This window comes from Sciurus carolinensis, chromosome 4, assembly GCF_902686445.1.
Source record: "Sciurus carolinensis chromosome 4, mSciCar1.2, whole genome shotgun sequence".
NCBI classification, from domain to species: Eukaryota; Metazoa; Chordata; class Mammalia; order Rodentia; family Sciuridae; genus Sciurus; species Sciurus carolinensis.
Window position 1 is genome coordinate 152,035,919 of NC_062216.1, and position 144,179 is coordinate 152,180,097.

Consider the following 144,179-nt stretch of genomic DNA (forward strand, 5'->3'; position numbering starts at 1 on the left):
CAAAACTCATGGACATCTTAAACTTCCTGTATAAACCAGGAGTTCCATAAATTCAGGATCCTATAAAATTTGGCTGCATCTAGAATAAATAGTATAAGAAAACTATAATGATGAAAAAAAGAAAAAACAAGGATATAGGCAAGAATGACCCCAAAATAACCATGACATATTTGCTGACCACTCACCAGATTCTAGGCACTATGCTACGTACTTGTGTGCATTATATCATTTAATACTCTCAACAAATTCTATCATTAACCATCCTCATTTTGCACATGACGAAATCAAGGCTTGACTTTCCCAAATATCCAAAAAATAGTGGTAGAGCTGGCATTCAAAGTCTTTTGGAGTCTTTCTCATTCCAAAAAATGTGGCTCCCCCACCATATCATATTGGCTATCATTAGTTAAAAATATAACCCAGACCAAGAAAAGCCAGTATTTGGGTCTTGCCCTCAGTCAACCTGAATCCAGGGAACAAGAGGACTTCTCTAAGGAGATTTGTGACTCTGGGTCACATGACCTCCTCCTGATCAGGGAGACTGTGAGGCCACTAGAGGATGAAAAGCCAATCAGTGCACCTGCTGCAGAGGAGGATCAAGAAAAAAGGGAGACATCCCTGGTGCTTTCAAGGGAAGCCACCTCATTGAGGAGACCCTGCCTAATGGACGACACTAAAGCTAAGGCTCTTAAGTTCTCTGCAAGTGACCCCTGTGGGAACTCAGCTGACTCCTTAACAGATAGGAACAGGTCACTTTGACCAGCTTGATCTTAAACACCTAGCAAAATAGTTAAAACCAAAATATAGCCATTCTTGGACATTTAAAAGAAATAATAGTTAAATGTAACTTAAGATGTACACTTGTGTTAGCCCACTAGAATAAAGACTAGAAGCTACAAAAGAGAGATTCTTAGGCAAATATGCCTGATAACTGTCAAGAGAAACTGCCAGAGTCAGAAGTTTAGTCAGTTTAAGGCCTACAGACACAGGTAGGCTTAATCTATGTTTGCTAGTATGATTATCTAGCCCTAAGTAACAGAAGTATAGAGATCTCTGCTAAACACAGGTTAACTATATTTTCTGGGGACATCAATGACATAAAGATTTAAATTTTGTATTTACATTCCTGATAATCCGGACAATGTTAAAGGTTCCCAAATAAAGGCCTTGTCCTCTCCAGCCTTGGCTAGGCCTTGTTATGGGAACAACTTCTCAGTTCTTCCACCCCCTGGTGAGGAATTATTGACTTCTGTCATCTTTATGATATTCATTGGTGTGTTCCAGATTCTGCAACATTTATATTGTATTAATCTCATTTCAGTACTCATGTCTTTTTGTTCTTCTCTCATAGAAGCACCCATCCCCAGATGCCTTTACAACCTGCTCTTCCCCAACCAGACGTCTACCATGGACCCCTCAATTGACCTGATTTCCTAAAAGGGAACTCCAAACTGCTTGCCCCACACTGCCCCCTTCCAGATCGAAGAAGCCAGAGTGGTCATCACCCCCCTTTCCCTATAGCAGTAAAGGAGTTCCTAAAATTAGAGGGGTGAATGAAATCAGAATTGGGGACAGGCAGTTGGTGTAGAAATCAGGGTTCAGTTGAATCGAGGAAATGGAAGTCCATGAAAACCATCTGCCTCTGGAAGTCTGCAAGTTGAAGACTGCCCCTGGGAGAATGGACTTTTTACATCTCACCTGCAAAACCAGCCCTAGTCACTTAGGCAGGAAGGAGAGATAAGGCAGGAAAGAACTGGAGAACAAAAGATTTTCTTATAAAAACAGAAACGGGGGATGTAATATAATGTATAAAGCTGCTCCCCCACCCTTTCCAGTGCAGCCATTTCCCCGCCTCCCAACTGCTGTCAGTCTGTGAACATCCTAGCTAACTATTGGTTCATCAGTCAGCTTGCAAGTATCCTTTTCTGTTATTGGTTCTCTTTTAGCTCAGTGGAATTCAACTGCTTAAGGGTAGCTATCCCGCCATCTCTTTTCTCATGCTTTTTCTCTCCTACTCACTCTCTTTTTCTCTCCTCCTCTCTTTTCACACTCTCTCTAGCACGTGCCCTTTCTCTTTTCCTCTCATTTTCTCTCTTACCCTGCAGGGAGATACTCTGTTTGCTTAATAAACTCCCTTATGTGAAAAAAAAAAAAAAAAAAAAAAAATATATATATATATATATATATATATATATAAAACCCAGAGAAAATACTCAGTCCTTTTCCACCCCCCTGGATGCTCAAAACTATCAAATTTACTGTTGCCATGATGAAATTGGCTGAAGAGGTGGTTCACATTTCTTGGTGACTGACAGGTCTTTGGGAATTCCCTGTGTGTTTGTCCAGGTCTTCTGAGAACCAGACACCAATATGGGACCAGACATATCAGGGGAAATGCCTGAGAAGGAAAGTGGGTTGAGAAGAGGAGGAAGCGGGGAGGACCTCCTCTCAGTCTGTGATGTACATCTGACCTGCAGGGATGGAGAGAGGGAAGGCAGGAAGACTGGGTAGCATCATCTTACATTGCAAGTCTTTCAGCCAAGCTCATGGAGAGGTTTCAAACCATAGCTTCCCAGGACTGTCCCAGGTCTTCCTGAGTCTGCCTGAGTCCTGCCGTGTTCACTTACAGAGAGCAAGTCATGTAAAACATGACTCTAGTGCAAAAGCCATAATGAATTTCTAAGTCCAGCAGTTGTGGATCATGAAACAATTGCATTTCTTATTGTCCAAGGTTTGAGAGGTACATTTTCATGGCCACTGTCCCCTGTGAGGCCATTCTAAACTGCCCTGAAGTTTCCCAACATGTTCCCATGGAAACATGCATGTTAAATGTGTGTGTTAAATGTACACTAATTTTAACACCAAATATGGATTTTCACCTACTATGATGCTCCCCATAAAACAAAAGAAAAAGAGAGGTGAGAGAGAATGGATGTCTAAGTGGAAACACTAGACAAGAACATTTAAAATCCAATCAACTAACCAAACAAAACATCTCTTGAAGTTCCTGTTTCCCAAGACTTTTCTTTTGCCTCTGAGCCTGTCTGTTCTCAGCCACTGATAGGACTTCAGAAGCTATGTCCTTACAAAACTTACCATCAGAAAAATAAGTATTGATCTCCAATCAATAAATGGCAAAGGAACTGAACAGACACTTCACAGGAGAAGAAATATGCATAGTCAACAAATATATGAAAAAATATTCAATATCTCTAGCAATTAAAGAAATGCAAATTGAAACTACACTGAGATTCCATCTCACTCCAGTTAGAAAAGCAATTAGAAAGAATATAAGTAAAACAACATGTATCCCATTTGTTTACAATAAAAAAATAAATAAAAAAAAAAAAGAATATAAGTAACAATAAATGTTGGTGAGGATGTGGGAGAGAAAGGTATCCTCGTACATTTTTAGTGGGACTGCAGATTGGTGCACAAACTATGGAAAGCAGTATGGAGATACCTCAAAAAACTTGGAATGGAACTACCATTTGACCCAGTCCTTGGTATTTACCCTAAGGACTTAAAATCAGCATACTGCAGTGACATAGCCACATTCATATTTATAGTAGCTCAACTCACAATAGCCAAGCTATGGAAACGACCTAGGTGTCCTTCAACAGATGAACAGATAAAGAAAATGTGCTATCTATACACAAGGGGATATTACTCAGCCTTAAAGAAGAATGAAATTATGGCATTTGTGGGTAAATGGATGGAACTGGAGAATATCATCCTAAGTGAAATAAGCCAATCCCCCAAAGTAAAGGCCAAATATCCCCAAAGTAAAGGCCAAATAGTTAGTTGTGACTGCTAACCCAAAACAAGGGAGGTTGGGAGTGGGGATAACAGAAATCCATTGGATTAGACAAAGGAAAACAAAGGGTAGGGAGTGGGGAGGGGATAGGAAAGACAATAGAATTAATCGGTCATAACTTTCCCAGCCTTGTATTTGTATGCACAACCAGGGTAACTCCACATCATGTACGACCGCAAGAGTGGGATCCTAAATAGAATAAGTTATACTCTATGTATGTTATAATACGTCAAAATACACTCTACTGTCATGTATAATGAAAAACAACAACAACAACAAAAAGAAGCATGCCCTGTGAGATCATAGGGACATATATAAAATCCTCTCCCACCTGCAAAACAGGGGCATTGAAGGGCAGAGCTGACCACAGGAAACGCAACCAGGACACGAGGCTATTCCTTCAGGAAGGCTGTGTTTCTTTCTCCCCTCCCTTTCCACCCTCTTAGAGCAGCCTAAGCTGTCGCCAGCGACTGAATTTACACACGGTGGATAAAGGGAAGCAAGAGGATCGGAATCTACGGAAGCCGAGGTTTGGAGTCTGAAAATGAGGTTCCATTTGAAACTCTGCAACAGTGCTAAGCTTGTTAACATGAGCAATGCCTACCGCCTTGCAGTGCACACCGGAACCACAAAACGCCTCCATCCTGGGGTTACAGTTGTTGTGAATTCCGTTTCTCAGTTAGCAGCTTTTAATGATAAATGCTGTCTGTTTGAATCCATGTTAAGCCCCCCATAGGCTTAATTGTTCCTTTATTCTGTCATACTTTTAAAAATTAGAAAATAATTTATAAACTATGAACTCATGTTTTAAAAGCATGCAGCTCAGTGGTTTCAAGTCCGTTCAGAAAGTTGTATAACCATCACTTCTACCTAATTCCAGAATAGTTTCATTAGCCCCCAGCCCCTCAAAAATCCCATATTTATTACCAGTAACTCTTCATCTCTATGTTGTCCCAGATCCTGGCAACCACTAACCATTTTCTGTCTCTATGGATTTGCCTTTTCTGGAAATTTTCATATAAATGGAATTATATAATTATATAATATGTGGACTTTTGTTACTGGCTTCTTTCTCTTAGTTTGTTTGCAAGATTCATCTACGGTATAGCGTGTATCACTATTTCCTTTTTTCCTTTTCATTTTTTATTTGTTTGCAGTGCTGAGAATTAAACCTAGGGCTTTACAATTCAGCTATATCCCCAGCCCTTTTTAATTTTAATTTTGAGATGGGGTCTCACTAAGTTGCTTAGGGCCTCACTAAATTGCTGAGGCTGGCCTCCAACTTGTGATCCTCCTGCCTCAGTCTCCCAGGTTGCTGAATATTTGGGGCCAGAATATTCAGATACATATATATGAAGCACTTGGCTTCATTTGTTCCTTTTTATGGCAGGATAATATTTGTTGTATGGATATACCACAATTTGTTTATCCATCCATAAGTTGCTTGATATTTGGGTTGTTTCTGCCTTTTGGCTACTAGGAATAATGCTGTTATGAAGATTTGAGTATGAGATTTCACACGGACATGTTTTCCATTTTCTTGGGTACATTCCAATTCCCATGGAATTGCTGGAACATATGGTAACTCTGTGTTTAACTTCTGAGGAACTGCCAAAAAGCTCTCTATAGTACTATTTTACATTCCCAATTGATAAAGGAGGTCTCCGATTTCTCCAACATTTGTTATTGTCTGTCTTTTCAATTTAGCCACCCTAGTGGGTGGGAGGCCTAATTTTTAAGCTTAGTTCATCTACTACTTATTTCAGATGGACTTATTTCTGTTTTTCAGATATGCCATCTCTTCCAACAGTGCTGCAACAGAAATTCTATTATAACTTTCCAGTAGTGATAAATTAGGCAATAGCTACAAAGCTCTCTGTGACCTATAATGCTATAAGTGAACATGATTTTAGTATTTAAAGAATCAGTTCTTGCCAGGTGCAGTGACACATTCCTGTAATCCCAGCTACTCAGGAGGCTGAGGCTGGAGGGTCACAAGTTAGAGGCCGGCCTCAGCAACTTAGTGAGACCCCCATCTCAAAATAATAAAGAAAATAAATATCACAAAATAAAATATCAGGATTTTTTTTCTTTCTTTCTTCCTTTTTTTTTTTTTTTTTTGTACAAGGGAGTTCAACCACTGAGCCACATCCCCAGCTCTTTTTTTTATTTTGAGAGGATCTCACTAGGTTGCTTACAACCTTGCTAACTTACTGAGGCTGGCTTTGAACTTGCAATCCTCCTGCCTCAGCCTCCTGAGCCACTGGGATTATATGTGTGCCACCATGCCTGGCTAAAATATTACCTCTTTTGCTATATCTAACTCTGTATATGTATATGTACACAACATGATTGAAACCATAAAACTATATGTATATGTGCATGTGTGTGTTTATCTATCTATCTATCTATCTATCCATCTATCTATCTATATATGTGTGTCATGTCGGGGGGCCTACTAGTAATACCTCACTGGGTAGTGAGATTGCTATGGTTGGAGTATGGTTTGTTCCCACTCGAGTCATGCTGAGGCTTAAATCCTCAATGCAACAGTGTCCGGAGGTGGGTCCTACTGGGTGGTGCACGGATCATGGAGGTAGAGTCCCATGAATAGATTAATGCTGTCTCACAGGACTGGATTAGTTACTGCAGAAGGGATTGTTGTAAAACGAGGTTACCCGTTGTCTTTTGTTTCTTCCACACTGCCGTCTGCCACAAGCCACCATCAAAAGCCCAGATAAGTATGGCGCCATGTTTTTTGGACTTCCAGAACAGCAAGCCAAAATAGACCTCTTTCCATTGTGAATTCCCCCTCTCAGTTATTCTGCTGTAGCAACATAGAATGGACTAAGAAAGAGGTTCCTCATCCTTCTTTAATTACGTGGCTGCTTCAGTCATCCCTAAGGAAAAGGGGAACCATAAAGCACCATGTCCCTTGACTGCCCCTTTTCTGTTCCTAAAAACCTAGCCAGGGCTCAGCACCATGGCGCACGCCTGTCATCCCAGCAGCTTGGGAGGCTGAGGCAGGAGGATCACAAGTTCAATGCCAGGCTCTGCAATTTAGCAAGACCCTAAAGCAACTTAGACCCTGTCTCTAAATAAAATATAAAGAAGGGCTGGGGATGTTGCCCAGTGGTTAAGCACCCCTGGGTTCAATCCCCGGTACCAATAACAAAACAAAACAAAACAACACCTCTCCAGGTTAAGGGAACAATGAGAGCAAGCCTAGGCCAGAATATTCAGATACATAGTATCTCCAAGGACACAGGCTTTCTCCTGTGCACCGGGAATTAGGGCAGTTAATGTTATCTGTGGAAAGTTGCTCTTGAACACACACCAGGACAGCTGCTCCCTGAGATGCTGATGATAAAAGCAGACCAGGCAAACTAAGCAAGCTGCTGCTGCTGAAGTCTCTGCCGCAGCAGCTAACATCTTCTCTTAGTGGCAACTGGCCTGGGACCAAGGGCACTGTGGAAAGGATATGTGTCATTTGTCCAGGCAGTCAGAAAATGTCATAAGGGAGAGAGAGCACTGCTTGGGGACATACCTGAGGGACAGAGGTGATATCTGTTTAGTCTGTCAGCTCTGGATCTTCTCTGTGTTTCCCTCTCTCCCTCTCCCTCCCTCCCTCCCTTCCTTCCTTCCTTCCTTCCTTCCTTCCTTCCTTCCTTCCTTCCTTCCTTCCTTCCTTCCTTCCTCCCTCCCTCCCTCCCTCCCTCCCTTCCTTCCTTCCTTCCTTTCTTCTCCTCCTCCTCCTCCTCCTCCTCCTCCTCCTCCTTTTTCTTCTTCCTGTCCTCCTCCTCCTCCAGTACTGGGGATTGAACCCAGGGTCACTCTACCACTTAGCTACATCCCCAGCCTTTTATATTTTTTATTTTGAGACAAGTTTTACTGAATTGCCCAAGATGGCCTTGAATTTGTAATTCTCCTGCCTCAGCCTTCGGAGTCCCTGGGATTTCAGTGACTAGATAGCATTTCTCAATAAAGACTCATGCCGCCTATATAGTCTCCAGGTATTTTATTTATCTTTATTATTGTGTTACTAGAGATCAAATCCAGGCCACTAAGCTCCATCCCCAGCCCTTTTCATTTCTGATTTTGAGACAGGGTCTCCTTAAGTTGCTGAACTTGTGATCTTCCTGCCTCAGCCTCCTGAGCCACTGAGATCATGGGTGTGTGCCACCCCCTACCCCCTGGGGGAAACGCCTGTTTCCAGTTTCGTTGGTTCTTTTGGACTCTCAGCGACCTATTCCACCACCCTGGCACTACTAGGCTATGGAGGTGACTCTGTTCCTGTCAGTACCATGTTTTTCTGAAAGTATGATCAACAAAAAATTGAGATTCCTATGCCTTTATATTCTTGGGTTTGCTTTTTGCAAATGTTTCAGCATCTAAGATATCTAAGATATCATGAGTTTCTTAAGAAAAGAATGGTACATTTCATCTTAACTTCAATAAATCTGGAGGCGAAGAGCAGGCCAAGGAACGGAGCAAGATTCTGAAAGAGAGAGAGATCCTTTCGAAGCCAGAGATGAAGGGGGCTGACTCCTCCTGCAGGCACGATGCACAGGGCCCACTTCGAGGGGCCCAGGAAAATGTCTTAATGTTATTTAATTGTAAAAGCAAAATTAAAAACTGAGCATAACAATAATGAACCTGTAATATAGTAAATGGATATGTAATATCACTATTACAGGTAATAACTGGTCCAGCTGCATTATATTCGTCTGTATAACAATGCAGTTGTAAAATTTAAATTTTTGTTATTTTCTTTTAATGGAGGAAAGGCTCTACAAAGTGAAAAGTGTCCAGGGCTATAAAAATCCTTATATGGTCTGGTAATTGAGGGGACAGAGGCAGCTATGGAAGCAGCAGTCAAGCGTCTACGATTGGCCAGTTTGTCCTGTTTCCCACACAGGTCATCCATCTTGGGTTCTGTTCTCGAAGCTCACAGACTCATGTCTACACTGCTCACCTGGAAATTAAATGTTCTCGTGATCTTTAGAACAGCTGTCCTTCTACCTAACTCCTTTCATTTAGAAAGGAATAAGAACAATTTCCTTTTCTGCAGAAGACCTCGTTTTCCCATTCTTAGTTGAAAATATACATAAGATTCACCATTTTAAACATGAAAATATTTTATCGCGGTTAAGTACGCACAACAAAGTCTACCATTTTTATCATTTTTAAGAGTGCAGCCTGCAGCAGTGAGTTCATTCACCCCATTGTTTGGCCATAACCACCTCTTCATGGAAACTGTGCATCTGCTTAATAATAGCTCCCTATTCCCTCCCCGTCGGCCCCTGCCAGTCTATAAGAGGAGTCACGCAAGTGGAATCTCAATGTAAGAGGAATCTCACAGTCTCTTTCCTTTGGTGTCTGGCTTATTTCACTTAGTATAATGTCTTCAAGATTCATCATATTGCAGTATGTGTCAGAACATCATTTTTAAGTTTAATTTATTTATTTTTATGTGGTGCTGAGGATCGAACCCAGTGCCTCACATGTGCTAGGCAAGTGTTCTACCACTGAGCTACAACATCAGCCCCCATTTTTTTTTGCGCTGCTGGGGATCGAACCCAGGGCTCTGTACTTGTAAGGCAAGCACTTTACCAGCTGAGCTATCTCCCCAGCCCGCAGCCCCCATTTTAAAAATGTGTTCTTTTTTAGATATATATGACAGTAGAGTGTATTTTGATATAGTATACATACATGGACTATAACTTGTTCTAATTAGGATCAAAGAAAATGTGGAACCTATACACAATGGAATATTACTCAGCCATAAAGAAGAATGAAATTATGGCATTTTCCAGTAAATGGATGAACTGAAGGCTCTCATGCTGAGTGAAATAAATCAATCCTAAAAAACCAAAGGCCAAATGTTCTCTCTGATATGTGGATGCAAACTCACAATGTGGAGAGGGAAGAATAGAAATTCACTAGATTAGACAAAGGGGAATGAAGGGAAGGGAGGGTGAATGGGAATGGGAAAGACAGTGGAATGAATGGGACAGAACATTATTCCTTTTTAGGGCCAACTAAGGGGTTAAGGGTGGAGCTCCTGATAGAGCCCTTTCCTAGTATGCACAAGGTCCTGGGTTTGATCCCTAGCACTGCAATAATAATAACAACAACAATAACAACAATAATTAATGAATTCAAGAAGTAAAAAACTAAAACCATATAATATTCCATTGTAGGGATACACTACATTTTGTTTATCTATTTAATTGCTGATGGGTATTTGGAATATTCCCACCTTTTACCTGTTGTAAAAAATAATGTTATAAACATTGGTGTACAAATATCCGAGTCCCTTCTTTCAAACTCTTGCAATTGAAATCAATTTCACCCTAAGCCTCTCCTAAAACTAAAACTTTAAGAAAAAAAAGACATAGGATAAAACTTTTAAAGTCTAAGCCTTCAAAGGGCAGTTAGACTTGACACTAAAAGCACTGTTCATTTAAAAAAAAAAAAAAAAAAAAGTCTGCTAGCCGGGCACAGTGGCACAGGCCTGTCATCCCAGCGGCTCCAGGGGCTGAGGCAGGAGGGTTGCAAGTTCAAAGCCAGCCTCAGCAACTTAGTGAGACCCTGTCTCAAAATAAAAATTAAAAAGGACTGGGGATGTGGCTCAGTGATTAAGTGACCCTGGGTTTAATCCCTGATACAAAAAAAAAAAAAAAAAAAAAAAAAAAGTTTTAATAAATTGAGCTTCACCAAAATTTAAAAACTTTTCTTGCAAAAGATCCTGTTTAAAGGATGGAGAGAGCTGGGCAGATGGCATAGTTTGAGACCCTGTCTCAAAATTAAGTAAATAAAGTAAATAAAGCAAAAAGAATTGGAATGGAGCTCAGTGGTAGCAAGCTTGCCTAATCTGCATAGGCTTGCAGCTCTAGGTTCAATCCCCAGACAAAAAAAGAAGGATGGAGAGATACTGGAAGAAAATATTCACAAAGCACCTATAAAACAAAGGACTAGTATTTAAAATATATGTAAAGAAGTCTCCACCATGTACGAACAGAGAAACAACATGTATCCCATTTGTGTACAATAAAAAAAAATTCAAAAAAAAGAAAAAACAAAAGTCTCAAAACTCAACAGAAAGAAAAGCTAATAACCTAATTAGAAAATGAGCAGATCTGAGGAGACATTTCAATGAAGAGAATATACACATGTCAGATAAGAGCATGACAAGATATTAACCTCATGAGCCACTAGAGAGTGCAGGTTAAAACCACTGTGAGACATCATTATACACATCAGAATGGCTAAAATTAAAAAATGGTGATATACCTACAATTTGTGAGGCTATGGAGAACTTAGATCATTGACATATTGCTGGCAGGAATACAGAACCGTACAACAATATGAACCCTCTGGAAAACAGGTTGGCAGTTTCTGGTAAAAATAAACATGTGGCGACCACACGATCCAGTAATTGCACTCCCAAGGACTTAACAAAGAGAAATCAAAACCTGTATTTACATAAAAACTTGTGCATGAATATTTTGGCAACTTCTCTAAAAGCAAACAAACCTGAAACAAAACAGACAAAATGAAAAAGCCCAGCTATCTTTCAAAGGGTGACTAGTTTCACTGTGGTGCTCTGCAATATGACTCAGAAATAAAAATGAAGAAATAACAGATGCATACAACAACCTAGATGAATCTCCAGAGAATTAGGATTGAAAAAAGGCAATCCGTAAAGGCTCCGTGTTGGACAACTCCATTTGTGTCACATTCCTGAAATGATAAAATGGTAGAAATGGAGAACCTGTTGGGAGTGACCCGAGTTATAGAAATGGGGGCCGGAAGGGAAGTGGGGGTACCCAGGGCTGCACAGCTTGAGGGATCCTCATGGTGATGGAGACGTTTTGGATTGTGAGTGTATCCACGTCAATATCGTGATTTTGATGTTGGATGTAGTTTTGTGAAATGTTGCCATACAGAGAAAATGGGTGAAGGGTACATGGGATCTCTGTACTATTTCTTACAACTGCATCTGGTCATATAATTATCTTAAAATAAAAATTTAATTTAAAAAATTATCTCTGGGGCAAACATTAGATTTCTGTTGAACTTTATATCTGTAAAAGAATTTCAAGGACACCCTGAGGCAGAAAATTTGTACCACATAGAAGCTAGAAAAATGCCTAATAGAACTAAACACACAACATAAGAGAAGAAATACAATCAGTCAACAAATAGATGAAAAAATGTTCAACATCCCTAGCAATTAGAGAAATCCAAATTAAAATTACACTGAGATTTCATCTCACTCCAGTCAGAATGGCCATTATCAAGAATACAAGTAACAATAAATGTGGCGAAAATATGGGGAAAAGGATTCACTCATACATTGCTGCTTTCCAGATCACCACTCTGGAAAGCAGTATGGAGATGCCTTGGAACACTTGGAATGGAACCACCATTTGATCCAGTTATCCCACTCCTCAGCATATACCCAAAGGACTTAAAATCAGCATACTACAGTGATGTGGCCACATCAATGTTTATAGCAGCTCAATTCATAGTAGCTAAACTATGAAACCAACCTAGATGCTTTCGACAGATGAATGGATAAAGAAAATGTGGTACATATACACAATGGAATATTACTCAGCCTTAAAGATGAATGACTTTATGACATTTTCCAGTGAATGGATGGAACTAGAGACTATCGTGCTAAGTGAAATAAGGACAAGTGAAGGTTCACCAGACTGGACAGGGGGGAATCGGGGGAAGGATGGAGGAAGGGAATGGGAAGGACAGTAGAATGAGCCAGACATAACTTTCCTAAGTTCATATATGAATACATGACCAGTGTAACTCCACATCATGTACAACCACAAAAATGGGAAGTTACATTCCATGTATTACAAAATGTCAAAATATAATCTACTGTCATGTAGAACTAAAAAAAAGAACAAATAAAAAATATTAAAAAAGAAAAATGCCTAGTAGATGCTTTAATTGAAAACACTATAAATTCTTATAGCTTTCTATTGTAACATTCATTAATTTCTTATTAGAATGATAAACACTTATAATACAAGACTTTCTCAATAACCAGTAACTTCTACTTACATATTCTTTCCATAGACTTAAGTGATGTAACGTGTTGACCATTTTTGGCTTTAACCAGGCAATTTTCCTTACTAAGCTCTTCTCTTGAATCACTGTCGATTTTCTGTTCCTTTGAGTCAACCATGGTCACGGGACTAGAATCTCCTTGCAAGGCCTTGTGTTGCCTCCAGGTTGAATATTTGGGTGCACACTTAAAAGGGCCCTCAGTGAGATCTTGCCAACTGTAATTCATGAGATTGACAATTCCCGCAGGGAATGTAATGTTGTCCTCAGCATATTTCTGCAATATCGTCTCAAGATCACTCAATATTCCAGGAGCAGTGAGCATGTATTCTTCCAGTAGGTTCTTTTGCAAGTGTGTTTTGGAGGATTTAAGGTTTAGTGGAAGCTTGGACTCACTTGGAGTTTCCGAGATGCCAATTGACTGGAACGTATTCTTTTCTTCAGGTGAAGTGACTGTACTCAATTCAGCTTTCTTTAGTTCTTTTGATTTTCTATTTTTATGACTGTAAAAACAACATATGTGAGCATTAAAGATAGTTCACACTTTTTAAAATTCATTTTTATTGTAAACAAATGGGATACATCTTGTTTCTCTGTACATGAAATAGAGGCATACCGTTTTTGTAATCATACATTTACCTAGGGTAATAGTTTTTGATTCATTCTGTTATTTTTTTCTCCCCCCACCCCCTCCCACCCCTCTTATCCCTCTATACAGTCCCTCCTTCCTCCATTCTTGCCCCCCTCCCACCCCCCATTATGTGTCATCATCCGCTTATCAGTGAGATCATTCATCCTTTAGTTTTTTGAGATTGACTTATCTCACTTAGCATGATATTCTCCAATTTCATCCATTTGCCTGAAAATGCCATAATTTTATTATTTTTTATGACTGAGTAATATTCCATTGTATATATATACCATGGTTTCTTTATCCATTTATTCATTGAAGGGCATCTAGGTTGGTTCCACAATCTGGCTATTGTAAATTGAGTAGCTATGAACATTGTTGTGACTGTATCTCTGTAGTATGCTGATTTTAAATCCTTTGGGTATAGGCCAAGGAGTGGGACAGCTGGTTCAAATGGTGGTTCCATTCCAAGTTTTCTAAGGAATCTCCCTACTGCTTTCCAGGGCAGCTGCACTAATTTGCAACCCCACCAGCAATGTATGAGTGTACCTTTTTCCCCACATCCTCTCCAACATCTATTATTGCTTGTATTCTTGATAATCGCCATTCTAATTGGGGTGAGATGGGATCTTAGGGTAGTTTTGATTTGCATTTCTCTTATTACTAGAAATGTTGAACATTTTTTCATATATCTGTTGATTACTTGTAGATCTTCTGTGAAGTGTTTGTTCATTAGTTCACACTCTTTAACCTTGTAATTGACTTCTAGAAATCTATTTTTAAATATGATCATAAAGATGCATAACATCAATGCACAAAATGGCTCACTGTAACATTTTTAAATGAGAAGAAATTTGAAAAGAGCCTAAGGGTTCTTAGGGATATAACTCAGTACACAATTTTATAACCACACAGCAGATAGCCATGAGGAATGTTTAGAAATTGTTTTTAATATTTTGGGGAAATGCTTATGTTATTATACTATGTGACAAGTGCATGACCTCAACATCCCCAGCCCTTTTTATTTTTATTTTGAGACAGGGTCTCACTAAGTTGCTGAGGACCTCACTAAATTGCTGAGGCTGACTTTGAACTTGCAATCCTCCTGCCTTAGTCTCCCAAACCACTGGAATTACAGGTGTGTACCACGGCACTGGGCACTTCTTTTATACTTTTCTAAATTTTCTATAATGAATGGTTATTACATTTATACACAGAAGGTTAAAAATTAATATGTTTTATTTATTCATTTGTTAATTATGAGACATGACAGAGATTGTTTCTTCCAGAAAACCTTTCCTAAGTTTCTTTCTTCATGTGTGTGGTCTTGGGGATCAAAATAGGGAGCATGCTGGGTAAATATTTACCACCGAGGCACACGACAGCCCTTAAATTTTTTTTTTTTTTTTTTGCATTGGAGATTGAACTCCAGGATGAGTTACATCACCAGACCCCTTTATTTTTTTTTTTTATTTATAGATAAAAAATAGAGGTCTTGCTAAATTGCTGAGGCTGGCCTTGAATTTGCATTCTTCCTGTGTCAACCTTCCAAGTAGCTGGGATTATAGCAGGCACCACTGCACCCAGCACGAATTTCTTAACATTAGTCTACGAACACATTCTAAGCTTCCTCAGCTATCCTACACACCCCTCTTAGATGTTATTAAAATTCTAAAACAGAAACAAACCCACAAAGGGACGAGGTGTTTCCAACATCATAATTTTCAGTCACAGTTTGTGAAACTACTATGTAAACCATGCTTAAAAATTACAAGTGGTAGTCCCTTGTTGGCACCTAGGTAATTCAAAACAACCCTTCTTTAGAGGACAACTAGAGAAGTCAGACAAAATGTAAAACTCATCTTTTAAAAAATATTTTTTATTGCTGGGCATGGTGGGTCACCCCTGTAATCCTGATGACTTGGGAGGCTGAAGCAGGAGGATCATCAGTTCCAGGCCAGCCTTAGCAATTCAGCAAGGCCCTGAACAATTAGTGAGAACCTATTTAAAAATAAAGAATTAAGAGGATTTGGGGATGTAACTCAGTGGTAAAGCAGCTCTGGGTTCAATCTTCAGTACCAGAAAAGAAAAAAAAAAAAAAAAAAAAATCAATCAATCTATCTATCTATCTATCAATCTACCTATCATCTATCTATTTTAGCCAGGCATGGTCATGCATACTTGTAATCCCACAGCTCAGGAAGTTGAGGCAGGAAGATTGCAGGTTCAAAGCCAGCCTTGGAAACTTGGTGAGGCCCTCAGTTACTTAGAGAAACCCTGCCTCAATGTTAAAAAATAAAAAGAGTTGAGGATATAGCTCAGTGGCAAAGTGTCCCTGTGTTCAATTCCTGAGGCCCTAAATAAATAAATAATAAAAAGGGCTGGTTCAGTGGTAGAGCACCCTAGGTTCAATCCCCAGCACTACATTAAAAAAAAAAAAAAGGATAAAATGGACTGTGTTATGATTTGAATGTAGTCGTAATTGTGTACTTCCCCAGGGTTTTATATGTTAAAATCTTGGTCCCCAGGGTGGGGCTACTAAAGGGGGTGGAAGTTGAAGAGGTGGGACCTAGTAGGAGGAAGTTAGTACTTGGAGTGTGAGTTAGTTCTTGTGGACCCCTTGCTAGTTCTGTGAAACGCTTTGAGTTCTTGCAAGAGGTGTTATACAGGGATTAAGCCTGACCCCTCCCATCCTCTCTCTGCTCCTGGTTTAAGATGATCTTAACTGCTTATTCCCACCACTGCTACCTACCACGATGTGACACAGCTGAGAACTGAGCTAAAGTCAGAACCATGCGCTCCGATCTCCAGGCGTATGAGTAAATACGCCTCTTCTCTTTCTAAGGTTAGCAGCTTTGGGTATTTCCTTAAAATAATTCAAAGCTAATATAGAAAGGGTGGAGGGCCTGGGGTGCAGCTCTGTGGTGGGGCACTTGCCCACTACGTGTGAGGCCTTGGGTTCAATGCCCAATTCTGGGGCGGGGGTAAGAACAGACTGGGTGGGGTATTTTTTATTTCCACTTTACAAGTTAAGAAACTGGGTAAGTAGAGTGAGAGAAAAATGGAATGACTAGTTTCATCATTTCATTCATTTTTGTGAACTTGACGCATTCCATGGTTGTTAATCACAAATCTTTACTAGGTCACATTCTATATACACCAAACACTGTTTCAGGACTGGAGATAGAGAGGTGAGCAAGCATTTAAAAACTCCTGGGCTGGAGTTGTGGCTCAGTGGTAGAGCGCTTGCCTAGCATGCGCTGGGTTTGATTCTCAGCACCACATATAAATAAATGAATAAAATAAAGGTCTTTCTACATCTAAAAAATTTTTTTAAAAATAAAACTCCTGTCCTTGCTAGGTGTGGTTGTGCACAACTACATACCCAGGTACTTGGGAGGCTGTGAGAGGAGAATTTAATACATTTTGAGCATCTGTAGGGTTGTTTTGATAGCTCCCTTTCCATTGATATTTTTTCTAGCTTTTTTGATTATACTTGTTAGATTTTTATCAACTTTTTGCTGTATTATTTCTTTTCTATTTCACATATTTCTGCTTCTACTCTTATTTTTTCCTCCCTACCACCTAATTTGAAAATAATTTGATTGTTAACCTGGCTTCTTCCTGAAACAAATACTTTTAAATTATAAGTGTGCATCTGAGTACTATTTTTGTTCCAGAGATACAGATATTTTAAGCCTTTATTATCACTCAGTTCAAAGCACTTTTTATTTACTTTTCTTGCGTTTTCTTTGAACTGTGAGATATTTATAAGTGTGCCATTTAATTTTGAAGTAATTGAAATGTGGGGTTGGGATTCAATATATCTTTTTTTTTAATTTTTTTTTTTTTTTTTTTTTGTGGTACCAGGAATCGAACTCAGGGCCTTGTTCTTGCGAGGCAAGCACTCTACCAGCTGAGCTATCTCCCCAGCCCTTCAATATATCTTAAGGTGATTGATTTCAAAAATAAATCATGCAGGAAACAGTCTGCATGATTTCAATATTTTTAAATTTCTCAAGGCTTATTTTATGACAGAATATAGTCTAACATTAATTTTCTACTTATCATTTTTGTGTATATTTCTCTATAAATAACAAGTAGGTCAAGGTGACTGATAATGTTAAGCATTCTATATCATTACTCCTTCCAGCAAAGTGAAGGGGCTTAAAATCTCCAAAGATGATTATGGGTTTGTCCTTCTAGTTTTATTAATTTTCACTTCATGTATTTGAGACTTTGTTATTAGGTACATACACATTCAGGATTGTTATAGTTTCTTAAAGAAATTACCCTATTATGGCTATAAAATGTTCCCCTTTATCTCTGTGAATACTTTTTCTTGAAATTCATTTTATATTAATAGCTCTACTTCAGATTTCTCATGCTTATTTTCCCCATTTTGCTTTTAACCTGTTGGTGTATTGATATTTAAAGTGTGACATATATAAACATATGATTTATTGTTTGCTCTGTACACAGGTTGAACATTTATACCTTTTAGTTACAATATCTACATCATTTATATTTAAATAAATTATTGATATTGTCAGGAAAAAAAGATTCCTGATGTGAAGATCAGTGGAAAATTTGGTAAATGATAGGTTTGATGACCTAGTATTTAGAAAAATGGGTTGAATAGTTCTGCTGTCAGGCTCAGAGAGAAGATTGTTGGAATGCTTTTGCTGCAATTGTTCATTCTTTCATTTATCATATGGTACACAGCAACAGATTTATCTTATTGTTTGTTAACACCTTTTATTTTGCGAATAAAAAATAATATATACATATATATGTTTATATGTATGTGTATATATATTGTGTATGTGTTTATATATAGTTTATATATATTTAGATTATATATAGCTTATATATGTATATAAACTATGTATATACATATATATGTTTATGTGTATATGTGTGTGTGTGAGTATATATATATATATATACACACACACACATATATAGTACCAGATAATCTTGTAGGTATTCCACTATGGTTTTAATGTGAAATTCTCTAACAACAAATAATACTGGGTATTTTTTCATATGCTTGTTTGCCATTTAATTATCCTCTTCAATGAAACACCTGTTTTTGTGTTTTTTAAATTTTCAATTGCATTATTTGCTAATTCTTGAGTTTTCCAGTCTTTGTATATTTTGTAAACAATATGTGTATTGCAAAAAGAAAAAAAGAGGAAAACATACACAGTCAACAGAGAAGTTTTCACATTAATATTGAAGGAAGGAATAAAATTGACCAAACTCGTCAAAAAAAAAAAGACAAGATTGAGTCATTAAAAGTTAATCACAAGGGGGAGAAAAAAATTTTCAAAAAAGAAAGAAAGAAAAGTCTTACCACAAGGTGCCATTTGAGTAGAGAATTAAAGGGAGCAGGGAGGAAGCTACAGAAGACAGAGACCGTACTTTGTGCACACTCCCTAAGATCCAGTGGACTGGGTTTGTTGCAAAACAGCAAGGAAATCAGGGTGACTGAACAATAGGACCAGTATGCTTAAGTGAGCCACTGACCTGACTAAACCACTGACCACAGTCGAGTTTGAAATGCCAATTTGTTGGTATAGTTTTTGGGGGGATGAGAATGGAAAGCATTGACCTTGAGCATTGTATAAGCCTGTGCAAATGTACAAAGATATCAAAAATTGAGGAGAAATTCCAAATGTCTTACCCATATTTTGCCATTAGGTGGGAGAACTGTTCTTCAAATGTTTCCTTTTCCCATTTTTTTCTTTTTGGCTTCAACTAAAATGAAAAAAAAAAAAAAGTGTGTGATTAAGATGAGAGGGAAATGTCAATCAAAAGTGAATTTTTTTTAAAAAAAAGTAAATTATTATTGGATGAAATGGAGCAATGTTACTACCTGATCAAAGAAATAGATGGGCCCAGTGTCCACAGGCTTATCTTTAATAAACTCCTCCATTCTTCCATGAGACCTAAAAAGAAGAAATTGGAAATCCGAAGGCAAGTTATCATGACTGTAGGTGAGATTTCAAAGCACTGAATGGTTTTAAACTTGAGATGTTTTTATTTTCAATGAAGTGTAAAAAATTTAGGCGGTGTGGACTGAACTATTTCTTTATCTCCATTTTTATTTCCTGGGCTATTGACCTGACATTGGTATAATCAGGGCTGAAGTCTATTTGTAAACGAAGTAACACATGCCAGTCTAGATCTTCTCCATCCCAGCACTGCTGACATTTGGGTCAGATCATTCTTGGTGGTAAAAAACTGCTTTGTGCTTTGTACTTCGTAGGATGTTTAGCAGCAGCAACCCTGTCCCCACTTATCAGATGCCAATAGCATACCCCTCATGCAGATTCGACAGAAGAAAGTGTCACCTGATATTGCCAATTGTCCCCTTGGGATCAAAATCCCCCCTGGTTCAAACTGAGCAATGGCAGTGGACCTCCAGCAGTTTCTTGTGAGGATGAGTAATACTGATGATGTCAGGGTTATTGAAGCAGTGACACTCAAAATGTGGTCCCTAGACCAACGGCATCAGCCTTATTTGTTAGAGATGCAAATCCTCAGGCATCAGAATGGCAGTGGAACCCAAGAATATCTTTTTTTGGTACTGGGGATGGAACCAAGAGGCACTTTACCACTGCATCACTCTTTATCTTTTTTATTTTAAGACAGGGTCTCACTGAGTTGCTAAGGCTGACCTTGAACTTGTGATTCTCCTGCTTCAGCCTCCCCACAGCTGGGTTTACAGGTATGTGCTACTGTGCCTTGTCCTGGGATCTATTTTGGACAAGCCCTCTCAGAGGGATTCTGGTGAATGTTGAAGTCTGTGACATTTTAACCAGGGGGGTACATTTTACTAAGCAAGTTGTGAAAACCACTCGATTTTAACTGAAAGGGAAGTCTGGGGCTGGATAAACCAAAATTAAATGGTTTCATGGATTTAATGAATGCAATGGACAACTGAGCAAGCAGGGGCAATAGTATTCAATGAGTAGGATGCACAGTGAACTGAAAAACATTAGGCTTAGACAAGAACTATCCAAGGCTTAGACAGAACTATCCCTTCCTTAAAGAGGAATAGGGAAATGTCTTTAAAATGAGATTTGAGGGACATCAAAAGCTTCTGCTTATCTGAACATCTCTATCTTATTGTCCTGCCACTAAAAATAAAGATTTTACTTTGAGCAAATCTGTATCTCCAAAATCCCTGGTGAAAATGTAAATGCAGACATTAATGCTAGAAAATGATATATGCATTCATGAAATATCTATATCTTTCAAAATTGTGCACTAAAAGTAATAGAACTTATGGATGGGGGGAAACACAGTTAGGAAAGACCATTTAAAGCTGTGCCACTCTTAATAAGAATACAAAAGAAAAACTGTCATTGGCACTTCAGGAGAAACAGACCAAGCAGGCAATTGTGGACAGAAGCATTAAAAAGGGACATTAAACAACAGAGTAGAAATGCAAACTTATTGGTGCTGAGATAACGGTGATGGAAGGGGAGCTGCCTGCCAGTGAGATCGATATCAGTGGGTATGGAAGGAAGTGAAACCTGCCAGAATTGGAGAGCTGTGAAAGTGAGTTTCAATGTTTGGGTTTTGTAAGAGTTGAAGAGTTCCTGCCTGTGCAGTAGCTGAGTGGAGTCCTCTTCCTTTTCTGCTAAAGGTTGTGTTTCTACCCTCTCTCCTGTGCCCTCCCTTTCATTAGCAAAGTGGAGTATGACAGCTTCCACATCACGCTGACATCATTCCCTTATTTAGTAATCATTAGCTCATTTGCATTATAGAGACACACCATGTGGCAGAACAGAAAGTATTTTTCTTTGGAGGGAGAGGGGAAATACTTAAATATAAGGTGTTTTAAATGATTATCATCAAAACATAGGAGCAGTCCCTGAGGAAATTAGGGAGGTAGTGTGGCAAGAAGAAAAAAGAAAAAGAGGGAAGAGGAGGAGAAATTTTTTACTGTCAAAACGAGCATTGAGAACGCCCTGGACTCTTTTAATTTTTATTTCTCTCTGTCTCTCTGTCTCTCTCTCTGTCTCTCTCCCTCCTAATAAATAAAAGCACATGCTTTCGAACCCAGGGCCCTGTGCATGCTATGCAGGCACTGTTACACTGAAGTATATGCTCAGTTCTCTAATTAATTGCTTAATTTAGTGGTACTGGGGATTGAACCCAGAGGTGCTCTATCACTGAGTTACATCCTTAGCCCCTTCTATTTTTTGAGACTTTTCATTCTCCAGAACTGTGAGCAATGAATTTCTGATGTTTATAAACCAGTCAGTGGAAGGTATAGTATTGTAACAGTCAAAAGGGACTAAGATACCCAGCAATGGTACTTCTAGATAGATAACCAAGAGAAAGGAAAACATGCCCACACTAAAAATCGCACAGAAATGTTCACAGGCGGCATATTTGTTTGTTTTGTGGCACTGGGGGTTGAACCCAAGGCCTTGCGCATGCTAGGCAAGTGCTCTACCACCAAGCTACACCCACATCCCCTTTTAAAAGTTTCTTTAAGTCAGAATCTCACTAAGTTACCCAGTCTTGGCCTTGAACTCATGATCCTCATGTCTTGGCTTCCCACCAGGCATAGTGGCATTATTTCTAATAGCCAAGAAGTAGCCAAATATCATTCTCTGACAACGGATAAGTAAAATATGGTATATGCATACAATAGGATAATATTCAGACTTAAAGTGGAAAGAATTATTGATATATGCTATAACATGGATGAACTTTGAAAACATTTTGCTAAGTGAAAGAAAGCAGACACGAAAAGTCATAAATTGCATGATTTTATTTATATGAAGCATTCAGGATAGGCAAGTCATAGAGACAGAAAGTAAATGGTGGTATCCAGAGGTTGGGGGAGAGAGAGATGAAGAGTGACTGCTCATCAGTATGGGGTTTCTTTTTGGGGTAATGAAAATGTTCTATAATAAGATAGGGATGATTATGTGACCTGTAACTACTAAAACCCATAGAATTGCACTTTGTGATGTGAATTTTATGGTAGGCGAATTATATGTGAATACATATAAAATTATATGTGTATATATATATAGTTTTTTATTTGTGAATTTTATTTTTAAAGGAGTCTTACCAGAGCCTCAACCAGTTCTAGCTTCTGTATCTCCCAACCTACAGTTATCAACTGCCAAAGACCAGGTTCTCAAAAATATCTGAGCACTTTAAAAAAGTACCTACCTTCTGTCTCCTCAGCTTCTGTAAGTTTTCAGATCCAAGGAACATTAGAAGTCTATTGGTTCTGACCTCAGAATCACTGTGTACCAGAATTCCATTCAGAATCTCAAGACCAGTTAGTTCCAGGAAAGGTTTTTATCTCAATCATCCTTTACTCACTGGAGATGCAAGTTCGGAATTTCTGAACCAAGAAAGTCAACCAAGCAAATGTGATTTTCTTGTTGTTCCCAGAACCTTATTAAAATGATAGTAGTAAAATAATAAAAAAACATTGTTTCTCAACAACACGTAGCATAGAAGCAGGATTTCAAGGGACATGAAATATGAAAGTTTTTCTGACTGAAGTTCAGTAATGGAAGGAGGATTTATGGCATAGGATAAAAGAGGCAAAGCTCAGAGTTCAATAGAAAAGGGTCCCTATTAGCCCTCCAAAACTTTAGGGAAGCCAGGTCAATGACAAATACCTGGAATCCCAGCAACTCCGGAGGCTGAGGCAGGAGGATAGCAAGTTTGAGATCAACCCAGGTAACTTAGTGAGACCCTGTCTCAAAATAAAAATGAAAGGCTTGTGGATGTAGCTCAATGGTAAAGCATCCTTTGGTTCAATCCCCAGTACAAAAGCAAAGCAAAACAAAAAACTTGAGGGAAATTCAGGACTTGTAAATATTAAGTATGCCAGAGAGGAGGACTTGGGGCTTAAAACAGAGGGATTAATTTAAAGTCTATATTGAGAATTATGTCAACAAGTCTACTCTTATAAGTGGTAATGCCCAGGATCCAGGTGCTTCATCATTTGCCAGGGAAAAAAAAAAAAAATTAAACAAAAACCAGCCAACCAAACAAACGAAAAACAAAAGAGGATTTTTTTCTAAAGAAACTGACCAAATGATCTGGAAGGACTATCAAAATCAGAAAACAAGTTGCTCTACATTCTAGAGTTTGTAGTTGTCAGGGTCATGGCCTATAATCTCCATTTCTAACAATACAGAGATGTGAGATTGTACATGCTTAGAGGTAGAGCAACTCTAGGATTTTCCAGTTTAGTGGCTGAATAACATCATCGAGGGCTCAGCATCATTCCATCTTTCTGTTTTCTGTTCTTATTTCATAAGGATCATTTTCACACTTGAAAATATCAAGAAAAAAGAAAAGGACTATATTTTCTTTTCTTTTCTTCTTGGTGTGTAGCAGGGCACTGGGGATTCAATCCAGGGGCACTTTGTCTCTGAACTATATCCTAAACCCTTTTTTATTTTGAGACAGGATCTTGTTAAGTTGCCCAGCTGATGGCTGGGGATATAGCTCAGTTGGTAGAGTGCTTGCCCCAGGGTTCAATCCCCAGCACTGAAAAAAAAAAATTAATTAATTAAAAAAGTTAAAAATAAAAAAAGTTGCCCAGCTGGCCTTGAATTTGCTGTCTTCCTTGTTAGCCTCCAGTGTCTCTGGGATTACAGGTGTGCGTCACCATATCGGACAGAACTATATTTTCTTTTGTCTTGTCTTTTCTTAAGGATTACGAAACCTTTTCCAGAAGTTCTCAATGGTTCTCCTTCATTCCTCATTGACCAAAATTGTAACACATGCCAGTGTCTAAACAAACCACCCACTAGGGAGATGGAGCTTTTCATGCATTAGTTTAGCCCAGTTAGAATTTACCCTTGAGTTAAGGATAAATTCACCTGGCTAAGTAAATAGGGCTGAACACCTGAACCAAAGGAAGTTTATGTTAGCAAGAGAAAAACTAAAAGTGAATTCTGTTTATGGTCTGGTTTTCATCTATTCATACTAATGCAAAACCTTCCAAGTGACAAAGTTCTGTCCACAGACATGGAGTTCAGTCAGTTTTTCTACTGTACCATCTTAATATATGAACTGGCAAGAAAAGACCTCCAGACATGGAGGGAAAGGCAATAACATGGACATGAAAGATCTGCAGGAGGACTTCCACTTTCAACCATGTACAATGATCAAACGGCAAAATAAAGGAAGGAACTGTTTTTAGACATTAGTCAATAGGATTTCACCTAGCTCTAATCTGTCTTTTGACATTGACTCCTACACAACTCTGTCCAATAAGCACATAATGTCTATGTGAGTGATGATTCTCCTGATAGATTGGTCCCAGGAGTATTGCTTTGAATCATATTTATACTTTTCCCAAAGTCCAGCCTCAATCCATGGAGGTTATCTATACACAGAGAGTATGGGGGAAAGGAAAGAAGTTCTACTAGTTAGCATCTCATTATATTCCAGCTGCAAAAGGGAGATAATGATATATCATAAGATAAAAGGTAGTTTGAGAAGTCAATGGACACAATTAAGATGGGGGGGAATTACAGAGCATGAGGGAGCTATGTTTAGTTTAAGAAGGGTCCTTTGCTGAACAGTAAAGAGGAGTTTTAAAAATTACTGATGAAACAAGTATTCTTGAGTAGGATAATGCATCCCAGTCTTTACTGGTATCTCTTGACAAAATTGCTCTTGCTAAGTCACCAATGACTTCCTAATGGTCAAAGTCAATAGTATCTTTTGAGAGTTTGTACTATTTAATTTTTCTATAGCAGTTGATATAGCTGACCAAACTTTATTTCATAAAACATTTTCTTTCCTTCTGCGATTATTTTCTTTCTTTCTCCTTCTTTCCTTCCTTCATTTTGTTTCTTTTCTTTTCTTTTTTCTTTTTTCCTTTTCTTTTGGTACTGGGAATAGGATCTAGGGGCACTCTATCATGGAACTAAATCCTCAGCACTTTTTATTTTTTATTTTTTGTTTTGAGACAGGCTCTCACCAAGTTGCTTAGGACCTTGCTAAGTTGCTGAGACTGGCCTTCAACTTGCGATTCTCCTCTCAGCCTCCTGAGTCACTGGGATTACAAGCATGTGCCACTGTACCTGGGTATGAAAGCATTTCTTCTTTTTGTGTTACTCTTCCTTTTCAGTCTCCCCACAAACAAAACCCTCTTCTGAGTTGTATTTTGTTTTTTGATTCTTTTCTCTTCTCCCTGAATTACCTTGCTCATGGTCTTCTGCCACAGCTAGGCCCCAATGACCTCCGTATCTCTGTCTCTAGATCCATATTTCTAACTGACTACTTGCTATCTTTGCCTGGATGCCCTGCAGGCATCTCAAACCCAGAATGATCGAGACTTATCTTTCATTCCACCTCCTGCAAAACGTCCTTCTCCTCCTTCATTCTCTATCTGAGGGAGTGGTACACTCTCCACCCAGGAACCAGAGCCAAAACCCTGGGTGACATCTTCAACCCCTCCCCTTCCAAGTTCAGTGGATCATTAAGTTTTCTTAATGCTACCTAAGAATTGTTTCTGCAATGCAAACTCTTCTCTCTAAGTTCCCAGCCATAGTCTTTGGGAAAGACTCATCAATATTGTTATCAGCATGTGGCAATTTTCCCATATACCAAGCTCTCCTATGTTCAATGTTTTCTTCAGAATGGAGACCATCAGCCTTTGGGGTATCACTATTGAGAAAAGTTTGAAAATGGTTTCAGAACTGACATAAAATTTTTGGCAAGGCACAAAAACCAACATCATCTACTCTTATTGTTATTTCATAATGATAATGTAAAAAGACTGTTTAACTTAAAAGCTAGAAAGTACCATACTCTCAGAATAGAATACAGGATCCAGTAGTATGGGAACCACAGGTCTAGAATCTAGATTGCCAGCAGAGCAATCTTTCATAGAGCACAATGACCTTATCATTGACCAGCTTGACAATTGTATTATATAAATATGTTAATTTATCCACACAGTCCTTAGGCATTTCATTTTACTGGTTTTTATTGGCTATATAGTATTCATCACGTGGACATGCTGGAGATGTCTTTTGTGGTCTTTGATTAGGCATTTGATGTTTTTTTTCCGATATCAAAATTTAAATGTTCTCTGTTATATATCACTCTAAAGTCTTATAATAAAAGTCATATTCTTAAGGACCCTTAACAATCTGGAACAGTTGGTTTATTCCTCAGCAAGTCCCTTGCCCTAACCATACACATTCTTTATGCCAGTAGTTCTCAACTGGGTTCAATTCCCTTCCCTCCAAAAGACACTTGACAATGTTCATGTTTTAGACTGAATTATGTCTCACTCCCCAAATTCATATGTTGAAGCCCTAACTCCCAATGTAGCTATATTTGAAGATAGGGACTTTAGAGAGGTAATTGAGATAAATGGAGTCTTAAGAATGGGGCCCTACAGGAACAGATGGATTCTCAGTGGAGTTCTACAAGAACTTTGAAGAAGAATTAACATCAATACTCCTCAAATTATACCATGAAATAGAAAAAGAGGGAACCCTTCAAAACTCATTCTATGAAGCTAGTATCACCCTGATGCCAAAACCAGACAAAGACACATCAAGGAAAGAAAACTTCAGACCAATATCCCTGATGAACATAGACACAAAAATTCTCAATAAAATTCTGGCAAATCACATACAAAAACATATTAAAAAGATAGTGCACCATGATCAAGTGGGGTTCATCCCAGGGATGCAAGGTTGGTTCAACATACAGAAATCAATAAACATAATTCACCACATCAATAGACTTAAAGACAAGAATCATATGATTATCCCAATAGATACAGAGGAAGCATTTGACAAAATACAGCACCCTTTCATGTTCAAAACACTAGAAAAACCAGGGATAGTAGGAACATACCTCAATGTTGTGAAAGCCAAACCCAAGGCCAATATTATTCTAAATGGAGAAAAATTGAAAGCATTCCCTCTAAGAAATGGAACAAGACAAGGATGTCCTCTTTCACCACTTTTATTCAACATCATCCTTGAAACTCTAACCAGAGCAATTAGAAGAAAGAAATTAAAAGGATATGAATAGGAAAAGGATTACTCTAACTATCATTATTCACTGATGACATGATTCTACATTTAGAAGATCAAAAAAATTTCACCAGAAACATTCTAGAACTAATAAATGAATTCAGCAAAGTAGCAGGATATAAAATTAACACCCATAAATCAAATGCATTCCTATACATCAGTGATGAATTCACTGAAAGAGAAATTAGGAAAACTACCCCATTCACAATAGTCTCAAAAAAATATTTGGGAATAAATCTAACAAAACAGTGAAAGACCTTTACAATGAAAACTTCAGAACACTATAGAAAGAAATTGAAGAAGACCTTAGAAGATGGAAAGATCTCCCATGCTCCTGGATAGGCAGAATTAACATTGTCAAAATAGCCATACTACCAAAATCATTATACAGATTAATGCAATTTCTATTAAAATCCCAATGACATTCTTTATAGAAATAGAAAAGGCATCATGAAATTCATTTGGAAAAATAAGAGACCCAGAATAGCCAAAGCAATCCTTAGCAAGAGTGAAACAGGAGGCATCACAATACCAGAACTTAAACTATATGACAGAGCCATAGTAACAAAAACAGCAAGACATTGGCACCAAAACAGACACAGAGACCAATGGTACAGAATAGAAGACACAGAGACAAACCCACATAAATACAGTTACCTCATACTAAACAAAGGCGCCAAAGGACTGGAGTCAAGGTTCAGTGGTAGAGCACTTTCCTGGCATGTGGGAGGCCCTGGGTTCGTTCCGCAGCACCACATATAAATAAATAAATAAAATGAAGGTCCATCAACAACTAAAAAATATTTTTTTAAAAAAAGATGCCAAAAACAAATGGTGCTGGGAAAACTGGAAATCCATGTGTAGCAAAATGTAATTAAACCCCTATTTCTCATCCTGAACAAAACTCAACTCAAAGTGGATCAAAGACTTAAGCACTAGAACAGAGACCCTGTGCCTAATAGAAGAAAAAGTAGGCCCAAATCGTCATCATACTGACCTAGGATCTGACTTCTTTAACAAGACTCCTAAAGCACAAGAGGTAAAATCAAGAATCAATAAATGGGATGGAATCAAACTAAAATGCTTCTTCTCAGCAAAAGAAACAATCAATAATGTGAAGAGAAAGCCTACAGAACTGGAAAAAATCTTTACCACATATACCTCAGATAGAGCATTCATCTCCAGGATGTATAAAGAACTCAAAAAACTTAACTCCAAAAAGCCAAATATCCCAATAAATGGGCAAAGGAACTGAACAGACACTTCACAAAAGAAGATATACAATCAATCAACAAATATATGAATAAAGTTTCAACATCTCCAGCAATTAGAGAAATTCAAATCAAAGCTACTTTAAGATTTCATCTCACTCAGGTCAGAATGGCAATTATCCAGAATACAAGCAACAATAAATGTTGGTGAGGATGTGGGGAAAAGGTACACTCATCCATTGCTGGTGGGACTACAAATTGGTAAAACCACTCTGGAAAGCAGTATGGAGATGCCTGTGAAAACTTGGAATGGAGCCACCATTTGACCCAGTCATTCCACTCCTAGGTTCATCCAAAGGACTTAAAATCAGCACACTACAGTGATGTTGCCACATTAATGTTTATAGCAGCTCAATTCACAATAAACTATGGAATCAAACTAGGTGCCCTTCAACAGATGAATGGATAAAGAAACTGTGGTATATTTATTCAACAGAATATTACTCAGCCTTAAAGAAGAATGAAATTTGGGATTTGCTGGTAAGCAGATGGAACTGGAGAAAATTATGCTAAGTGAAATAAGCCAATCCCAAAGAACTAAAGGTTGAATGCTTTCTCTGATATGTGGATGCTAATTCACAATAAGGTGGTGGGGGAGAATAGATGTATTTTGGACAAGACAGGTGACTGAAGGGAGGGGAGGGGCCATTGGGGTTAGGAATGATAGTGGAATGAATCTGACGTTTTTACCCTATGTGCATATATGATTACATGACCTGTGTAACTCTACACCATGTACAAGTAGATGAACGAGAAGTTATATTCCATTTATGTATGATGTATTAAAATGCATTCTACTGCATGTATAACTAATTTGAACAAATAAAAATTTTTTTAAAAAAGAAGGGGACCCTAATATGATAGGATAGTGTTCTTTTAAGAAGTACATGCATAGGGCCATGTCAGAAATCAACCAAGATGTAACCTTGATCTCGGATTCCTAGCCTTCAGTACTATGAGTAAACGACTTTCTATTGTCTAATCCACCCAGTCAGCAGCATTTTGTTATGGCAACTTGAACTGGCAACCATGCTCTGGGAACTTTTTGGTTGTCACAACTGGAAGGGAAGCAGGTATTAGTGGTAGAGTCCATGAGCACTACTAAACATCCTACAACGTGTTGGACAAATCCCACAACAGAGACTACACAAGCCCCAAATGTCAGTAGTACCCAGAGAGAGGAACTCTGCTGTATGCATTGTACGTTATCTCATGGAATGTCCTTACCTCTGCTACATTTGGAAAGTTCCTAGTCAACTTTCAAGTTCAACTTACACTCATCTGTGAAGCCTTTTTCAATGACTCTCACAGTCTGTCACAGCTTTACAGGCACATCTTCCCAAGAAGTCTCAACATTACAGGAGATGATTATTTACCTGTTCTGCAGCAATTTGCACTCTATCTGACACACAAGGGGCGTTAGCAAATGAACAGGGCTTGTGTTGGGTGCATATGCTGGAAGAACCAGAAAATAATTATAAGACTTAGAGCCCAAGGTTGGATGGGAACTTCAAGGACATTTACTTTAATTCACCCTCACACTGTTCTATTTTAAGTTAAGAAAACTGTGGCACAAAAAAATATGATGTGAGTTTCTAAAGACGCAAAGTTATAGCTAAATGGCCACCTAAACTAGAACATGTCTTCCTCTTTATTTTTTAAATTGAAAAAATATTTAGTTGTAGATGGACACAATACCTTTATTTTATTTATTTATGTGGTGCTGAGGATCAAACCCAGTGCCTCCCGCCACTGAGCCACAACCCCAGCCTCTTCCTTTTTAAATAGAGTGCAGTAAAGCTCTCCGTACTTGTTGCTAATTGTGCTTGTTTCTCTCTTAAGAATTCTTAATGGGTGTGCATAAATTTTTATGCAGCTGTAATTTGTATGCATATCTATTATGTTTCATTGGTCACTAAATATTTCTCAAGTATGTAGGTTTATATGCATTTATGTGTGTATATGATGTAGCCATCACATCCACACATTTTTAGTTATATAGTATCTTAGTCTACACTGCCTACTATAACAAAATACCATAAACTGGATAGCTTATACACCACAGGAATTTATTTCTCAAAGCTCTGGAGGCTGGGAAGTCCAAGATTAGGGTGCCAAATGATTCAGTGTATTTTTTTGCTACCACTTACAAATTTTATATTCTTGACATTTTTCAGGAGCAAATTGGGGAGAGGCAGGACACAGTTCATTCACGGCAGAGAAATTGTATCCTGTTTATTCATTGCATTTTCGCATTATTGGGGGGTCCTCTCAGCCACGTCCCGCGTAGAGGAGGAAAGGCTTAACTGCCAGAGGAGGATATTGGCTATATAACACTCCATTACCCAAAAAACTTATCTACTCATACAAGAGCCAATACTCTTTTCAAATGAGAGGGGGCATGATGGGTCTGGCCATACTAGCTCTGGTCTCTTATAACAACTGGCCAACTCTCCTTTATTTATAACATACAGGCAAAAGGAGCAAGGACCAGGAGGACTTCTTCTGTGATGGACAGGATAGGGTGGAGTTAGGGGAGCCATTCTCTTAGGGGAAAATTCCAGAAGGGGACAGGGAACCACTCCCATGCAGCACCACATGCTTCCCGGCAGTTCCTAGAAGCCAGGCCTCTGTGTCCCATGGCTCAACCTAGTCTGATTCTGCTAAATAAGGATGGCTTCCCACATCACCTCATTTTTTCCCCCCAGTGAACAAACTTCAGAGATAGTTCTGTAGATAACCCAGAACCCCTTTGTCCATACTCATCTGTTGACCCATAGGCCCTGTGACTGCCGGGCTGAATCTAATGTAGAAGTAAATCATGGTTCTAGTGTTTCTGGAACTTAGAGAGGAACTGGGAAGATTCATGACAAATCTTAAAGGTGTTTTTGATGTAGCAGATGTTAGTTATTATGATGTTTAAAAGTGCTTGGCAGTAACTTGGAAGATCTTTTAGGTCCCTTTAAAATTCCTTGACTTTCTAATAGACTAGCTTGGACTAGAAAAAGAACATATGATATAAGAAAAAATATAACACTTTATTTACTTAGATGCCTGTCTTATTGAGGGAATTGATTTGTGTCTTATTTATGTTTTTATCTTCCACTGAGCAAAATTTGCCCTAGTTTATAATCATTATTAACTGAATCGATTTAAAAATTCAATTGGGGGGTTTTCAAGATGGCAGACTAGAGGGTGGCTGCATTTCACGTTGCTCCAGGACTCAGGATTCAAAAGAGGAGATAGTGAGAGACTTGGGACCAACTCAAAGCTGCCGGGTGAGTTTCTCTTGTTGGGGAGGTGTCCCGGATGGGGTGGTAGCCCCGGAACACAAGGAACTTTGTGAAGTAGAGTTGCTCGGCGAGACGCCCCTCCCCCCACTGGAGCGGTAAACACGGACCACTGGGATCATCGTAGAGGAGGCGGCTCAGCACAGCGCTTGGACTTGGAGCAACCACTGGGGCTCCGGGCGGCTGCCTAAGGAGGAGCTGTGTGGCGAGCTGTTTAGACTCAGAACGACCGCTTCTGAACACTGGGGGGTTGCCCGGAGGAAGAGGAGAAGCGAGACGGGTCGCTTGGTCTAGGAGTGACTGCATCAGAGCCACAGGTGGTTGCCAGAGGAGGAGCTGTGTGGTGAGCTGTTTGAACTCAGAACGACCGCTCCTGAACATCGGTGGCCTGCCTGGAGGAGGAGCACGGTGGGTCGCTTGGTCTAAGGAGTGACTGCATCAGAGCCACAGGCGGTTGCCAGAGGAGGAGGCGAGTGGTGAGTTGATTGAACTCAAAGCGACCGCTCCTGAACACCGGGGACCTGCCTGGAGGAGGAGTGTGGTGGGTCGCTTGGTCTCGGAGCCACCTCCTGAACACCCGGGGGGCTACCCCGAGGAGGAGGAGGAGGAACAGGGCGGGTCACTTGGACTCGGAGTGACTGCCTAGGGCTACGGGCGGTTGGTGGGAGGAGGAGACGCGAAGTGAGTTGCTTGGACTCCTACTGACTGCGTCGGAACACTGGGCGGCTGTCCGGAGGAAGAGGTGTGTGGTGGGTCTCTGGGTCTCGGAGCTATTGTACGGGGCTCCAGGTGGCAGCTCAGAGGAGGGGCTGCATAGCCAGGCGATTAGGTGCAGAGCAGGGTCCCAGGACCTAGGCGGCTTCTTGCTGGAAGAGCCGCACAGAGACACGCCTAGGGGCAGAGCGAAGTTTCCAGGACTGCGGGCAGATTCTCTGAGGAGAGGCAGCCCAATGAGACTCGCTTGTGAAGGGTGAGGCTCCCAGGCCCAGGAGGTAGGTTCGGGCACCTGGGAACGTTGCAGAGGAAGACAGCCCAGCCCAGGTGGTAGTTGTAGATTGAGGGGAACCTCTAGGAGGGGAACTGACCAGCGAGACCTCCCCACCGGGTGAGTCTTCCCTGCCGGGTGAGGTTTTCCCACAGGGAAGGTAAAACCAGAGACACAGGCACAAACAGGCCTTGCCTCAGCCTGCAGCCTAGTTCCCCGTTGGATGACCATTGGTCAACAAGTGGAGGCACCTCTGCCCACTAGCAGGGAATATACCCCACCTGAGGGTCACCAACCCTAAAGAGGCAGCTTCCTTGTGGAGCACCGCATTATCAACTTCCTCCAAGACTTCAGGCTACTGAAGGATAAGAGGGGATATACTAGCAATCTTCAGGGACACTATAAGTCGATAGAGGAAATCTGCAATATCTTAATGACCCACTGATTCCTGAACAATATGAGAAAACAAGGGAAGAAAATGCCCCAAACAAATCTAGATGTTACATCAATAAAATCCAATGACATCATGGGAGAAGAAATGACAGAAAGGGACTTCAGAATGTACATAATTAGAATGATTAGGGAAGCAAACGATGAGATGAAAGAGCAAATGCAGGCATTGAATGATCGCACCAATCGACAGTTAACAGAGCAAATTCAGGAAGCAAAAGATCATTTCAATAAAGAGTTAGAGATATTGAAAAAAAACCAAACAGAAATCCTTGAAATGAAGGAAACAATAAACCAAATTAAGAACTCCATAGAAAGCATAACCAATAGGATAGAACACCTGGAAGACAGAACTTCAGATATTGAAGACAAAATATTTAACCTCGAAAACAAAGTTGAACAAACAGAGAAGATGGTAAGAAATCATGAACAGAATCTGCAAGAACTATGGGATATCATGAAAAGGCCAAATTTGAGAATTATTGGGATTGAGGAAGGCTTAGAGAAACAAACCAAAGGAATGAACAATCTATTCAATGAAATAATATCAGAAAATTTCCCAAATCTGAAGAATGAAATGGAAAATCAAGTTCAAGAGGCTTATAGGACTCCAAATACACAAAATTACAACAGACCCACACCAAGGCACATTATAATGAAAATACTGAACATACAAAATAAAGACAGAATTTTAAAGGCTGTGAGAGAAAAGAACCAAATTACATTCAGGGGGAAACCAATACAGATATCAGCAGATTTTTCAATCCAGACCCTAAAAGCTAGAAGGGCCTGGAACAACATTTTTCAAGCTCTGAAAGAAAATGGATGCCAACCAAGAATCTTATACCCAGCAAAACTTACCTTCAAATTTGACGATGAAATAAAATCTTTCCATGATAAACAAAAGCTAAAAGAATTTACAAAAAGAAAACCAGCATTACAGAACATTCTCAGCAAAATATTCCATGAGGAAGAGATAAAACACAAAGAAGCAAATCAGCAAAGGGAGGAATTATCCTAAAGGAACTGTCAAATAAAGGAGGAACCAAGTTGTGTCAAAAATAAATAAATAAATAAATAAAATTTTAAAAATGAACCAAATGACCGGGAATACAAATCATATCTCAATAATAACCCTGAATGTTAATGGCCTGAATTCATCAATCAAAAGACATAGACTGGCAGATTGGATTAAAAAGAAAGATCCAACAATATGTTGCCTGCAAGAGACTCACCTCATAGAAAGAGATACCCATAGACTAAAGGTGAAAGGATGGGGGAAAACATACCATGCACATGGACTCAGCAAAAAAGCTGGAGTATCCATCCTCATTTCAGATAATGTGGACTTCAAGCCAAAGTTAGTCAGAAGGGATAAAGAAGGACATTTCATATTGCTTAAGGGAAGCATAAATCAGCAAGATATGACAATCATAAACACATATGCCCCAAACAGTGGCTCATCCATGTATGTCAAACAAATCCTCCTCAATTTTAGAAACCAAATAGACCATAACACAATAATACTAGGTGATTTTAACACGCCTCTCTCACCACTGGACAGATCTTCCAAACAAAAATTGAACAAAGAAACCATAGATCTCAATAATACAATCAATAATTTAGACTTAACAGACATTTATAGAATATACCATCCAACCAAGAGCGAATACACTTTCTTCTCAGCAGCACATGGATCCTTCTCTAAAATAGACCATATATTATGCCACAAAGCTAATGTCAGCAAATGCAAGAAGATAGAGACACTACCTTGTATTCTATCAGATCATAATGGATTGAAGTTACAAATTAATGAAAGAGTAAAAAACAGAAACTACTCCAACACCTGGAGATTAAACAATATGTATTATATGATGAATGGATAACAGAAGATATTAGGAGGGAAATTAAAAAATTCTTAGAGGTAAATGAGAACAAAGAAACATCATATCAAAATCTCTGGGACACTATGAAAGCAGTACTTAGAGGAAAATTTATTTCATGGAGCGCATTTAATAAAAGAAGTAAAACTCAACAAATAAACAACCTAACACTACAGCTCAAAGCCCTAGAAAAAGAAGAACAGACCAACACCAAAAGTAGTAGAAGACAGGAAATTGTTAAACTCAGAGCTGAAATCAACGAAATTGAAACAAAAGAAACAATACAAAAAATTGACAAAATAAATAGTTGGTTCTTCGAAAAAATAAACAAAATTGATAAACCTTTAGCCACACTAACAAAGAGAAGACGAGAGAAAACCCAAATCACTAAAATTCGGAATGAACAAGGAAGTATCACAACAGACACGACTGAAATACAAAACATAATTAGAAGCTATTTTGAAAATCTATACTCCAACAAAATAGAAAATTTCGAAGACATCAACAGGTTTCTAGAGACATATGAATTGCCTAAACTGAACGAGGAGGACATACACAATTTAAATAGACCAATTTCAAGTAATGAAATAGAAGAAGTCATCAAAAGCCTACCAACAAAGAAAAGTCCAGGACCAGATGGATTCTCAGCCGAGTTCTACAAAACCTTTAAAGAAGAGCTCATTCCAATACTTCTCAAAGTATTCCATAAAATAGAAGAGGAGGGAACCCTCCCAAACTCATTCTACGAAGCCAATATTACCCTGATACCTAAACCAGACAGAGACACATCGAGGAAAGAAAATTTCAGACCAATATCCTTAATGAACATCGATGCAAAAATTCTCAACAAAATTTTAGCAAATCGCATACAAAAACATATTAAAAAGATAGTGCACCATGATCAAGTGGGTTTTATCCCAGGGATGCAAGGTTGGTTCAACATCAGGAAATCAATAAATGTAATTCACCATATCAATAGACTTAAAGTCAAGAATCACATGATTATTTCAATAGATGCAGAGAAAGCATTTGATAAAATACAGCATCCCTTCATGCTCAAAACACTAGAAAAAATAGGGATAGTGGGAACATTCCTTAACATTGTAAAGGCCATCTACGCTAAGCCCATGGCTAGTATCATTCTAAATGGTGAAAAACTGAAAGCATTCCCCCTAAAAACTGGAACAAGGCAGGGATGCCCTCTTTCACCACTTCTTTTCAATATCGTCCTTGAAACTCTAGCCAGAGCAATTAGACAGACCAAAGAAATTAAAGGGATACGAATAGGAAAAGAAGAACTCAAACTATCCCTATTTGCTGATGATATGATTGTATACTTAGAGGAACCAGGAAATTCCACCAGAAAACATTAGTGAATTCAGTAAAGTAGCGGGATATAAGATCAATGCACATAAATCTAAGGCATTTTTATACATAAGTGATGAATCTTCAGAAAGAGAAATTAGGAAAACTACCCCATTCACAATAGCATTGAAAAAAATAAAATACTTGGGAATCAATCTCACAAAAGAGGTGAAAGACCTCTACAATGAGAACTACAGAACACTAAAGAAAGAAATTAAAGAAAACCTCAGAAGATGGAAAGATCTCCCATGTTCTTGGATAGGAAGAATTAATATTGTCAAAATGGCCATACTACCAAAAGTACTATATAGATTCAATGCAATTCCAATTAAAATCCCAATGATGTACCTTACAGAAATAGAGCAAGAAATTATGAAATTCATCTGGAAGAATAAAAAACCCAGAATAGCTAAAGCAATCCTCAGTATAAAGATTGAAGCAGGGGGTATTGCAATACCAGATCTTCAACTCTACTACAAAGCAATAGTAACAAAAACGACATGGTATTGGTACCAAAATAGAAAGGTGGATCAATGGTACAGAATAGAGGACACGGACACAAACCCAAATAAATATAATTTTCTCATACTAGACAAAGGGGCCAAAAATATGCAATGGAGAAAAGATAGCCTCTTCAACAAATGGTGCTGGGAGAATTGGAAATCCATATGCAACAGAATGAAACTAAACCCATATCTCTCACCATGCACGAAACTAAACTCAAAATGGATTAAGGATCTCGGAATCAGACCAGAGACCTTGTATCATATAGAAGAAAAAGTAGATCCAGAGCTTCAACATGTCGGCTTAGGACCAGACTTCCTCAACAGGACTCCCATAGCACAAGAAAGAAAAGCAAGAATCAATAACTGGGATAGATTCAAACTAAAAAGCTTTCTCTCAGCAAAGGAAACTATCAGCAATGCGAAGAAAGAACCTACAGAGTGGGAGAAAATCTTTGCCAATCATACTTTAGATAGAACACTAATCTCCAGAATCTATAATGAACTCAAAAAACTCTACACCAAGAATGCAAATAATCCAATCGACAAATGGGCTAAGGAAATGAATAGACACTTCACAGAAGAAGATCTACAAGCAATCAACAAACATATGGAAAAATGTTCAACATCTCTAGTAATAAGAGAAATGCAAATCAAAACCACCCTAAGATTCCATCTCACCCCAATTAGAATGGCGATTATCAAGAATACAAGCAACAACAGGTGTTGGCGAGGATGTGGGGAGAAAGGTACACTCATACATTGTTGGTGAGGAAGCAAATTAGTGCAGCCACTCTGGAAAGCAGTGTGGAGACTCCTTAGAAAACTTGGAATGGAACCACCATTTGACCCAGCTATCCCACTCCTTGGCCTATACCCAAAGGACTTAAAATCAGCATATTACAGAGATACAGGCACATCAATGTTCATAGCTGCTCAGTTCACAATAGCCAGATTGTGGAACCAACCTAGATGCCCTTCAATTGATGAATGGATAAAGAAACTGTGGTATATATATACAATGGAGTATTACTCAGCCATAAAGAATGATAAAATTATGGCATTTGCAGGCAAATGGATGAAACTGGAGAATATCATGCTAAGTGAGATAAGCCAATCTCAAAAAACCAAAGGACAAATGATATCGCTAATAAGTGGATGATAACACATAATGGGGGGTGGGAGGGGTTAGTGTTAGGGTTAGAGTTAGAGTTAGGGAGGGGGGCAAGAATGGAGGAAGGAAGGACTGTATAGAGGGAAAAGAGGGGTGGGAGGGGGGGAAGGGAAAAAATAACAGAATGAATCAAACAACATTACCCTATGTAAATTTATGATTACACAAATGGTATGCCTTTACGCCATGTACAAACAGAGAAACAACATGTATCCCATTTGTTTACAATAAAAAAAAGAAATTCAATTGGGAAGGGAGAAGACAGAGCTATTAAACCTCTGGTGTCTGGTCGCCTGGATTTGGATTCCAGCTCTGCCATTTATTTGGTATATGACCTCGTACAAGTTGCCTAAATTTGCGCTGGTGATATACATTTGCCTACCAGGCATGAGGCTCAGGATTTGAACCTCAGCGCTTGGGGAAAAAAAAAAGCCAAAGTACATTATAATGAGATAATGTAAAATGGTGCTTGCCACTTATTATACAGTGAGCCCTTCTAGTTATACAATGAACATTCACCAAGTTCCTACTATGTTCTAGATTACAGGTAGGTATTGGTGATAAGGTACAAAATATGCATGGGTCCTGCCTTGTGGAGCTCAGGGTGGAGGAGATACCACGAAGAGAAGGTTAAGAATTTAAAGTGGTGCTGGGCGTGTAGCTTAGTAGTAGAGAGCTTGCTTAGCATGTGTGGGGCCCTGGGTTCCAACCCCAGAACTCGAAAAAAAAAAAAAATTCGATGAGAGGTTGTAAGAGGGGACCCGATTTAGAGGACTGTGGAAGGATTCTCAGAGGAAGTGACAAAGCTGAAACTTGGTGAGGGGGTTCTCTATTTTCTATCTCCCACTCCTTCCTCAACCTTCTTTACTATGGTGTTGATTTCTCTGCCTACATAGCTCTTGCTGACGTCACCAATGGCTTCCATGCTACTGCATACATCTGACCTTTTCCATTCCTCTTATTTGACCTCTTACTGCACTCAACACAGTCAGTCACACCCTCCTTTGCTAGACTCTCTTCCTGAAGCTTCTGAAATAATAAATACCTCCTCATCTCTTCCTCTCTGACTGCCTCTTCAGTTCTCTTTGACTATTTATCTGCCCCACCTCCCCATTAAATGTTCCCCAAGGCTTAGTCCTAGGTCCTTTTTTCTTCTTACTCTAAACTTACTTTGTCCAACAGAAATATTATGAGACCTATCATGTGATTTTAGATTCCCAGTAGTCACATCTTAAAAAGCAAAAAGAAACAGATAATGATCGATCATAATTGTGCTTTTATTTAACTCAATATCTAAAAATTTATCATTTCTACAGGTAATCAAGGTAAAAGTGTCAATGAGAGATTTTATATTATTCTTTTGGTATTAAGTCTTCGTGATCTGATGTCCTTCTAATTTACAGCATATCTCAATTTGAACTACCAGCACTTTCAGTGCTTAAAACCTGTATGTGATTAGTGGCTACCACAGTGGATAGTACTAGTATGGACTCCTGAGTCTAGATCCAAATAAATTGGTAATCCTATCTTTGTCAAGGTTCAATTCCCATCTATTAGCTGGCGATCACATTTTTATTTTTGGCCTCATCTTTTCTTCTGAGCTCTAGCTTCTTATAGTCATGGCCTTCTCAACACACCCACATGGATACCCGGAGACATCTCACACTCTGTACATCTCATATCAAACTCATGATCTTCCCCTTCAAATATAGGACTATTTTCCTATCTCTATGGTTGACATGACCATTCATCCATTCTTACCTTCACAAACCTAAGGGGCCTCCCAGATATTTCCCTCTCCTTCAACTCCCTTATACAATTAATCACCAAGTTCTTCTCCTCTTAATCTTCCAACCATTTCTTGAATACATTCATTTATCATCATATCCATCATCACTCTGGTCCAAGCCTCAGTCGTCTCTTGCCTGACTACGCTCAAGTCTACTCTGTACACTGCAGCCTTGATGATCTTTTCTGAATTTTATCATGCTAACTGCAAATATCAGCAGGTTAATGGTCACCTCACCTATTACAATATTTAAGGGGTTTCCTTTGCTCTCAGTACAAAGGACAAAGCCCTAAGTATCATCTAAAAGGACCTGTAAGCACTCCTCTCATCATTTTCTTTCCTTCAAAGCCTGTACTTATCTTTCCAGTCTCGAGGTTCAAACTGATGGAAAGCGGGTTGCGGTCGCGCCACCTCAGAAAAAGATAAAAAGAATTTCCTGACCCAAAAAAGTTGACGCGACTATGCAGAGACACAAAGTTATAGCTAAATGACCACTCTAATATTAGAATCCACGTGTCCTTGTAAAAATGTAGCAAAGATCTCTTCCCTTTGCCAGGAATGTCCTCTCTCCCCCACCTTGTCTCAGCCTAATTGCTATATCAGTGGGGAAGCTTTACTGGACAATTCTGTCTAGGCAAATCCCCTTATTAATGTGCTGTAATATCAATAGTTGCAAATGTATCATTATTAGCATAATCAGTTGAATAATGTCTATTTTTCTTAGTTGACTTCATGATGACAAGAATTCTGTTTTTGTCTCTCTGTGTTTTCAGATCCAGGCACATATTGGACACTGAACAGATGGATGAAAGAATGAATGAGTGACAGCCATTAAAAAGAATGAAATTATGGAATTATGGCATTTGTTGGTAAATGAATGGAAATGGAGAAAATCTTGCTAAGTGAAGTTAGCGAAACTCAGAAACTCAAAGGTTGAATGTTTTCTATCACATGAAGAAGTCAGAGTGAACAAGGGGAGGGAAGAGTAAGATTACATAAAGAACCGATCGAATACAAATTAGTAGATGAGAGAAAGGAATTCTAGTAGATTAGAGGAAGGAGAAGGGGAGGGGAAGACAGGAGGTACATCCCATCCATCAGATATGACACTTTAGGGGCTATGATCAGAGCCTGTGTAAAGTTTAAAAAAAAACTATTAGCAAGGAGACTCTTACAGACATTTTGATGTCAATGAAGCTTGGGTCCCATATATAGGGACATACACATATGAAATATATACCTATGTATATGTATATGACATGCATGTATGTATGTATATACATACACACACACACACACACACACACACACACACACAACCCCGGTACCGTTAACTTTGTTGCTCAACTTAAGTTTTTGTAAACTTCTATGTGTGTCCTATATATGGAACGTCGGAACATAAAGGGTTAAAACTGATGGAAAGCGGGTTGCGGTCGCGCCACCACTCAGAACAAGATAAAAAGTATTTCCTGACCCAAAAAATTTCTCCTGCCTGGTGCGGTGGCGCATGCCTTGCACTACTAGCGGCTCCGGAGGCCGAGGCAGGAGGATCGCAAGTTCAAAGCCAGCCTCAGCAACAGCGAGGCGGTAAGCAATTCAGTGAGACCCTGTCGCTAAATAAAATACAAAATATGACTGGAGATGTGGCTCAGGGATCCAGTGCCCCTGAGTTTAATCCCTGTTACCCCCCAAGAAAACAAAAAACTGATGAAAACACCTAAGTTCTGTAGGTGAACAAAGACTCATATTTGGTAGAAATTACAGAGTTGGCTTGGATAGCCAATCGCAATCTACTAAGACCACATACTAAATCTCAAACTGCAGTGTGAAGAAGAGGACCTCTTATAAAAGGTTAGAGGTAAATAAATAGGTAAAATTCAGGGCTGGAATTGTGGCTCAGTGATAGAGCGTTCACCTAGCGTGAGTGAGGCACTGGGTTCGATCCTCAGCACCACATTAAAAAACAAATAAATAAAATAAAGGTATTGTGTCCATCTACAACTTAAAAAAAAAAAAAAAAAAAAGTCTTAAGTCCAAAAAGCAGGGGGACTGGAGATAGAGGTGAAGTTGAACTGTTGCCTCCTTGGGAGAAGCTGTGTATCCTCATCTGTCAGAACCTGTAATTCTTGTCAAGTATCAGAAAACGAGAGAAGTGTGAGGGGCTCCCATCTTGAATCATCCGAGGTTTACGGTCCACGAAATACGCAAATCCAGCTGCCAAAATTAAGTGCCTAGACAGTTTTGCCCTGAGCTGTGACTAACGACGCAGTCCTTGAGAGTCACACACACACACACACACACACACACAAAGGGATGTGTACACGAACACATTTTTTTTAAAGCTCCGCTCGCTGCTTCTCGTACGATTTATAAATCAGGATTATTAAAATTTTCGGTTCGGGCCAACACGCCCCTCCTCTTGGAGGTCGCCCTCTCTACAGAGCCTGCACAGGTTTCTCCAGCTCGCTCCGGAGCCGAAGGTCCCCCTTCAAGCTGACTGTACGCAGGCGGATTTGCGCCGGGAACGCCCGAGGCTTGGGACCAGTCAGCGGTCAGGTCAGTCCCTCGCCCACGGCGGCTAGGCACTGAGGCGCGCGCCGGCCGCGGGGAGCCAGACGCCGCAGTCCAGGCCTCCGCCGTCCCAGCATCCCCCGCGCCCCGACCATCGAGAGCAGCTTCCGGCGTCGCTGGTGTAGGTGGGTGAAGAAGGAGCGGGCCCTCGCCGCTCTGTCTTACTCCCTCGCGCTCTCTCGGGCAACATGGCGGGCGTGGAGGAGGCAGCGGCCTCCGGGAGCCACCTGAATGGCGACTTGGATCCAGACGACAGGGAGGAGGGAGCTGCCTCTACGGCTGAGGAAGCAGCCAAGAAAAAAAGACGGAAGAAGAAGAAGAGTAAAGGGGCAACCGCAGGTAAGGGGAGTCATGTTTTCCCAGTCCCTACCAGGAATGGCCGAACGACTTGGCTCAGGCTCGGCGCGGGTGGCAGGGACCGGGGACCCGGAGTCCTGGACTGAATGGATTCCCAGGCCGGAGAGAGGGGCAAGGCCGGGCTCCAGATTCCCAGGTTGGGGAGAGGCGGCTTCCCTCTCTGTGCGGCCAGAAGGCTCTTGGGGGCAGAGATGAGGTAGAAGATTGCCTCGGCTTCGCGTGAGGTAGCCCTGGGGTCGCTGGGCAGGCGCCCCTGTTTTGCCAGGACTCAGTTCCCACGCAGACCATGGAGCGGACATGAAACCATTCACACAACAAGCTCTACCATCTTCCGCGTGGTTTGGGGCCCTCCTCAAAAATCTCAATGCTGCCACTTTGCTGGAGCTACCTGAGACGTATTTTGATCGAGGATGGCGGTGGGCAAGCGAATAGCCTGACCCGATGGCCCCCCACATCCGGGTTTACGTGAGGGTTGTTGCAGTTTGCACTTTTGGGGTCTGTGTATATGTGTGTTTGCCCGCGTGTCACCGAGGATTTCTGGATATGGTGGTGCGAATTTTCACCTGCCTAATTCCACAGCATCGTCAAGCATTAGGGCCTTCAGGCCCGAGTTATGATACCACTTTCAGGCAATGCAGAAGGGATATGCTTTGGCTCTGAATGGAACTTCTCAAGCAGTAACCTCCAAATCTACTGCTGAGGCAGGGAAAACAACTGAAGGTACACAGTGGGATCGTTTTATTAGCTAGGAACTTCAGTGTTTTGAGAAGTCACTGTTTTTGTTTCACCAACTCCTTCATTTTAGGAAAACATATTTTTACCTGTTTTTAATTAAGATAAGCTAGAGATACTTTGAGACAAAAACGGAGAGGCCAGAGTGAAAATGAAGGTGGACAGGACTAATCAACATCTTTCTGAAATTTTGATTAGATGGAAGAGGGAAAGTTGTAGCTTCGCTGGGTCTCTTCCAGAGCAAAATTTAATCCTAGGGCATACTCTGGTGGCTGTTTGGCTTTCGGATGAAATCCAAACTCTGCAGTTGTTCTTGAAGGTGTTCAGTAGAATGATCCTAATATATTTTTAACAGTTGTATCTCTCAATGTAAATTCTTTTCAGTAACCAGAATGTCATTTCATTATGTGCTACCTGGTTTCACTCTTTCTACTCATATTGCTCATACAGCTAGATTGTAATCACTTTCAGAGCTTGGGGCTTGTCTTGTGCTTAGATGTTCAAAAATTTGTATTTTAGTAATGGACTTTTTCTATTTATTTTGATTGATTGATTGATTTTTTTTTTTTTTAACCCAGTTCATTGTGATAGCTGCTTTCTTCACAGAGCTAGGTGTATTCTGTCTGAATCCTTCTTAAGGCCTTCAGCACTGTTGCCTGTATTAGATACTTAATTACTAGATAGGTACTTGTCTAGTAATTAAAGTATTCGTTCAGTGTGTTGAATACTTTTAAAAGTTAAACTATAATAAGGATAGGGACCAATTCACTATTTTATTTATCCTTTACCTGCTAGCAGATGTAATAGATATTTTGTTGAATGAATTAATTAACAGACATTACTGTATAGGTATGGATGATTTTTTTTTCTGTCACTTAACAAATTATATTTGAAATAATGTTTCTGTTTTTGTTTCCTGAGCACTTATCAAGAAGCACTTGTAAGCTGTCCAGGGATCATTAGAACATATTCTAGTGGGGAAGTATCCTTATTACATTTGGTTCATGCTATTTTATTTGATCAACAGGGCAACAGGAACCTGATAAAGAATCAGGAGCCTCAGTGGATGAGGTAGCAAGACAGTTGGAAAAACAAGCATTGGAAGAGAAAGACAGAGATGATGAAGATGAAGGTAAATAGTTAATTTGATTTTTGTGATTACAAAAGATAGAAAATGTGACATTCTTTAAACAAAATGTTTATTTGCCCAGTCTGTTCTCTGACGTTTCACTTGCCAAAGCTTCAGTTAATGTCACAGATAGATAAAAGGAAAAGGCATTAGCAACTCCTTAAAAAGTTGCATATGTTGACCAGCTGCTCAGGTAGCACAGATCTCAACTTTTAAAAATGTACCTAGCAGAAGGTCAAATAGTGGGTATTAGTAAAATAATTGAGAGTTTGTTTAGTTGATATTTAACAACTACTGTATTCTAGACACTGTGCTAGGATGCTCTCACTTGCTTTAACCTCACAAATCCAGCAGAATAGGTGCTACCATTTTATAGATAGAGAAGTGATGGTTGTATGATTTGTCTCATGTGACACAACTAATATATGTACAGAGCCAGAATTTAAAACCTAGCACCTGATCACAGGTTCGTTTTTTTTACTCTCTATACCAGTGCTACCTCTCTTCATTCTCAAAGGAGTATGTTGGAGTGCTTCTAAAGTCTTTTTAAATTCCCTGATCCTAGTTCCTTATGTATATTTGGGTGCTATAAAATTTCTTTTAAGAAAACTACTAGAATTTTAGTAATTGATGTATTTGTAAGACAGAGGAGAGAAAGAAGATTAAGTCAAAGGACTTATTATTCTGCAGCCTCTTTTGGTATAGGAGGAAATAGGACTTGCCTTTTCTTTTTTATTTATCTGCTGCCAGGACCAGTTGCTCTACCTTAAGCATTGTTAGCCTGTCACAGGTTATACCTTTCAGCCATCAGCAGAGGCTGTACCAAATTATTTTGTTTGGGCAATCTAGAGTAGTATTTTTCCCTTAGAAAGATATGTTCTTTGCCTTCAGGAAGCTTAAGTCACACCATGTGTGGGTGTGGTAGTGCACACCTGTAATCCCAGTTACTCAGGAGCCTGAGGTGAGAGGATTGCAAGTTTGAGGCCAGCCTGGGCAATTTGGCAAGACCCTGTCTCAAAATTAAAAACAAACAAACCAACAAACAGTAAAAAAAAATTTAAAAAGATCTGTAGGTGTAGTTCTGTGGTACAGTACTTGTCTAATATGCTCCAGGCCTTGGGTTTGATTCCCAGAAACATTTTTTTAAAAAGCCATAGTAAACTTAACTGGAAGAAAGGTGTCTAGATCAAAAGGAATTGTTAGCTTTTCCTTTCCTTAAGCAAACATCTTCTCTATTCTACTTTGGTTTATGCTTCAGATTATGAACATATTGTGAACTTCAAATAAGAAAGGAATTTGTAAATTCAGGGTAATATAATAGGTTATTATAGATCCACGATAGAATACATAGACTACATGTCTATAATATATACCATATTCTATATACTATATAATATATATACCACTGTAGACTATCACAGGGCTAATTTTGATGTTTGCTTTGTTCATTTTACCTCTATAAGTTGACTGAATTTCTTGACATGGAAAAGGAAAATTTTTTGTGTGTTAGATCAGAAACCTTCAGGGGCTGGGCAAATAGCTCAGTTGGTAGAGTGCTTGCCTTGCATGCACAAGGCCCTGGGTTCAATCCCCAGCACAAAAAAAAAAAAAAGAAAGAAAGAAAGAAAAAGAAAAAGAAAAGAAATCTTCAGTGTGTTAAAAGAAAATTTTAGGAATATTGATAGTTTTCATCAATTTGAACAATTTTCCTAATTCCTAGTTTTGATAATCAGGATCGATAAGTACTGCTTGTCTGTTGCTATGAGTGCTCTTTGAGGGATGGAAAGTTATATTTCAGAATTTTTCTCCTAAAACTATTGGTGTGGTGGAAAGACAAACTATAGAGATGAAAAGATTCTGGTATATACATTTCAATTCAGTGAAATTTGGAAATAGAATTGTAAGCCGAATACTAAAAGAATACTCATTGGAGAGAATAGGACTTGTTTAAAACCAAGTACAAGAGACCATTTTGAGTAGGGATAATGCTGAGAAAGTTTTCAAAGTATAATGAACCGTGCAAACTGGCCTTATAAGAGGGTTCAATGAGGGAGCCTTTGGGGCATTTTTAGGTATGTTATGAAAAAATAATTTAGGCTTCGTATTTACATGATTGTTTACAGGAGAGTACACGTATATGAAAGGCAAGGAGATCATTGTGAAGGCCATTTAGCAGTATGCCAGGCATGTGGTAATGAGGATTTAAACAGATAGTCATAAATAGGAATGGAAGGGAAGGGTGCAGTAATAGTAATGGAGACTGTTGAGGTGACAGAACATTAGTGCTCTTGACTGATATAATGAAGTCAGCAGAAAGCTGGTTAGAGTTAGGGGAGAGAGTTGGCAGGCAAAGAAGGTATTGAATTTAATTTTAGGTATGTTGAACATGAGATTGTTTTGGGTATCAATAGGTAAAAGTTGATGCCTGTAGGCATCTGGCAGTGTGCCAGATGTAAATCATTCGATACATTTTAATTTTAGGCTTATTAATTTGCCTAAAATAGTATTTAAGTGTACATTTGGGGAGTTTTAGTATTCAATTGTGTAACCACCAACAAAAGAAAAAGGTATAGACCGTTTCCATTTAACATTTCCATCTCCACAAGAAATTTCCTGTGTTCCCTTGTGTTCATTTCTGTTGCCCCATGCTCTTACCTTTGGCAATCACTAATGTGTTTTCTCTTCTTGTAGTTTTTGCCTTTTCTAGATTATCATATAAATGTAATTATTCAGTGTGCAGTTTGTTGGATTGTTTCACTTAGTAATAGTTTTGACAATTACTTAAATATTGCATTCCTTTTTAGGAATTAGTACATTTTTTATTGCTGAGTAGTATTCCACATTTATCCATTTACTATTTGAAGGATATTTAGGTTTGTAGCTTTTGTCTATTTTGAATATGGTTACTATGAACAGTTGCAAAAAACCCTTGTGTAGACATATGTTTTCATTTCTCTTTGGTAAATACCTACATATGAGATTTCTGAAACTCAAACTTTTCCAAAGTGGCTGTACCATTTTGCATTCCTTTCAGCACTGATCGAGAGTTCCAGGTTGTTTGTGTTCTTGTAAGCACCTAACTATTGTCAGTTTTTAAATTAGAACCTTTCTGATAGGTGCATAGTAGATGTCATTATGGTTTCATGTTTTTATTTGCCTTTCATATTCATAACCTTTTTTTTTTTTTGGTGTTGCTGGGGATTGAACCCAGGGACACTTTATCACTGAGCTACATCCCCAGCCCTTTTTATTTTTTATTTTGAGGTGGGATCTTTCTAAGTTGCTTACAACCTCACTAAATTGCTGAGTCTGGCCTTGAACTTGTGATTCTCTTGTCTCAGCCTCCCTAGTCGCTGAGATTACAGGCATCCACTAGCATGCCTGTCTTCATATATCTTTTTTATAAAGTGTTCTGATCTTTTGTCTGTTTTATTGGGTTACTTGTCAGCTTATTGAGTTATAATAATAGTTCTTTGTATTCTAGAAGCACGTTACCAGATACATGTTTTACAAATATTTTCTCCCATGCTGTGGAATGTCTTTTTCATTTTATTGATGGTATTGTTTGTAACACAATTTTAATTTTGATTAAGTCCAGTTTATCCACTTTTTAATTTATGGGTGGTGCTTTTTGCATCCTGTCTATAAACTTTAAACCTTTGTTTTTAAGGTCATGAAGATTTTCTTTTCAAGATTTTTATTTTCTGCCTGCTACATTTAGGTCTGTTATCCTTTGTGTGTGTGTGTGTGTGTGTGTGTGTGTGTGCACGCGCCTGTGTGCGCATGTGCACATATGCTGGGGATTGAACCCCCAGGCGTGTTCTACCACTGAGCCACATTCCCATCCCTTTTTGTTTATAATTTTTGAGACAGGTTCTCACTAAGTGCTTACGGCCTCCCTAAGTTTCTGAGGCTAACTTTGAACTGGCAATTCTCATGCCTCAGCCTCCATCACTGGAATTACAGGTGTGTGCCACCACATCTGGCCTTTTAGAATTTTTCTATAGAGCAAGATAAAGATTAAAAGTTTTTTTTTCTTTCCCATATGAATGTCTAATTGTCAGTTCAGCAGATATCAGTTGATTGGGGCATAGTTTTAATAAATAAATAAATATGAACTGTCTTGGCCTAATAGGAATATCTTGGGATGCTATGAAAGACAGACATATAAAGACATAAATTTCAGTATGGTATAATGGTTGGAACCATAAGCATATATAGCTTAATATTCAGATCTTGACTCTACGGCCATTCTGGCACAAAGAGTTCCTTAAGTGGTGGCTATTATTATGTACTGAATCAGACATTGGACATTGAATAAAGCAGTTAGCTTCAGAAGGATGATAAAGTATCAATGAGGATCTTTTATTTATCCTGTTTTAAAGATGAAGAAACTATTGCAGAGGGAGGCTAAATAATTCACCAAAGGCATACAGCTGGAAAGATTTTTAGCATGTTTTAAATTGGCTTCATATCTTGAAATGTTTTAGGTTGAGTCTAGTATGTGTAGCATTATGCTAGACACTTGAGTGTTTTTCCCTAACAAAAACTATTTTGCTTATTACTCTCTGTCCCTGTTGCCTGTCCCTTACAAACTCAACATTTAATGGAATAAAGAAGGGTACTGTTAAAGTTGTCATGCAGAATATATGAATTAGATTATCTGATGCATAAAGGACACTGAGTTGTTTTTTCCAAAAGTTTTTCAGGTTAGGCTTCTGAACCTAAAAAACAATAATGAGTAAATCTGCAGTATTTGTGTTTCTATTGACTTGTCTACCCCGTGGATTCTTTTTAATTTTAAAAGAGTGCACATAACAACCAGATATGCCTAGAATCCAAGCAGTTTTGGAGATTGAAGCAGGAGGATCACAGGTTTGAGGTCAGGCTTAGCAACTTGGTGAGACTCTGTCTCAAAAAAAAAAAAAAAGGGGGGGGGATGGGGATGTAGCTCAGTGTAAAACACCCAGCTTCGATCCCCAGTACAGTCTCCCCCAACCAAAAAAAAGAAAGAAAAGAAAAAGATTGAATATAAGAAATTTCAATTTTGTGGCTGGGTGCAGTGGAGCATGCCTGTGATCACGGCAGCTCAGGAGGCTGAGACAGAGGATTGCCAGTTCAAAGCCTGTTTCAGTAACAGTGAGGTGCTAAGCAACTCAGTGAGATCCTTTCTCAAAATAAAATACAAAACAGGGCTGGAGATGTGGCTTACTGGTTGAGTGCCCCTGAGTTCAATCCCTGGTACCCGAAAAAAAATTTTTTTTTTTCAATTTTGTAAGTAAAAAATTGTTAAATACTATTTCATACTGATTTTCATATTGTTGAACCCATATAAGCTGTAGATTGTTAACTTCCCTCCTTGTTAAATTGCTGCTTCCTGTTTTTTTATTTAAGTAAAAGAATAAATATTAAAAGGATAAACTTAAAGACCATTCATTTACCATGTTCTTATCACTGTGCTTAGTTTTAAGACGTGTAATCCTTAAGGAGCCCACAGATGTATAGGGATCAGTTTCAACCAGTGATTGCAGTTTTGTATGATAAAATAATATTGTATATAGAACAGTGAGAGAATTGCTTTCATGGCTCTTTTTTGAATCTGGGAGTAAAAGGGTGCAATTCAAGAATAAAATTTAAGAGTCTTTTGACGTTTTATAGGTGTAGATTTTACTATCTAAAATTATTGATGTTATAGCCACTAGGTGGAACTTTCAAAAAGAACTCTTTAATGATGAGCATACTCTTAGACTGTCAACTAATATTTATCTGAGACAGCATCTTGTTCATTGCTATTTCAGAGCAGCGTGATTTTCTGGGTAGATTTGGAAACTTCAAAAGCAGTTGGGGGCTGGGGTTGTGGCTCAGTGGTAGAGTGCCTGCCTGGCATGTATGAAGAACTAGGCTCGATTCTCAGCACCACATATAAATAAATAAAATAAAAATCAATTGACAACTAAAAAATATTTTTTAAAAAAGTAATTGGAATTATTGAACGGCATTTTTAGAAGTTCAGACTCTTAGGCCTGTATCTTTATTTAAAATGTTCTAAGTCACTATTTCATCTTGTCTTTAATAATATCCTTAACTTTTCTCAAAGTTTTAAGAGTATATTTCATAGACAGTTATTATAAAGACTCATGAACAGATTTATGGCTGTTTTGGGTATTTCTTTGACAACTATTTTCCACCAATTTTTAGGCATCAGGCTCTATCTCAGTACTGTGAATCCAGGAAGAGTATATATGCCCACTAATATTTGAATACAGTTTGGCCCAGAGACAGAATTCTTTTTCTGCTAACTATACTGGAAAAGACATTATAATCATGATACCACACATAACCCTACTAGATTAGAAGTCAATTGGCATAATTATTGGTCCAGTTATGCCATTTACCAGCATTTACCAGTGGAATTATTGTATATATGTACCTTAGACATTCCTTGTTACCTCGTAAGGGTTGCTTTGAGCATTAGATGCAGTAATGAAACACATGTGTTAACTGCAAAGCATATGTGAACTTGTTATTAGTGTTATTTTAGATGAAGTCACAGGGTCATTATTATTGATACTAAATTAAATTAATATTTTTCCTAGCTTTTAAAAAAGAAAGTCGATACAGTTTTTATTCTAAAACTATTTTATTCAACAGTGTGTGTTCAAGTAATTCAAAATAAAATATGCTAGTGTTGTTGATCACATAAGTGAAATGTACTAAAAACTAGCAACATACCAAATTCTTTTATAAGAGTCTTGGGTGAACCTTGTCAAATGCTGTTTAAAAGGCCTTATGTGTGTGTATGCACACGTTCATAAACACTTGTGTCCTTGTGCTTTCTTTATCCCTCTCCTTATGAGGTTTAAATGAATGTATATTTGGAATTGTTCTTTCTTAGATGGAGATGGTGATGGTGATGGAGCAACTGGAAAGAAGAAGAAAAAGAAGAAGAAGAAGAGAGGACGTTAGTATATTAAGTTAATCTTACTTGGTAATATTAGTTATTAACCAACAGATTTGAAGAGTAGGTTACAAGTAGTTTAAGGTCCTATTACATGTCGGGGAAATAAATTTAGGCTTAATAGAGGTAGAATTTAGTGAAACTAAAAGTTATATAGCAAATATTTTGGTTTAACAGACTTTGGTATTTTGATAGCATTTATGTGAGTTGGTCGCATTTAATCACAAATTAGCAGTGAGTTCCTAAAAATTTTATAAATTAACACTTGCATAATTCAAAGAATGGTTTTGTCAGGGATGGCTAAGTGATGGTCCTTTGTGGTAATTTGGAATGTGGTAATACGGAAAACATGGTTTGCAGTTTATCTGTCAACTTTGAAATTGAGATTCTTGATGAATATTTAATGAGGAATGCCATTATTTTAAACTGTGTACGTATGGTGAGATTTTATAAATAAATTTATTATTGTACTGTTTTAAATATGTATAAAATGTGTCCCTGCTTATATTGTGTTTCTAAAAATGACATAACCAAATATCTTCAAAAGCCTGAAAGCATATTAGGGAGACTAAGGGAAGACTATATAGTATTGAGGAATAAAGATTGGTTTGAGAATTAGAACACGTAAGTTCTATTAATCTTGGATACCCTTTGGGCTATTAGGGAATCATTTAAATGTCTGGTTATGCCCTCCTTTAAAATATTTCAGGCTAAAATTTTATGAATTAGAATTCTGTGGACTTGACTTTCATTTGGGGTAGGGGCAGGTACCAGGGATTGAACTCAGGAGCACTTGACCACTTAGTGCCTTACTTTGCTGGGGCTGGCTTTGAACTCCTGCCTCAGCTTCGTGAGCTGCTGGGATTACAGGTGTGCGCCACTGTGCCCCGCTTGACTTCCATTTTTATCTGTTGTTGAGAGAAGTACTTGTATTTTAGAAGCTTTTGCCTCTGCCAGTCATTCCCCTAGCGTGTCTTCCCAGGTAGAAGTGGGATAACCTTTATTTTCCAGTATTTATCCTTGCTACTTCCTTCCACTCTCATAAAAAGGATGTCATTCCTTCCTCTAGCTTGTGAGGACACATAAGTCTGTATTTAGTGAGCACAAGTTAATTACATTCCAGGAATATTCCATATATTCTAATGTCCTATTCCCTATTCCTTCCATTCAAAAATCATTAATAGTGTGCCTGTGAAGGGTGTGGATGTTGCTTTCTGGTAGAGCACTTGCACAACCTTGGGTTCTGTCCCTGGTACCACTAAAAATATGGCTGTGTAAAATAGTATGTATTCTCTGAGAATGAATTGAGAGAGACCTATTTCTCTACGTACTTTAAAATTGTTCCCTAATGAAAGCAGACTGGTAAGGAGGACGATTATGGAGCTATTTTATACTTGTCCCTTTTAGAATTCTGCTGACAAATGTTTTGGTATGATACAGTTGTGCCTCCTCTTAGAGTATTGTTGAACTGTTGAATTTACCATTCATCCCCCTCCCACCCCCTTTCCCCCAGTACTGGGGTCTGAACCCAGGCTCAGTTGACTTGTGATCCTCCTGCCTCAGCTTTCCAAGTTGCTGGGATTGTAAGTGCACCACCCTACTTGGCTTCAGTGCATTTCTTTTTTAGTTTTTCTTGTAGTACTGGGGTTTGATCCCAGGGTCATGTGCATGCTAGGCAAGCACTCTTATCACGGAGCTACATCCCCAGCCCTTTCAATGCATTTCTTTATTTTTTTGTGGGATAGAGGTGGGGTTGAATCCAAGGGCATTTTACCTTTGATCTACATCCCTAGTTCTTTTTCATTTTTATTTTGACACAGGGTCTCAGTAAGTTGCTGAGGCTGGCCTTGAACTTGAATCTTTCTGCCTTAGCCTCCTGAGTTGCTGAGATTACAGGCATGTCCCATTGCACCTGACCTTTATTATTAAGCACTCTTAAGAGACCCTCTTTTTTCTGGTCTTAGTATCAAGAATAATTGTGTTTTTCCTGTGTAGTTGATTGGTTTTATCTCAAAAACACCATGAACTATGAGAATAGTCTGGCTTTTTATATACTTATTTAATGTTGGCTACTAGGGGGCCTAGAACCAAATTTCTGATTTTTATATTAACTTTATTTAAGATTCTATTTTGTAATCTTTTCTTTGTTTTGATTTTTGCTTTCTAATTTACTTTGAATGTCTCTTATTTGTGTATTTTTGATATCCTAATAAGGTAACTTAAAGTTCTTCTGAAATAAAGCAAATAATGTTATCAGGGTTAGTTCATTGCCCTCATTTTCCTCATCTACAAGTTGGGAGAATTATAAATAATATTTTATAACTGCAATACACGTTCTCATAACTTCTTTATAGTGTTAGATAATTTGGGGGATGAAGATGAAGGCATAGTGCAGTGATAGAGCACTTATCTGGCATGCAGGAGGCCTTGAGTTTGGTGTCTCTCTCACATTCACACACACACACACAAATCCTCAAATATAGTGCATTATGATTTCAAATATTTTTCAGGATTTCACTTAACTTCATTTTGTAAATGAAATAACTAAGACTAGGTACCTTTTAGTTGTGTTGTTCAAGTCACAGCTCGTAATTTGAAATTATAGACTTTAACTCTGATATTCTGATTACAAATTCTCTCTCTCACTTTCGTTTCTTTCTTTCTTCCTTCCTTCCTTCCTTCCTTCCTTCCTTCCTCAGTACTGGGGATTGAAACCAGGGGTACATTACTACTGAGTCACTTCCCCAGTCCTTTTTATTTTTTATATGGAGATGGGAGTCTCACGAAGTTGCTCAGCCAGGCCTAGAACTTGGACTCCTACTGCCTTAGCTTCCTGAGTAGCTGGGATTACAGATATGCACCTCTGCATCTGGCTATATTTTATTTTCTTCTGACTCTTTTTGAGAACTTTAATTTGTAGACAATATAGAAGGCATCTTTATCATATTTGTTGATAAGACAAAACCTTGACAAAAAACAAAGATTTCAGAAGACTAGAATAACTAGTCTTTTAATCAGTGATGGTGATGATATGTAAACAAAAATCAGGAATTTTTTTTTGAACCTAGGATAACTATGATAATAGCCTGTTAATAAGCTGAAATTATACAGAGACATATAAAATTATTACTGGGTGATTGGGATCCTTAGGAATTTGAGCGCTGATGCAGTGTGAACCAAAAAAGCTAGGAGTCTTAAGTTATTTCAGTAACAATAGGAATTATAGAATCTGAAGTATAGTCTTACACTAATTATACCTTACTTGATATATTAATACAAGTCAGTTTTGGCACCATTTAAAATAAACTTTGACAAATTGAAGGCTGGCAAATTTGGGTAAAAGTGATGAGACAGTCATATCCCTTGAAGTGGTTCCTTGTCGTAGGGAGGAATGAATAGCAGTGCATAATCAATTTTTTTTTTTTTTTTTTTTTTTACTTTAAAGAATAAAGCTAGGACTAACAGAGGAGAGAGAGAGAGAGAGAGAGAGAGAGAGAGAGAGAGAGAGAGAGAGAGAGAGAGAGATTAATGTGGGAAGAGTTACAGTGCTCCCCAAATGAATAGGTACTAGCTTGAGAGTTAGTGACTAGTTCTACCGTTAGGAGTTCAGTTCCATCTGTAAGGAGTGTTAGAGGATTCCTAGATTGAATGTGAAGCTGAATTAGATACTCTCTAAAATCTTTTTGATTTTATAATTCTGTTTCCTCTTAGGAACATGTAACAGGAGGAAGTGTTTCCCAATTTACTTACCCATACAACATTTTTAAATGTTATAATGTAAAGAGAGAGAACCAGCTGGCACTCATGAGATACTACTTTTGGATTGAAGGAGAGAGCCCAAAAATGGTTTCTTAGATAATGATTTGCCTCAATAAATGGTCATATTTATGTGCCTCTTTTTTCCCCTTTGCAGAACAAAAAACAGATTATGTGTAAAATATAAGAAAAATTTTATAACATTTGAACCACTTCAACTCAGTAGTTGGTAAATGCTTCAGGTGTATACACTGAAAGTCATTTATTGCTGCATATGTTAGCTCTCATGCAACTTCTTGGCATTCCTTGGATACAGCATTCATTACTAAAAGGCAGGTCTTCATATAGTAAGAACTGCACAGCTAGTTCTTATGTATTTTTAAAAGTTTGTAGAAGAAAAATCTGTATTTTCTTAAAGCATTTTGGTGTGTTTACAGGTTGAGTATCCCTTATCCAAATGCTTGGGATCAACAGTGTTTCGGATTTTGAATTTTTTTTTTTTTTCAGAGTTTGAATTGCTTGCAAATACATAATGAGATGTTTGAGGATAGGTCTCAAGTCTAAACATAAAGTTCATTTTATGTTTCATATACACATAGCCTGAAGATAATTTTATACAGTATTTTTAGCATGCTTGTGTTTTGACAGCACCCTGCCACATGAAATAAGATGTGGCATTTTCCACTTACAATGGTATGTCAGTGCTCAGAAAAGTTTCAGATTTTGGGACATTTTGGATTTTTGGATTAGGGATACCTTCTACAATTTGGGAAATAATGTCTGAGATGTTTGCCAAGTGCTATTACTTTTTTCAGGTACCTGGAAATTTTGTGTATGGCTAACTCAAAATTTCCAGCATTGATAGTGTATGCTCTTAACTTTTACTAATATTCCCTGGGAATAATAGTTTTTTACTTATTAATATATAATAGAACTTCTTATTTTCTTGTTACTTTTTTGCTTTTTATTTGTGAAAACCAACCTCTGTGCTATTGCGTCTCTAGTATAATAAGTGGAGATGAAAACATTGAAAGTGTGCTTTTCTACCAAAGCATATGATGTTTAAATACATGATGGACTTCTGAGGAGCTAAAGATTTCTTTTGTTTAAGCAGCAATAAGTTAGAGAGGAGATGGCCAGAATGGTGAAGTGTCTTCTGTTTTTAACTGTCATATAACAACAGGGAGGTTAAAATTAGGGTATATAACAATCATTAGAACTGAGAAAGCTGTAATAACTGCTTAAATTTATATTTAATTATAGAAGTTAATGCTTTATTTGTGTTTCACAGCAAAAGTTCAAACAGACCCTCCCTCAGTACCGATTTGTGACCTGTATCCTAACGGTGTATTTCCCAAAGGACAAGAGTGTGAATACCCACCCACACAAGATGGGTAAGGATCATGAAATAACTTCTAGTTTGACTTTTGGAAGTTTTAGCTTAGCAGTAAAGCCGATTTGATTTTTCTCAAAACTTTGATCTACTACTTTATTAAAAGTTTATGAATTTGTTGCAAAGAAAATACAGTAGAAGCCCTCTTACCAGAATGATTTGGGACCACTAGCAGGTTGGTTAATCAAAAAGGTATGTTAAAGTGGGAATCCCCATTCCCCCACAAAAAAGTCTTTCTAGATAAAGGATATTTCCCCCAAAAAAACTTTTATACTTAATCTTATCTATAGTTAATTTGACAAAAGTGTTTTGTTTTAGTACTGGGGATTGAACCCAGGGACCTCTACCATTGAGTCACACCTGCAACCCTATATATTTTATTTAGATCTTTTTCTTCCTGGAATTGAACCCAGGAGCACATTACCACTGAGCTGTGTCTTTAGTTATACCATTGAGCTACATCTATACATCTCCTTTTTATTTTTTTGTTATTTTTTTAAAGTAATTTTTAGCTGTCAGTGGACCTTTTATTTATTTATATGTGGTGCTGAGGATCTAACCCAGTGCCTTACACATGCTAAGCAAGTACTCTTCCACTGAGCCACAACCCATACCTTCCTTTTTATTTTTTGAGATAGGGTCCGGGAAATTGCTTAGAGCCTTGATTAACTGCTGAGGCCGGCCTCAAACTTGTGATCCTCCTGTCTCAGCCTCCCAAGTCACTGAGTATAAGTCTGACCTACTGTTCCCCATTTGACAAGGTGTTTTTTGATGGTTTGTCTTTATAGGAGAATTTTCAGAGTAGTCAATTTAGTTTTCATAGAAACAATTCTTTTTATGTAGTGTATTATTGAATTATATAATTACAGTTAACAAGTACAGATGACTTAACCCAGGTTTTGGAAGAAACTCACCCAATTCTTAGAGAAGTGTTCTGTGAGGATAATTTCACCTGGTCAGCAGATGCTCATAGTGGTATTATGTAGACAGAGCATGGAAACTGGGAACAAACTACCTGTTTTTTGAATCCTAGTTCTAACAATCAGATTTGTGACTGGGACAAGTAATTTACTGTGTCTGCTTTCATTTTCTCTTCTATGTAATGCATTGAGTAAGCCAGGTGTGGTGGTGCACACCTGTAATTCCAGCTCAGGAGGCTGAGGCAGGAGGATCTTGAGTTCAAAGTCAGCCTCAGCAACTTAACTAGGCCCTAAGTAATTCAGCAAGACCCTATCTCTAAACAAAATGCATTTTAAAAAAGAGGGGGCTGAGGATATGGCTCAGTGGTTAATTGCCCCTGGGTTCAATCCCCATAAAAAAATGAACATTGGGGCTGGGGATGTGGCTCAGTGGTGAAGCACTTGTCTAGCATGTGTGAGGTCCTGAGTTCAATCCCTAGCACCACCAAAAAAAAAAAAAAAAGAAAGAAAAAAAAAATGAACATTGAATAACCCAGTGGTTGCAGTAGTTGGTTAAGAAAGCTTCTACTGTAGTTTTTTGGTTTTTTTAAAAAATTTTTTATTATAAAGACATCCTGTTTTTCTTTAAACATAAAACATAATGTTGTCAAATTTTCACCTCCCTTATTCCTAAATGTGGATATTATTAGGAATAAGTCTGTAAAATTCAGGATTTTAGAGCTTAGGCATCTTTTCTTCGAATTTGAATTCACCATTTGCTATCCCTGTCTTAAAAGGTGTACTTTTTAAATGTCACAAATACATGTAATTGTACGTTAATCACATAAATTCTCATAGTACATATGTGATCGCATACATTTTAAAAATGTTTATTTATTTATTTATTTATTTATTTATTTTTTGCTTATTCCCTCTTCTTTCCCTTCCTTCTAGACTCATGTTAACCACCTAGCATAGCAGGTAGCCTTTCATATTTTTCTATGCTCATGTATGTGTACATCTGTGTCTTTATATAAGGGAGAATATTTTGGTCATTGTTTTACAAAAATGGAATCATAGGCACACTTCCTTTGCTTTTCTCATTTAGTATTACCTCTTGGAAGTCTCTCCAAGTAATAGTTCTATTATCCTTTTTGAATGCTTCATAATATTTAGTGGCATGAATGTATCATACTTTATTCCACCAATCTGTAATTAACAGGCATTCCCTTTGTCTCCAATATGTTTTGCCACTGTAAATCATTCAGCAGTAATTTTGTCTAGGTAGGTGTATGTGTGTATTAAACTAAATAATTTTCAGATTAGGGTTATTTTGTATTTTATTACATCTTTACTAGATCTGGATTTTTTTGTGTACTGTTGAGGGTACTCATTTTATTTTCTTTCACATGGATAGCTGGTTTATTGTTAAATAATTCATACTACCAAATTGAATAATCACCTTTGTCATATCCTATATTCTCATATATAATGGAGTCAATTTCTGGATTGTATATTCTGCTCACTGATCATATTCGTTTTTATGCTATTTGAATATGATATTGAAACTTTATAATAGAATATAAACTTTATAATAAGTTCATAAGACAAATTATTCTCCCCTGTTACACACATACACACTGAAATGTCCTTGTGAGAATTCTGATTAGAATTGCATTGTTATTAGTTTCTGAAATTTGACAGTTTTATTGCTCTTTTATCCATTGTCCTGGTATGCTGTTTTTCACTTATTTAGTTTTTTTTTCCAGATTGATTTTTATCTGTTTTTTGTTAAATTTGTTCTTAAATGTTTTATGGTTTTTGTTGTTGATATGAATGAAATGTTTTTATTCCCATTTCTATCTGCTTATTGCTAGAATAGAGAGGAAAATCATTTGTTTCCTATATTTGTTAGCATACTGCTAATAACAATGTGAGTCTTGTGGAATACTTGAAGTAATACTTAATACTTGGGAAAAATACTGCGATTTTTAAAAAAGTTTCAAAAACTACCTTTCCTTGCTGTTAACTTCTATTGCAAATTAAATATAGGTAGAAAGAATTCTGTTTTAATGGAGGAAGCTGTTAATTATATTTTAAAATACCTTTCAAGGTAATAATTTTCCTAAATATTGCAGTGTTGTATGCTGTTCTGTAGAAATACAGATGGTTGTTTGCTCTTTTCAGTATTCATAGAAATAGTTTTTAACCATTTACAAATAGATTAGGTTCTTCAGTCCTCCTGCCTCATCCTCCTGAGTAGCTGAGATTACAAGTGGGCACCACTGCACCTAGCAATAATATGTTTGAAAAGCATTCTGTCATGCCTTTGTCAGCTGGATTAGTTTATTTTCTTTGGAAATTATTGTTAAACTCAGAATGGTCATCGTTCTATTCATCATATTGTAATAATTTCCATGTTTTTGTTAAATAGACTAAACATCAGAAGATTCAAAGTAGGAAAAGACAGTGACTTCTTGATATTTTTTGTCCTTCATTTGGGCCCTTATAGCTGATTTCTCTAGGATTGCTAATGATTTTGAATTTGAACTCAAAACTTCAAACAAGAGTTTCTTTAATCCAGTTTCTATTGGTAATTCTTTACCAGTGATGGAGATCATTCATAACCTTTGTGGTGTTTGTTTCGGTGCTAGGGATCAAACCTAGAGCCTCATGCATGGTAGGCTGTACCACTGAGCCATATATCCCCTTGCCATTCCATAATCTTGAAGAATTCGCTCCTTTTAAGTATGTAAGGTACTCGATGAGATCTGTTGATTTTAGTATTGGGGATCTTTATTATAGCATATTCTGATTATAAAATTTAGAAAAGTGCTTTTGAAATTTAATTATATTCATGTTTTAGTCTTTAAGAAGTGGGTAAGTGTGGGATGGGGGAAGGGCAAGAGTTAGAACTGATAACGACTAGTTCACTTTCATAGCCTAGATTCATGATTTCCATTAGTTTCCTGTGAACATGCTTTTCATATTATAACTCTATAGTACATGTTCACTGATGTTTTTTACTTTTCACAAAAGCTTTTGACGATTGAGGAAAGTGATACTTAAACTTGACTACCATCTACTGCTGTAGTATATGTGCTAGAATTATGATCCATGTAAGAGATGAAGAATTCTGATGTGTTTGTTTAAATCTAAGAATCTAAGAATATAACTAGTACCTTTATGCCTGCTTGTAAGTAATTTGTACTTAGAATATCCAGGTTCTTAGTTCCCAGGAAAGGGTTTTGGATTAGTGAAAGAGAAGGGGTTATTACTAGAGGTCAGGAGATTGTGGTACTCTTATAACCTAGCTTGTCTGACCCAGCATGGAGTGAGCAACTACTATATTGTAGCATATTGAGCCACTTCTTGAAAGTATTCTTTTTAAAGAAAGGATCTTATCCTATTACTTTTTAGTCTGATGCTCTAAACCATATATAGATAGGATGTTCATTTGAATGTTTTGAATAGAAGTTGCTTAAATCTTCACTATTCCTGTAAAAGTAATTCATATACATTTAAATACTTATGAGGTTAAAACTGACTTTATATTGATGGTACCATACTGTTTTGATTATCTGATAACATCCATAAACAGATCTGAAATACATTTCCAAACAGAAAAAAAGCCCAAGAAGTCTCCATTGTGCTCATGTATGGTCTGTGCCAAATAGGACATCTCCTTTGGACCTTTGTAGCAAATTAGAGGTGCTAGGTATTGGCACACAAGTAGCAAAAACAGTAGGAAACAATCATGGTGAACTTGATCAAGAAGCATTTTGGGGCATTAACTTAGAGACCTATAATATAGAGCAGACTTGGGTGTATTTTTTCTATAAAGTTACATATAGTAAATATTAGACTTTGTTACTCATCTCTATTGTAGCATAGAATAGGTATAGGAATAAAATTTTATTTACAAAACAGGTACCAGGTTGGATTTAACTGAAGATTGTAGTTGGCTGAGCCACTAGCTTAAGAGAAATAAGGATAATTCCTTTGTATTTCAGTGATCAATGAGTTGTGAGCTGTATACACAATATTACTTAAGAATGTGTAGAGGTTAGCCAGTCGCAGTGGTGCATGCCTGTAATCCCAGCAACTCAGGAGGCTAGGACAGGTTTGCAAGTTCAAGGCCAGCCTGGGTAATTTAATTTAGCAAGACCCTGTCTCCAAAAAAAAAAAAAAAAAAAAAAAAAAATTAAAAGGACTGGAAATGTGGCTCAGTGGTAGAGTGTCCTGGGGTTCAATTCCTAGCACAAACCCTACCATCCTCCCAAATTGTGTGGACGTTCTAACAAATTTTTTAAAGATTTTCATTCTTAAAACAGTTACTCTTTTTAAAAATGTTCTGCTTAGAGGGAGTCAATGGCTTTGGTTCCTAGATACTAAATATAAAAATCTGTTAACCCTGGTAGTTTAAAAATGTGTGAGCCATATCTTAAGAGAAACATTACTTCTGATATTGATATATATATATATATATATATGTATATATATATATATATATGCAATCAGAAAAATCCTATACAAGCACATAATGTTACGTGTTTTGAGGAAAGTGTAAGCACATTTCCAGTTCAGGTCTTTGAATTAATAGTTAGCTCTTGCTGTCATTGGGTTCTGCACCTGTTGATTCATCTGACTACGGATCAAAAATAGTTTTTAAAAAATTATATCTGGGGTTGGGGATTGACCCAGTGGTAGGTAGAGCCATTTGCCTAGCGTTTGAGAGGCCCTGGGTTTGATCCCCAGCATGGCAAAAAAAAAAAAAAAAAAAAAAATAGTATCTATGTTGACTATGTACAGTATACACATTTTTATTATTGTTCCCTAAAGAACACAGTGTAGCACTTACTTACATAGCATTTACATTTTGTTAGGTATTTTAAATAATGTAGAGATGACTTAAAGTATGCAGGAGAATGTGCATAGGTTATATGTAAATACTACATCATTTTATATGAGGAATTTGAACATTCATGGATCTGGTATCCCCAGGGTATGGGATTTGTTTTGGAACCAGTTCCTCAGATGTGAGGACAATTGTACTTCCCTCTTGGCTAATTTTTGTCGTACTCTTTTGAAGTCTCGTAAGTATAGATCACCTAAAGTGGAAATATGACTTTTTCTCCCCCACCTGCTTGGTTGAACTCTTATATGTCTTTTCTGGTTTTCTTTTTTTTTTTTTTCCTTCATTTTGTATTGGCAGTGTATTAGTACACCTACAAATGAAATCTTACTTGAGGTGTTTTTTTTTCCTCCCCTAAGAATCTTTAAAAATGTTCTAACTGATTTGGTTTGATTACAGGTATGTGGTTTTGGTATTTCAGAAACTTTGTTGATATACAGAAATTGAATGTATAATATAATTTTATTTAAAATATCTTGTATTACTAGGCGTATTTTTATCTCCCTTAGTCTTTATGCTTGTTCTGCTGTTTTTTAAATGACTCTACTATGCTTGCCTATTCTAAAGGCGAACAGCTGCTTGGAGAACTACAAGTGAAGAAAAGAAAGCATTAGATCAGGCTAGTGAAGAGATTTGGAATGATTTTCGAGAAGCTGCAGAAGCACATCGACAAGTTAGAAAATATGTTATGAGCTGGATCAAGCCTGGGATGACAATGATAGAAATCTGGTAAAAGGAATACGTTTTTGTAAGAACATGATAAAAAATTATTATTTTAATACTAACTCTGCAGTTATAATGTTTGACTTTTGTTACCTCTTTGCTAATAAAACTGTATTTTAAATAAAGACTCTATAAATATCTTCTGAGTTCTTGTTTCACTGTAAGGAGGAAACCAAAAGAGGAGCACACACTTGTTTATACCTTGGACTCCCTCTTTTATTGCACATGTATTCATTACTTATTCTTATTTTCTGTCTAGAAATCTGATGTTTTGTGATTTAATAATTTATATTAAGAAATAAAAATTCTTGAAATGCCTAGACACAAAGCATAATTACAGTGCAGTGAATAATCCAATAAAATTATTTCCCTAATTTTTCACCTTGAGAAATAATTAGTATAAAAGACACTTCTTTGATTTAGACAGTTTAACAAATGAACAAATAAAATCAACATTTAAATTGGTCAGAGACTTATCTCCTAGTAAACAAAAGTGGATTGTTTTTTCCAGATATTTAGTGAAATTTCCTTGTCTTTTATAGATGAGCTGTTTTCATATCATTGTAGAATTTTTACTTATTTATATCCAGAAAATACCGAGATTATTCCCAAAAAGTAGTGTAAGGGTTTTAGTACATGTTCTGATCTTACTGAGCTAGAAGATATATAAAGGTAAGAATATAAAAGTAAACAAATTTCATTTTTCTTTTTGTTTAGTGAGAAGTTGGAAGACTGTTCACGAAAGCTAATAAAAGAGAATGGACTAAACGCAGGCCTGGCCTTTCCTACTGGCTGTTCTCTCAATAATTGTGCTGCCCATTATACTCCCAATGCTGGTGACACAACAGTATTGCAATATGATGACATCTGTAAGATAGACTTTGGAACACATATAAGTGGTGAGTTCATGGAAATAATTCCTACCTTCCATTCCACCCCCTGGGGATAAAAACCAGCTACTCCAGTTTTATAGTGTTGGATGGAACTATAAATACTGAACTTGCAAATTTTCTTCTTGCCTCCTTACTTTTCATTAAAGATGTGTTGAGGGACATTTTTCCTTTCCATTAAAACACCCTACTAAAAATGAAGTCAAGCTTTATTTTCTTTATATTAAAGCATGGAACATATCCTGTGTTTCTAAAGTTAGGTCATTGTTTTATACATTGTATATTCAAATAATAAACATTTATCTAGAGTCTTTATCAGCTTTGAGGTACCTGTTTACTTTTGTAAATTCTCCCCAAAACCTTGTACCCAAATACCTTATTTCTTACTTATCAGGCAAGAAAGCAAGCTTAGATTTACTCCTTACCTAAGGTTTACTGAATTGGATAGACAGCACTGTGTTTAGGACCCTGTGGTTCTGTACGGTTTGGTTTATTTAAATTTTTTTGCTCTACACTGTTCTGTATTTCACTGTCTTTTCTTTTTTCTTGCCTTTTTTTGTTTGTTTATTTCCGTTTATTGATCACATATTTGGGAGAGTAGTGAATTATTACTATCTTATCATCTAACACATAATCCTAGTAATTACACATTTCAGTCTGAAATCTTTGTGTACTTCCTGTACTCCTTGCTCCCCCTTGATTCTGAATGATCTCTGGAAACTTAGGCTGCTGCCTTTCTTGAATCCATTGAGCTTTCCTTTGAACTAGCGAGGTTGGTAGAGTAAATGCTATAAAGTAGATAAATTGACTGATAAGTAAACTTACAGATGAATTTTTTTTTTTCCAGGTAGGATTATTGACTGTGCTTTTACTGTCACTTTTAATCCCAAATATGATGCATTATTAAAAGCTGTAAAAGATGCTACTAATACTGGAATAAAGGTATGTGAACTATAAGCATTTCATAGAACATACTTTGAGCACTTTATACCCTGTTTTAAAGTCTGTGGGTAGTTAAGGTGAATTACTTAATTCAGTGCCTCTAGAGTCTTAAGTGTGTAATGATAACAGAGTATACAAAAGCCTTTTTTTTTTTTTTAATTCAACTTTTCGAGTATTTAACAGTTTGAATCTATTTTTGCCTGTCAAATTGGCTGGGGTTTTTTTTTTGTTGTTCTTTTTTGTTGTTAATAGACAATTTTTTAAGAGCAGTTTTAGATTCACAGTAAAATTAAGCAGATGGTATGAAGATTTTCAATATATTTCCCTCTCCCCATATTTGTACAACATCCCCTGAGAAGAGGTGCATTTGTTAAAATAAGTGAATCAGCATTGACATAACCATTCAAATTCCTTAGTTTACATTAGGGTTCACTCTTAGTTTTGAATATTCTGTGGTGGGTTTTTGTTGTTGTTTTGTTTTTCAGAGTATTTTTGGATTGTTTTGGGTATTGAATTGAGGTTCTTGCACACGGTAGGCAAAAACTCTGAGCCATATCCCCAGCCCTCATTTTGTGGATTTTTACAAATGTGTAATGACATATTCACCATTATAGTGTCTTACAGAATGTTTTCACTTCCCCACAAATCCTTTGCTCTGTCAGTTCGTCTTTCCTTTCTACAAAGCACTGGTGCAGCCCAGCTTCCCCCCATCACCACCATGTGGTGTGTGTGTTATAGTACATATTATATAATATTTGCCATCTTAACCATTTCTAAGTCATTTCATTGGCAATGAAATGACTGTTCTGCAGCCCTTACCAGCATTCATCTTCGTAATTCTTTTCATCTTGTAAAACTGAAACTCTATACTCATTAAATAGTAGCTCCTCATTTCCTCCTTTACCAGCTCCTGGCAAAAACCATTATACTGTCTGCGATTTTGACTAATAGAAGTACTTTGTGTAAGTGGAATCACAGTATTTGTTTTGTGACTGGTTTATTCCACTTAGCATAATGTCCTCAAGCTTTACTCATGTTGTAGCTTGTGTTGGAATTTCAAAGACTGAATAATTTATTGTATATTGGGAGCAGTATTGAACAAATTATATTGTTGCATGTATGAATATGTAACATTGAATCCTACTTCTATATAATTATAATGCAACAATTAAAAATATAGAAAAAGAAAATTATATGTATGTACATTTGCTCATCCATTCATCTGTTGATGGACATTTGGGTTATTGCCTTGTTTTAGCTGTTGTGAATAATGCTGCTATAAATATGAAAGTACAGATATCTTTAAAACACCGTATTTGTCAGTTCTTTGGGTTATATACCCAGAAGTAGAAATGCTGAATCATATGGTAATAATATTTTTTTAACTTTTTGAGTAATTGCCATATGGTTTTCCACAATGGCTCTACTATTTTACATTCCCACTAACCTAACAGTGCATAAAGAAGGGTTCCAGTTTCTCTACATCTTTACCACCACTTGTTATTTTTTCTGGGTAGTTTTTTTTGTTGTTGTTTGTTTGTTTGTTTGTTTTTTGTTTTTTTGGTACCAGGGATTGAACTGAAGGGTGCTTAACCACTGAGCCACATCCCCAGCTCTTTTTATTTTTTATTTTGAGACAGGTTTTCACTAAGTTGCTGAGGGCCTCACTAAATTGCTGAGGCTGGCTTTGAACTTGGCATTTCTCCTTCCAAAGCCTCCGGAACCACTGGGATTACAGGCATGAACCACCGTACCTGGGTTTTTTCTTTGATAGTAACCATCCTAATGAATGTGAGATAGTGTCTCATTGTGGTTTTGATTTGCAGTTCCCTAATGATTAGTGAGGGGAGCATCTTTTCATGTGCTTCCAGGTCATTCGTATATCATCTTTGGAAAGAGATCTATTCAAGTTCTTTGCCCATTTTTGAATTAGGTTGTTTTGTTGTTGAGTTTCATAAGTCCTGTATATATTTTGAATATCAATCCTTCATCAGATGATTTGCAAATATGTTCTTCTACTTTGCAAGTTGCCTTTTTATTGTTCATTTTGATGCATAAAATGTTTTCATGAAGTCCAGTGGTTTTTTTTTTTTTTTTTTTTTTTTAATTTTTGTTGCCTGGGTCTTTGGTGTTATATCCAGGAAGTCATTGCCAAAATCCAGTATTATGAAGTTTGTGCCCAGTGTTTGCTTCTAAGAGGAAGTATTAGGTCTTAAATTTAGGTCTAACTTTTGGATATGGTGTTAGGTGAGGAAAGGTCCATCTTTATTCATTTGTGTATGAATATCCAGTTTTCCCAGCACCATGTTGAAAAGACTTTCATTTCCCCATTGGATAGTATTGGTATACTTGTCCAAAACATTTGACAATTTGTATGAGAGTTATTTCTGGGCTTTATTCTATTGGTCTACTCTATGCAAGTCCCACTCTGTTTTATTTACTGTAACTTTTGTAGTAAGTTTTGAAATAGGAAGTATGAGTCCTCCATTTTTGTGCTTCCTTATCAAGCTTGTTTTGCCTATTCAAGATCCCTTGGATGCCATATGAATTTTAAAATGGTGCTTTCTATTTCTGTAAAAAACACCATCGGGATCATTGGGATTTTTTTAATTTTTAATTTTAATTTTTTTTGTGCTTCTGAAGACGGTAGAACCCAGGGCTTTGGCATGCTCGGCAAGCCCTCTAAAACTGAGCTACATTCCAGTCCCACCATTGAGATTTTGATGAGGGTTGCACTTAATTTGTAGATTGCTTCAGGTAGTATAAATGTCTTCTTTTTTTTTTAATTTTTCAGCTGTAGGTGGATTCATTTATATTTATGTGGTGCTAAGGATCGAACTCAGTGTCTCACATGTGCTAGGCAAGTGCTCTATCACTGAGCCACAATCCCAGCTCCCAGTATAAAGTCTTAATGATCGTTAAGTAACACAGTTTGTGGAAATGAAATGTGACTTGGTTTATATCTTTTAAAATATCTTTGTAATTTTCACTGTATAGAATCATTTCCTTGCTTAATTCCTTGGTATTTTTAAAATTATTTATTTATTTATTTTTAACAGACTGCATTTTGATTCATTGTACACAAATGGGGTACCTCATTTCTATGAACTTTCGTTTCTATGGTTGTGTATGATCAGTATTTTATTCTTTTTAGCTATATTATAAAATGGAGTTGTTTTTGTAATTTGCTTTTATATTGTTGTTAAATGTATAGAAATGCAGCAGATTTTGTTTGTCAACTTTGTATCCTGTACTTTGCTGAATCTGTTAGTTCTCATAGAGTTTTTAGTTATTGTTGTGGAATCTTAGGGTTTTCTATCTGTAATATCATATCATCTGTAAACAAAGATAGTTTTCTTTCTTTCTTTTCAATTTGGATACCTTTTGTTTCCTTTTCTTACTTAACTGTTCTGGCCAGAACTTCCAGTGTTGAATAAAAATATCAGTGTTGTCATCCTCTCTTGCCTTGCTTTTGGCTTCTTACTTTGTTTCTGGTCTTTTGTTGTTGAGTGTTTACTGTAGATTTTTCATGCCCATCTGTTTTTTCATATGTTGAAGGTAGTTTCCTGCTACTCTTTAATATTTTTTTTTTCTTCAGTACTGAGGATCAAACCCAAGGCCATGCACATGTTAGCCAAGTATTCTACCGTGAGCTACATCCTCAGCCCCTCCTTTATTAATTTGTTGAGTATTTTTAATCATAGAAGTATGTTGAATTTTGACAAATGCTTCTCTCTCTCTCTCTTTGCAGTACAGATTGAACCTAGTGTCTTGCACATACTAGGCAGGTGCTATGCTATTGAGCTACATCCCTAGTCCATTTTAATTTTATTTGGAAATAGGCTTTTGCTAAGTTGCCCAGGCTGGCCTTAAACTTGCCATCCTCTTGCCTTCCAGATAGCAGGATGTGTACCACCATGCCTACCTGCCAAATGCTTTTTATGCACAGAGATAATAATCATGTGCTTTCCTTCCCTTCATTCTGTGAATGTGTGTTTACATTGAATTTTTCCCCCCTCTCTTTTTTCCCCTCTGAGGCGCCTGGGATTCGAACCGAGGCCCTTGCGCATGCTAAGCAAGCACTCTCCAAAACGAGCTATTTTTTTAGCTTTACATTGATTTTTATATGTTGAACTACCCTTGCATTCCAGGAGTAAATCTCACTTAATCATGGTGTTTAATCCTTTTAATATGCTATAGGATTAAGTTTGCTAATATTGAGAATTTTTGCATGAAGTGTTTGTTGAGAGATATTGGTCCTTAGTTTTCTTATGTCATTGTTTTACTTTGACATCAGATTGATACTGATCTCAAAATAAGTTATTCTGCCCTTTTCAATTTTTTGGAAAAGTTTGAGAAGGATTGGTATTAGCTTTTGTTTTGAGGTTCTGTAGATTGAAGCCATGACTTTGAGTGTGCTAGCCAAGCACTTGCACCCCCAGTATTAGTTGTTTAAGTGCTAGAATTCACCAGTGAAGCCATCAGGTCCAGGATTTTTTTCTTTTCTGTCAGAAGAATTTTGATTACTGATTCAGTTTCCTTAGTAGTTACAAGTTTATTCAGATTTTCTGTTTCTTTGTGATTTTGTCTTGGTAGGTTTTGTGTTTAGGATTTTGTCCATTTCATCCAGGTTATCTACTTGTAAGTGTGTAGTTGTTTGTGGTTCTCTCAGAATCATTGTTTTATTTCTGTAGAATCAGTAGTAATATCTCCACTTTCTGATTTCAGTTTTGAGTTTTCTTTTTTTCTTAATCTGTCTAAAGAATTATGTTTTGTTAATCTTTTCAAAGAACTTAAGTTTTGATTTCATTGATTTTTTTGTTTTGTTTTTTTATGTATCTGCTCTACTTATTTTATTTCTTCTGCTAGTTTTGAGTTTAATTTCTTTTTCTAGAAAGTTCCTTAACTATTTTGTCCTGTTGTCCCAGATGTGGAACATCTATAAAAACTTAAATGTAGTATATACTACATAATAATGATAATAACAAATGTAATTATAATGTATAAGCTTTAGATTATGATTTCCAACATATTTTAGTACACCTGTGTCAATTTTGTTGAAATATTTACAGAATTGAAAACTTGGCACTTAATGGGTTAAGTTGTAACATTGTTGATTTTAGATTTTTTTTAATGTAAGCATGTATAGTTATAAATTTATCCATTAGCACTGCTTTTATTGTATCCCATAAATTTTGGTATGTTGTATTTTCATTTTGCTTTCTTTTTTTTTTTTTTTTTTTTGGAATCTCTGTATGTTGCCCAATCTGGCCATGAACTCCTGGGCTCAAGTACCCTCCTGCCTCATTCTCCTCAGTAGTTGGGACTATAGGCATGTACCACTGCACTGGGCTTGTATTTTCATTTTTCTAATTACCCTCCTGATGTCTTCTTTAATCCATTAGTTTTTTAAGAATATGTTTTTAAATTTCCACAATTTTGTGACTTTTCAAGATTTAGTTTCATTATTGAGTTTTCTGACTTTACCTCATTGTGTTTGGAGATGATAACTTGGATGCTATCTGTCTTTTAAAATCTAATGAGACAATATGTGGCCTATCTTGGAAATAATATTCTATCTTGGAAAATGTCCCATATATACCTGAGAAGTATATATATGCTGTGTTGTTGGGTATCACAACTGTGTATGTCTGTTAGGTCTAGTTTATTTATTAAGTCCTCTTTTCTTGTTTATCTTCTGTTTGGTTTGTTTTATTCATTATTGAGAGTGTGGTATTGACATCTCCAGCTGTTATTAGAGATTTATCTGTTAATCCCTTCAGTTCTGTTAGTGTTTGCTTTGTATATTTTAATGGTCTATTATTGGTGTGTAAATATTTAAAATTGCTATATCTTGCTCCATCAAACCTTTTATTAAAATTTGATGTCTTCCGTATCTCTCCTAGCCTTTTTTAAGTTTTATTTTGTCTGATATTAGAATAGCTACCCCTACTGTCTTGGTTACTATGTGCATGAAATATCTTTTTCTTTGCTTTTACATTCAATTTATTTGTGCCTTTGGAAGCTAAGCAGATTTCTCATATACACAGCATGTAGTTAGATCATGGGTTTTTTAATGCATTCTGCTAATCTGTGACTTTTCATTTGAGTTTAATCCACATTACTGATAAAGAAAGTTATTTTATTATTTTGCTATTTGTTCCCTGTATACCCATGTAACTCTTCTGTGTCTCATTTTCTGCATTGCTGGTTTTTTTTTTGTTTAATTGATGGTTTTGTAATGAAATGTTTATTTTCTTATTTCTTTTTTGTGTCTATTCTATAGATATTATCTCTGTGGTTACCATGGGGATTACACAATATTTTAAAGTTAAATCCCCAACGTGAATTTTTTTTTAACCTGGTATACATTTTCCAACTTGAATTTTTACCATGTTACAATGATAACAACATATTGGATTAAAACTTAGTTTTAAAAAATGTCTTCGTTATGTCATGTAGAAAACAAAAAGTGGAGTTGGAAATTGTTAGTGACTGGGGCTGTAGCTCAGTGGTAGAGCACTTGTCTAGCATGTGTGAGGCATTGGGTAATCCTCAGCATCACACATGAGTAAATAAAGGTCTTTCAACAACTAAAAAAAAAATTAAAAAAAATCATTGTTAGACTAATGCTAGTTATTATAATTGCCCATTTATTTACCTGTGTTGAGATCTTTAGTTCTTCATATGACTGAGTTACTATCCAGTGCCCTTTCATCATATACTTTGCAGGATTTCCTTGAGCATTTCCTGCCTGGTAAGTCTAATGATAATAAACTCCCTCAGCTTTGTTTTTCTGGAAATGCCTTTATTTCTACCTCACTTTTGAAAGACAAGTTTGCTGGATGTAGAATTCTTGCTTGATAGTTTTTTACTATAGCATTTTGAGTGCATCATCTTACTACCTTCTTGCCTCTAGAATTTCTGATGAGAAATCTGCTTATAAGCTAATTGAGGATCCCTTGTCTGTGTTCATACACATTTTTTAAAACTTAGTTTTAATCATTAAATTAGTTTTAATCTAATTTAATCTTGTTACTTTCACTGAGCCGCATCCCCAGCCCTTTTTATATTTTATTTAGAGACAGGGTCTCACTGAGTTGCTTAGTATCTCGCTGTTGCTGAGGCTGACTTTGAACTCCCGATCCTCCTACCTCAGCCTCCCAAGCCGCTGAGATTACAGGTGGGTGTGGCGCCTGCCGACTCTTGTTGCTTTCCAGATTCACACTGTCTCTAGAAAGTTTTGATTATAGTGTCTTGATATATAGGTCTCTGAATTTATCTTTTGGCATTTCTTAAACTTCTTGAATATTTGTGTCTAATCAAACATGGTAGGGAACAGACATTTTTTTCTTCACATATTCTTTCTTTCTTTCTTTCTTTCTTTCTTTCTTTCTTTCTTTCCACATAAGGGAGTTTATTAAGCAAACAAAGTGTCTCCCTGCAGGGTAAGAGAGAAAATGAGAGGAAAAGAGAAAGGGTCCGCGCGCGAGAGAGTGTGAAAAGCGAGGAGGAGAGAGAAGGAAAGTGAGTAGGAGAGAGAAAGCATGAGAGAAAAGATCTCTTCACATATTCTTTCTGCCTCTTTACTCCTTCTGAGACTCCATGGCACACATACTGGTCTAGTAAATAGTGACCTATAGGGCCTCTGTTTACTTTTCTTATTTATTTTTCATTCTGTGCCTCAAACTCGATAATTGCCCTTATCTCCAGTTTTGCTCATCCTTTCTTCTACCTGTTTTATTTCTGCTTATGATGGACACTATTGGTTAATATGAATAATACTACTATAAACATTGTGTACAAATTAAAAAAAAAAAAAAAGAATCCATTGGGCATGGTGGTAGACATCTGTAATCCCAGCAGCTCAGGAGGCTGAGGCAGGAAGATTGAGAATTCAGGGCCAGCCTCAGCAAAGGTGAGGTGCTAAGCAACTCAGTGAGACCCTGTCTCTAAATAAAATACAAAAATAGGGCTGGGAATGTGGCTCAGTGGTTGAGTGTCCCTGAGTTCAATCCCTAGTACCTGTCCCCCACCCAAAATCCTCACTAGAGAGATTTTCATTTCAGTTACTGTAATTTTTGGCTTCAGAATAATTTTTGGTTTCTTTTAGATTTTTAAAGTTTCTGTTGATATTTCCATTTTGTTCATACATTTTTTGGGGGGGCTTCATACATTTTGTTCATACATTTTTTTCTTCCTTTAATTCTTTGGACAACTTTAAGATAATTGGTTTTAAAGTCTTTGTCCATTTGATCTCCCCTCATATCTTTTTCAGAATAGTTTCTGTTGATTCCTTTCATAGTTTCCTTTGAATGGGCTATTTTTTCCCAATTTGTATGCAAACTGATTTGGATCCAACATGATTAACTCTGGAAATCAGAGTCTTCCCTTTCCCCAGGGTTTACTGTTTTTTAATTGGTATTGTATTTCCTGGTTGGTTTGTTTTTTCTTTCTTCTTGCAAGTTGTTTCTCTCAGGAATGCTGCTATGTAAACTTAAGGTCTTTTCGGATTTTTTCTGGACATTATTCCCAGGGCATGTGTGCTCCCTTCTTAATTTTCCTCATATATGGTTTTGAATGTACCGATCTTTAATGTTTTGGTCCTAAAAGAGAAAAAAAGACAAAAGTGACGGAGGAAGGGGTAGAAAGTCCAATATATTTGATTTTTTTTTCTTTTTTTCTTTTGGTGGTACTGGGGATTGAACCCACGACCTAGAGCGTTTCAGGCAAGTGCTCTACCACTGAGCTGCACCCTCTGTCCCCTCCAGGATATTTGAGACAGCTTCCTTGCTGCTACTCTGGCTTAGCCCAGCTGTGTAAAGGTTGTCTTGGGAACCCCTGTCTGCCATGGGTGTAGGGAGACAGATTCTTGGTACAAATTCCTGATTATAAGTTCTTTACATTTCTCAGAAACGGACCATATCATTAATTTTATTATGGTTGAAGAAACTTGAGTTTACTCCTGGTGTTTCTTATTTCACTGTCTTTCCAGAGTGTTTCCAGAATCCTCCCCAAAATTTTTTATACAGGATATATAATGTACAAAGCAGTTTTTCAGATTGCCCTTTATTTTTAAATACTAAGAAATTAAGTCACTATATAACTTTACACTGTGAAAAACAAAGTATACATTATTCTTTTTTTAGTGTGCTGGAATTGATGTTCGTCTTTGTGATGTTGGTGAGGCCATCCAAGAAGTTATGGAATCCTATGAAGTTGAAATAGATGGAAAGACATATCAAGGTATGGTCCTTTAAAATGTATCTTATTTTGAAATTCATTTTATAAACTACTGTTGGTTGCTTTCTTTGGATCAACTGTTAGGTGCGTGCGTAGAAGTACTATGGTTACTACCTAGGTATTGCTGAGCTACTCTGGTAGCTGACAAGATGCCTGGGAAATAATTCTAAGGTAGCCAAAATTTGAACTAGGCTTTTTATGACTAGTCAAATCAAGGTTTATGGAGAAGCCAGAGCCCCTTTCTACTGATGATCCTCCAATTTTTTATTTTCTTTGAGTCACATTCAGAATTTGTAGTGTAGGTAATTCCTTGTGTGTTCCTTCAGTTCTCAAGTCCCTTTCCCTCCTGTTTTTCCCAGCCAGTGTCTTAGGTAGAGTCCCAGAATCACCTGTGCTTTTTGGTGCCCTGCATTCATTTCTATCAGTTCACCCTTCCTCCAGCTCCCTGATCTATCTCACCATCTCCAGCCATAATCCTCCTTCCTGATCTGTGCTTATTGCTCTCTGTAACCCTGCTCTAATAATTTTCTTGGAGAACATTTCCTTGAACCATGTCTCATTTCTTTTTTTTTTTTTGGGTGCTGGGGATCGAACCCAGGACCTTGTGCTTACAAGGCAAGCACTCTACCGACTGAGCTATCTCCCCAGCCCTGAACCATGTCTCATTTCTTATTTGTGGACTTTTGAGTGGATGCCCATCATGCTTCCTTGCCCCTCACTCAGTAAATTCATGTCATTCAGTCATGTCATCCATCTAGGTATTACCAGTTACCTGATAACTCAGTGACTCTCACTCCACAATAGTCCTTTCCCATGTGTGTATACTGAAACTTACCACCAGTCTTGTACTCTTGTCTTTTCTTTTTTCCAGCTCTTGCATTTCCTTTACTATTTATGTCTTCCATTTCTTTTTTTATATTAAGATACTCTTTTTGGGCTGGGGTGTGTACCTTAAGTGGTAGAACATGTGTGCTTAGCATGCATTAGGTCCTGGGTTCAATCCAGCACCACCACGACCAAAAAAAAAAAAAGGTACACACAGATATATATTTATTCCCTCTTGTGTGCCACATTCATGGTTGCATTTCCTTTCTCCTACCTAGCCCTCCTGTTAGTGTTAATTCTTTTCTTTCATCTGTACCTTCAACTTCATCATTGCTATGACTCTCATGCATATCATTAGTCCTAAGACCATCACTTCAAGCCAGAATACTCTAAGACTGAACACTTGGATAGGAAGTATTGTGATATAATGAAGAAAAACACTTGGAGGTCAGCAGGTCTAACTTTGATCATGATAAATCTTATAACCTCTAAGTCCCCGAGTTTCTTGACCATAGGATTAATGATGGGATTTGTTTTTGAGAAATATAACAGTTCCTGGAACTTACTAGGCATTCAGCAAGTATTTGTCATTTCTCCCTCTTCTTTCCTCCAGTTCTGGGATGTGTCATGAGTGTAAATGATTAGTCAGGATCCTCTCAGGTCTTTTTTCCCTTCTCTCAGGAAATTATTTTCTTGAAGAGAAAAATAGCCAAAGAAACCTAATATCCCTTAATTTTTTCCCTGTTGCAAAAAAAAAAAAAATCATACTTTTTCTCTGTTAATAATTTTATCACTATTTGAGGAAAAAGAATTCTTTTACTCAGTGTTAATTCTGATACCTCCTTCTGGGATATCACCTTAATAGCCCTCTCCTACATTCTCAGTCTTTCCCCAGAAGCTCAACTGAAAAAAATATGTGGAAGAGATGAATGTCATAGCATTGGATTATCTTCCTGGTTTATATATTTTGATTCTGGCTTTTATTATCATGTGAAATTTTTCACATTTCATTTTCACATGAAAAGCAGTGGACTTAAATTATTTTGTCCCTTAGTAAGGGTGAAGCGTCCTTTCCAGGTTGCTTTTCTTTGCAAAATGTTGTTTGTTCAGTTCTTTAAAGAGCTTAGAAACTGTTTTAGGACTGGCTGCTTATGTTAACACCTCAGACATGAGCTTCCCAGAGGCGTGTTCTCTACCTGAAGGAAACTGAAATTAAGAGACTAAATGCCAACTTAATTTGAGGAATTTGGGGACTGCAAGATTGGCTTTCTGGTTGCTAGGCTCGTGGCTGTAAATAAAGTGTATTTTTTTCTTTCTAAATTTGTGACTTGGTCACCTGTACTGAATAACTGTCTGCATGAAGAGTGCTTCTAGACTGAGTTGAGAATTTGCTGAAATTCTTGCAAATTCCAATATTAGTCAATATATACCAATGTCCTCCATTTTTACAGTTTGTGTTCTCAAGTTCTACAGCTTGGTTGGCATATGATCTGCCTTTCAAGGTGTAGTAGATGACAATTTGACTTAATGTGTAGTTCCAACCTTAAGTGTTAGGATCCTTAATATCTGCTTTCTTGCCTCTTTCACTAAACTAATGCAGCAGTTTAGGTTCTATTTCAGCACCTGTTTGGGTACCTATCAGGGTATTGATAAAGGTTCTTTGTTAGAAGACAATAACTTATTTTTCCCAACTTAGGCAAAAAGCGTATTAGAAAAATAACGATATTGGAAAGTTGAAGAAATAGACTTTGGTCTACTTTTAGGGGTACTCGCATTCCAAAAACCGCATAGCGTAACTGGGTCATCAGGGGAGTGCCTTTATATCCCTTGATCAAGAAGCCAAAGAATTGGAAAGTTACTTTTAAAGTTACTGGCACCAGAATTAGTCTACTTCTGTCACAACATGTATAGGTAAAAACGAGTATCCCTGTACCATTTCTTTCTAAGAAACTGGTATATTCTAGGATGATATAACCAAGAAACTTTAAGATAAAAATGTTTTTAATGGGCTTGTGGGGTCAATTTGCCAGGTCTTGGAGTAATGAGGTATAAATTTTAAAATAAAAATAGCTTATTTGTATAAGAGGAATGGTTTAAAAAGCTAATTGAAAGTTATTTTTTTCTACATAACCCCCCTAAATTTGTATTTTACACATAATTTAATTGTTAACAGTTTTTAAAAAATCTTACTACCCAGTTCTACTCTGGAATAAAGGTAGCTTCATACTGGGGATTCTAGAACTATAGAAGATTTTTTTAAACCTTTTTTTTTTCCTTAATTGTGGATTGTAATTCCAATGCACAAAATAAGAATTTAACATCTCAAATGCCAAAACTATGTCTGATCTTATCCTTTGAAAGAAGAGTACTACCAACATTCTAGAAGCCCTCAATCCCATTGTCTTAGTCTGCTTTGTCCTACTATAACAATACCTCAGACTGGTTAATTTTTATAAAGAAATTTATTTCCCATGGTTTTAGAGGCTAGGAAGTCCAGGATTAAGGGACTGCCATCTAGTGAAGACCTTCTTGCTCTGTCATCCCATGGCTTGAAGGGCAGAGGGATGGTGGGAAGGGACAAGTGAGCCAGTGTACACACAAAGAAGACCTTTTTATAAGGGATCCACTCCCATGAAAGTGCTATTAACCCGTTCATAAAGGCAGTGTCTCCGTGACCCAAATAACTCCCATTAGGCGCCACCTTCCAACACCACTGCATTGGTGATCATTCCAAACATATGAACGTTAGAGGACACATTCATACCATAGCACTCATATGCCTTTCCAATTGCAGTAGACTTCCTGTCGAGAACTTCTTCTAGTCTTGAGTGCTGAAGTATTTTCATTCGCTTCTCTTTGTTGTCTAATTATGCATCATTTAACAGATGAATTATGCTTAATTTTGAACTTGTGTACATATGGAATGACACAGTATATATATAGTTGTGTCCTTTTTTGCTCATTTTATCTTTGCATTTCTTCCAGTTGTTAAATGTATCCCTAGCCTGTTGATTTTATTGTTGTATAATATTCCTTTGTGTAACTATGCCATAATTTGTCTATTCTGTTGTTGATTTCAGGGCATTGAGATTGTTTAGATTTTTATACACACACACAATTTGAAATGTATCGCGTCCCCTCTGACCGCAGAGAGAGACACGACAAATGTCTGAAGCTTTGGAAGTTTATTGTGCACAGTCCCTCTCCTACGCTTCTCTTACTCCTAGTTTCCGCGCACTCCCAGCTTCCCTTCTCCCAGCTTCTTCCAGCTCCCGCGTACTCCCAGCTTCCAGCTTGGCTTCAGCCTCCGCCTTCGCCGCTTCTTCCTCTTCTCCCTCTTCTTCAGCCCCTGCCGCTTCTGCCGCTTCTTCAGCTGCTTCTCTTCTTACTCTCCCACCCACCAGGCTTATATACACTTCAACCAATCAGGGGAGAGTACACGAGATAAACGCGGACAGCTGCAAGCATAGGATGGGTACACGAGGGGGGGCATGCTCTAGTCACATCGTTAACTAGCCAATCATTGGAATTCGCTGGTTGTTTACTGTATAGCTGGCCGCTTTTGGCTCAGCGTCAGGCGCCATCTTGACCATGCCTAAGGCTGGGGGTCTCAGAAACCCCGACAGAAATGTTGATGTAATAATAAAATTTAATGTTTATTAAAACTGTCATTTTGACACATATCCTTGCTTTTGTCCCATAATCATATAGATACATATTTTTTGTTTTTTAATTATTTGTATACATGGCACTTTTGTACTGATTTATTACTCCTTAGGTGACTCCTGTTGAGTCATCCTATAATTAATTTTTTCTTCCATTCCCTCTTAAATCCCTTTAAGTTAATAACTGCAATAAACTACTTTTCATGTTCCACTACATTCCAGTTTATATTTACCAACTTTAGGTGTGAGGTTATTTAGTAGAGCCATTCCTTATTTTTTAAAAAATGCTTTTAACTCTACACCCAAATGGCCAAGAATCTGCTTGTCCTGTTAGACACCCTGAATAACTCTTATTTCCCTGTTTATTATGACAGTGAAACCAATCCGTAATCTGAATGGACATTCAATTGGGCCATATAGAATACATGCTGGGAAGACAGTGCCCATTGTGAAAGGAGGGGAGGCAACAAGAATGGAGGTATGTAAGTCACCAGCACACTTCATGAAAGGCGCTTGGATTTTTTTCTTCCAAACTAAAGCCCATAGTCGTTAAATACATGGTATGTTGAACAAAATTAGTTTACCATTCATACTTGCCTGGGCAGAAATTGGGATATTTGTACCTGTGCATGTGTGTGGAATGTCTGTCTGATCAGATCAGAGCTCAGCTGTGGAAATCGGGGCTTCCAAAGTATTGTTTATTTAACATCTAATGAATGTTTACTGAGCATCTGCTAGGTGCCAGTCTCAAATTTATTTCACTGTGCTAGGGATTGAACCCAGGGCCTCACACATGCTAGCCATCCACTCTATCACTCAACTCCATCCTCTGCTTTTTTCCAGATAGGGTCTAAGTTACCCAGGCTGATCTTGAACTTGCAGTCCTCCTGTTTGTAATCTTGCAGTCTTCTGAGTAGCTGGAATTATAAGCAGGTGCTACCATGCCTGAGTCCAGTCTTTTAGTAGGCACTGATGCTATAGCAGTGAACAAAATTCCCTGCATTCTAATAAGGGATGCAGAAAGATTAAAATTTGCTAAGGAGATAAAGCAGGGAAAGGTTGAATAAAGACTGCTACAGGATGTTTCATGTTGAATTTGCTGAGAAGTCAAAAGAGATGTGTAATTGCAGTTAGTTCTGAATTTTAATTTTTTCCTTGACCCTTATGTATTTTTGAAGGAAGGAGAAGTGTATGCCATAGAGACCTTTGGTAGTACAGGAAAAGGTGTCGTGCATGATGATATGGAGTGTTCACATTACATGAAAAATTTTGATGTTGGACATGTGCCAATAAGGTGAGAGACTATTGATTTATGATTAATAAATCTCTTTTCAGTTAATAGTATTTCTAAAAATGTGACAAACATATGGGAACATTTGTGTTGAGTTTCTGTAATACTGTATTAGAAAGATTAGCCTGTTAAAAACTTTAAGATGAAAATTATATAGGCAAGTGTCTGATAATTGTAATAATGTCAATGATTATTTTGCTAGCTAGCATTCCTAGTTTTTTGGTCTTAATATTTTCCCATTGTTAAATTTATTTCAATTTGTTTTTTTAAGCCTTTTTATATAATTGAAGGTTGGATTTGCATCTCTTTTTATGTGTGATCTTTGAGCTTGATGCACAAAGGGGAACTTCCATGGCTTTGTAGAGAAGTACTAGGAGTTTAACACACACATGCATAGACACGTAAGATGGTCTTTAGCTGGTTTCCTTATCAGCTGCCATTTTTAATTAGGAATGGGCTATTGCACATTCCAGCTTTTGATTGTTGAAAGAGCAACAACAAAAGTTTCTGAACTTGAATTGAGAAGACTCAGCTAAGGTTTAGGTTTTTCCTAATGGGGAAAATGAGTTGGTAACTCTGACCAACCATTAACATTGGACTTTCTTGTCTTAGGCTTCCAAGAACAAAACACTTGCTAAATGTCATCAATGAAAACTTTGGCACCCTTGCCTTCTGCCGCAGATGGCTGGATCGCTTGGGAGAAAGCAAATACTTGATGGCTCTGAAGAATCTGTGTGACTTGGGCATTGTAGATCCGTATCCACCACTATGTGACATTAAAGGATCATATACAGCGCAGTTTGAACATACCATACTGTTGCGTCCGACTTGTAAAGAAGTTGTCAGCAGAGGAGATGACTATTAAACTTAGTCCAAAGCCACCTCAACATCTTTTATTTTCTAAGCTTTGTTGGAATACATTATACCAGAATTAATTTGCAACGTGTTGTCTGTTTTAACAGTGGACCTGTGTAATACTTTTATCCATGTTTAAAGGAATTTGATCAAAGGCAAACCGTCTAATGTAATTAACCAAGGAAAAAAGCTTTCAAGACTTTACGATGTTAACTGTACCCCCCACCCCCGCCGCCCCCATCTAGGAAATGCTATAAAGCTCAAATTAGTTAGGAATGACTTATACATTTTGTTTTGAACACCTAAGAGATGCTTTTTGGATATTTATATTGCCATATTCTTACTTGAATGCTTTGAATGACTACATCCAATTCTGCACCTATGCCCTCTGGTATTGCTTTTTAACCTTCCTGGAATCCATTTTCTAAAAAATAAAGACATTTTCAGATCTGAGAGCTACATTTCAATGTCTGTGGTTATAATTTGAACAGGAAGTAACTAAACTTTAAAGGCCGTTTATCTGAACTAGACTTAATACACCGAGATGTTCTGACATAGTGGCTAAAACAAGATCTTCATGTGGATTAAATGGAACAATAATCTTTTCATTTAGCAGTATAGTTTCAGACAATTTTACCTCTTAAAGAACCAGATTAGTACCCTTCATTTTTTCTGATGTTGGAAAAATGTACTAATTGAAACATGAGTAAGTAGGAATAGGAACATTTCGCCAACTTGACAATCATTGATCCAGTAAAAAAAAATCTCAACATTTCGTTCCTTTGTTCAGTGATAGTTAATTGGGAAGTGTTTTCAGCTTACTTGGAAAGTCAAAAGGGCATTAGAGCCACAAAAGCAAAGAAAAACAGGAGAACTTTCCATGATCAGATCTTGTTCTAGTTAGGTAAAATTGAAATTAGGGTTTTTCATTAGTGAGTCAAATCCTCCTAACACTGCTCCTTAGCTGATTTGGATTCTTAACATCAAGACTGGCATTTCAGGAAGTGAGGTTACTGGTGCCCTTCTTATAGCAGCTAAATGCATTAAGTTGAATGTAAGGATGCATAACATTTACTTGTTTGAACTGGACCCCACTACTGCTGATTATTGCTTGAATTCTTACATGTGATTTGTCAGGAATGTTCCAACATAATTTCGGTATTGTTATGTGCCAAGGTAAAGCCTTAATTTGTGTATGCTTTTAGCACAATGAGATTTTATTGCCTCTGGGATGCTTGTTTAGTTTGTATTTGAACTTTTTCTCTTAAGGAGAAAGCTATGACTTATGTACTTAGATTGTTACATTGAAAAGCTGCTTTCAGCATTAGAGCTATAAATGAATGTTATCTTTTGAGAAAAACAATCTAGTTTTTAGCTGTAAAAGCTATGTTTATTATGGTGCTAATGTAACAGCTACCCTTGAATAATTTCTTCATTTTCTGTGATGCTGTACAAGCAGCAGAGCTCACCAGTTTTGCGTGGACGTATTGTAGGGCTTGGGCTCTCCAGCTAGCTCCTTTGGGATTTTGAATCCATGTTTATATGCTTTGGTGGGAAATACAAAACAAGTATTTTGATTTCTAAACCTAGGATTTTAAAAACTGACCCAAGGAAGAATTTCGGAGCTCAAAGACCTTTTTAGCAGTAGTGATCTACAACTATATGCTCCAAGCTCCTTTCCCAGGTAACTGGGAGTTGCCCCTGGAATGGATGCAATCTTGTAAATAGGAAAGCTGTCACTTAAAAAAAATTGTATGTTTGCCTACTAGCCTTGTATCTCTTCAAATCATTTTGTTATGTGTACAATGATGTACCTTATTGGTAAAAAATTATTAGTTTGATGTTTAACAATAGTGCCTTTAGTAAATTATTTTACAACCAAAACATGTTGTTTTTTGTTAGACTAATTTAGGAGAATGTAGAACCCCGTGTTGATATTTGAGATGCTTAGTAAGAAATCTAAATTTGTTCATTTAGATTTTAGTTTGTTTGCCAATTTAATATTTTTAGAGCAGTTTTAGATTCACAGCAAAATCTAACGGAAAGTACTACAGAGTTTCCATATGCCCTCTGGTAACACAGGTGTTAAATTTTAAGGGATTAAGAAGTAAAAGGCTACTTTTTTTGGCGGGGGGGGGGGGGGGGGGGGTAGTGCTGGGGATTGAATCCTGGGCCTCTCCAATGCTAGGCAAGCCTTCTGGTACTGAACTACAGCCCTTTTGGTTTTTTGGGGGATACCAAGGATTTAACTCAGGGACACTCAACCACTGAGCCACATCCCCAGCCTTTTTTGTATTTTATTTAGAGACAGGGTCTTGCTAAGTTGTTTAGTGCCTGTTGCTGAGGCTGACTTTGAATTTGCAACCTGTCTCAGCCTTCCAAGATGAGCTGCTGGGATTACAGGCATGCACCACTGCGCCTGGCATACAGCCCTTTTTTGAGATAATCTGAGTTGCTCAAACTGCCCTGGAATTCGTGATCCTCCTGTGTCACTCTCCTGACTATGGTAGCTTTGCCAGGCATGTACCACCACACCCAGCTCTTTCCCTTTTATTTTCACACTAAAATAAAAGCAACTATACCATTACAAATAGCATAACCTCATTTATTCTAAAATCCCATTTTAATTAGGTACAAAAAATGTGTAGCCTTTAAAAAAATAGTACTTGAAATTAAAGGATAAACTCAAATAACTTGACCACATAAATCTTTAATGAGGTATAAGAATATATAACAATTGAGGTAACAAATTGCATAGGTGTTCAGTAAATGAACAGTTTTAAACCTAGCCATTTAATGTTCCAGCTGTATTTTTGGCACAGATAATTTGTCTGTTCAGTGATAAATTCTCACAGCACTTTGTTACCAACTGCCCCAGATGATATTTGAAAACTTAAATGTGCTAACAGAGGTCTCTTTCAAGTTTATACTTACATATGACCACTAGTGGCCAAGAGCATTCTACAAGATGATATTTTCATTAGATTTCAAGCTGCAAATAAACCCACTTAAAAGGGACAAATGATCTTCTAGCAGTTAACACTGTGCTTAAGATCTTACATAGCTGATGTGCAGAGTTTAGTGGAGGTCTCCCCTTTCTAAGGGAGCAGCAGTAGGATTTAAAAGACATGTAGAGAGACTAGAGAAGAGCAAAAATGAGTGTCTTACTGTTTTTAATAAAATTCAAGTTTAGGTAATATTGTGTTTTTTAAAAGAGGGCCCCATGTTTATCTAAGTGGTTTCCAATAGTCACATAATCCCAGCAAGAGTCAAAAATCCAGGATTCAGTTTTTTTAGAAAAATGAGACACTAGTTGTATAATCCAGTTGCCAATTTTGAACTTACCTTCTCTACCTATGCAGTTTTTTAAGACTTATTCCTTTGAGCTAAACATCTCAAGCTATACAAAGCTTTAAGAAATCTAATGTTATCAAATATAAGCACATACCCAGGATAAACTACATTTGTGTAACATATGGGTTTGCTAAATTGAAATTTTAATGACTGCTTTATTAGAATCTGTCTTACTAGAACCTGTTTGCTGCTGACAAATCATTAAGTCCCAGCCATCATTTTTGCGTGTCCTTAGTTACAAAGTTCACTTAATATACCATTTGTAAATCTGCCATTTTCATTTAAATGTGGTTTGACTGCCAAATAAAGAACAATTATTAAAATTTACAATATATATTTTGAGCCCTGTAATGCATGAAGCCTCAGGAACATCAATGAGTGTGACTGCTGAGTATTGAGGTGACACCTGGATATTTCACTTTCAGTGTATTTAATTCTCTTCAAGAGTCAGATATTCCATACACAAATGGCCTGAAAGAAATGACTTCTTTTGGTTAAGACATTGTGAAGAAAGTGTCTAATTTTCAATGTATTTTGAATTTGTATAGAAAACAGTTACAAAAGGTAAGTAACAAATGTATATAAAATGCCACCTAAATTTCTTCAGTAGATTGCACAAATTCATGATATAAGCCAATTAAGACATCAATATAAGAGGTAACATTAGTCTGAGGTAAACACTAAAAGTTTAAAATTCCCGAGTACTTGAAAAAAGTTTAGTTCCCTGCAGTTGATATACTGTCTTTGTAAAAAAAATAAAAAGTTGTCATAAATACAAAATGTAAATGTAGTGTGCACTGATTTCAAAGTTTAAAAAAAAAAAAAAAAAAAAAGAAGCTCAAAATTGTAAGTCAGCCCTTTTAAAAAGTATATATACAAATTGCAAGAAGAAAGCCCCGCTATCTTTGGATCAGTTAAGGATTTCATTAGAAGAGGTATCAGCTTCTTCATTGGTATGTTGGCTACTAGACAGGAGCTCTGGAGACAAGAGTTTAGAATGTCCATTCTCAGTTACTCGCTGGGTATAAAATAAGATATAAGCTTGGGCCTTGCATACTTCGTCCATAGTGCACATGCTTAGCTTGGAATCATTGCAGTGTACCCAGAACCCTAGAGTGAAGCATAGAAATAGGATGTTTATAAAGGAGCCTCAGAAGTTTCTAGTATAAAAAGCTAAATTTTACTGAAAGTTAAGTTTCTTTCTGAAAGGAAAATAATTTTCTCTGCAATTAGTTTCTCCAATGAGAAATAAAACTCAGGTAGTACGTTACAGTTTATTACTAGCTCTTGCTAATTTAGGGTTGAATTAATTCCTATGTGGATTATATGGGCTTTTTATAGATGTATGTGTATGTGTATGTGTTTTGGTGACACTATTTTCTGTGGGGGTATTGGTGGCAGTGGTTCATTCTTTATTAAGGTACCAAAATGAGAAGAATGAAACCTAAATCCAATCACTTTCTGCTAGGATTAGACTGTCTTAGGAGGGTCATGGAGACAGCAAATAAAACTAGTTATATATGTTAAACTTGTACTCTGTTGCAAGTATCTGTGATCTGTGCATTAGATGTTAACAGAATGAACTGAATAGGACACTGCTATTGCATGTATGTCTTTAAGAAAAGTATACATTTTCTGACTTTAAATTAGCAAGACCATCTTCATTATTGTGTCCCCAAAGCTCTTAAACCTCAAAAGTACTGCAAACCTTCAGAAAATACAATATTTTCTGCACAACTTCTCCCTACCCCACCCCCTTTTTTTCAGTGCTGGGGGATTGAACCCAGGGTCTCTCACATGCTAGGCAAGCTATTTCCCCAGCATCCTCCCGTTTTTGGTATTGGGGGTTGAACCTAGGGGTGCTCTACCACTGAGCTATATCCCTAGTCCTTTCTTTAAAATTTTGAGACAGGGTCTCATCTGAGTTGCTGAGGATCTTGTTAAATTGTTGAGGCTGACCTTGTGATCGTGCTGATTCAGCCTCCCTTGTCCTGGGATTACAGATGTGTGCCACCAACACCCCCACCCCCAAACGCCACCTTTGAAACCAACATACTTCAGAAACATTCTTATTTTTTTGGTACTAGGGATTGAACCTAGGGTCACTTAACCACTGAGCCACATCCCCAGCCTTTTTTTTTTTTTTTTTATTTTTTTTATTTTATTTAGAGACAGGGTCTCACTGAGTTGCTTAGGGCCTCACTAAGTTGCTGAGGCTGGCTTTGAACTCACAATCCTCCTGTCTCAGCTTCCCAAATCGCTGGGATTATAGGTATGCACCATAGTACCTAGCACTTCAGAAACATTCTAAGAAGAAAAGTGGTCAGGTGGCTTTGCTTAAGATTATTTAGTGGCCAACTCACAAATTGCTAAAGCCTGAACTCCAAGTTTCCAAGACTAACCCAAGATAAAATAATTTTTCCTATCTATACCTCCTTCAGAATTATAGCAGTAGGCAGTGTAGTGTCCTGAGCCGAATCCTTTCCCATGGTGCATAACTACAGCAGATAAGTCATAGATAAAGCATTCTGGTCTGAGGGATTTCAGGGTCTCCCTGCAGCAGTATGGCTCCATGTTTAAAGTTTCCTCAAAGCCAACATGAACACCAATCTTCTCTCGATTATTACATCCTGACCACCTGTGAACAAAGTAAACTAATCAGCAAAATCAAGGGAAAAGTAGCACATACTAGGTTCAAGACAGTTGCTAACAATAAGACCACAGAGAATAAGAAAAAATATATAAATGTAAAAATAACAATAAAACATATATAATTTCCTTTTAATGATGAATTGGGTATAAATGAAGAGATTTAGGTGTACTTACCAAATAGGTCCACAATCAGGTTTTAAAATACATATTTGCCTTCTGTAGTTAGGTGATATAGAGGAAAATATTAGCTTTTAGAAAATTATATAGCCGTATGGGCATTTTCCTCCTCTAACAGATAAAGTCAAGGCTCCAGAGTTTTTTAAATTCCTTATTATTTCTTATTGTCTTGCCACAGCATGAAAAGGGTATCCCAGATAAGAGAGATGATATGCATTTTTCTTGGCCAGTTGTGGAGGAAAGAAAACCAAACAGGGAAACCTCTTATTTTCTCAGAACATTTCAGAGCTCTTTAAACTTAAAAAAAAAAAAAAGGAAAGGAAAGGAAAGGAAAGAAAAAGAAAAAAAACCAGAAACTGACCTTGCCTGTAAGTCAGGATAATATCCATTAGTGATAGGATAATGTCCCTATATATTGTGATTTTCTCAATATGCTGGTCATGCCTCCCATTATTGGATCTAAACTTGGCAAGCAATGCTTTTCTTATAGGCATACTATGAACTGGAGCTACAGGGGAAAAATCATGTGTAAGTTCTTTACAAAGAATGTAATCCATTTTGGGATAGGGGACACTGACAAATGATAAACAGATGGAAAGTACTAAAACTTGAGGTTTAGACAAAGGACAAAGGAATATAGACAGGGTTTAGAAAGAAGAAAAGTAAATGTGAAAATGCTCAGTACCATGTAAAATGGTATACTTGTGTGATACTGTGAAATATTTGTTTTTCCTTTCACTGTTAACTGACATAGCTTCCTAAGACTTTGAAATCCTTCCGGTGAGTACCTTGTATGCTAACAGGATGACTTGTGGCTAAAAGCTCCTAGGTTGCTTCAGAGATGGGTGGGTACTGGTTGAATCTTTCAGACCCATCTCCACCTCCAGGAAACTGAACACTGCTAGCCAGTAACTGAATCAACCAGGCCTCCATTAAAATTCAAAAGAAGGTTGGGTGTGGTGGTATACATTTGTAATTCCAGTGACTGGGGAGGCTGAGGCAGGGGGATCATAAATGCAAGGTCAGCCTCAACAACTTAGCAAGACCCTATGTCAAAAAAAAAAAAAAAAAAAAAAAAAAAAAAATAGAGCTGGGCATGTAGCTCAGTGGCAGAGTGCTTACCTGTCATGTGCAAAGCCCTGGGTTCGATCCCCAGCACCACAAAAATAAATAAATAAATAAATAATAATAATAATAATAAGAGGACTGTGGATATCACTCAGTGATAAAGCTCCCCAGGTCAATCCCCAGTACCAAAAACAAAAAACTCAAAAGGGTCTCCAGCAGCTTCCACATAGCTAAGGATGTGGATGTTCATGGAGGGTGATGGGCTGGGGAGGGCATGGAAGCTCCTTGTTCTGTGCATCTTTTTCATTTGGCTGTTCATCTGGCTCCTTTAACATATCCTTTGTGGCAAATGGATGAACTTAAGTATTTCCCTGAGTTCTGTGAGCTCCTCTAGCAAATTAATAGACCCTGAATAAGGGCTTGTGGGAACCTTGATTGATAGCCAGTCAGTCTAGAGTTCTTAAGTCTGGATTTGTGACTGGTGTCACAAGTGGGGGCCAATCTGTGGGCCGAACTCTCAAACTGTGGGATCTGATTCTACCTCCAGTTATAGTTTTAGAATTGAACTGAATTAGAGAACACCCAGCTGGGGTCTGCTGTAGAATTGCTTGCTTGCTTGCTTGCTTGGAGGGGAGAAATCCCCATGGATTTTGGTAACCAGAAGTCACAGAAATACCCTGTGAGTATAGAAACTGACTCTACACTCCACCTACGAAATGTATAAAAGATTCTGCATCCAGTGCACCTAGAACTTTGATAAAGATTGGAGATTCAACACATAAAATAATGGGAATTACTTAATGTGAGAAGCTTCTATCATTCATCCTCACTTTAGCTTTACCATAAAATTCAAACCTTATGTTACTTTGTTAGCTTAAAACACTAATAAGACATCAGAATAGAAAATATTCATTCTCCTATCAATAACAGACTGGCTACCCAATGTTTTATACTGGTGTAAATATAACAAAATGATAAAGAACAAGATAATACTACCCAGAATTCATAACAGCTTTTCTTCTAAGAGGGAAGGGAAATAGGACTGGGAGGTAGACACAGTATTTCCAAGATACATGAAAAATATTTTACTTCTTATTCTTCTTCATAGGCTTCTGTTGCCCCTCCCAATCCCATTTCATCAGGCCATTTTAAAATGCTATAGAGCAAATTATCCAAAATTCAGAAATTAACACTTATTAAATGCTGTGGATGATGATTTGCTTAGATCATTCACAGAATGAGGATGTACTTTTTCTGATAAACTTTATTTCTGCTTATGTAGCTAAGTATATACTTTACTGGTTTGAACGTCTTTTAAAATTTATATATTAAAATTCCCCTATTACTTGCTCCGTAGTGATGTGTGATAGATGCTACTTTTAAGCTTATTATTTTTTTGGATGTTTTTTTCTCTATTGTTAGTGAAAACTTTTTCTCTAAGCATGTGGCTACTTGGTAATTCATTCCAACATACTATAATTAGCTTTCTATTTGTACTGCCTGTATAGACAATTATTCAAATTTATATCTTGGCTTATTTTTTCCCCATTGTTCTTAATTCTGAAGTATGATACTGGTGTTTGTGTTTTACAGTGTAATCTATAAAGTGTAGGGCCCTCATTTTCTAATACATTTGCTGAGTTCTGTCACTTTCTAAACACAGCATTCAAGTATAATTACTAAAAATAATTGTGATAGTTTTTAACTATATATTTGCTTATATTTACAAGTTAATAGTAAACTGGATGAGTAAAATGTTTCTCTCCACAAAAGTACTTTAAAAGCACATCTAGGGCTGGGGGGATAGCTCAGCTGGTAGAGCGCTTGCCTCGCAAGCACAAGGCCCTGAGTTCAATCCCCAGTACTGCAAAAAAAAAAAAAAAAAAAAAGCAAAAAAAAAAAGCACATCTATTTCTAGAAGAAAAACACCCCCCAAAATAAAAAGATCCATTAAAAACTGGGATTTATCTTTTATACCCGTTTTATCTTCTGGAAAATACAGCAGTACCTTTTGAATAGATGAAGAGAACAGAGAAAGATAAATGCAATAGAGACAAGATAAAAGTTTCTGGAATCAATAACAAACAGTATGAAGATTAAAAATGTTTTGGGTAGAAGATGAAGGGAGACAGAATGTCAAACAGGTCTGAATTAAGAGTGTCAAGTGTCAGATTCAAGCAGCACCCACGATGGGATTAAAGCAGCAATTAGAAGAGCAGGAAATTCTTCAATAGTTTATAGTAACCAATTAAGAATCAATTTAACTAACAAAGGTTTATATCCTGGGGCTGGGGTTGTAGCTCAGCGGTAGAGTGCTCGCCTCCCACGGGTAAGGCCCTGGGTTTAGTCCTCAGCACCACATAAAAATAAAATAAAGGTATTATGTCCACCTACAACTTAAAAATGTATTTAAAAAAAATTTAAATCAAGTCTATCTTTTCAGAATGTTATATATGTACGTACTTTGTCTCTCCAATCTCCATTACCCTTGTTATATTAATAAGTAAATTTCTTTTCAGTCTACATTATTTTATACACAATAATAGGGCTTACCTCATTTTTCACTAACCCTTTTGTTGTATACTCTCTCTATCTACCCTATTCCTTCATCCAGACTTTTGTTCATGTGGCTCCCTTTGAGTAAAGTGCTCCTCCTCCTCTATACATACCATTCATTCACTTAATAAATATTTTGGGGCATTACTATGTGTGGACCATGGTTCTGGGCCTTCAGATATAGGGATGAAACCACTAAGTCTACTGAGTTTGTCGTCCTGGAAGGAGAGAAATAACAAGTGACTTAATTGCAGATACTAGGTTTTGCTTTTAAACAAAAATAGGATACTGGGAGATGGCTGGTTGGTGCTATTTTAGAAAGGACTTCCCTGAAGATGCCACAGATGAACTGGGACCTGAATGATATAAAGCCCCAGAGGAGCCCTCAGAAAGGCTTTGGGAAAGTTTTAGCTATCTAAATCCCTCCCTCCGAGTCTCTGATAATATTTATATGCAGTGTGTATATTTCTACTGCATCATTATTTCTGTGCATGCCTGACTATATGAAATATTGAACATCTTGCGTCAGAAATCACTTACATGCTAGGCACAGTGGTGCACGCCTGTAATCCCAGTGGCTTGGGAGGCTGAGGCAGGAGGATTGTGAGTTCAAAGCCAGCCTCAGCAACTTAGTGAGGCCCTAAACAACTCAGCGAGACCCTGTCTCTTTAAAAAAAAAAAAAAAAAAAAAAAGGCAGGGGGCTGAGGATGTGGCTCAGTGAAGTGCTCCTGGGATCAATCCCTGGTACCAAAACAAAACAAACAAAAACAAAACAAAACAACAAACATTCACATGGTATTCTCTGATTATATTTTTTTGTGTGTGTGGTACTAGGGATTGAACTTGTGTGATATACCACTGAGCTATGTCCCTGGCCCTTTTTTTAAACATTTTGAGACAGAGACTCACTAAAAAGTTGCTGAGGCTGGCCTTCAACTTGTAATCCTCCTGTCTCAACCTCCTGAATAGCTGGGCTATTCCTCCTGAACACCTGTAAGTATGCCCCAACTGAGCCTGGCTGCTGGTAATACCTTTAACAGCTACAATAAATAGCTGAATGATTAAGGTTAAAGTAATCAATTCTGGGGAGTAGTACTGAGCAAAGAGGTTATTTTATTATACTAAAGTACTTGAATTTTTTTAAAAAAATATTTTTGGTTGTAGAAGGAATTTTTAAAAAGCATTTTTTTTTTTTTTTAAATTACAAAGACAAACAGCAACAACCTCATGGGTCATGGGCTTGACAGCTTTCAGATAGTTACAGCATGTGAAGTAACTTTTTCAGTGGGTCTCATTCATTAAGAGAACAATAGCTCCTCAGGTTAACACAGTTCACGCTAAGTATAAAGCCATTTACTTTGATTAACCAACAGATTTGCCAATTAATTTACCTGATTATTTCAGAAGGCTAGGGTTTTGGCTTTCTTTAACCACTTTGAATTGAACTGCTATACTTTTGTGTGTGTGTATGTGAGGGGATGGTGCTGGGAACTGAACCAGGGGCCTCATGCCAGTGCTCTACGACTGAGCTGCATCCCCAGCCCAAAGTGCTATGCTTTTGATCACATATTTTCCAAGCACAAAGCATTAGGTCAAACACTCCAAGTTATAGATTAAATTTTTAAATATTATATCTTGAAAATGATGAACATGAAACACTATAAGCAGATTTCAATTTAAAAACATTTAGCCAACCAAAATATAAGGATACTTCTTAGTAATGCATTCTACACGGAAATGCTAATTAAAGGTTAGTTATTGAGTATGAATTGTGTCTGCTGATCAAGGCTTAAAAAAAAAAAAAAAAAGTAAATGTAAGTCATCTGCTAGCTAAGTATATGGTATTAAAATTTAATCCACCAGATGTGTTCTTTCAAGTTTTGAAACATTCTAAGAGGCAATGACCAAGTTAGAAGTGTATAATTGGTATGCAACTAATACTACTTCTACTAACCTGAATCGTTTGAGGTGTAGTCTGAGAACCTGAGGTAGGTGGCATATCATAAGCTGTTTTTGGGCTTCTGTGAGTACAACTGGTTTTGAGGAAAACCTTCTACGCTTTGCTATAATATCAAAGAAAGAATGAAAAATCAAGTTTAAAGATACAAGGAAAGCTGAGTAAACCCCTTTAACTCAGACATGAACTAATTAAACATTTACTATGCTATGACTATTGTACTGTGCTAAAGACATGGGCTTTGCTTTCAAGGAACTGATGATCCACAGTTTTAAAAATGAAACTTATGAGCTAGTCAAGTTAGACATGTAAGTAAATAAGCACATGATTTCATAAAAATTCTGCAAATAAAAGAATGAAACATACTGCTACATATTTAAAAGTGGCCAATTAGTAGGAAAAAGTTAAAACTCTAAATATTTTAATATACATTTCCCAAAATGTTAAAAAAATGTTTGTTTACTGAGGCTAATCAGGGGCCCAGCAAGGATAGGGTACTTACTATCCAGAACATCCCTCCAGAAGCTGGAGAGATGGCTCCTCTTGGAGAGCGCTCACAGAACATCCCTCCACCCTTCCTGGGGGTCCACCCCAGGCCTGGCTGATAGCCTCAGAAAGTGGGCCTTTCCCAGCTGTGCTTTCAAGGGTTCCCTCACTCAGGTATCTTATTTTTGCTATTTTAGTACCAGATCTTAGATAAATAGAATTTGAGATTCTTTTTGTTATTCCTTCTGCTTCTCTAATGCTCTATTTAGGTATTGATCCTGTCCTGGCTTTCTGGCTGGGTCACTGCCTGCCGAAGTTTGCTCTTATGTCCAGGACTTTTCCATCTTGTACATTAGCTCTGACTCTAGCCACAGCAGCAGCTGCTTCTCATGTAGGAGGCAGAATCATTCCACCATAGAGCTGTGTTCTAGCTGTCTCCTCTGGCCACCAGAAGCCTTTCCTCCAGGTCAATAAGCACCCTAAGATCCAGGTACCTGGCTATTGATGAGTGCCCTATACCTGCCTCCTAATTTTCTCCTACAACCTTATGGTCTACCAGTAGCTACAACTCCTTGACTCATATATTTCTTTTTTCTTTTTTAAGTACTGGGGATTGAACCCAGGGGTGCATAACCACTGAGTCACATGCCCAGCACCCCCACCTCTTTTTAAATTATTATCATCGAGACGGGGGCTTGCTTACTTAGGGCCTCATTAAGTGGCTGAGACTGGCCTTGAATTTGCAATCCTTCTGCCTCAGACTCCCGAGTCACTGGGATTATAGGCATGCACCAACCCACCCAGCTAACTCAATACTTTCAGCCTTTGCCTTTGTGTATTCAAGCAGCTCTTCTAGGTCAGTATGCATTAGCCCCAGTAGACACATACAAACTCAGTATAAAATTGTAATTTGCATCCATAGTATCAGTCTATCCCAAATTTGGTGATGAAAGCATCTGGGACTGTTAATATTTATGTCCAAGAAAAGACACTTCATCATAACAAAATTGAAAAAGGCTATTTTTACTAAAACCTTACATATCTTAGGCTACTTCATAATAGAACTCACATTAGCACTCAGAAAAACATTAAAGTCATTCTAGAAAACCATCAATTAATGTAAATCTCTTTAATGCTGAAACAGACAATGTTTTCCATTAAAAGTTTATTACTGGGGCTTGGGACATAGTTTATGGGTATAGTACAAAGGACCTGGATTTTATCCCCAGCACTGCAAAGAAGAAAAGTTTAGATTCTAGAATCTTTTTCTGAGACATGGAAATTAGGAAGAATATCTGAAAGTGCATAATAAACACTAAAATTCCATGTATACACTGACATGTATTTATTGATGTGATTTTAGACACTTTCCTTGGAACAGATGCTTCTGCTTGAGGTGGGGAGTTCATCTTCTAATGTGGGGTTCCTGTGCATTGCTCTGAGAGTTCTTATCATACTGGAATTATTTATTATTATTATTGTTGTTATTATTTGCAGTGGTGGTGATTGGACTTAGGGTGTCACACATGGTAGGTAACCACTCTACCCCTGAGCTATATCTCTATCCCCTTTTAAAAATTTTTAGGTAAGGTCTCACTACGTAGGCCAGGTTGGCCTCCAACCTGTGATCCTCCCAAATTGCTGGGATTACTGGGTTGTGCCACTGCACCTGGCTTATAATGGATCTTAATTTTTGTTTCCTCCACTAGGAATGTGAGCACAGGTTAATTCTATATCCACAGCAGCTACAACAATTAATACAACAGAAACAGTAGATGTTCTGAATCTATTTTTAAGAAGGCAATTGGCATAGTAATAGTTCAGCTATATATTATTTTCTAATAAATATGTAAATACACACATTATCTATGTATCAACGTTTTGATATGTAGCAAAAAATGTCATAAAGGGAATTTCATTCACATGATATGCTTTCCTTTGCCACTTTATTCTACTTCATGTCAAATTTAAATTTATTTTGTGAATTTCTTCTCTTAACTGACTATAGGATCAAAAATTTTTTAATGTCATCAATAAGGCAAAACAGTTCATAAGTGCTAACCATATAGTAGAGATATCTAGTCTGATTTCTTTTGATGAACTAAAAACAAAGTTTCATAGCTACTTAAGGAATTTCTTCTAGCTTCCTCTTATTTGTATTTCTCTTCGTTAATCTTAGAAAAGTAGACAATATACTATACTCACAGTTACATTGGTCACATACGTAGATTTTTCCTTCTAAAACTTCAGTTTCTGTAAATTTGGCCAACATTTCAGTAACCAGACATGGCTGGGAAGCAATATCTTTTCCATTGAATTGGTATCTTTCTGGAAATTCCAGTGACAAATCCCAGAAAGGTTCTATGGTATTTGATTTGTTGTCACATGCAAGACATGTAACCTGCAAAAAAAATATTAGTTCCTCAGATTGCAATTCTTTAAAACATTAACTCCTTTCACTTAGAGATCATTGCCAATAAACAAACATTTCTTCTAAAATGCACCATTAGAATGCTGAATAACTGGCTTTATATTCTTGTTAGTTTATAATTTTTCATTCCAAAAGATTGCATTAAACCCATTATGAATTAGTGTGCTTCAACTACTAGACCTTCACAAAGCCCCAACAGCAAGTCAGCATTCTGCTTTATAGAATAATAAATGCAGATGAGTTAAAAACAAAACAAAACAAAAAACAACCAAATAACCCCAACATAAGTCAAATCTAGAATTTAGGCAAAAATTCTAACTGTGCTCATTTGATAGGCACACATTGTGTGTGTCTGTGTACACATGTAGTGTGTATACATATATATACATAAGATATATATATATATATTTATATGCACTTAATTTAACATATTTTATGTTATTAGGCACCAGGTTCTTTGCCCTTTTTTCTTCATCTTTCACTGATATTTTTCCTCACCCCAAATCCTCTAACCTCTTAATGCAATCCACCTATTTGAGGAGGCAGGGTGCTTGCTGGGGATCGAACTCAGGTCCTCTCACATGCTAAGCATATACTCCAGAACTGAGTTATACTCCCAGCATGTCAATCCACCACCTTAAAAATAAGTAAAACACTATTTTCATTATGCAGATTTTGAAGCCCAATGAACTGGTAATTTCAAAAGAATACATATAAATAATGTCATCATAGTTTCACTTAAATCATATACAACCCCTATCCAAATATAAAAAACATGGAGTGGGTTGGGGATGTAGACCAGTGGTAAAGCATCTGCCTAGCATGCACAAAGGCGGCCCTGGGTTCAATCGCCAGCATGAAAAAAGAAAACAAAAAAATCCCCCGAACCACAAAGAAGTATTCTAACAACTTATATAGGCAATGCAGTATATGGAAGGGAAGGGAAAAAAGTAATCACTGAAACATCCAACAGGATTTAATGTCACCAAACCTGCACATTATTGAAGAGACACTAAGGGCTAAACATAACAATTATTGCGAAGAAACTCTTTCATACAAGCTACATTCTTGGCACAGGCAATGAAATGAAGAAGCCAGTTCTATTACAGGTTTTAGATATAACAAATTAACACAAAGAACACTCTTGGTGGTTAGTCTGGGGACTCATTAGCACCTGACCTTTTAAGAAGTTTCTTGAGTAAAAAAAAAAAAGTCATTCTGCAACTGTTAGAATCTCCTGTGAACCAGTTTTCTGAGTTTATTACATATTGAAAGGGAAAAGGGGCTTGAGGTGTGGCTTAGTGGTAGAGCATGGGTTTAGCAACATTCTAGTAAAGGGTGCTATAAAAACAAAGGTGGTTTCATAGTGGAAAGTTGAACTAAGAAACAGCTGGTGTACAGGGGGAAGAAAATGACCTAAAGGCCTAATTATTTCAGTTAAAACAAAAGCAAAGCTGTGTGCTATGGAGAAGTAGGAAGTCTATGTCTAGTAACAGTTCACTCATTATAGAGAACATTCAATTAGAATCTGCATTTGTAGTTAACATTTCACAACGGAGGAAACTGTTACAGTAGTAATTAGAATAAAGGAAAATCATTTAGTATTATTTCTCTAGATAAAATCACATTTGTTTATTTTAAAATTTTCCTACCTACTTGTAAAAGACTGACACTTTGGCTTTATAGAAAGTACTCCAAGGCTACTCCTTGCTCCCTGAACTTGTTCAAGTGTTAGCTGGGCGGAGTAGTGCACCTGTAATCCCATGACTTGGGAGGCTGAGGCAGGAGGATCACAAGTCTGAGGTCAGCCTCAGCAACTCAGTGAGACCCTGTCTCAAAATGAAAAAGGGCTGGGGTATAGCTCAGTGATAGAGCATAACTGGGTTAAATCTCTAGTACCACACATATTTCCCCCCGCCAAAAAAAAATAAAAAAATAAATTGCTTCAGTGTACATGAAACCTATTACAGAACATTAGCATCTTTAATCTCTGGAATGAATGTAGTATTATTAACCTAGAAAGTTCTGTTTCCTAATTTCCCCCTCCCCCTCAAAAAGCTTCTCATTCCATGAACACAGAATTGTTTTCCAATGATACATGAAGAGAAAAAACTAAATGAGTAGGCTGACTTCTTCATACACTGGTTAAAAAACCACTTCATATATTGGTTAAAAAACTAATTCATTTTGACCTGAAATGGAACAAGTTCAACCTTGATGTGCATTTCTGGAACTTAACTTTATGAGTTCAAGAAGAAAATAAGATTTTAAAAATCCATACCTGACTAAGAAGTTGTCCATGAAAAATATTATTTACGACATTCAGAACCTGTTTGATAAGTTTCCTTTGGGAAGTAGGGATAAGAGCTGGTAACCTGGTACCAGTTGTCTCTAGTTCATGTTGTATTTTATCTAAAAGTTCACAAAGAAATTCCTGAGCATCTTGTTGGGCATAACCACGAAAAGCAGGAATTACCCTCCACACTGAGTGGAGCATAGCAAATGGTGAGACCAGTGCCCACTTTCCAGACCACATGACTTGAAACAAAGTATGCAATTCATGACAAAGAGAAATGTACTGTGAACTTGGCTCCCTTGGCTGAATAAGTTCCATATTTCTACTTTTTGATGCCCCACCACTTAGTCCTGATGATAAACTTGGATGTCTGGAGCAAACTAAGCCTATATCTTTTTCTTGGCATTCATTCTTTTGATGTACTACTGTATCTGTGATGGGTGGATGCTTATAAGATCTTGTCTTTTCACTAGCAGTCACAGTCAGCCATTGGTTCAGATCAAGCTTTAAAAAACACTGACGAAAAATAAGTAAATGACTCAACACCTGAAGAACAGAATTCATATAGCAAGTATTTCCCAAATTTCTCAGTCCTGTTACACCAGGAGTTCCTATTGGCCTTCGTTTGACTGGGGAGTCACTGCCTTTTTTAAATCTCACATCTTCTGAGGTAGATATCACTTTATCTTTTGCTGGTGATGCTGGAGTCTGTGGTGGTACTTCAACAGGAACTATTTCAATGGTGGTGGACTGAACTAGACCTTGCAAACGTAAACTCTTCCTTGGAGGCATACTATCCAATTCTGCTTTCACTTGATACTCTAATTCTTGGTGTCTTTTTTTTACTTCTCTTTTTGCTATTTTTTCCTGAAATAATTCTTCTTGCCTTTTTCTTCCAATGGGTGATTGTTCAAACCAAGTTCGAAAGATTTTACCCATGAGCATCCTTCTCCTGTGCCAAAGAGCAGTACACATTTGATCTTCATTTTGAGGCAGAGATTGGGTGCCATCATGTAAGAATAAAGAATTGTCACTTGTACCCACAGACCGCAAAACTCTTCCACTACGAGTTGTACTGTGATAATTTTGGCTTTTGATTGCACTTAACGTACTTCGTAGTAACTTCAGGTCTCCAGTTGCATTATCATTAAGAACATAATCATCACAAAGATAACAAAAAACATACATCTCATTCACTTCCAGTGCAACAGGATGATTGCTTTCTTGAAAGTGCTTGAGTGCATGCTCTTCAATGTATCGTCCACAGGCAACATGAGAACAGCTGAGGCAAGCCCAAATAGACTCAGTTGTATTGCAGTCCACACAATGCCATTTCTGAGGGTTGAGAATGGAATGGTCTGGAGCAAGCTGCAACTGCCCAACGTGTTTGCATTTATCCATTGTTAGCATTTATTCAGTCTGTCTGAGAAACACATAATCCACACGACTCTGTTCACAACACTTGAAGCACCTGAAAACTAAGCAGAACAATGTCAATTTTTAATAAAATAAAAATCAAGAAGCCAGTATTCCTCTTTTATAACATATTTTCACAAGAATAATGTAAGTTTGTTCTTTCTACTCCTAATTTCTGGGCTGCTTATCATGAATTTCTATGCATCCTCTCCCCTTGGCTTCCCTAATCTCTCACTCACTTTGCTCTTAAAGAACACATACTTTGGTACTGTGTCTATCTACAATTTAAAAATATATATTTTAAAAATATTTTTAAAGATCACTTTAGTTTCTCTTTAAAACTTTTGTTTTTTAATTTTCTGCCACCATCTAGTGGTGAAAAATAGGTAGTGGCCACTTTTACACAGAAAAGTCAATCTTGTTCTGACAAAGATCTATCCTTTTTACCAGCACTAGTTTGCTGGTAGTTCCTAAAACATTGCTTTTCTTAAACACATGGGCTGGCAAAACCCAAATAAATATATCTCACTGATATTTACTAACATTCTAAGGCCTATGTGCAGTTACCAAAGCAAACCATCATTAAAAGCATGTATTGGAATTCTACTCGTGCTTCATACTAGACGAAAGTCTTAAAGTTCAAGAGAGTTTTAACTTTTCTAAACTTCATCTGTTAAAAAAAAAAAAAAAAAAGAAAAGAAAATCATTCCAACTTCAAAAGAATTGTTCAAAGATTGAGATAACAAATATTTATCTGATGGTAAATGCTCCATAAATGGCAACTACAGTGAATAAATCTTAATATGCTATTTAAATAAATCATAGTAAATACTTGACTTAATTATATTAAGCTAGTCCTTCCATTTAGTAAATCAATAATTACCTTTAATTCAGGGTTATATAACATACTCTAATTTGATAGACCTGACAATTTGCCTTGGGGAGAAATATAAGAGAATATGCTTTTATGTTCGACTGTTCTCAGGAATGTACAAAGATATGTACACAGAGGAAGAAAATAAAGTGGATGGCAATACGAGTCATTACATTTTAGCCAGCCTAAGGATATCCAAAATTAGAAGTGCATTCCTTTTTTTTTTTTTTCTCTTTTTTAACAGTACTGGGGATTGAACCCAGGACCTCATACCTGCTTGCCAAGGGGGTTCACCACTGACCTCCGTACATCCCCAGCCCTTTTTTAATTTTTATTTTGAGACAAGGTCTTGCTAAGTTGCTGAGGCTGGCAATCCTCCTGCCTCAGTCTCCAGTATAGCTGGGATTACAGGTATGCACCACTGTGCCCTGTTTACAAACTTTTTTTTAAAAGTCCTATATAATTTAAAAATTTTTTTTTAGTTGATAGATCTTTATTTTATTCATTTATTTATATGTGGTGCTGAGAATTGAACCCAGAGCCTCACACATGCTAGGCACACGCTCTATACTAACCCACAGTCACTCCCCCACATAATTTTTAATTCACAACTTGCTCTTTTATAAGTCAGGAACACTTCTGTGATAGATACCTTAAAAATAATGGAAAAAAATTATTAAAAACTAGTGATTGGGGCTGGGGAGATGGCTTAGTTGGTAGAGTGCTTGCCTTGCATGCCTAAGGCCCTGGGTTCAATCCCCAGCACTGCAAAAACAAACAAAACAACAAAAAACCCAAACAACTAGTGATCATGAGACATTTTTTCATTGATTTAACATAAACTGAAGTCAAGTTTCAGGGTGCAGGTGAGAACCTAGCTACAGAAAACTAACAATATGTAATATGACTGTGCTTTAAATATTAAAGGCAATAAAATGATCTGAATTTCAATGGTACCTTCAAGTGCCATCTCCAGAGCCCTATGAAAACTGCAAACATAAAGCTGGTTTTTGGTTCTTTCTTACCTCTCTTTGTAAAATCTCTTATGGATCAGAGGCTTCTTTTAGATAGCAGTCCTACTAAGCATAGACTTAAGACCTACAAGTACCAACCCACACATATACACACATTTCAAATACCCATTTTAAATTTACTTCTCTACCCTAAAAATTTCCTAAGTTCTAAAATTTGGTCATACAAAGTATGTTATTAGAACTCCTAGTATCCAATAATAGTTGCTAATGAGACATCAATGTCTAACATATTCCATTTTCTTATATCCTTCCAGTTACTAAAGCAAAATACCTTAGTCATCCCAGGGAATTTCCACACCAATTCTTCAGGAGAAACAGCTGGTTCTACCTTCAAAATATATCTAGAATCTGACTATTAATTATCTCTTCTGCAACCAACCTGGTCCAAGTACAAACAAATCTCACCTGGATTATTGCAATGAGGCTTCTACACAGTCTCTCAATGCTAAGTTTACTGCCATCAGTAGTTTACTCAACACTCAGCAACAATCTGCCTCTAGATGCAGACAATTGGGGACCAAAAATGAAAAGTCAGGAGACCCTTGCTCTGGTCCTCCCTGATTCATGTGTAGTCAGCAGGGTCAAAGACTGTTTGAGCCTTCACATACCCACTCCCTAGTACCTGGGTCTTGGGAGAATCATTTGTTCCCATCATCCCCATAAACTTGTTTGCTCCTAGGATCTATGGGCAATATAAAGCCACTGAGAATTCTGTAGTAAAGAATTGACATGATCAGATCCATAGGTCACAGAGAGATCTGAATGGCAAACAGGTTTGGAAGAGGGGTAAAAGAATAAAGAAACACTACGAATTCAGAGATTATAAGGAAATTAAAGCTGTAGCAGTTTTGAAGAAGGGAGCAAAGGTAGACTCAGTGCTTAAATACTGCATAGGAGAACTGATTCAATTTGGAAGTTCAAGGAAGAATTTAAGGTTCTCTTTCTTCTACTTTTATTCAAAATGTATTGAGTTAAAAATGCAGAGAGCCAGGCATGGTGGCCCATGCCTGTAATCCCAGAAGCTCGGGTGGCCGAGGCAGGAGGATCCCAAGCTCAAAGACAGCCTTAGCAAAAGCAAGGGACTAAGCAACTCAATGAGACTTTGTCTCGAAATAAAATATAAAATAGGCCTGGGGATGTGGCTCAGTGATCAAGAGCCCCTGAGTTCAATCCCAGGCGCCTGCGTGTGTGCGCGCACACACACACACACACACACACCAAGGAAAAAAGGCGGGGGGGGGGGGGGCAGAGAAAATTTATTTAAACATGCTTCTGGCAAATCACAGACAATAATTATTACTTCAAACATTTGCAGAGAAGACAAAAAGAATACTATTTATTTACACTCAAAATTATTTTGTTTAAAAAAAATTTTTTTAAGAGGTGAAATGAGTTAACACCTTACAAACACTCAGAAAAAGAGTACTGAATAGAAAAAAGCCTAGAAAGAAAATACATATTTATTCTGTGGTTACTGCTGAGTAATGAGACTAAAAATTATTATATTTTTCTCTTTATTAATCCAAACTTTCAAATTTCTAAAAATAATGTTAATTGTTTTAAGTAAAAAACAGTTGAGAAAGATAGTGCCGTAAACAGAGGCTAAGTTATATACTAACCTCTTTATTCTTTCTTCTATTCTACAAATGTATTCCCTTAGTTACAAGGAAATTTGTTTCACTGCAGTTGTTACTAAAAAAATATATTTGGATGTTAGCAAGGTCCTTGACCTTCAATAGGAAATGGTATCTATAGTTGAAGTCTACTCAATGCAAGACTGTGAAAGGGTGATATCTTGGTGACATACCATCTCTCTGAGAGGTGCTGTAGTAGGGGAGCAGTATCTCAGCAAAATGGCTGAATCGAATACTCTGGAATGCAAATGCCTCAATTTAATCCTTGGCTGCATTTACTACACGTTCTACATACCTCAGTTTTCTTATCTGTAAAATACTAGTAATAATACCAACAGGTTGTTGAAGGAATTAAATATATGCATATGTTTAATTATATATAATTTATATATATAATATATATATACACACACACACACACATATATCTGCCAATAATTCCTGACATTTAATAATATGGCCCTGAATATGTTTTAGCTGCTAATAATACTAACAAAATACTACAAATGCTAGTTTTGAGTTGATCACTTTTAGCTATGACTCCATTCTCAAATAAGGCAAATAATCAAGATGTTAGCCAAGAACTAAGGTCTGACCTCTCCCACAGGTATTTGCATTTTAAAAGAGGGTCTCTCAAAAATCTTTTTAAAATCCAAAGATGTTAAACCAGAATGGTAGAACGACAGCTCATGAGATTATTATTTTAGAGCAGGGGGTCCACTTACGCCCTCTACTTATACAAGAAACCAGTAGGGGGCTGGGAAGATAGCTCAGTTGGTAGAGTGCTTGCCTTGCAAACACAAAGCCCTGGGTTCGATCCCCAGCACCGCAAAAAAAAAAAAAAAAAAAATCAAAGAAACCAGTAGGGAGTAGACAGCCAAGGGAAGGTCAGGGAGCAAAAAGTGGCTGAAGAGGCAGGCGGCTGCCTCCAGAAATGTGTGTGCTTTCCTGCCTGGAGCCAAAGCTCAGAGACAGTTAGGATGGCATCCCCAAAGGGACCTCATCAAAGATCTAAAAACTTAAGAGGAAAAGAAAGAAGGATGGTAGTAATTACTGACACTTCCTATTTTTCTCTACTGTATTCACAGTACTTCTTTTCATTGCTAATTTGCTGCTGGGAACTTAGGTTACTCTGGCTCCAGCACATCGGATTTATGATTTTTGGCAGTATATTGATTTTAAGGAGATATAATAAAAACATTTCTACATCCCTTGAGAAGATTCTGACAAAATATTACTTGTACCTATACAATAGTCACCATATAGTTAAGATATTCTGAATAATCTCTATAAGTAAAGATTTAAATTATCTGTATTATCATTTTCATGCATTTAAAAATTTCACATTTGAAATTCAAAATAGTAGCAATTGAATGGTTTTTTAAAACCATATATGCTGGGGCTGGGGAGAAATCTCAGTTGGTAAAGTGCTTGCCTTATAAGTACAGGGTTCAATCCCCAGCACAAAAAAAAAAAAAAAAAAAAAAAAAAAAAAAAAAAAAAAATTCCATATATGCTAACTTTAAGAGATGTATCTACAAATATTCTAAAAGTTTTTCTTCAGTGCTTAAAAACAAAAATTTTAATTTGTTCAAGGGGAAGCATTCAAACTGTTTAATTGTTTCATACATATAACTGAACATGCATTTTTGCTTTTAGAATTTCAGCAAATTTCTAAAATTTAAGAATATAATTACATCTGACTTACTGAAAACTAATTCTTAAATAAAACTATCATTAACGCATTTATAAAACAACTAAAATTACTAGAAATCAAATATAAAATCTTAAAGAGGGTTTTTTTTTTTTTTTTTTTAATACTGGGCACTGAACTTAGCAGTGCTTAACTGCTGAGTCATATCCCCAGTCCTTTTTATTTTGAGACAGGGTCTCACTAATTTTTTAGGGTCTTGCTAAATTACTGAGGTTGGTTTCGAACTTGCAATCCTCCTGTCACTGAGATTGCAGGCATGCACCACTAAGCCTGGCTTACTAGGTATTTTTAATGAAAGGTTTAACCACACTCCCAAACCAAATAAGATCACATATAAAGTACTGTTTACAATTCAATAGCCTAAAACTACTTAGCAATAACTTTGTAAAATTAATTTTCATTTATTCAAATTATAACACATTGCAACATACAATCCAACATGTAAAATCTTTCTGACCTGTTTTAATAGCTCTTCAAACATCTTTTCAACAATGAGTGCATCCTACCAAGGTTCCAGTAGAGGTTCAATGATAGTTCTAGGTAACTACCTACCCTTAGCTCTAATCATTCTGAACCATTCTCAGACACACCTCAAACCCAGTTTACCTAAATACCCTTATCTCACAGGTTAGCTTCTTCTCTTAATTTTTTTAAAAATAATCCTATCCTTTGGGCTGGAGCTCAGTGTTAGAGCACTTGCCTAGTATGTGAGGCACTGGGTTCTATTCTCAGCACCACTAATAAATAAATAAATAAAAGGTCCAACAACAACTAAAAATGTATATTAAAAAAAAGATATCCTATCATCTAAGTGCCTAGACCAGAAATCTTAAAAAGGTATTTATTTTTATATCTCCCTCACATCTTTTCCCCTCCTACATGCGATCTGTCACCTGTGTACATAGGGTTAACCTTTCCCCTAAGTCTTAACTCCTCTCCATTTCCACAACTGTAATGCTTATTACATACATTTGTATACCATTCCTAAAGCACAACAGGAGCCTTCAAATTGGTCTCATCATCCAAACTCTACTACCACACTCCAAATTAATCTTCAAGAGTGCTTTGAATCTTCAACTCTTATACTTAAAATCCTCCTATGTTTCCTACTTTCAAACTTTTGAGACTTAGAATATGAAATTTTACATCAAGCCTAATGAATAGGGTATCCACGTGAAACACTCTGGAACAAGGGTTTCAAAAACAATTCTTATAAGAATAATATAGTCTGATATTTCCTATTCTATTTCATTTTTTTTAAGTGCTGGTCATGACTCACTAAACTGATTTCATAAAGTTTGGTAAATGATGCAAATAAAAAATATACCTTTTTCTTGCTTTTGAAATTCTCTAGATTCTAATCTATCTTGCCTTATTACCATCTTTCTGTCAATGTGCCCTCTAGCCAAGACAGACCTCCAGTTAATTTGCAGAATTCATCTTCATCTTTCTATCCTTTAAGGCACCAACCCCTTCATAAGGTCTTCACAGTCAAAAAAATAAATTAAAAAAAATAAATTTTTTCTCCTTTAAATTCCTACAGAATTTCAGTTGACCATTGTAAGTCACTTGTCAAATATGAACCTTTGTGTTTATTTGTGCACACAATACATCCTTGCTCTGTCACCTGTCATGTAGGCTTCGTATGCTCAGGGAATGACTGTATCTCAAACATACCTAACTTTAAAAAATTTTTTTCTTAAGGGCTTTGAGAAGACCTCAGAGATAATATAGCTACATTGTGTCAGGTTACCAAATTCTTAGCGCAATCAACTAGTGTTAACTGCAAATCTAACTTCATGACATGCAAATCTAACTTTATGACATTTGTATGAGTGAGTGAAAACAGGAAGTCAAGGATTCCAAATGACCAAAACTCACTTTCTCTCAATCAAGTGATTCTGGATCAAGTAGTCATTTTTTCTATAATCAGTCAAAGCAGTCTCCCAATATTGGTTGATGTTACTGTTCTATTTTGTCTATTCTTCACCAGAGTCTACTAAGTACCATATCCCATGCTACCTGCTTTCAGGTATCCAAAATAGATGTTAGAGAAAAGTAAACTGAAATATTTTACTCCAGCCCCAATTAAGATTAAATTTTGTTAAGATTAAATATTTAAATAAATATTCATGTTCTAAATAAATATAAGAGTCAATAAAAAGCTGGGTGCAGTGGCACACTCCTATGATCCCATGCTACTCAGGAGGCTGAAGCAGGAGTTGGAGAACAGTCTTGACAACTTAGCAAGACCTTGCCTCAAAATAAAAAAAATAAAAAAGGCTAGGGACAGAGCTCAGTGATAAGTGGCCCTAGCTTAAAATCCCCAGTACCATTCCTCCCCCAATTTAGGAAGGTAGCTAAATTTTCTTACTTCAAATATTAACATTTCACTTTAAATCCTAGTTATCTTCAAAATAATGATCTTTTCACCTTAATATCTTAAAAAACACTTGGATAGAAAGCATAGAATAGTAAAATACAGTTACGAGGATTGGAAGTTCCTACAGAAAACAGATGTCAGTAGTATTAAACACATAATCTAGATCTTCTCATCTGTGGAATTAGTGGCTCAATTTTCAGATTCTCTACTTTTAAAAATGTTTAAGTAAATGTCAAGGAAGTTACTGTGAAAATAAACACAAAATAGTCAAACTAAATTACCATTTAATAAAGTGAAAGAATAAGGGTAATCCTAAAAAAATTAAAAATAACTTAAAATCTGAATAGAAGCAAAAATAAATTACTCTAGTAATAACTTCCCCCTCATGGCTCATGCAAATAATCTTCATAGAACATTAACATTTTATATAATTCTTAGTGTTTTACATGGATAATTTTATAATTACAAAATTGTTAAGACTATAAAATTAAAACTCTTTAATGTGGTTTATTAGAGTTTTCAAATTGTAGCACAATATGCACTTTTCTACTCTCACAGGTGACTAGTCACTTCCCACACAACCTGTTAAAATGTTTTTATATACACATGACAACATTTTGGATGTTTAATTTTTGAAATTCTTTATAACTGGGATATGTACTAGTTTTTTTGAAAAAAAATTTTTGTAGTTGTATATGGTCAGAATGCCTTTATTTTTATGCGGTGCTTAAGGATTGAATCCAGTGCCTCACACATGCTATGCAAATGCTCTGCCACTGAGCTATACCCCCAGCCCTGGACTAGTTTTTAATAGGAAATAGGCATGCACATTTTGTAGAAACATACATACATTCTACTTCAATTGAAAAAAACAAAACAAAACAAAACAAAAAAACCAAGTACAATTGGGAATAAATTGGAATAAAAAATTGTGTAACAGTAATTTTTATCTCAATAAAGAAAACACTGAAAACCAGGTGTGGTGGTACACATCTGAAATTCCAGCAACTTGTGAGGCTGAGACAAGAGGATCGTCAAGTTTGAGGCAGTCTCAGCAATTTGGTGAGGTCCTGATAAAGGGCTGGGAACAGAGCTCAATGGTAAAGCTCTCCTGGGTTCGAACCCAGTACCAAAAATCAAAAACAAAAAACAAACAAAAAAACACTTGAGACCTCCGAGAGGGATGTATACTGAAGCAAACATGTCGAATCTTTAATAATTTTTGTAAGGAGATACATTTAATAGTAACAAAACACATCCTCTAAAAGTTATTAAAAGTACTAAGGTTTGTTGTTTTCCATAATAAAGCTAGGGAAAAGTGGTAATTTCAGTAGGAAGTATGCTTTAGGAATTACATACCACCATAATCATTACACGAACTTGGTAAGAGTGAAAACAGTTTCATCCAGTTTGGAGTCACTCCTTATAAGCAGTTTTCAATTTTCCATTTACTTCATGGAACCATAATAGTACCCTGTCCTCTTAAGAGATGTCTGTAAAACACCAAGGGTCAAGCTCAGTGCTTGACAGAAAGGGGTTTGATATTTTTGAATGAACAAATTATTGAACAAAATTAACACAATGGGCTCTCAAACTCTCTTAGGTACACTATTATATCTATTATGTGCTTTGGCACTTCTCCATGTCAATCATCATGTATTTCCTTTCCTTTATCCCTAGAAAAGCCTTGGTTATTCTTTCTTCCTTTAGAAATCCAGAATCTATAATTACCCTGATCTCGCTTGAAACTCCTCATTAAACAATAAAGGATACCTACCCCTTTTTTCCTGGGCCTTCCCTATGTCTCCAGCATGGCTCTCCTGAAGCAGGGACTGACTCTAGTTGGAAGTGTTTTAAGATAAAACTCCCAGAAAACAAGTTCTAGCTCCCTCTGAGTTATTTGAATACCTTACTCCCAACTCCTACTTACAAGCAATTAATTCATGAGTAATATTATCAATGTCACACCAATGTATTTATACATCATCCTACTGCAGTTAACTTAATAATGGGGAAAACATGAAAAAAATACTGAGCATTCTATTTTAAGTTCAGTAACTGATTTCAAATTGTATGTGAAATGACTACACATGTTGGGCAAGGTGGTACATTCCTGTAATCCCAGAGACTGGGAGACTGAAGCAGTAGGATCAAAAATCTAAGACCAGCCTCTGTAACTTATGGAAACCCAGTCTCAAAAAGGGTGAAGAATGTAGCTTAGTGGTGGGGAACCTCTCCAGTACAGATAGATAAAAAATGCCTAAATTCTTCACTTGTTCTAGTACATCTATGATTTGGCCTAACAATTATATCCTTAGACTAAACATCAGGTTTTTTTTTGTTTTGTTTTTTTTCTTGTGGTAGGTTAAAAAAGTTAAAAATGAATTATTTGTTTTCAGGGTGTCTGAAAATACTATGCATACAGTGCACTTTTTACAATAACCTTTTTGCCAGAAAGCCTGTATTTGCAGAATCTCTTTATATTTTAGTTACTTGTCACCTATTTAGGCTGGGCCTAATAACAAAACTGTCTCCTGTAGTCAGTGAATGATTTGGCACACAATTTCTTTCCCATATTGATTAGACTCCTGAATATATGCCCCAATCTCTTTAATCTCCCTCCTGGGACAAATGTATTAGAATTTGTTTGTTCTGGCTAACACTGCAGGACAGGGAGAAACTTCAAAGCACCTTTTTTTTTTTTTTTTCTTTCTGCTACCAAGAAGCCAAAAAAACGGTTCCCTTCCCTTCTCTGTACCTCTACCATTCAAAAACCAAATTCGACATTCACAGGGGATTTTACTCCAGGCTAAGTAGTTAGTCTGATACCAGTCAGATTCTGCCCTCAAACAACCTAATCAGTAGAAAATTTTCTTAAATACCATTAGAATACTATAATACTTAGTAAGATTCAAGTGTTTAGAAAAAAAGTTTGGAACAATTTTTTTTTTAGTACAAAAAGGAAAAATCTACAAAGGGTAGGCAATTAGGTAGAAACAATATATTTCAGTTATTTAACCAACAACTTCAACAGATTTTCTATTGTAAATATTCCCAAAAAAAGCATACCATTGAATATTATGTTAAATGCTGACTCATTTATCACTTGAAATTCTTTAAGTTAAAAAACCGCAAACAATTAGGATTTGGGAAGAAAAAGACCGATGCACAATTAAAATAGCGGGAAAATTCCAACTTTCTAAACTGTACACATTGAACTATTTGTTCAATATCAGAATGTCTCAATTTCAATTTGAATAGTCTACAATATTAAATACTGGATTGAAAAATCTGACATCCAGCTACAAAGATCACAAAACGCTGTAGAAATCGGAGTGAAAAGAGAAAACCGGAAAGTGGCAAAATGTTTCCAATCTCTTTCAAATTCCGAGATGCTAAATTAGGGACAAAAGGATTAGGCTCCAAGGATACAAAGTTTCATCTCTGTAAGGAAAAATAAACATTGGCTCTCGAGTTATGAAATATTCTATAAACGTGTGTTGAACTCCTGCGTGGATCCACATCTGATTACATCCAACAGTCAACTCCTTTTTGTTTACACCAAGTGCTGGTTTTGAAGACAGCTCAAAATGGAATTCCGGGTCCAAAGTGTTACCACCCCTACTTCTGCCCCACAGGCAGCTACTTAACAGATAATAAGGAATTCAAGTGCAGGGCCTCAAGGTCTTATTTCCATGCTAATTTCACAGCACCGTTACTTGCGACATGATAATTAGGGTTTAAAGGGGGTTGGGGGCTTGAGGAAAAGTGAATCTCCGGTTATTAAAACTGCTTTACTTCTAATAAAACTGCAAGAAATTACCCAGTTACCCAGTTATCAGTAACATTTACAACAACTCAACTCTGCCGCTGAAACAATGACTATTTTTCGCTCTTTTTTATGGTGGTTAGTGGGGGTGGGAGTGGGGGGTCCTACCTCCTCAAGCTTGAGCAGGCGTTCTTCCCTTTCCCACACCGACACGCTCCTCGTGCCCCCCTAAAGAGCTGCGCCTGCTGCATTCCGCCCCCTCGAAGGCCAGCGGGATTGATTTTAGGAGGCTGGAATGTCTTTAGGAGGCAGCAGGTGCAGGCAGCGCTGGGACCCGACCGAGGGAAGGGAAATTCAAAGAAGCACCTTCCCCCCAAACAGAGCTCTAGAACCCCTACCCACCCCCGAAAGCGCCGCAGCAACTTGGAGCATCACTCAGCAGTCATCAGAGCCTCGGGCAGGATGCGGTTCTCTCTCCACCGTGCGAGCGCAACCCGGTGCCCCAGCCGGCTCCGATCCGAGACCGCCACTTCTCGGCGCTCCCGCCCCAGGGCAGGGAAGGGCTCCCTTCCGCGTCCTCCGAGACCCCCGCCTCGGCCCGCTCCCGCCCAGGACCCCTGGACCCTGGGGACGCAGCATCTCCTGGCCCTCGTGAGGTGGCCCCCAGAACACTGGCCCGAGCATCGCAAGACCCACCGCAACTTCCCAGAGGCGCCAATTCTAAATTCGCCGGACCCGCCGCCGCCTCCGCGCGCCCCGCGGCTCGCTCCGCAGCCCCTTCTCCCTCCCTCAGGAGCCCCTGCGTCCTGCGCGGCGGGAAAGCGCCGCCAGGTGCCTCCCGGCCCCTGGGCTCCCGTCGGACGTCCGCTCCGGCAGGGGGCCCCGCTCCGCCAACCGCCACAGCCGCGCGCCCTCACGCACTCACCGGCCCGAGCCGGAGCGGCCATCTTAGCGCGCACCCCCGGCCCGCGCCCCAGTTCGGCGGCGGCTGCGGGTCCCGCGGCTACGTCAGCGCTGACGCCGCCCGCCACGCCTCGCCCCGCCCCTGCCGCGGGCCCGGGGCTGCAGGCCACCCGCCGACTCGGCGCGCACGTGGCTCTGCGTGGACGACAGCCGCGCCTCCCGGGCCGGGCTCCGCACCTGTCGCGACCGTGGGGCCGGGAAGGTAAATCCAGCGCTGCCGAGGTGCCAGTGAGAAGCCGAATATTCCGCAGGCGCCCGACACGTTCCCGGAATTTCTGCGACTCACACGGCTTCGAACTGTTGGGCAGAAACGCGCGCCGATTCCGTTACCTTCCAAATCTGCCCCATTTTAGTGGCATAGACATTCCTTCCGAAAACCTGCCCTGCCCGAGTGGGCGGCAGGGTGTAAGCCGCCTGGGCAGTGACCGCTGCGAACCGGGCTTCCTCACCCAGCGGTAGGGCAACTCAGGGTCCAGAATGGGGAAGGCCCAGGGAAGTAAGGGCGAAGGAACGGGATCCGAGTCAGGGGCGCGGGTTAGGCGAATTTGCAATGACCGGTTTAGGATAATGAAGTCCATACTTTAAAGAAACAAGGCACATAGACCTGAGAGGGGTGGGAGGATGAGATCTGCAGGAGAAAGTCAGGCTACAGGTACATAAAAATTAGTCCAGTTCATATTTATGGAGCTCTTACACCTTGCGCAGCTCTGAGCCAGTTCTACCTCAGGTACCCTGTGGAGTTCTAAAAATTAAGACACTGCTCTCAAGGGAGAGTTTAAAAAGCAACAAGACAAACGTGCGAAGTTAACCGGTCAGCCGAATGGAAACTCTTACAGTAAGGCGAACCAAAAAACTATTCGTGTCGAAATCAACAGTAACCCTCCAGGGATTATCTTTCTATGGTACGACCTGCGGGGTGGGAGGGGATATAAACAATGATATCTGAAGGCATGAACTGTCTAACCAAAGGGAAATGGCTAAAGTCTGGCAGAGTAACCTTTGGGAATTCCTAGGTAACAAAATAGCAATAGGGTCTAATCAAGTCATATTTGATTAAAAAAAAAATGCCGAATATGTACATGAAGATTATAACTGCGTAAAGTGTAGTTATGCAAATAAAGATTAAAGGAATAAACTTGCATAATTTAATGGTCCAATCTTTTGTTCTGTAAATATTGGCACACAATAATTCTAATTCAGTTCTGACTCCAGTGCACTCCCCCGAAACTGAAACACGTGAATCTTGTAATCTTGCCCACCACCTGGATATCTAAATATTACTAATTGCTTTACAAGATCTTTGGGGAGGTGGGTTGCTGCTACTGGGAATCTAAACCAGGACCTGGAGGAAGTGCTCCACACCTTTAAGCTGCATCCCCAGCCTCAATGACATCTCTTAAGAGGAAATATTTCATCAAATGTATTTCTGATGGCTGGGGATATAGCCTAGTTGGTAGAGTGCCTGCCTGGCAAGCACAAGGCCCTGGGTTTAATCCCCAACACCAAAAAAAATAAAAATAAAAATAAAAATTCTGATATATAGAACATTATTTTCTGTATTTCCTTGAAAGAGAAATAAAAGAAAGATCAAATTACTTTTTTAAATGCCATTAAAGACATTCTGGAAGTTCCTTTGCCAGATTGTATCCTGAGTGTCTCTATGCTCCCCCAACATCTAGTAATTTTTCTTGTAGAAATAGTTTATTTACCTGAAACTCAGCAAACTTAAAAGGCATTAACCTCAGTATTTCTTAGAATAATGAAAACCAGGAATAACTGCTACTCAGCACTATAGGAATTGTTAAGCAAATCTGGTATAGCCATATGACAGATTGCATAGTTATCAAGTCTTCTTTTCAGAAAATATTAAATGAAAGATATGTAGCCCAGGTCAACTGCTGTTCCCAATGTTCCAAGAGACTTCTTCATAAATTACCTTACTGGTACTACATATTCCCTCCCTTTTGCAACAGTTTTATTGGATTGGGATGGACCCAGGGGCAATCTGTGGGAAGCCTGTTTAAGCTCTGCCCAGACACTGAGCAAGGTGAAGAGACATGTTGAGGTAGACTGAATAATGGTTTAAAGGTACATTGAGAAGAAATGACACCAGGCAGCAAGAGCCACAAGGGAGTGGAAATGTAATCAGAAGAGCAGCAGTATCAGGAGTCTTAAAGCAAGATGCAAAAAAATTGACTATTGAATTGACTATTTAAAAGTGTTTGTATATATTATATTCACATTGAGCAACACAAAGAAGGAATCCAAAACTTTCAATAATTGTGTTAAGATTACAAGTGATTTTTATTTTTCTAAGTTTCCTACAATGATCAGAATTAAAGAAAAAAAAATCTATCTTAAAGGGGAGATGTAGCTCAGAGGTAGAGTGTTTGCCTAGCATGCATAAGATCCTGGGTTAGATCCCCAGCATTGCAAAAGAGTTAAATAGGGGGTTGGGGATACAGCTCAGTGGTAGGGTACTTGCCTAGTATGTATAAGGCCCTTTTGGGGTTAAGTGCCCCAAAAGTTAAATAAAATGAAGACCATCAGTGGTTGAGAATTTTATTCAGGAAGTAAGTTGCATGTGATCAAACTGATTAGCCAACAAAAGTTCAGAGAAAGAATTTCTCTTATTAAATTTATTTTTCCATATTTTTATTGGTGCATTACAATTATACATAATGGTGGGATTCATTGTTACATATTTGTTCATGCATACTATATAACAATGTCAGTATCATTGCCTAGTATTTCCCCTTCCTCTAGGGAAAGGAGAATTTCCTGAGATTATAAATGGTTTCAAGGAAAAGGTGGCACTCGGACTGGGTCTTTAAGGACTAAAGTGATGTGAATAAATGAAGGAGGAGCTGAAATGGGAAGAAAACAAAGACAAGCTGAGGTGGGGGCTACTGAATAGTATGTCCTTGATAAACTGTCTCATATACAAGATTATAAACTAGAGGGAAGGAGTGGAGGAGACTGGGGGGAAATTATCTGAAAATTATCATTTTTAATTAAAGAGAATAACGGTTTTTGTTTTTGATTTTGCAGTGCTAGGGATGGTACCCAGACCCTTGTGCGTGTTGGGCAAGTGCCTACCATTGAGCTACATCCTCAACCCAAGAATAATGTTTACAGCATAGATTTTCCTTTATATTTATTGCTATTATACTTATTTAACTTTTAGATTTCCTCAGCTATCATTTTATTCCTGACCTTCTCTTCCAAGGCCTAAATTATGGTACTCTCCAGCTCTAAGACCTCCCTTTTACTATCCTATTTTACTTAACTGTTATCATCATTCTTATCCTTGAATTTTCATATTTGTTTTTTACTCATCTCACCAAATCTAAGGTTTTTATTATAATGTTAAAAAAAAAGGCCTCCTTCCCATCCCACCTTCATCAACCCATGTCCCCAAACTTACCTAGTATATCCTCAAAATCAGTCTTTCCCCAAACTGGCCTTTGCACCGCTAAGAGGCCAGCCCCTTTATGGTCTTTCACACTTCAGGCACTTCCCATCTTTAAATCAGGGCAGATGTTTATCTCCTAAGTAGAAAGTCCTCCGAGTTTCACTCCTGCAAATCATTACAATCAACCTCTTTCAGGGCTGGCTGAAACAATCACCTCTGGGAAACTGCTCTCCTGGTAACTAGGCTTCCAGAGTCACATCCCCCAACCCAGCAGTACATTATTATGCAGTCACTGCTTTTGTTCTGAATTCTGAGCCTGGTTCTATTTGCATCGTAACCCCTTGCCCCATTTGTATACTTCTCCACAGCTCTTAATATAGTCTGGGCCCAAAATACTATTAAAATGTCTAATGAATTAACAAAATTAGAAGTTTCCTAACATAATATGGAGTTACGAAAGTAATGTATAGTGGGTTTCCCTTGTTTTCACAGTCTTCAAATTGGAAGAAATGACAGTTTGCCTTTTTCCCAAGGCAAGCAATTAGTTTCCAAAACAATTTACACTACTGGGGATGTAACTTTTTAGTTTTTGAGACAGGGCATTGCTAAATTGCCAAGGCTGGTATCAAACTTGCAGTCCTTCAGCCTCTGCTTCCCTAGTAGATGGGATTACACTGTGACAGGCCAACAAGGTAGAATTTTAATGATTCTGATCCCTAAGTAGTATGTTAACTACTTTTTTCTGAAGTACAACACAAACTGGTTGTTTCCTATATGCTGAGAGAAAAGAATGAATGAATAAATTCATTAAAAACATTGGATATTTTTTAAAACTTAGAGGTACTTTTTATGCTTATTATTGGTTTTTAGATTCTCATTATTTTGGTGTTGGGAATTCAAAGCCAGGGACTTTCTCAGCTAGGCAAGTACTTTACCACGGAGCTACAGATCTAGCCCAACTTTTAGCACTTTTGAAGCCCAGGCTTTCATGAATCTGTGAAATATATTTGATATTATAAGTGTAGACTAAAGAAGAATTTAACTTGGTCATTTAACTTTTTTTTTGAACACCTGTGTGCCTGGCACCATGCTAGGCACTGAGATATTCATAACCTTTATGTCAGCTTCCTAAGGTGATGAAGACTGAATAGAGGAAGTAGGTTAAGAAATACTAGAGTGGGGGCTGGGGATGGAGCTCCGTGGTAGAGCACTTGCCCAGCATGCTTCAAGGCCCTGGGTTCCATCCCCAGCACCTCAAAGAAACAAAAAACAAACCACACTCCAACACACACACACACACACACACACACACACACACAGCTTAGCCATTACGTTGATTAAAGTGTAATAACACACTGCAGCTGAATTCTTCAAATGAGAGGGACCCAAACAGCCTTAAATTTCAGGCAAATTATAAGAAATTGGGAAAGTAGTATTGAAAAATGAGATGAAATCCGAGTTTGGTTTTAATTTGCATTTCTCTATAATTGCTAGACATGTTGAACATTTTTTTCATGTATTTGTTAACCATTTGTATTTCTTCTTTTGAGAAGTGTCTGTTTAGTTCCTTTGCCCATTTATCGATTGGATTATTTTTGGCTTTTTGTTTTTGTTTGTTTTTTTTAGTGTTAAGTTTTTTGAGTTCTTTGTATATCCTGGATATTAATGCCCTATGTGAGGAGCAGGTGGCAAAGATTTTCTCCCATTCTGTAGGCTCTCTCTTCATGCTCTTGTTTTGCTTTGAAGAAGTTTTTAAATTTGATGCCATTCCATTTATCGATTCTTTATTTCACTTCTTGTGCTTTAGGAGTCTTGTTAAGGAAGTCAGTTCCTGAGCTAACATGTGGAGTGTTAGGGCTATATTTTCTTCCAGCAGGTGCAGGGTTTCTGGTCTAATTCCTGGGTCTTTGATCCACTATGAGTTGACTTTTGTGCAGGGTGAAAGATAGGTATTAAATTTCCATTCTACTACATATGGATTTCCAGTTTTCCTAGCACCATTTGTTAAAATGCTTATCTTTTCTCCAGTATATGTTTTGGCACCTTTGTCTAGTGTCAGATAACTGTATTTATATGGGTTTGTGTCTGTGCCTTCTATTCCATTGGTCTTCATGCCTATTTTGATGCCAGTACCATACTGGTTTTGTTATTATAGTTTTATAGTATAATTTGAAGTCTGGTATTGTGATGCTTTCTGCTTCACTTTTCTTGCTAAGGATTACTTTAGCTATTTTGAGTCTCTTACTTTTCCAAATGAAGTTCACAATTGCTTTTTATACACAATGGAGTATTACTCAGCCATAATGAACAGCTGTGGCATTTGCCAGTAAATGGATGGAACTGGAGACTATCATGCTAAGTGAAATATAAACCAATCCCCAAAGTCAAAGGTTTTTCTCTGATATATAGAAGCATCCAAAAATAAGGTGTGTCAGGGAGGATAAAGAGAAAGAATAGAAGAAAGATCAGTGAAGTAGACAAAGGGAAATGAAGGGAAGGAAGAAGGCATGAGATGGGGAAGACAGTGTAATGAATCTGACCTAAATTTCCTACGTACATATATGAATATAGCACAGTGAATCTTACCATCACATACATACACAAGATAGTAATTTTAAAAAAAAGCTATAAGTAAATAACAGAAAGATCAATAGAGTAGAGGGAAGGGAAAAGGGGGTGGGAGGAAAGGAGGAGAAGGGGAAATACTGGGGACTGAATTAAAACAAATCATATTCCTTGCTTTTATAATTATGTCAAAATGAATTCTATTGTCATGTATAACTAACAAGAACCAGTTTAGAAAAAGAAAAGTGAGTAGAGAGGACAGTGAAGTGTTTTTTTTCTTTTTTTTTAGTGGGGTTTGCAGGGTGAACTCAAGGCCTCACACATTCTGAGCACTTGCTCTACCACTGAGCTACACCCTCAGCCTTAACATTAATCCTAAGGAAGCATGAGAGTGGCAGCAAGTAGAGAAGGTAGATGCAGGCTAAGCAGACAGTACCAAAGCTGATTTATTTTTAAAGGATTTTTTGGGGGGTGTTGGTGATGGAACCCAGGACCTCACACTTGCTAAGCACTTGCTGTACCACTAAGCTATGTCCCAGCTCCTAAAGGACTTTCAAGTGTTTATGTGGAGGTCTGTGAGGGAAATTTGTACCTTAGAAGTGAATTTCTAACACAGGATCCTTGGAAGTGAAACTGAGCCAGGGTTTAGGTATGAATGGAAGCAGCAGTGTGAGGCTAGCTTGTTTGTTTCTTCATCTGAAATCTGCTCCACCTCTACCCTACTCAGTTTTTCAGAAACCTCAGGCTTCTTGTGCCTAGGGTTACTGTAGAATCAAATCATTTTCCTTTCCCATTGCTTCAGAACTTTCCCCACATTTTTTCTGGGACAGGTGACTCAAGCTTTCATTTTCTAAGGCACTCGGTCATCATCTAGTTAACCGAGCCACTTGTAAAATAATAGTGTTTAGTTTTGTTTTGCATCTCTGGATCTTTATGTCTATTCTGATGGACCCTCCAGTAGACATCAGAATACAGAATTTTAAATATTATGCAACTCACTGGGACAAATATTTTCCTAAGCCCAGGTCCAAAGATAATCTATGGGAGAGTGGGTAAGTACACACACACACACACACACACACACACATGCACACATACACACATACACACACATGTATTTACAAACACATATAATTATGTAATACTTTATGTAGTTATAATCACAGTATATCACAGTTTATTCAGTTGTTTTTACCTTTATTTTATTTATTTTTATATGGTGCTGAGGATCAAACCCAGTGCCTCACATGTGCTTAGCCAGTGCTGTACCACTGAGCCACAGACCCCAGTTATTTTTAATTCTTTAAATAGGTCACATTTTTTTTCCTCCATCTCATTTGTGATGTTAGGAAAATGTTATCTGTTCTTTTTCTCAGAGGGGTGTTTTAAGGATCAAATGAGGTTTCTTCTTCTTTTTTTTTTTTGAGGGGTACTGGGGATTGAACTCAGGGGCACTTGACCACTGAAACACATCCCCAGCCCTATTTTGTATTTATTTAGAGACAGGGTCTCACTGACTTACTTAGTGCCTTGCTTTTGTTAAGGCTGCCCTTGAACTCTCAATCCTCCTGCCTCAGTCTCCCGAGCTGCTGGGATTACAGGTGTGTACTGCCACGCCCTGCTCAAATGAGGTTTCACATGTGAACATTCTGTCTACAGTGTCAGAGAAATAAATGTATTTATCTTTGTTATTTCTGTGATGATCATTATCATCTTGTAAAGATTCAGTTCAGGAATTGAGTTTTTTCTTCATATCTATAACCTCTGTAGTAACTAATGCAGAACATTTCTTCAAAGTAGGTATGCAGTATTCCCTTAAATCATGTTTTACTTTAGCACTAAAGTAAAATTAATTTGAGAATGAATAGCATGATTGTTAAAATTGATTATAGTACTGTGAGAAATGTGGACAACAAAGTTTATCCTCCCTTTCATTATGGCAGAGCTCACAGCAAGGCTCATAGCAGAGGGCAAGATCTGCAGAGGGAGAGGGAGAAACAAAGAGAGAGGTCCTAGGAATGGAAATTTTAACTTTTAAAGTTTTAATAAACTATGCCAAAAAATATACCAGTAATGTTTCATTAGGGAGTGACTATTGGAGTGCCCAAGTTTCACTTTCATACTTTATGTTTTTTTGTTTTTTTTTTAGTATTTTTTTTTTTAGTTGTAGATGGACAGCATGCCTTTATTTTATGTTTACTTTCATGCGGTGCTAAGGATCGAACTCAGTGCCTCACACATGCGATGCAAGTGCTCTGCCACTGAGCTGTGGCCCCAGCCCCTATACTTTTTAAAAAACTTTTGATACCAGGGATTGAACCCAGGGGTGCTCAACCAGTGAGCCACATCCCCAGCCCTTTTTGTTTTTTATTTAGAGACAGGTTCTGGATAAGTTGCTTAGGGCCTTGCTAGGTTGTTGAGTCTGGCTTTGAACTTGTGATCCTCCTTCCGCAGTCTTCCAAGTAGCTGCGGATTACAAGCATGGACCACCACATAAGCTGTGTATCATATTTCTTTATCCATTGGTCTGCCCATGGACATTTAGGTTGTTTCCATAGTTATTTACTTTATATTACTCCTTTCCCCACCCCAACATCCTGGTACCTGACATATTACACATATTCGGTGTGTTGAAATGAATTGCTTATGAAATCAGGTGTGCTCTGAATATAATTAGGTAGCGATATTTGGCTGTCTGCCAAATATGTTGTCATGAGTGCAACCAAGGCCTCCTACATCATGTTGTGTGTAGTAGGAAGAATGCTTGAACATGGGGCTGAAGGCCTGGGTTCAAATCTAAGCTCTACTATTGATTAGTTGTGTGATGATCCTTCTGTGCCATGGTTTGTGAATGAGATTGTATATCTTCTCATCTACTGACATATTCTGTAATCCACCCTCTCATACATCAACAGTTTTTTCTCTCTGCTAGGATCATTACCAGTAGTATATTACTCCTTTCCCCACCCCAACATCCTGGTACCTGACATATTACACATATTTGATGTGTTGAAATGAATTGCTTATGAAATCAGGTGTGCTCTGAATGTAATTAGGTAGCGATATTTGGCTACAGTTTTTTCTCTCTGCTAGGATTATTACCAGTAGCATAGAAGTAGACTCTTATTTTTCCCATTTTGAAAATACCTTTTCTTAACTCCTCCAATCATTCTTCCATTTCTCTGTTCTCTTAATAGTACATGTCTTTGAAAATGTTCTATGCTTGCTCTCTCCAACTCTTCTCTTCCCGTTATCTCTCTTTTGCTTTCTTTTTCTTACTGAACATTGAACTCAGGGCTTCATACTTGTTAGGCAAACAGTACTCTATGACTGAACTACATCCTTAGCACCCTTAATTTTTTAATTTATTTATTTTTTAAAATTTTGAGACATGGTCTCACTAAGTTGCTCAGGCTGGCCTCAAACTTGTGATCTTTCCACCTCACCTCCTGAGTAGCCGGGATTATAGGCAGGAGTAAGGCACCATGCCCCATCCTATCATCTCTTAAACTTATTCTAATTAGGTATTCTCCTTTTGTGGTGCTGGGAATTAAACCTAGGATCTTGTGCATTTGAGGTAAGTGCTCTGTCACTGAGCAACAGCCCCAGCCCTGCCTCCCATATCCTTTGTCCTTGTGTGTCTTGCTGGCCATCTCACATGTACCTGCATGCAGATGTGTGTGAATACATGTGTATACTGTATGTTCTGTGTTCTCCAGTCAGGCTTTCTGAGCTATCATCAGAGAAGTTGTTTTTATGAGGGTCTAACACCATCCAGAAACTTCAGACTAACTAGGGGTTTTCTATTTTATTGGAGCATAAATTTTCAAAATAGTTTCTAATTATTTTCTGAATTTTAGTCGTGCCCAGGGTAATATTTCCTTTTTCATCATGTATTTTAGTAATTTGAGTTTTCTCTCTTTTTCTCTTTGTTAACATGGCTAGGAGTTTATCAATTTTATTTTTTCAGAGAACCAACTTTTTGTTTTGTCAGTTTTTTCTTTTGTTTCAATTTCATTGATTTCAGCTCTGATTTTAATTATTTCCTGTTTTCTGTTTTTGGTGTTGATTTGTTCTTCTTTTTCTAGGGCTTTGAGTTGTAATATTAGGTCATTTATTTGTTGACTTTTTATTCTTTTAACGAATGAGCTCAATGGAGTGAACTTACCTCTTAGCATTGCCTTCATGGTGTCCCGGAGATTTTGATATGTTGTATCACTATTCTCATTTACCTCTAAGTGTTTTTTTATTTCATCTCTGATTTATTCTGTTATCCATTCATCATTCAATAGCTACTGTAACACCTGGAGACTACATAAAGTACTTTTTTGTCAATCTGTTTTTGTGAGGCTCTGATTGTGCTGGTTCTGATTGCTGCATCTAATTCGTGCCTAGCATTGATTTGGCCAGTTTGGCTGGTTGGACAGATTTCTTTTTTCTCCAATTTCATATTTCCCTCTAGAAACTTTATTCTCTCATGGAGGACTGCCTTTCTAGACAGTTTTTGCAAGTCTTTTGCCTTTAGCTCTATAATTTGTTAGTATCACTCCCTCTCTCTTTTTTTTTTTTTTTTTTTGGTACTGGGGATTGAACTCAGGGACACTTAACCACTGAACCACACCCCCTGCCCTTTTTTGTATTTTATTTAGAGACAAGGTGTAGGGGAATTTCCATGAAACCACGCTGGACACGGGAAATCACATAAGGGAGTTTATTAAGCAAACAGAGTGTCTCCCTGCAGGGTAAGAGAGAAAATGAGAGGCAAAGAGAAAGGAAAAGAAAGGGCGTGCACTAGAGAGAGTGTGAAAGCCAGGAAGATAGAGAAAAGTGAGGAGGACAGACAGAAGAATGGAAAAACATGGCGGGGAAGCTATAGTAAACAGTTGAATTCCGCAGGGCTAACAGGGGACCAATATCGGAGAAGGATACTTGCAAGCTGACTGATGAACCAATAGCTAACCAGGATGTTCACAGATTGACAAGTGGTTGGGAGGCGGGGAAAATGACTGCACCTGATGGGCGGGGGAGCAGCTTTATACATTACACAAGGTCTCAGTGAGTCCCTTAGGGCCTTGCTAAATTGCTGGGGCTGGCTTTGAACTCTCAATCCTCCTGCCTCATTCTCCTGAACCACTGGAATTACTGGTTTTGGCACCCAGCAACTTTTAAAGATTATTTACAGTATTGTGAAATATTATTGTGAGAAAACACCACAGCTAGGTGTGACCCAGAGAAAGTTTTCAGGATATGAACTGAAATAAAATTAAGTGCTTTTGGAATCAAATAGATTTTCATTCAAATCTCCTTTTCTCCATCTGTGAAATAGGAGGCCTTACTGAGTTATTTTGAGGATTAAATGAGGTAATATATGTAAAATGTAATAGACATCCAATTGCTTACAACACACAGTAAATGGTAGATGATTGCTATTTGTGGTTAGAGTACCTTATTATTGTGGTGACTATTTTATTGCTGAAAATAGCAGTAGCTATAGTAAGAACAAGTGACTACAGAGTTAAGAGTACTAGATTAGATGGTAGAAGTTGATGATTCTTAATTCTGACAACCACTGTGTCTCATGGAGTACAGAACAATCAATTTCTGACTAGATTAAAGTTTTATTTGATACATACCTAATAGGACAAATAAGTAATTATAATATGAAGCTTTATGTAATTTGTATAGTTAGAAATCACTTAAGGAAATACCTGTAGGAAGAAACTCCATCTCTAAATGTTACTCTACACAACAATTCAGGGAGGAATTATGCAGGCCAGCTTGTGGAGTCCCATGAGTCCAGGAGCTTTGGGTACAGGAGGGGGCGAGAGAGGGGAAAGGGAAGTTGTGAACTATGTAAGGAGAGGGTACCTCTTGAGGCTCTTAGAGAAGAGAAACATAACTTGAAAAAAGAGAAAATTCATATTTAAGAAGCTAGGAATCTGGCTGGGTTTGGTGACACACACCTATAATCCCAGTTATGGGAGGCCAGCCTGGGTCATTTAGTGAGACCCTGTCTCAAAATAAAAATTTAAAAAAGGGCTGGGGGTGTAACAGTGGTAAAATATTCCTGGGTTCTATCTCCTTTAAAAAAATAGAAGAGAGAGAGAGAGAGAGAGAGAGAGAGAGAGAGAGAGAGAGAAGGGAGGGAGGAAAACCAGCCAGCTAGCCAGGATGTATCACAGTGCTGTGTTCTTTCTTTCTAGATAGTAAATTCTTAAAGACAAAGGAAAATAAAGAATTCAAAGAAAAAAATGGAGTTTTCAAAGTGGTATCTATGGGAACAGCTCACTAGAGAAGGAAGTGCCACATAATCTCAAGTCACACTGTAAATTCTGGTCATCCTACCAACTGTGCATGTATGATCTCCAGCTAGGTAAAAGCAGGTAAGGAAGTACGCCAAATGTTAAATACCTTTTCTCTAATAGGATTAGAGATGATTTTTTTTTAAATTTTGTTTTCATTTTAGATGTACACAATACCTTTCTTTTATGTATTTATGTGGTGCTGAGGATTGAACCCAGGGCCTTGCCTTGAACATGCGAGGCAAGCACTCTACCACTGAGCTACAACCCCAGCCCTGATTAATGTTTTGTTCTGTTTGTTTTTTTATGGTATTAGGGATGGAACTCAAGGCCTCCCACATACATACTAGGCAAGTGCTCTACCACTGAGCTACATCTTCCAGCCTCAAATGTTCTTTTAAAAAATTCTCTTTTAGTCATTTCCATAATTTATAATGAACATGTCATCTTTATAATGAAAATTTCATTTATAGATATTTTAAAAGGGCAACATTTAAAATCTACCTCCCATACATAGGGAGCTATGTGTCAGTGGTAGCAATTATTTCATAAGCACTTACTATATATGCCAAGAATTATATTAAGCAGTTTTATAGGTATTTTGCCATTTGATTCTCATGATAAACCCATAAAGTATACACTATCATTTCCATTTAGAGGAGAAACACTGGGGTCCAGAGAGAACAATCGACTTACTTCAGATCATGTAGCTAGAAAGTGTCGATGCCATGGTGTGGGTCCAGAAGCCCAACACCAGAGATTCCTGGGCACATTTCCACTATGTCTCTGTGCCCTAGTCTACACACACACTGAGACACAGGAGTCTTTTTGCCTGCAGTCTAGCTATGCCACACACATCATCTGTTGGATGACTTCTAGCTTATTTTAACTTTTAAAAACTTACATAAATAGGCCTCCATATGCTCAGATGAGAAATATTTCTGCTTTTCTTAGAATTCTTTTGGAAAAAAGCAAATATTTCATTAAGAATATTAACTGGAGAATTATATTCAAATATACAAAAAGATTTGTTTTTGAGTGAACAGTCTGAAAAATTCTAAAAATTAAAAAAAAAATTAATGTAGCTTTTGCTTTTTAAGCTGCTGTCTCCTGGAGCTAGGTGTCTGGACCCTGTGATTTAGTGCTTTTAGGAATAATTGTAAATAAGCAAAAAATGCAGACATCCTCCCTTTTCTTTAATGTAAACAGCGTGGGAAGATACTGAGAAGTTAGGCAAAAGTGCGGACAGGTGAAGGGTGTCATTTTTTTTGCAGTAAAAATTCCTTCGATTATTTTCTAGCAGAGATTTTAGAGTTGGAAGAGACCTTGTAAAGCCCAGGCCTGTGACTGATCTGGACATTCTAAGGCCTTCAGTTCCTCTCCCATCTTCTTCCTGGTGTACCTGTCTTACCCAGAGTCAAAAGTTTCCTGAGGCAGCCCTTCTGTTTTAGGACCTCTGTTGGCAACTTCCCCTGATGTTGAGTGAAAATTAATCTTCTCGTGGCTTCTTATTGGTCCTTCGAATGATTAGAAGAGCAGTTTCAATAGATCTGGAACGAGCCTTAGACTATTTTGTTGTCTCTACTAGTTGAAGTGGAGTGAGCCCTTGATACACTTTTTGGTACTGGGGTTTGAACTCAGGGACACTGTGCCACTGAGCGACATCCCCAACCCTTCTAATTTTTTATTTTGAGACAGAGTCTTGCTAAGTTGCTTAGGTTGGCGTTGTAATTTCTTGTCTCAGCCTCCGGAGTTGCTAGGATTACAGGCATATACCCCTGTGCCTGGTTCCTTGATATGCTTTCTATCATTATTTTGGATTTTTTAAATTACTGTGCTATATAGGTACACACACACACACACACACACACACACACACACACACACATATAATATATATATATATTTTTTTGCGGTGCTGGGGATTGAATCCAGGGCCTTGTGCTTGCAAGGCAAGCACTCTACCAACTGAGCTATATCCCCAGCCCTCATATTTTTCAAAGTGCTTTCTGTATAGTACATTGTATTTTGTCTTACTCTGTTGTATCAGAGGGAGGCTGGAATAATTTACACTAAGACATACTCCATTTGTTTGGCATCTATCATGTTCCTAATACTAATGAGGCATAGCTTATTCTCATTTTGCAGATGAAGAAACTGAGCTTAAATAACTCCTCAAAATCATCCAACTACAAAGTGGCTACATTGCCATTAGAAGGTAGCGTTCACTAGGAAAGGATGCTTGGACTTTGAACCCTTGATCTTTTCATTGTAATCGATAAATGTCAGGTCAAATGGAGTGTCTCTGGTGAAGGTAGGGCAAGCCACTGGAGAAGCCCATGGAATGTTTTGGAGCTGAAATCAATCGTACAGGTTCTTGATTAATTAATTAATTTTTGCTGTTGCTGTTCTACTGGATGTTATTAGCTTGAAAGTATCAATTGGGATCGTCTTTTTCCAAGTTCTTGTAGACAGTGGTGTCTGTTTGATCCTTTGACTTGAAAGAATTGTGGAGGGCAGCTGCTCTTAGGTTGGATTCTGCCTCTAGTTTCCTTCAGATGATTCCCCTGTAGGATTTCCTTGTTTGTTTTTGAGACAGTATAAAACTCAGATCTTTCCTTAAGCCTGGCAAGTCCTGATGGGGTGCTGTGCGAGGACATGGTCATCTCTGTAATTGTTAGGTACAAGGACACTTAGCATCATCTTCAAAGGGACAGTACTTTTGCTAGATACTGTTAATGAATCAGTTTTAATTGATAGATGGGAAAGGTCTGGAATAACTGTTGTTCAAAAACAAAGGCCTTTGTTTTCAAAGAGTCCTAAACTCCAAGCCTCCCCAAGAAGACTTAAGCGCTTTCTATTCCTTTGATCCCTAAAGATAGAGAAATAAATCACAGTTCCCCAAATTATCTTTCTTTTCAGGCTCACCTGTCCACACTTCAGGCCTTTCTTAATTCTCAGACTTCACACCAAGAGCAGGCACGCTCATCCGAAGCCTCATCCGAAGCGTTCCATTTTGGTCAGTTTAAAACTCTATGAGACAACTGCCCAGAAGGATGAGGAATTGTGAGCTCACACAGAGCAGGGGGGAGGGGAGGGCTGGCCCCTGGGGACTCCCATCTCCAGGAGCTGGTCACCCAGCTTCAAACAAATCTGCATCACACTGGGGGTTCCACCCCTTTTTCTATGTCAGTGATCCCCATTTGTCCCTAGCCCTGGGGTTTCGGGTCCTGGCGAGCCATTCTCATTTATCTTCCTTTTGTTTTCAGCCTGCATACCTTACTACTGACAATTATTTTTAGTTTGGTGATGAATGCTGAGGCTTATGCTAGCCTATCCGTTCTGCCTTTCAGCTTTTTCTAAAAAACAGAGACTTAAATACCAATCCCTTGATCTGTCTCTGTCTGATTGAGATAATCTTAGAGTTAAATTTGGAGAGGTTTCTGAGTCCAAATTTCTCCTTGAATTTTCTTTGGTTTCAGAAAAGAGTTTTAAAGAGTGGCAGCGGTGGTGGGGGTGACTCTGGGAATGTAGCTCACTGGTCAAAGGCTTGCATAGTTTGTGTGAGGCCCTTGAGAGGTGCCAGAACAAAAAACAGCTCTCTTTTTCTCTCTATCCCTTCCTCCCTCTCTCTCTCCCCTCAACCCGCACCCCCTTCGACTCTTCATGGATCTTTCTTTCTCTCCTCAGAAACAGGGCATAGCCTGAAAGGATCATAACCCTTCCGATGAGATGAAGGTCTCTAAATTAGGAGCTCTGCCTGCTCTGATGCCTTTCTGGAGTCAAATGGGTTCTGATCCCGGATGAAGGCATAAATAGTAAAAACGTCTGTTGAGAAGCACTACACTATTTCTTCTGTTTTCCATAATTTCCATAAACACTTTTAGCCTAATGTGCTTTGGAATTCTAGGAGCATTTTGCACTATTAGTCTGGAGAAGATGACATTACTCTCTAACTTGCTCTTTTCTTAGAATGTCAAACACTATTTCATAACCTTTTGAGGTGTAGCAGAGCTCTGATATTTCCATTGCCAGATGAGTAAAGTGACCTCTACTGGACCTTTCTGGTAGTTCCCAGGATATTTTGAAATAAGGAGCTGTCATTGCTGGTGGAGGGACAGGCCGTTGAATTTACATAATTATAGCATTTGAGGTCCTGGGTGGGATCCCCAGCACTGAATAAAAGAAATTAGGAGATTAGCAGTTCAGTTATCCAGGATCATTTGGATACAAGGTCAGTTTCAATCAGCTTCTGTCAATGCTGGGACAGGTAATGAGGGGAGGAAGTACATTTGAATGAAGCAAGTTTAAAAGTGGCTTTGAGATATCTGGAGTCCCCTTAAAACTAACATTTCTCTAGAGAAGGACTAAAGATCAGGTTATGGATAGGCTAGCCCATGGGACTGATTTTTTTAAAAAGTGATATTTTGGAATTATAAATAATTTGAAGTTATGGACCTTTAGATAAAGTGAGGAAACACTCATTTAATATTCAGGTACTGTTGTTTTTTTTTTTTTTTGAGGGGATGGGGTACCAGGGACTGAACCCAGAGGCCCTTAACCACTGAGCCACATCTCCAGCCCATTTTATTTTGAGACAAGGTCTTACAGCCTCACTAAGTAGCTGATACTGGCTTTGAACTTGTGATCCTCCTGCCTCATTGTCCTGAGTTGCTAGGATTATAGGCATGTACCACTGTGCTCAGCTCCATCTCCAGTCTTATTTCTTTCTCTTTTCCTCACATCAAGATCACTTCTTTCCTGAACCTTTGCATATGCTGTTCCCTCTGCCATTAATATCCTCCTACTTTTTTGGGTAACTCTTACCCATCCTTCAGATCTGAGCTGAGGTGAAAAGCTCTGTAAGACAACTTTCTATACCTTCCCAGGACTGATTTAGCTCCCCTGCTCTGATGGGATTTATAATGTATCTACATTATAAATATTTATTTATATATATATTTATACAGAAATGAATTATGTTGGATAGATGAATGGGTAGGGGGAAAAAGATATTTTATGCTATGCTATGCTATGTAGGATCTAAGTTTTTTCTTATAACTGATGGGGAGACAGTGAAGGCTTTTAATTAGGAAGGCAACATAAACATTTGCCTTTTGGGAAAATCCCAAGTGATGCAGATTATGAATGGAATGGAGGTAAAGGCCTAAAGCTAGAAGCAATGATGCTAAAATGATATCACAGTATTCCAGAGAGAAATCAGGACTTAAGATAGTGGCAGGGGGAATAAAGATGAGTGATTGATTCTAAGAGATGAAGAATCAGAAGTGATAGCATCTAGTGATTGGGAATAGTTCAAGGCAACTTCTGGTTTTTTATGGATGAGTAATTCACGAGTTCTTAAGAAGGTCTGGAAGAAGCAGTCAAGTTAATGAGTTTTGTTTGGGACACAGTAAATCTGACGTCTCTAGCTTATTCAGGTGAAACTGATGAATAGGCAGGAGATTAGGGTTGGAAATAGAGATTTTGGAATCATAAGTGTAAAAGAGGCCCTTGGAAAACACAAGTGAAGGTGAGCAACCAGAACATGTGTAAAGTAACAAGAGAAGTTCAAAGATGAAAATCTAGGGAATACTGACATTTGTTATAAGTTATTTTAAAAATTTTAACAGAGCTGGTGATGTAGCTCATTTGAAAAGAACTTGCCTAGCATAGGTAAGACTCCAGGTTCTATCCCCAGGACTACAAAAAACAAAACAAAACAAAACTTTACTAGCACCTACTTTATATATGACATTATGCTTAGTAGTGTGTCTGTGCATATGTGCATACTTGGTGAGGAAAGAAGAGTAGAAGGAAATAAAAGTTTCTCAATCTTCCTGACTCTGTCTCTTATCTCTCTCCCTCCCTCTCCCTCTGTCTTCTGTTCCTTTATCTAGCCCAAATAACGAAACAAACAAAATAATCTGTTCACAAGCATTGCCAGGCTTTTTCTGGCTCTGCCATACTCCTACCCCCTGGATATGTGTTGATCTTGATTACCTGGGCACAGTTCTTGGAACTTTTTAAGGACTTGGACTTGGACTTCTCTCTCAGAAAGTTCTCACTCCTGGATGTTTTATGCTTTAGGAGTGATAGACTGCCCAACTCTGTTTGTGACATTCTAAAACCTGGCCAAAGCTAGCCTTCTCTTATGATGGAGAGTAGTTGACTTGGCAGTAGGTTTGGACCTTTTAAGTATAATGATGACCCTGTAGGTCCTCTGCAGCCTGGTGTTTAGTCTGTACCTGCAATTCTGTATCACAAGTCGCCACTTCCTGGCTTTGGTTCCATGTTTAACATCTAGATCTCATCTAACTCTCAGGGTTCAGGCTTGCTTAGTTGGACCTCACCTTTTAGGAACCCTGCTCTTTAGTTAGAGTTCTAAGGTATCCATGGCATAAGGTACTTGTTGATTAATAATAAAAATGGTTTTCCTCAAAGAAATAGAGAAACTCAATATCTAATACTATTTTCTCTTTTTATTTATTTTTTTGGTACCAGAAATCCAATCCAGGGCCTTGCCCCCAATGCTAGGCAAACACTTTGTCATTGAACTGTACCCCCAGCCCTTTTTATTTTGGGATTGGTGGTCTCACTAAATTGTCCAGACTGGTCTTGAATTTGCAATCCTCCTGCCTCAGTCTCCTGAGTAGCTGGGATTTTATAGGCATGGCCCACAGCACCCAGCTTCTAATCTGTTCTTATTTTGGAGGCAGTGGGGATTGAAACCAGGGTTGCTGTACCATTGAGCTATATCCTCAGTTCTTTTTATTTTTTATTTTACGATAGGATCTCGTTAAGTTGTTGAGCATCTCCCTAATTTGCTGAGGCTGGCCTTGAACTTGTGATCCTCCTGCCTCAGCCTCCCAAATCGCTGGGATTACAGGTGTGTGCCACCACTCCAGGCTTAATCTGTTTTTTTGATTAGCATTTAAAGATGCTGTTAAACCAAACCCTGTCTCATTAGTTCCTGTTCAAGCATGTTTTAATCCAATGCCTTTTTCTAATGTTTAATATAAGAGCATAGAGAACATAGAGGACACTTAAAAAGTATAAATAAATGGGTTAAAAGTTAACAAAAAGTAGCCAGGCATGGTGGTGCCTGTGATGCCTGTGGTCCCAGCTCTTCTGGAGGCTGAGGCAGAAGGATCATTTGAGCCCAGGAGTTTGGGGCTAGCCTGGGAAACATAGCAAGAACCTGTCTCTTAAAAAAGATAACAGAAGGAGAGACTGGGGCTATAGCTCAGTGATAGTGTTTGCCTAGCATATGTGAGGCCCTGGGTTTGATTTTCAGCACCACAAATAAAGTAAACAAAACAAAAAAGGATGACAGGAGAATAAGTTACATACAGATTTTTAAAAAATTTTTATTATAATTTTTTTTAGTTGTAGGTGGACCTAATACCTTCTTTTTATTTTTATGCGGTGCTGAGAATCAAACACAGGGCCTCATGCATGCTAGGCAAGTGCTCTACCACTGAGCCACAACCCCAGCCCTATATATGGATTTCCTGACCAGCTGAATGATTATGACAGTTGCCTGCTTGGTTCAGAATTATTTTCTCATTTCTTGTCTTTTCAGCTGTACCAAAAATCCTCTGGAGACAGTGTTTACAGCTGTGGACATTCATGATCTGAACAATAGGAATCAGTGATCTTGCTAATGAATAACAGCTTATATGGTGTTCATAGCCCAAACTGACTATAAAGCTGGTGTCCAAGAGGAGTTCAGGGGTTAGTGGGTGGGAATGGTTTGATGAAAGATGACACTTCATAAAATATTGCAAGTCCATCTGGTGGTAGAAGAAATTCATCTGGGAATTAAGATTGTCAGGAATATAAAAACTGTGTTAGTTTATATTGCCATGCAAGTATAGGGTTCCATGAAAAAAGTTATTTGTTGGGAAAGTAAATAAACCTACTTATAAAGTTGAACTTAGACTGTTCTTTTGAATGCCAAGGTGACTTTAAACTTCTCAAAACAAAACAAAACAGAAAAGTTCTTGAAGTAGAAAAACAATATCTATCTCCTTACATTGAACATTTTCCCACTTTTTCCATGGATTCACTTCTTAGTGCATTTAGCCATAAGGGGGTGCTCTGGGATAATACTTTCAGCAAAGCTGCTGTTTCTGCTCTGCTAACTGAAAAAGAGCCAGCATTTAGATTTGTTAATCTGCTTCCCATCCATGTTCACTGATATTCAAAAGATATCCTTTTAAATTAAAAACATGAAAAAGTTAGTGAAAATTATTTTAAAGGTACATAATCAGTTTCTGACTCTGAAGGAAAAGATAAACACTGGAAAATATTTTGTGTGGGCATGTGTTCCCCTTTTTAAGAGATTACAGTCACAATGGACTGAAGCTGCTCTGGAATTCTGCTGGGTCAGGAACAGAAAGCTGAATTTTGGGGATTAATGTTTGCCTTTTTTTTTTTTTTTTTTTAACTTAGGTTCTCTTTTTGTAGTGTTATCTTCACTGTATCTTTGACCAATGTTGTGGAGGTACGTTACAGTTGAAATTGCTTTCTTTACAAAGTTCTATCAGTATTTCTACTAATATACTCTTGGGGAAGGGGAGTGGGAACTAAGAAGTCCATGGTAGTTTTGTTGTTATCTTTAAATCAAGCAAGAACTGCTTATTGATCAATTCTTGGGTTTTATTCTTGCCTAAGTGTAGGGGGTGATGAGGTAGACAGGAAACTCAATTCTGTCTTGATGGATCAAAAGGGAGAATCAGAGGCAATCATAGTAGCTATTCCAAGTACACAATGCTGTGAAGGATAACTAACTCATCAAGGTCACCAACCGGACATTAAGAGAGATGGTTACAGCAGGGGGGCCAGAACAGAGTCTTCATTGTTTTGGCCAAAAGAGTTCCCCGGGTTTTTCACAACATGTGTGAAAGTGTTGGTTCCTCCCAGCCTTGCTGACAAATGGCCCTGGAATATAGTGGGGGGGATAGAGGGAAATGTCAAACACTTGCTTAGAAAGAGAAGTTCCCTCTATATACATTCCCTAAACTCATCTCCTAAGGCAAAAGTAGATGACGCTCCTTTCGTCATCTTAATGACTCTTTATCTCTCCATAAATAAATAAAATTTTGACTGAACATTTATGTAATTTAAGTAGGGAGATTTTATTAGAGAATAATGTCTATTCAATAGACTTTAGTGTTCTCTTTATGCCTTTCATTAATTAATAAAAAGATATATTCATACCAACATTTAATTTTTGTTATGGTTGATGGTGGGGATCACACATGTTAAACATATTCTCTACCACTGAGACCACTGAGCCATAACCCCAGCTTCCCTTTATTTATTTATTTTCTAGGAAGTGATACAGAGAAAAGAGGAAAAGAGAGTTCTGGTAAAGGGAAATGTACACAAGCTGTTTTCCCTCTTTTAAAACAGTATTTCCTGTTCTTTCCACCTGTCAAAAAATAAAAAACCCAAACATTTCTCAGACTCGATTTTCTTTTCCAATGTTGTGGATTAAACCCCAGGCCTCAAGCACACTGGGTAACTGCTTTACCACTGAGTTATATCCCCAGCCCTTAGACTTTTTTTTTTTTTTTTTTTTTTGGTACCAGGGATTGAACCCAGGCGTACTTAATCACTGAGCAATATCTCCAGCCCTTTTTACATTTTATTTGGAGACGTGGTCCTGCTAAATTGCTTGGGGCCTCCCTGAGTTGCTGAGGCTTTCTTTAGGAACTTGCTGTCCTTCAGAACTTGCAGTCCTCCTGCTTCAGCCTCCTGAGCTGCTGGGATTATAGTCATGTGCCACCGCACCTGGCAGCCCTTAGACTTGTGATTGTAATAGAACACCCTACTGAGGTTATCAAATGGCAAAGAACTAAAATAGAAAATGTTTTCAAGGCTTCTTTTTGTTTCTGCCACCCCTGACTTCCCATCTGTAACTTAAAAATTTTAAGATTTAATATAATCCACTTATACTGCACTTTGGCTGATAGTTGTCTCATACATTTTGTGGGTTGACCAAGCGTCAGAAGGATGTGCAGTAGCTAGACTGACTTCTAACTTGCACACACATTTTTTTTTTCCTCATTAATCCTTTGCACAGAACAGATGCTCTGGGTGCAGTTTTAGGCCAGAAGAATGTCCAAAATATGTGGGTGTGAATTTGGCCAAAGGGTTAGTTGAATGTGGAGCTCAGATCCCAGCCTGGAAACAGGTCACATTTTGATGAAAAATGCACAATCAGCACAGCATTGTGTTTTTCAAAGAGGTGATTTCCAGCCATGGAGAACACAAGGGAGAAGCAGGCACTTGTGTGGAACTGCTTCAAAACAGGGTTCTGTGTGCCCTGGCTGCTGGTGGGGCCGGACTCAAGTACTGCTGGGGAAATGGGATGATGGGGTTTTGCTAGGCATAATTGTGGTGTTTGGATGATCAGTTATAATTGTTGCAAAAGAAAAAGTCCTATGAATTGAATTAAAAAAGACTTCAAAATTATGACTGTATTAAAAACAAATCTAGGAGGGAAGGTGATGTCTCATACACATGCTGAAAACCATGAATAAGCAGAGAAACAGAATTTTTCTCCTTCCACTTAAAAAAAAAAAGTCCTGAAGAAAACAAAGTGACCAAAAAATCTCTGCCTTTGCATGTTAGAGTGAAATATGACTGTTAGGAGTGGCTCTACTTCCTCTCAAGAAATTGTGTGTGTGTGTATGTGTGTATATGGGTGTGTGTGTTCTAATACATTTGGGATCATCTATAAGTAACAAGTAACATAATTGCATTTTTTAAATTAAATTAGTATTTATTTTGATTTTTGCAGTACTTGTGATTGAACCCAGAGGCAGCCTACCACTGAGCTAGATTCCAGCACCCCAACCCACTTTTATGAGACAGTCTCAGCTGTCCAGTGTTGTAGTTAGCTTTTTCACCACTGTGACTAAGAGACCCAACCAGCACAATTGTAGAGGAGGAAAAGTTTATTTGAGGGCTCAGGGTTTCAGAGGTCTCAGTCCATAGAAGTGTGGCACCATGCCTCGGGGCTCCACGTGAGGTTGAACATCAGAGCAGAAGAGTGTGGCGAAGGGAAGCAGCTCACATGATGATTAGGAAGCAGAGAGACACTACACTTGCCAGATACAGATATATATCCCAAGGCCATGTTCCCAATGCCCCACCTCCTGCAGTCACACCCAACAACTTCAGTTACCACTCAATCCCATGAGATGATTAATTGTCTGGTTGGGTTAAGGCTCTCATAACCCAATAATTTCTTCTCTGAACCTTCTTGCCTTGTCTCACATGTGAGCTTTTGGGGGACACCTCACATCCAAACTATAGGCTGGCCTCAAACTTATGATCCTCATGCCTCAGCCTCCCAAGTAGCTGGGATTATAGGTGTGTGCCACCATGCCTGGCAAGGTTTTTTGTTTTTGAAGGTACCGGGGATTGAACTGAGGGGCACTCAACCACTGAGTCACATCCCCAGCCCTATTTTGTCTATACTTTGTATAGAGACAGGGTCTCACTGAGTTGCTTAGCATCTCACTTTTGCTGAGGCTGGCTTTGAATTTGTGATCCTCCTGCCAAAGCCTCCCGAGCCACTGGTATTACTGGCGTGTGTCTCTGTGCCTGTCTCTGGTAAGGTTATTTTTTAAGAGTAAGAAAGATATAGAAACATTAAACCACTTTGAAAATGGGAACAAAATGCTATTTGATAGTGTATTAAACATTTTATTTTATATCATTATTATGGCTAGTTGTGGATGACCTTAGAGAAACAGCAATGTAAAGTGACTTCCGAAGGATGAATCCATTAATGAAGGTATTAGATCTGAAGTAAGGAAGGTAAGTTTATTCTACTTTCTGCTGGTCAATTTTGTGATTCATAATATCAAGTAATTCTTTCAGAAGAACAAAGATGATGAGGGAATGTGAAATTAGAACCTTAAGGATAAATTAAAGATGTTAGAGTTTTTGAGTCTGAAGAAGCCCAGGCTAGAGGAGTCAGGAGAAGGAAGAAAGATCAAGCTTTTTCCAGGTAGAAAATGTTCAGGAAATGAAAGAAATAGAGATCATTTAAATTTTGGCTAAATATTAAGTTCTTCAAATAAGGTGACCTTTGGGTTGTTATAAGGAAGATTCTGCGATGATGAGTCTATGAGATAGAGGTGGAGCCTCAATCCTGCCTTGTCTTGTTTTTCTTTTTTGTTGTTGTTCTAAATAGTTATACCTGACAGTAGAATGCATTTTGACACATCACACATAGATGGAGTATAACTTCTGATTCTTCTGGTTATACACGATGTAGAGTTACACCGGTCATGCAGTCAAGTATGCACGTAGGCTAATCATGTCTGATTCACTCTACTATCCTTCCTACCCCCACACCCCTTGGCTCCCTTCACTCCTCTCCACCTAATCCAAAGTACCTCTGTTCTTCCCTAGTCCCCCCCACCCAACTTATTGTGAATTAGTGTTTTCATATCAGAGAAAACAATTGGCCTTTGGTTCTTTGGGATTGGTTTATTTCGATTAGCATGATATTCTCCAGCTCCATCCATTTACCTACAAATGCCATGATTTCATTCTTCTTTAATGCTGAGTAATATTCCATTGTGTATATGTACCATCTTTTCTTTATTCATTCATCTCTTGAAGGGCATGTAGGTTGGTTCCATAGTTTAACTATTGTGAATTGAGCTGCTGTAACCATTGATGTGGCTGCATCACTATAGTGTGCTGATTTTAAGTCCTTTGGGTATAAACTGAGGAGTGGGATAGCTGTGTCAAATGGTGGGTCCATTCCAAGTTTTCTGAGGAATCTCCACACTGCTTTCCATAGTGGTTGCACCAATCTGCAGTCCCACCAGTAATGTATGAGTGTTCCTTTTTCTCCACATCCTTACCAACACTCATTATTGCTTGTATTCTTGATAATTGCCATTCTGATTGGAGTGAGATGAAATCTTATAATACTTTTGATTTGCATTTCTCTAATTGCTAGAAAATCAGGCACAGTGGTGCATGCCTGTAATCCCAGTGGCTCAGGAGGCTGAGACAGGAGGATCACAAGTTCAAAGTCAGCCTTAGCAAAAAGCAAGGTACTAAGAAACTCAGTGAAACCCTGTCTCTAAATAAAATACAAAATAGGGCTGGGGATGTGGCTTAGTGATTGAGTGTCCCTGAGTTCAATCCCTGGTACTCATCCCCTATCGCGTTCCCTCTGGCCGCAGAGAGAGACACGACAAACGTCTGAAGCTTTGGAAGTTTATTATGCACAGTCCCTCTCCTACACTTCTCTTACTCCCAGCTTCCGCGCACTCCCAGCTTCTCTTCTCTCAGCTTCTTCTCTCAGCTTCTTCTCTCAGCTTCTGCTCACTCCCAGCTTCTTCCGCCCTCAGCTTCTTCCGCCCCCTGCTTCTTCCGCAGCCCGCTTCTTCCGCAGCCCCTTACTCTCCCACCCACCAGGCTTATATACACTTTAACCAATGGGGGGGGGGCACTCGAGGTAAACCGCGGACAACTGCAGGCATAGAATAGGTACACGAGGGGGGCATGCTCTAATCACATCGTTAACTAGCCAATCATTGGAATTCGCTGGTTGTTTACTGTATAGCTGGCCGCTTTTGGCTCAGCGTCAGGCGCCATCTTGACCGTGCCCAAGGCTGGGGGTCCTGGAAACCCCGACAATCCCCCCCAAAAATAAGGGACTCTATAGATGTTGAACATTTTTTCATATATTTGTTGATTGATTGTATTTCTTATTCTGTGAAGTGTCTGTTCAGTTCCTTAACCCATTTATTGATTGGGTTCAATCCTGCCAAATCTTGAGAGCAAAAATGTCAAAACTAAATCCATCCATGACGACTGAAAATAAATAAGCACAGAATTAAACAGGCATAACTGTTAGGCATAAATCCAGTGCTTGAAAATATTTCACTCATTAAGTTTTTACTGAACTTAATTAGATTTAAGGTGATAAGCCCAGGACTATTTTTTTATTATTATTTATTATATTTTTTAATGTTGCCCAGGATGGTCTCACTGGTCTCAAACTCCTGAACTCAAGTGATTGTCCTGCCTCAGCTCCCCAAATAAGTGGGATTACCAGTGCACACAACCATGCTCAACTCCTCCATTAATTTTATTTATTATGAATAAAGTATGCTAGATCTTGGTTTTAGATTGAAAAACCTATTTCTATAATTAGCCTCTTTTTCAATTATAACTAACAATGTGAAAAAAAGGAAAACGATTTTGAATTTTAGCATCTATTGGAATAAATAGAGTGCCTGTTTTAGTCTTGATGAGCTGAAAGTAACGGAATCAAGGGCCAGACGTTTCCTACACTTGCATTAAAGAAAAGAAAAAACCGCGGGGCATGGTGGAACATGCCTGTAATCCCAGGGATTTGGGAGGCCAAGGCAGTAGCACAAGTTTGAGGCGAGCCTCAGCAACTTTGACCTTGTCCAAAAAAGACCACCACATTTAAAAACAAATATTGGACGAGATCTCACTAAGCTCAGTAGTAGAGGATCCCTGGCCTCCCTTACCACAGATAAATAAGAAAGAAAAGAAAAAACAGCTCTGAAGAATCTCTTCTTGTTCTTTTCAACAATTGATGCCAGACCATTTGGTGTCTATGTGGAACAACAACAAAAAATTTTGATTCAGTGTCATATTGTAGAGAAAATTAATTCCAGGTAGATTAATGACTTAAACGAAAAAGTAGAAACTACACAGCTTTTCGGAGATATTGAAAGAATACTTCAAGGGTAGGACATGATTTATTAAATGAGACATAGCAAGCACTAAACATTAAGAGGAAGTGTCAAAAGATACTATAAAATGACTCTAAAGACAAGACACAGGAATGGATGAAGATATTAGCAAGCTATAGCACCAATCAAGTGCCTATCCAGAATAAAGAACTGTTTCAAACAAATAACAACAAAAAGACAATCACATGGGGAAGAAAGGTCCAAAGAGGGGAAAGGCATTTCACAAACATGAGTGTCCAAATGGTTGATAAGATACATGAAAAAATGTGCTTGATCTCATTTCTAATAGGGCTATACAGATTTGAATGCATTTACACACCACTGGATTTGTAAAAATTAGCCTGACAATATCAAATTTTGGCCAGGATAAGCAGCAAAAGGATCTCATACACTCATAGTGGCAGTGTAAATTGGCACAACCAGTTTGGCAATTAGTTTGCATTGGAAAGTGAAGTTGAAGACATGCATATCCTGTGACACACCAGTTCCACAACTATGAGCTTGTTTGTTACAGTTGATGTTGAACAATTCAAAACTGTTGAGTTATTCGTGGTAGCCCCCAAATGGAAACATCATAAATATTCATTAGTTATACAGGGGAGGAATAAATTGTAGCATATTTATAAAATGGAAATTTATACTGAAATGAACAAACCACTACCAGCAACAACATGGAGCAGAAGAAATAAGAGAAAGCATATAAGACAATCTTCCCTTATAAATAGTTCAAAAGTGGGCAAAACTAAACTGTGTTATAAGGATAAACATATGGGTAGTAAAACTAAAAAAAAAATCAAATATATGATTATAATGAAAATTAAAATAATGGCTAGCTTGGGGCGGGGGGTATAACAGCAACAAGATCTCTTGCCTGGCACATACAAGGTCCTGAGTTCTATTCTCAACACTGGGGCAGGCCGAGATAATAGCTAGTTCTAGAGGGATGGGAGGAAAAAACAGAGAAAAAGGGATCCATTCCCCAGGTTTAGCAAATATTCATGAATTTCTAGAGGAAACCAACTCTAGAAAGGTCATGGGTTGAATAGAAAAGTGTGCTTAAGAGAAGAGATAGCTATAAATATTATCTAGAGTTATCAATATTTTAAAAGATAAATTTATATCCAAGCCTAAGTTAGATCTTAAAATTTATATTTCATGAGTCTAATAAACTCTATTATATTAGCATGGGTTTCTATTTCTTAGTCATTTAATATCTGAAATTGTATGAGTATAGATTATAGGTAAAATTGTAAGCATTGGTTAATTTTTTTTTTTTTTTTTTTTTTTGGTCTCTATGGTTCTCCTTTTATTTGCCTGGCCAATCTCATTTCTAAATTGTTAACAAAGATGATAGCTGTTCTTTTGACTTAAATAATTAACTCTTCCAGGAATTTGTATTGTAAGAGATCCTTTTTGAAGATTTAAGGGTTTTGAACCTCAAATACAATCTCAGATGATGAAATTTAAGCTTTTTAAAGAAATGTGGGGCAATTTTTCACAAAGTAGCTCCCCTGTAAAATTTTCTGAGTAATAAGCACTTCTATTTACCTAAGACCCACCAGAAGAGATCTCTGGTTCCAGGTTGATTTTCTTTTAAATCAACAAAGATTTAGAGTACTTTGCCTGAAGTTTTGTGTGAGTGAAAGCTGAAATCTCTCCTAACTTAATGATCAATAGTGATACATTCGTTAGCTGCTTGTGTATGAGACAACTATTCTCAGCTCAGTCAAGTGAAATAAATACAATCAACCACTAAAATATGAAACTTAGAAATCATTTAAAAAAGAAGACAAAACAAAAATACTCTTATCTGGGATAGAATGAGTTTATTTGACTCATGAAATATACATTTTAAGATTATTAGTTTAGCAAAGGTGGAAAAGATATATTACTACAATAAGCTCAAGAATAGGACTTCTGTTGCATATAAAATGCATTTTTGAAACCATTATTCCCAAGACTGGACCATCTCCTGTTAATGGAAACAATGATTAAAAAATACTAAATAGCTAACTGATTTGCTAAATAATTTGCAGAGCTGTATCAATAGCTCACAGAATAATTTTTAAAAAGTTGAACTATATTCTGATAGTTGAATACCCAAAATTCATTTGGTGATGATAATTACTAAACTATCAAAACTGTGGGTGATAATCAATAAATGGGCTAAGGATCTGAACAGATAATTCACAGAAGAAGATACATAATTGATCAACAAATATATGATAAAATGTTCAACATCTCTAGCAATTAGAGAAATGAAAATCAAAAGCATTATAAGATTTCATCTCAATCCAGTCAGGATGGCAGTTATCAAGAATACAAGCAACAATAAATGTTGGCAAGGTTGTGGTGGAAAAGATACACTCAAAACATCGGCTGGTGGGACTGCAGACTGGTGCAACCACTATGGAAAGCAGTATGGAGATTCCTTAAAAAACTTGGAATGGACCCACCATTTGACCCAGCTATCCCACTCCTTGATTTATATCCAGATGACTTAAAATCAGCATACTACAGTGATGCAGCCACATCAATGGTTATAGCAGCTCAATTAACAATAGCTAAACTATGGACCCAACCTAGATGCTCTTCAACAGATGAATGGATAAAGAAAATGTGATATAATACACAATGGAATATTACTCAGATTTAAAGCAGAATGAAAGTATGGCATTTGCAGGTAAATGGATGGAGTTGGAGAATATCAAAATAAGCTAATCCCCAAAACCAAAGGCCAAATGTTTTCTCTGATATGTGGATGCTGATCCATAATGAGGGTGGGTAGGAAAAATGGAGGAACTTTGAACTGGGCAGAGGGGCAGGGAAGTATGCAGAGCAACTGGGCAGAGGGGCAGGGAAGTATGCAGAGCAAGACTAAAAACAGTGCAATTTGTTTGAGATTCAGTATTTTATAATAATTTAATTTAGTAGTGTAAGTTATTAATGATGGGATTTGTGTGTGTGTGTGTGTGTGTGTGTGTGTGGGTGTGTGTGTGTGAGAGAGAGAGAGAGAGAGAGAGAGAGAGAGAGAGAGAGAGAGAGAGTGTGTGTTAAGATGGTCTGTTATTGGTAGTGCACTTACACTGTTTGCATTGTTGCAAGTTGGGTGCCCCAAGCAGCAGACTCTGAGACAGAGGATGCAGGATGTTAACTAAGAAGTGCCCTTGGGATCAAAATTTGTGGAAAGATGGAGAAGGAAGCCAAGCAATAAACCCAGCTGTGATGCACATCAATCACAATCTTAACCAATCCCACAAGGAGCTCTGAAGCCATAGCAGGCCTTCATGTTGTCTTAAGTTGATCCTTGATGGCCAGATCTTTATATTCTCATGTCACCCAGTCATTAGATATGGGCCATCCTGAAAGGGGCAAGACTTTGAATAAGGCTGCTTTCTGCTTCTGAGGCAATCCTGAAAGGGGTTGTGTGACATTTGTGTTAACACAGGACGATGCTATCTGCAGCTGTGGTGACAAGTACTTCATTGAAGAGGGATCTGGGTGATGCATCACAATGTCCACCGTGTGCACCCTTCTTATTCTTGGGTTCAAGTTCTCAGGGTTGAAAACCATCGTGTGTCCTTTTTTTCAATATTTATGTGTTTTAGTCAGCTTTTTCATTGCTGTGACCAAAATACCAGATAAGAACAACATAGAGGAGGGGAAATTTATTTGGGCTCATAGTTTCAGAGGTCTCAGTCTATAGATGGCTGACTCCATAGCTCTGGGGCCAAGGTGAGACAGGACATGGCCTAAGGGTGTAGAGGAAGAAAGCAACTCAGGATATGGCAATCAGGAAGCAGAGAGCTTCACTCACCAGGGACAAAATATAAACCCCAAAGGCATGCCCTCAGTGAGCTACTTCTTTCAGCCATGCCCGACCCACCTAGAGTTACCACCCAGTTACTTCCTATCAGTGGATTACCACACTGATTAGGTTAAGGCTTTCATAATCCAATCATTTCACCTGTAAACTTTCTTGCACTGTCTCACACATGAGCTTTTTGGGGACACTGCATATCTAAACTATAACATTATGTAATGTGTACCAAGAGGATAACCGAATGAAATAATGCATGTAAAATACTTATTATGATGCTTATTAAGTACCACCTATCATTATTATGATTGTTAATATTATTAATATTATCATTCTCACCTAGTTAGCAGACATCTTGAGAGCATATGGTATTATTTCTCAATCTTTGTTTTTATTAAGCATATGTAAGGTCTAATATAAAAGAAAAGGATATTAATTTCTGTTACATATAGATTTTATCAAGTCGGCCCTGAAAAAAATTTCAAATCATAGGTTGTCTTCCTGTAGTATGAGTGCTAATCCTTTTTCACATGATAAAGGGAATTTTATTCTTTCCTTGTGCTTTTATCAGATCTAATTCAGTGCCGTGCCCTCCCCTGCCCCAATCATACTGGGGATTGCACATAGGGTCTCAAGAATGCTAGGCAAACATTCTAACACTGAGGTACAGCCCCAGCCCTTATTTATTTACTTATTTGTTTATTTGTTAGACAGAGTCTTGCTAAGTTACCCAGGCTGGTCTTGAACTTGTGATCCTCTGCCTTAGCTTTCTGAGTAGTTGGAATTCCAAGCATGCTCCATTGTGACTGGCTAATTTTGGTATTATTCAGTGATTCCTGAGGAACTCCTTTTCCTGTCTTTTGAAGGAAAATTGAGGCCCAGATTTTTAATTCATCACCTTGATAAATGTAATAATGTTGTAAATCATAACATTAAGTGAAAACCTGTCTTCTGCTCTAGAAAAACTAATCATGTGAATCTATTTTGTTAATACTGTTGACATTTGGCTTTGTACATTTGACTGTTGTGATGATGAAAAATAACTGTTAACTATTATTTACCAAGCTCTGCACTA

At 37.7% G+C, this 144,179-nt stretch overlaps 2 protein-coding genes across 2 annotated transcripts; one reads left to right on the forward strand and one right to left on the reverse strand.

Annotated features, from left to right (window-relative positions):
* The first annotated feature begins 42,978 nt into the window (after positions 1-42,978).
* Metap2 (methionyl aminopeptidase 2) lies at positions 42,979-81,919 on the forward strand. Its single transcript, XM_047549154.1, has 11 exons — positions 42,979-43,230; positions 45,008-45,112; positions 52,005-52,070; positions 57,115-57,217; positions 63,598-63,759; positions 64,471-64,652; positions 65,491-65,585; positions 74,735-74,831; positions 79,693-79,796; positions 80,497-80,612; positions 81,222-81,919. Exons 1-11 carry the CDS (start codon positions 43,080-43,082, stop codon positions 81,472-81,474), a joined length of 1,434 nt encoding a protein of 477 aa, XP_047405110.1. The 5' UTR covers positions 42,979-43,079; the 3' UTR covers positions 81,475-81,919.
* A 3,751-nt stretch (positions 81,920-85,670) lies between these two features.
* On the reverse strand, positions 85,671-112,262 carry Usp44 (ubiquitin specific peptidase 44). Its single transcript, XM_047549153.1, has 6 exons — positions 112,191-112,262; positions 98,428-99,920; positions 95,921-96,116; positions 93,227-93,335; positions 87,251-87,456; positions 85,671-85,928 (listed from the first exon to the last, which is right to left on the reverse strand). The coding sequence occupies exons 2-6, from the start codon at positions 99,850-99,852 to the stop codon at positions 85,729-85,731; spliced, it is 2,136 nt and encodes a 711-aa protein (XP_047405109.1). The 5' UTR covers positions 99,853-99,920; positions 112,191-112,262; the 3' UTR covers positions 85,671-85,728.
* Positions 112,263-144,179: the final 31,917 nt, after the last annotated feature.

Bases quoted from the DNA above. Each gene is read 5' to 3' on its own strand.
- Usp44 (XM_047549153.1), bottom strand. From the start codon at position 99,852: ATGCTAACAATGGATAAATGCAAACACGTTGGGCAGTTGCAGCTTGCT. The intron at 96,117-98,427 runs GTATGGATTTTT...TTTTTTTTGCAG, and splicing joins ATGGACAACTTCTTAGTCAG to GTTACATGTCTTGCATGTGA. The intron at 85,929-87,250 runs GTATAGATAGGA...GCTTCACTCTAG, and splicing joins CTGCTATAATTCTGAAGGAG to GGTTCTGGGTACACTGCAAT.
- Metap2 (XM_047549154.1), top strand. From the start codon at position 43,080: ATGGCGGGCGTGGAGGAGGCAGCGGCCTCCGGGAGCCACCTGAATGGC. The intron at 52,071-57,114 runs GTTAGTATATTA...TGTGTTTCACAG, and splicing joins GAAGAAGAAGAAGAGAGGAC to CAAAAGTTCAAACAGACCCT. The intron at 63,760-64,470 runs GTAAAAGGAATA...CTTTTTGTTTAG, and splicing joins ATGACAATGATAGAAATCTG to TGAGAAGTTGGAAGACTGTT.